Source organism: Xiphophorus maculatus, chromosome 5, assembly GCF_002775205.1.
Source record: "Xiphophorus maculatus strain JP 163 A chromosome 5, X_maculatus-5.0-male, whole genome shotgun sequence".
Taxonomy (NCBI): domain Eukaryota; kingdom Metazoa; phylum Chordata; class Actinopteri; order Cyprinodontiformes; family Poeciliidae; genus Xiphophorus; species Xiphophorus maculatus.
Genome location: NC_036447.1, coordinates 19,122,140 through 19,248,073, shown reverse-complemented (window position 1 = coordinate 19,248,073; position 125,934 = coordinate 19,122,140). Strand labels below are relative to the sequence as shown.

Below are 125,934 nucleotides of genomic sequence, written 5' to 3'. Positions count from 1 at the left end.
TTGAGCTTCTGAATCAAAATGGGAAACCTAATACTTCTCCCTTTCTTTTCCTGTCGGTCCATTCCCTCTCTCTCTCTCGTTTTCTCTTTCTCTCTCTCTCTGTATGTCACATTCTCAAACACACACAAGCACACCGGCTGTGTAATGACTCACACATACACAAACCACACACAAAGGCTGCACTTCTCCTCAATGACGTCACAAAAAGAGGGTGAGGCACGGAGAGGCCGGGTTGGTTGCAGGGACAGATGGGGGCGGACGGGGGCGGCGGTTATCCCCCTCGAGACAGGTGATGGAGGCAGACCTGGAGAGGGAGGGTGAGGTAACAGTAGTCAGAAACAGCTCAGCTGGGAGAGAACTGTCATGAACTTCTGAAAAAAAAAACAAAAAAAAAAAAACAGAGTGGAACAGGATCGGGGAAGTCAGTGAGGAAGACTGGTAAATATGCTTCTGGCTGGTTGCATGAAAACATAGACAATACCATGGAGGAAGAGACATTCAGGTGCTTTACTTTAGTGAAAGTGACATCACTTTCACTAAAGTAATCACCCCCCAAAAATCAGCTGCCAAGCAGGGCCAGCCCAAGGGTGAATGAGGCTCTAAGCAGGAATCTATTTGGGGTCCATCTCCAGTTAAACCCACCAGCAGCTACAACAGCGCTGACTTGACTTCCCTTTTAAAGTGTCTATGATTTATCATTATAGAATTCTGCATGAACATATCTTTTTTTAAAGTGCAAATCCATAGATGTGGAAACGGTATTGTGAACGAATGGCCTGAAAAATAAAGATAAAACATGACTGGCTGCATTACACACGTTTGGCATCTCAAGACAGTAGACAAGAAACAAGAGTCTTGTTATTAAAAATGTGCGATGTAAGGTTAATGTTTCAATTTTACTTGCAAGCTTCTACTGGCTGGAAGTTATATTAACTGACTTGAATCAAATTGGAGGAAGAAAAACCCTGAAAGGTAGCTAAAGATTAGAATGATGACAAGAAGGGCTTCCAACTCATCGACTAGGAGCTGGTCTCCGAAGGTGAAGGTCTGAAATATCTGTAAGTTTGCCAGCAATAAGTTTAAAACTTGAATAGCTTGATGTACATTTGAACAATTTTTATTTCTTCAAATGGTGTATAAACTATGTACCAGGAAGATGACGCGCGGAAAATTTTCTGAAGTTTTGTCATTTCAGTGGTGCTGGGGTGCTGTGGTTTGGAATTTTGCAGAATTTGGCATGCTGTATTTTACAGTCATTAAAGTTTTTCTTAAAGTAATCTTAGCCTTTATGTGGGCTATTTCTGTGGGCAATGTTCACATCAAATGATAACACTCTAAACTCTCTAAAGAGTATTAAAATGTGCATTTTCTAACCTTGTATTTTTCTTTAAACCTTCCATTTATTTTGTGACATCCTATACTGAATACATATCATTTCTGGTCTAACCATGAATTTCAGCTGATAGCCCTAACAATTACAGAGCAGAACAGAGGCCAAAAGTGGAATCTCAAATTAGAGATCTTCTGGTTGCAACTCTTTAGATAGGAATGTTGACACGCAGCATGACAGCTATAAACTGTGCAACAGGGAAGAAAATGAGGACGCAAACCATAATCAAATAACAACAATAATAATAATAATAATAATAATAATAACATAAACAATAGTGTTTGGTTGTTGTCATTTACAGGTTTCTAGTGTTGATATTGTGAAAATGTTTGAACATGACGATCACCCCAAATAAATCAGTAACATCTCAGTTCCAGGCCAACAAGAATTGTGTTATCCACCAGGTGGCCTAATCTCCAGCCCTTTATTCTACAGAAAACATTCAGAATGACATTAACCATTATGTTTCAGAGATAAATGTAATAAATGTAGCGATACTGTGGAAAATATAGTCCAGTCGCTCTGAGCTACACTGCACACAATTTAAAGTGATTCCCCAGTTATCAGACATGCAAATAACCCTTAGAAAACTCATTTGGGGTACAAGCAAAGAACTTACCTTTTCTTTTTTTCTCCAGTGCTTTTAGTGCCTCAAGGCCTTGCCGCTCTGGGGAGTCAGTCATTTCACTTAAATGGAAAGCTGAGTCAGGGTTACACAATAATTAATAGTACAGCGATTCGCAGGAAAGCTAAATTTTCAAGTATGTTCAGCTTTTACTAAGTTTGTAAAAGAAAACACAGACATCCTACTTCTCTGAACAGTCAAATATTTTATCCGCTCGCTCTCCGTAGCTTGAGAACAAACCAGCATTTTTTTTCCCATGATTTATATGATTTCAAATATAACTTTCAGTTTTTCCAGAAATAAAACCTGCAATAAGATTTTTTTTGTACTTTATCCACCTTTTAAAATACATTGCTATTATTTTGTACTCATTAAAAACACATGTCCTAGATTTTGTGCCCCCCAGGTTTTCTTCCAAAAATTCATGTGGCTCTCACTGAACTTTATAGGGCCATTTGATATATACAGGATGTCTTCATTTGCATATTTGCCAACATCCTTCTCTTGTGTGCCATGCTTTGCAGAGGAATAGAATACCAAGCAGTTATTTCATCTGACCAGGCTTCCCTAAAGGATAACCTATCATGTCTCTCCATCAGCATTCATTGTGTGTGGACAGGCAGCACTTGGAGAGCTACATCCTGAATTGCAGGCGGCTGATATGCATGCACAACTCACAATGATTTTTGATGCAAATTATGATGTTGGGATTTAAATAAAGAGCAGCCACTGAATATGCACACAAAATAATATGCGACTGGTCCCGTTTGAGAGAGAAGGTTTCCACTGGTTGCTTTCAAATAAAATTGAAACACAATTAAGGGAATAATGAGAAAATCAAGAATAAAAAAACAAAAGAGGGAGCAAAGCACTGAAAAGGGGACTCATGCAATTGTGAAAAAAAGAGAGTGAGAGAGAGAGAGAGGGTACGGAAACAGGAGGAGAGAAGAGAGGGGGCGTTAAAACCACATTTCCCAGTGGATCTTTAGCTGAGGCCGTGTTGAGAAAACTGCCAAAACTCTTAACAGACACTCCCGCACTGGCGCTCACTTACACGCATGGTTCACTTCTGCCAAGTCATACGAGAAACACCAACACCAACTGGATGGAGAGACATGGGAAAAAGGTGTCGGCAGGAACTGGAGGGATTTACAGGCGACTGGTGGAAAGGAGGAGGACAGACAGAGAGAGAGAGACGGAGAAACTGAAGCCGCTCTCTCTCCTCTGTGTCCTCTGGTGTGGCTCTGAGAACTGCATGTGGGCTGGGAGGAGTTGAGGGGTTGGAACACAGGAAGAGGTTCAAGAAAGAAAACGGCTGGAAGGATTCCTTCTTCCCACACACACTTTGAATGTATCACATGTGCATGCACATGAATGTTCACCAGCCACACACACACACACACACACACACACACACAGCAGAAAAAAGGCCTCGAAAGGTGTCTTTTTTCCACCTTGCACTCACACAGTCACGAGTCATCCTGTTTCAACTCTTGGCATCCTCCTTACACCTCCGAGCCCAGAATATGACACTGCTTTAGGGTTTCGTCTCAGCAACACGCTCGCTGTTGCGCTCACAGTACGAGACATGTGGTGGAGAAAATCAAGCTGATGAAGATGTTATCTTCATCAGTGACGACCACGTGAAGATTTACTTTTCAAAACTTTTATATCATGTTCATTTTTTTTTTCCAAGTTAAACTTTTTCTATGTTGCATTTACTGCCCTCTTCGATATGGGAAATTTTTTAAAAAAGAGAAATTTTATTACCGTACTACATTATATTGCCTCCTTACCACAGGGCATAGCTCTTCTCAGTTTGCCTTTTTGATGATAGCTTGCCACAGTCAAATGAATCTTTCTTGAATTCTGTATGTTATGATGTGGTGACCCATATTTGGGATGTTTTTTTCATGTTTTCCCCCCACAAATCTACCCCTGCTGTGCTAGTCTTTCTGCAGTCAGATGGTCCAAAGGCCATAATCCTCTACTGAAGGTATCCATGAATAAAAGTCAGGGAAATAATTCCTTGTTTTTCCTGTATTAATCTGGGAAAGCCCCTAAGTCCTCTCATGCTTCTGTGGAGTGATATGATTACAGCATGGCAGCCATTATTAGACGATTAGCAGTCATGAGTGGCTGAGTCAGTCTGATTGCGTTATGGGATGTTATGTTGTTTTGGAAGGTCTGGACAAAAGCCTTTGGATGAATGTTTTTGTTTGTTGGTGTGTGACAATATGCCTCTGTTTTTCACTTTTTGTGTCCTGATTTGGTCAGATGTAAAGTTTAAGTGAAGGATTAGGGATGAGGTCATATTTAAGTTGGTTTTGAATAAAATCTATAAAGTGTTTAATCTCAGTTCAGTCTGTTTTTAGGGGTGGAAGGCCCTTTGTGCAAATATGACTGAGTCTATGTAATATAGAAAGGACATTTTCTATCACAATTGTTACAAACAAAACTATTAAAGTTATAATGCAAACAGCACCACAGGTCAAATTTGGAAGATGAATCAATAGAATTACATCTTCTGTTTTTCAGGCTTTCTCTATTATAAACTCAGAAATGCCACTGTTGTCACAAAACAATATCTTAATCAATTGCTCCAATTGTTTTTATTTTTACAAGAATAGAAACAACTCCTGCATAGTATGTTCATCACTATAAATCACCTCAATCTGTCATGTGGACGCACAAGCGGCAACGTTACTGGTAGTTCTGCATGGACTCTGTTGACCCAAATGTTCTTTAGAAACTGCACCTCCTTCTGTATTGTGAAAGTCTGATGTTTTGTTTGATCTTAAACCTAAAATATTTTGCATGTATTTATACACGTAACTTTGCAAATTAGAAGTTGTACTTCTTCGACTCGTCATTTTGGTTGCAGCCACATAAGACGTGGTTTTAGGTACCCCAGCATATGAGGCAAGATAAGAACCAGCGTGACCACAGCTTAAGCAGAGAAGATGACAAACTGAGAATTTTTCTACATTTTTGTCATGCCAGCAACAACAAGTTGGTTTGGTTCAGGATGAAAAATCTCGGAAATGTTCCATCATCTGCCTTCTTGTATTTTACGGACATTTGAAGCTTTCGTGAGGCACTGTTAATAACAATACGCAGTTCACCAAATGACAGGGTTCTAAACCTATAAGTATTAAGACATGCAATGTCTAAACATTTATATTTCTCTTCTTGCATCGATATCAAATAATCTTAATACATATATAATATCAATTATGCCCTCTTTATGAATTTAGCTCCTAACTCTTGACAATAATTCAAAAAGAGTCAGTAGGTGAAAATGTTTACTATATGCTGAATGCAGCAAGTCTTACAACTCCACATCTAATTGTTGTTATTTGGAGAATATGGAAGCAACCCAAATTATTATTATTATTATTATTATTATTATAGATTATTATTGTTATTAATTATTATAGATTATTATTATTAATTATTATTATATATAATTATTATTAAATTATTATTATTATTATTATTATTATTAATAATAATAATAATAATATTTTGTAAGTATTGCCAAGACATAAGTGTGCCTGAAATTATGCTTGAATGTGTCATATTTCATTTCAGATGAAAAAAAGCCTTTTATCTACTTTCAAGCTTCTAATGAGATAGAACAAAGGAGCCTTATATCATTTATTAGGGGATGTTATGCTCATTATACAAGATTCAACCCGACTCACTCAGCGGGGTTCTGACTTTATAATGCTTGGTTCTCAAGGTTGCTCCCACCTATTGTTTAGATCTGCTTGGGGAAACAGAAAGGCAGGCAGAAGGAAAAAACCCAATGTGTTACTTTTTGCTTGTGCATTCTTGGCATAGCTTGTTGCCCTTTTCATTTTTTAACTGTGATTTTCTCCCCCCACCCCCAACCCCACTCCCTCCTTTCCTTGCTTTAATACAGAAGCCAAGGGTCCACAAGCAGCCAAGTCCCACCGCTCCAGTCTGGCTAAGCCACAGAAACCTTGGCCTCCTCCTCTCTTTGCTCTCTCTCTGTTTTATTCCTCATGTTTATGCACTCTCCTCACTATCAAACCTGTGATTCTTCCCTTCACAGACTTTTGCATGTGTCTTTTTTTGTCTCAAGTGTAATTGTGTTTCCTTGGATTGGTCAGCCTGACTCTATGGCTGATTTTCTCATGCTTTTTTTTGTTATTTAAACACACACACACACCCACACACACACCCTCTGTATTCCCCTGCCTGACAGTCTGTCACAGCCAGCGACTGGTTTAGCAGGCGGAGTTCAGCTGGGCTCCACAAACACATGGCACTCAGTCTGCCTTCCTCTGTGTGCTGGAATTATATTTCAGTTTACATTTTGTAAAAGCTTTTCTCTCGATTTTGTGTTCAAATGTCAATTGTGTGAAGGCTTAAAGACAAAAATTGATCTAGTTCTCCCTACAAATAGATCAATTGGGTGGCTCGAGATTTTTGAGGTGAGGTTCTTTTAAAAAGTAGGTAAGACGTTAATATCTTACCCTCACGAGGCAACTCTTTAGCTGTCTTTATTTTGCATGATTCCTTATTAGCTGGACCCAGAGGCTGAAGCTAATGTCTAGTCAGACAGAGGACAAGACCAAAGTGGACTTGTATAATCTTAAAAACAACTGTAATCTCAAATATATCATGGTTTATATGCTAATGCTATTTTCCGAACTTTTAACCGTCGTGAGGTTTGCAGTAGGTGGTTATTGACTCATCGTTGCTGCATTCTCTTTGTATTTAAATATTGGATTTCCTGAGTTTTTGGTGGGAAGGTCAACGGGAACTCCACGCGCTGGCAGAATCCTAACTAGGAAAGTCTGACTTTGCTCAGCAGCATTTCAGTGTCCTACATGACAAGAAATATTTTAAGGTTGTAGGTACAAACAATTAATTTGCACTTTGACAATTTGCATGGTCTCTACAATTTCTGTTTCCCTGATGTTCATTTAGTGTTTAAACACATAGAAAGGAAAGAAATGCATTATTATTATAGGCTTATACTGCTGCTCCAAGTTAGTGGCACCAATAGATAAGAAAAATCACAACTTTGATCAAACACTCTTTACTATTGTGTGACAATATTCTTAGATTTGGGTTCTGAATTCTGAGGTAAAGTAAATGCAACATATTTACATGGACACATAGGGGGAACAAAAAATGTGACGTGTTTCTGTTCAAAGTAGCCTAACTAGAATAAAATAAGGCAGTTTAAAGATCAGAAATAATATTCATTCAAACTGCTACAGCATTTATTTTACACTGCTTTACTTGTATGTAATTCAGTTTCTCTGCCTGGGAATGCTTTACATGCTTTATTTTCAATGTGTTTCCCACAGCGAGATCACTACCGCTACCTCCCACCTTAAATTCATGAAATGGCATTCACAGAAACTGCTTAAAATTTTTGGAAGTTGGAGATGTTTCAACATGGCAAAAATTCTCTTCGATAACGGTCCCTCTCAGATTGGTAATGCTTCGGCCAATTCTTCATACCTTGGTAGTGCTGGTCGTTTCATACCCAACATTGTTTGTTTTTTGTCTAAAAAAAACCCCGTACATTTTGTACTGATGATGCATCTAGTGGCACCTGCCAGGGGAAAATTTGAATCAATTTAATTTTCTGCTCTGTGTTGCAATGAATTTGCTGCCGGATGCTCAGAATTAATCTAGTTTTATCAGGAGTCATGTTTCTAAAGTGGCAGACAGTTAATGGAAATAGTGGGGGAAAAAAGTTTACAGAAGATAGTATCCAATTATTTCAAATAATACATGAAGTTTGAGGATTTATTTTACTATAATCCAGGGAATTCAGTGTAACTTAACTTGCAATGGGTACGAATGGGAGAAGGAAAAGCCCAGATGGGGTACACACTGACCTGCAGCCTCCTCAAACTAGTCCAGACAATTTCGAGGAAGTTGAGGGAGTCAGCTGCTGCAGGTAAGATATTACGTTAAGGTAACACGTTTTTAACAAAGCCTCTCCACAATCCTCTGACATGGATCATTTTAAAAATATTGCTATTGTCACCTTTGATAACCTCTTACATTACATTAAAGCAACATTGAATTTAAAGTGTGGCTTTCTGAACTTCTACGAGAACTTTTAACTGGAGGAAGAATCTGTTTTGAAAGAAATGTACGTCTAGGCATGTGTTGATACAAGACATGCTGCTAAACAAATAATCCCAATTAAGGATCAATTACTTCTCGCAAACAAAACGCAAACTTGTGCGACTGTAATAAAGCCTACCTCCTATTGTAATGTATCTTTTTTTCCCCAGTAAGATCCCTGCCATTCATTCCGCCACTCAGACAGAAATCTAATTAGAGCAGAATATCAACATTGAAGCACATAACCCGTCACCCCTCCTTCCTCTCTCCCTCTCTTTGTTTCCCTGCTCTTCCCTACAGCTGGTGAGAGTATGGTTTGTGGCTGCCCCTCCCCCAGCATTTGAACAGGCCAATAAGAGAGCATGTCAGCTAAATAACCCCCACCCTCCTCTCTTCCACACCATCCCTCGTTTTCCCTTACCATCTTTTCCATTCCCAATACCATCCCCCAGAGCCCTCAATACACCCATCCCCCTTCCAACTAACCCCTAACCCACTTACTCATCCTGCCTCCACCCTCCCACACACCCACGAGATATCCCCACCCTCGCTACTTTCTCACCCGTGGCTCACCCTCCCTAGTAACTACTCCCCCTGCTCTTCTTCTCTTCTCTTCTTCCTCTTCATCCCACTCACCCTTCTTCTTGGACACACTTGCTTCTCTCCTCCTCGGGCCCTGTCCTTCATTTCACTCACTTATTAATATTTTTCTCATCCCCCTTCTGTGCTGTTCCATTCTTTTCTCCCTCCATCTTTCTATCCCGTCTCCCCCTCTATATCTTCTGTCGCCTTATCTTATAAATATCGGTAGCACACTGGGTGAAAAATTGATCCTCCCCGCCTGTCTGTGGACGCTGCCACAGCGCATTAGCCTGCATGTGAAATGTGTATATGCAAGTGTGTGTGTGTGTGTAGAGGCTTGTGAGAGAGAGGAAGGGTGGGGTGGTAGGAAGGAAGGTAGGAGGGATATTTGCATATCATCAAAGTAGAGAAAGGGAGTGTAATGAGGAGAGAGAAAGTGTGTGTGTGTCTGTTGGCTGAACGTGAGTGTTATGAGTGGTGTTGATAGGTTCAGGGTTGAGTGTGTATGAAAACAAGAACACTCTTCACATGCAATCAGTTCTATAGATACACAAACATGCAAAGAGCACCAGCACTACAGGTGTATTTTAGAAAAAATAAATAAATAAATAAATAAATCTTTGAAAATGTGATTCATTTCAGTAAATTGAAAAAAAAAGAAATTAAACATGCTGTTATGTAGATTATGCATTACACTCTGAGTAGTTCTGATTATTATAGTTTACAGTTAATGAAAACACTGACATTATGAATGAATTATGAAAGTAGAGAAATGTTAGTGGTATTGAGCTGACATTTTACAGAGTAAATATTAATGTAAAGTTGGGTGGAAGGAAAAAGTTTGGTGGAAATATGGATATCCAAAAAGAGAAAACTATACAACTCTTAGGAAATTGGGAAGCAAAATCCATTCAAGAGTTTGGGGCAGATTTACAAGGTTTGGACTGCAGCTGGAGTAAGTTCTTCAAGAGTCACACAAACTTATCCAAGAGATAGGCTCCAAATGTTGCATTCCTCATGCTAAGACACAGAATCCTCTCACCTGAGCTGAGGAGAAAAGCAACTGACAGTGGTTCAGTGGCCTAACATCTTTTTAGACAAAAAAATACATTTTGCATTTAATTTGGAAGTCAAGATCTGAGAGTCTGGAGGAAAAGTGAGGGGACACAGAGGCCAATTTGTTTGGGGTCCAGTGTTGATAATGTCTAAGATCCACACAGCTATCAGCTGAGAACCTGAAGGACACTTCATGCTTTCCTTTGCCATCAATCTTTATGGATTTGTTAATTTCATTTTCCAGCAAGCTTTGGCACCTCTCCATACTGACAAAAGTACTTGGTTTAAAGAATAACTATTTTTGAAATGACCAGCAACTCGTCTGACCTAAACCCTTTAGGAAACCAATAAGGCATTGACAAGTGGAAGATGAAACACCAGACCCAGCAGTGAAGATAACCCACAGCAAAATGGGCTTCCTTAGCTCATCAACAAAGCCACAGACTGATCACCTTCATGTCCCGCTGCGCTGATGCAGTACTTCATGCAAAAGGAGCAGCAAGTATTGAGTGTGTATACCATAAAAGTACATCATTATAATTTTCAGTGGGCTGACATTTCTGTATTTAAAAATGTTTTTACTGCTGTTTTTTAATATTCCTGAATGAAAATTAATTGAAGTAAACATATTTAATATATTCCTGTGTAATAATTCCTCATAAACATTAGTTATATTTTCTAAATTTAACCACTGAAATAAATGAACTTCTCAATTATATTCAATGTTTCTAATTTGTGCAATTTGGCTTTCACCTTAGGGCAACAAAGACACGGCACCGGCAGGTAAAACGCATAAAAACAAATGCATAAAAACAACAACAACAACAACAAAAGTCTGAGCACATCGTTCGAGTGAAGAACATTTAGATAAGTCTATAATATCTAGACAGGCGACTTCTGTAGGCGAGAAGAAGATTAAATTTAGTGAATGAGCAGTTCGTTATTGTAATTTAGTTTACAGTTTAAATTCTAATTTAGCAGCTCATAAAGATTTGCACAATTACAAATTACTTTATCATCAGTCCCAAAACTAAGTGTAAAAGGATTACACTTGCGAATGTACAAACCCACTCGAGGCAGATAAATGGTGCACATTGTTCACTGGAGTTAAATAAAACAAAACGTACATATACTGCACACTCTGGTGGACACGACCCTCTTATTTTATGTCTACCGAGAAGTGGTTCACATGTAACATGAATTTTTGCATGCACAGCAAAAATTCTTATTTTGAGGCGAACTTTCGGCTCCCGAGGAAACAGCTGCAATGGGTAGGCTGAGCAATTGTAAATAAATAATTTAAAGCCCCTTTTAGCCAGCCTCTCTGCTATCCATAGCTTCTGATTTAACAGGGGAGATTAATCAATTACCGAACTCAGATTCGGCAGTTTAAAAATAAATGTGCAGCATAAACGTCAGAACAATGAAAGCAGAAGTGAGCGAGATAAATTTGTTGTGCACTGGTTTTCTTTAAGCATAGCAATTGTAGTGGATATGGGACGGGGGGGGGAGAGAGAGAGAGACTTCAAACACGATCGTTTTCTCTGGCATCGATTGGTCGAGCGTCGTGAAATCCGACTTGAGCGTTGACGGTCTGTCACATTTCACACTGGGCTCATACGCTCACAATAATATCGACAGATAGGAGCGCGTTGAAGGTATGACTTTTCTGGTAAAGTACGTACTCCAGGACGGTGGAAATTGACCTGGTTTCAGCGGCGTTCTCTGAGGCGGGGTCTTATCTCTTGACCGTGTTAATTTTAGCCCCGGTTCTTTCTTTCCAATTCTAGATTCACCACTTTTTTCCTGTCCAATCTTCCTCTCAGCGCTTCGCTGTTCGCGTCTTCACAGCTGGGGGACTCACCACCACCCGGCGACTCCGCGTAACGCCAAGAGCCAAACTTAAACCGTTTTTGGTTCATTTTTATTTGTATTTTTAAAAACGTTTTGTTACCAGTTACCCGGCGTTTTAAGGGGATTTGTGGCGTTGCTCGTTAGCTCCGGGATTTTTTTTTTCCTCTTGTGTCGGTCGCTGCTGGAGGAGGGGTTGGCTGGTTGGCGAGGCTTGCCAAGCTAACGAGCGACATTACGCAGACTGGCTAAACAAGTTTAAATAAAGGGTAAAGTTAATGTAAACTTAATTCAGGAGAAAACACAGTGGTGACTGGGTGAAATGGTATAGAAACGCGGTTGTTTAACTGGCTAGAAAATTGTAATATCGCGTTTATCTCTGCGCACTAACCCTAGCGTCTCCCCCAGCGTTAGCCTCCCCCGAAGTTAAACTCCGATTAAGTAAACGACGTTGTCAATGAGCGATTGAATAAATGTTGATTCAAAGCGGGTTTTTTTTTAACTTTTAAACCTTACATTTACGCTTATTTGTATTAAATACGAAATTGAGGATCGTCTCTGTGTCAAGAGTTTGTGTGAAGGGGTTTTATCGCTAGTTGTTGAACCAGTTTTGTTGTGTGTAGTGGACAAAGTGCTACTCAGCATTAACTTTTCTTAACATACATTTTTAACTTGTTTCATTCTCAAACTTTTTATTTTTTCTCTCCCAACAGCCCCTTAAAACTGCTACTGTGGGAGGAAACGAGAGAAAAAGCTCAGAAAAAAAGAAGTAGAGGAAATCCCCCGAAAGGAAATGCCAATCGCAACCGCTGGACAGCCAGCGACTCAGGAGCCCAGAGTTTGCCCCCGGCTGCCCTCCACCCCGGAGCCTGTCCCTAAAGGGGCTGATTTATTCGAAGAGGCGGGGGCCGCGGAGTCGGCGGAGCGTACAGAGTACGGGGCCGCCGAGGGGGGCAGAGCGGGGTTCGGGGGCTTCAGTTTCAGCCACAGCGGCGCTCGGAGCTTTGTACAGCCCGGTTCGACCAGCGGCTCTCCGCCGCAGTCCCCGACCGCCGCCTCCTCCTCGTTCCTCCTCCACCTCTCTCACTCCCACCAAATGACTATGGAACCCCCTCGGACTCGATCGCGTTCTCGGTCTGGATACTACCAGCAGTACGGGGTTGGGAGTAACAACACCGGAGTTGCGGTGTCCAGCCACCACCAACACCTCCTCCACCAGCAGCAGCAGCAGCAGCAGCAGCAGCAGCAGCACGGAGCCGGCTGCGCACCGCTCGGAGCTCACAGCAATCACTCGGAGAACCAGCAGCGAGCACCGGGAAGCAACGCCCCTCCCGGCATTCACCGGCTCCCCTCAGTGCCCGGGGCGCACCACATCCCGATGACAGGTACATGTCCCCACTCGACTTTTGTCAGTGATGGAGAAGTCTCACGTTTATTGGACTTTTGTTTTCACACAACCTCTGCCTTGAAGGGATGGATGACAGTCTGGGGCGGGGCGGAGGTGGGGGTGTTTTTAGAGCCAAATTGAAACAGTGAGGGGGTGACTGCCCTGTAGGGCTGGCATGACAGTACTGTTTGTGTATGTGCAGAGACGTTTGATGTGCTCTAATTAGATGGGGTGTTACATGGGCTTGTCTGGGCGGTGCAGAGTTAACACTTATCCAGTAGTTTAATGAACAGCAGCGGTATTTTTGTTGGTGTGTGTGTAGACTGGGGCAGCCTCAAGCCAACAGACCAGCTGAGAACAGGATGTAAACCTCACTTTGTTAAAGCGGTGCAGCACCTCCACATTTACTAGTCAATTCTGCAAACACTTCTGTAGCCAGGTAACAAGACTTGTTGTTCACAGGCTAAAGTTTGACCGAAGTAGGCATGGGGTTGTTCCTTTCTATGTGGAGTAATACTAGGCTATTTGGTGATGCGGTTTCTAACAACAAATTGCACGATTAGACACTGTACAAACTCTATTAACTTTATTGAAAGTATGTAATTGAAGATGTAGCTCTGGCTATGATGCATTCGGTTTTGTTTATGTCCAGGTCTACAAAAAAAGTCCTGTCCACTTGCAGTTTGTGTTGGCTCTAAAGACGCTTGGAGTTATGTTTTTACCAGCAGCTGCCTTGGTAACTTATGTTTTGACGTTTTCCTTAACAAAGATGAACTTTGAGTGTGGGGTGGTTGCTGGGTGTACATGCAGGGTCACTCTCAGACAGCAATTCAAGTGCAGTGAACCATGTAACATAGAAACACCTCAGCTAGAGTTTCACCTTCTCCCTAGCGTGGTTAACGATTCGTTTTTTTTTTGTCTAACGCAGACACAAAACACTCCAAAAAGTTATGAGGGAACATATTTCATCAACCTAAATCTTGATGCTATGGCTGTTAGCTAACTTGTTATAAAGGTAAAGCTGGAAACTATGTATTTGGTATTTTTGTGTTGTCACATTGAACTCTATTCTTTTATTTTTTAATTCTGCTTCCTCAGTCATATTATCCAGTAAAACAGCACTCGGCTTACCAAAACTTCCTATTAAAAATGATATAAAATGAGTCTTTGAAGGTTCATTAGAATAAAAACAAAGGCGCCTTTAAACAGAAAGTGCTTGTTGGTGTGTTCAAAGAACCCTGCAGCATTTATTTGAGACTGGAATTACCTGTCCTGCAGAGCCAGACTAAAACAGCTGAACCTGTCTAAGCAAACAGGCCCCCAAACCGTGCACATTTTCTCAGCAGTGTCATGCTTACTGATTGGCTAGGAATTGTCTGTATTTCTTTAGAGTGACATGGGAGAGAGATTGAAAGACGATTAAGAAATTGCCATACTAGCCCACATCATTCAAGTTCTTGTCGTCATCAGAGTTAGCAGCCTGTAATTTTCACTGTCAAAATAGCTTATTTATGACATGTGGGATTGCTTGAATCCATGGATGGAATGAATAAACTGTACTTGGATCCAAGCTGAATTCAGTTGAAGGCAGGAGGCATTGCTAGGCTATTTAGTGAGAGTGTCTGAGCTGGGAACCAGAACCTGCACACAGGGCTGCACTTCAGTCTTACCATAGCTGTGACTCAAATAACACAAATGTCTGCAGCATTTAAACCTGATTACCTGTGTCATTTCCTCCCCTGGTCTCTGTTACAATCTCTTTACGATCAGCAGGGGAGACGATCACTCATTACTTTCTATTGTAGATGTCTTATAAAAATGGTAGCAGGGCTGTTCTGGTCAAGGCTTTTTGTCTGAAATTAGGATTATTTAAGTTTGACTGTATGTTAAAAAGAGCGATTATTTATTTATTTATTTTGAGTACCAACAGTAGAAAATACATTGTTTTTTTTGTCAGGTCTTTGCAGTGCTATAGATAAGGACACAGACATGGAGCTTTTCCATTCCCCCGTGTGTCCGGCTTGCTTGTCTAGTTCATACAGCGTCATGCAGCATTATATGTTTAAAAAAAACAAAAAACCATCAGGTTAACATAAAAACTATCTTTAGTAAATGAAATCTTTTTCTCAGTGATGTTTTTTTTTCTTTTTTTATCTTGTCACTTTTCTGTAGAAACATATTTCTTCTTTTTGATGTATACTTGGGTGAGTGCAGAGGTTTGTCAGAGGAAGTTCATGCAGTTAAGGTCTCCCGTATCATTAATCAGAAACTTGCCTGCAGGCAATTTTCATACAAAGCTTTACCTCTAGTTAGCCGAGTAAACCTGTTTTGAAATTTTTTTTCTCTGCAGCACAGATGTTAGCATGGTGTATGAGCAGCCAATGGTAAGAAGGGTCAGTTCACTCTACATGGTGATCCCTGCCAATGAAAACAGGCCTGAGTTCATATCCCAATTTTGTATTTAAGATCCAAAGGGAAGAGCCATTTAGGGAATCTGACAATATTAACTTATATTTGCTGTCTTGTGGGAAAAACTTTGACCTCCTAATATAAAGTTTGTCCAACTCAGACTTTTCTGTAGGCAGCATATGATAAAAAGCCCTGAAACAAAACAGTATTAAAATATCAGTTAAAGAGAACTAACTGTGAAACAAGGTTTCAGATATAGACCAAAGGCAAAATGATTCCTATTTACAGTTTAAGCTATCTTTAGGATAACAAAAGGTGGTTTGTATGTACATATTTTTTTAGGAGAATGTAGAACTCTGGGGTTTCTAAAAGATTGCCAATCTGTGACATGTCACAGATTGGGGGAAAAAAAAATCAGTAGAATAGAGCAAAGTCGCTTTACAACCTTCCTGTTATCTCCTAAAGGTGTGGCTCTCTCTTGCTGCCCGAATGAACCGTTCATGTAGTAGAAAATATTTTCTTTTAAAATAGCTACTTACATTTCTGTTTTTTTCCTTTAATTTGAATACCTCCCATATTGACAGTATCTAGCCCTTAGTCCCCTTCCCTCAGTAGCAACTTCCACAGCGAGCAGTGTTGTTGTCAGAATGACCTATTAACTCTTGGTGCTAAATAGCATTTGTCTGTTGAGCTTCTGACATCCATTCATCCTGTCTATCCTGTTGATTGGATAGACAAGACTGACCAGCCTCAAAATGGTCCTATTAAGGTAAAACAATTTTTTTGTTGGTGTGTTTCTAGTATATTGTAATAAAAACAGGGGTATTCCCAAAGTCCAGTTTCCCCATCATGTTCTGGCTCCCTGACAGAGTTCCCCTCCATCCTGTTTCTCACATTACTAACAGGCAATATGCTAAACATCAGTTACAAACTTGTCAACACGTTTTAATAACGTTATTTTTTTTTTCACGTAGCATTAGAAACTTCTCAAATTTATTGCACAGGGAGGGCATTATTGCTGAGTAATATTTTAATCACTCATTTGACGATAGAAACGTTTCAGGATAATTAGGAGTTGAATATTCTTTTAGCAGAGTAAAGCAGCTGGTTATCTGGACTCTTCCCAGCACAACACCCCTTATTAGACCCTCGCTTCATTCCCAGAATCAGCCTTCCTTGTTGGCTGAGCGTGAAAGAAAAGGAGAGATACTTAATCCATCCTTCCCATGCTAGTCACCTGCATTGGACATGAAGGATAAAGCTGTCCTGTAACTCTTCAGTCCCCGCCCCGCTCCCTCTCTCCTCTCTTCCCTTTGTAGTCTGCTGTAATTCTTTTGGTCCCCTTTTTTTTGTCCTCTCTACCTCATTTGTTCATTCTTGTTTATTGTCTTGAGTGCTCCCTTTTTTCTTTGACAGACCGTCGTGTTTGCTGCGCACATGACTGTGCCCACCTGGTTTTCGAATTGTAACGTCCACTGAGATGAGTGTTCCCAAAGTGTGCAAAAAGCGCTGCCAGATTGATCTGAGTAAAAAAAAAAAAAGGGGGGTTGCAGGGAGGGGGGGGGACATTGTCTGTAGCATTTGATATCCTGTCCTGATTCTGTCCCACCTCTGTCACAGCCTGTCCTCTTTTAGCCACATTCCCTTCTCCCTCCCCTCCGGATCGTCCAACCCTTTCTGTACCCCTCCGATCCATTTTCTTTGGCCTCCTCCCTCACATTTGTCTAATGGAGGGATCGTTTTAATGGATTGCCCAAAGCAGCAGAGAGGAAGACACTACAGCCACTCTACATCTACCTCTCATCCCTCTGTCGCTGACAGAACTAGAAACATTCACATTGTTTAAGTTCTTTTTTTTCTTCTTCTTTTTTTACTTTCCTTTGTCTTGGCACCCAGGCAACCCCCTGCAGTGCGAAGAGAAACCCTTTCACTCTGATTTACCAACTAGTAGGGGTTTCGTGATGCTCTTTCACTTCAAATAAACAACAAAGAAGTCACTTTGGTCAGGAGGAGAGGATTCCTGGAAGAGTGGACGGGTGACCTTAAATGTGGCCTAAAATCTAAGAGATGGGCTTTGTTGTGGTTTGGAAAAAGTACTTCTAAGAGGGAAAGAATGCCAAAGGTCAGTTGAAGCCTTAAGAAATGTCAATATAAAAAGAAGAGAAAGGCCAGTAAGAGTGCAAAAAATGTTCCAGAAAAAAAGTAGGGTTAGTTTAAAAAGACGTCATGTGTGGGATTTGGCAGGTTTACTGGAGTTGCGAGGAAGCGCAGCGCGCATTTTCTGTTATAAAGGAAGGGTCAGGTGCAGAAAGAGGTTGAGGAGAGAAAAGGGAGAGCTAATTAGATGGAGGTCTGGGAGTATTAAGAAAGTGAGCATGTGAGCAAACCTCACGAACCGGAGCTGGCAGGAGGAGGAGGATATCATGGGCAACACTGTAAGCAAAGCACAGAGAGGAAACCCGACTTGCAAACAGCCTCTGAGCTTACAACCTGTAGAGCAGCCCCTGACTGAGCGCCGAGAGGAGGAAGCAGGATGGGCAGGAGGTGCTGTTTGCCCCGACTGTTTGCATGTTGACCGGCTGTCTCTGTTGATTTAAGCAAGCCAGTTGTTCAGGAGATGAGGCCTGGTTCTGTCATGGCAGCAAATCTGTTGGCTGGAGTTCAGAAGGACAATGACTGCAACGTCGTCTGAGACGTGGTCTTTAAAAATTTCACTTGGTTTTATAACCCTATTCTGGGAAATTTATCTCACAATTTCCCAATGTTGTCTAAATAAATTATGAAATGGGAGTGACATTGAAACTTTTTCAAAGATTATTTAGCAAGTCTAATATCCAAGTTGATCTTCAGGTTGTAGAAAACCAAATCACTTCTTGTAGTGCTGGCAACTAGACTCATCATGACAACAAATTGTCCCAGAAGTCATTGTGATAAACAATAATATTGTTGTTTTGAGACCATTTTCAAGTAATATATATTGATAATGGCATAGTAATGCAATTTTGCTCTCTCAAAGAGCCATAAACTTTAATTTTGTAAAGAACATATGACGCAGGAACTGGAAGATATTTTAGATATTCCCACCACACCCCCAAAAAACAACTAAAAACTATGAAAAGCGGGGGAAAGCACAACGAAGATAAAAAGAAGGCATCATTTTCCTTAGTCTTCAAAATTCTTCAATTCTTTATTTGAAGAATTGAAACAAAGTATAATATACCGGATTTTTGTCTGTGATAAACTGTAAGAAGGTTCAAGAGGGGTGAATACTTTAGAAAGGACTCTACTACTCAAACAAGTTCAGTAGAGTACTTTAAAATGTTAGAGTTAAGTGTAACATACTCTTCCCTCTCCAACCCCTTCAGGTATTATGATCCATGGCCATGATACAAGATAAATATGGTTATTTCAGTCATCATCTTGAAAATATGGCAAATATCATCCAGTTTAGAAAGTTTTAGAAATTTGTGTTTGTATTGTGTAAAAAAAAAAGACAGCTGAACATACTGTTTATGTGGCACAACATGCTGCAGGAATGGTAGAGAACTGTTAATCACAAGTTTCCGATGTATAACCTTTAAAACCAGACGAAGAGAAGTTTATTTTTTTTTCTTTTACTATTTACTTTATCATTTCATACACTTACCCCACTTTAACAAATATCCATTCATTTTTAGAGAAATTCAATCTGCAGTGAGGTCTCGTGTACTCAATTTTAAAGCACATAAATTACGCTGTGGTACAAAAATACAAACTGAGACTTCGACACAAGTTCAAATTATGTTTTAACAATACAGTTGAAGTTAGTTGGGAGCATTTTTTTTTTGTTTCAGTGATATCTCCACCCCACCACGGCCATCTATGTAGAAACACAGCTCATCAGCTGTTTTATATTTGTGTCTATGGGGTAGGGAAGGAAGATTTTGGCTGTGAATGCAGAATATAGAGTGAGTAATATCATATGGTCTGAAGGAGCGGTTAGCCTCATGCGTTTCATGCGTCACAAACTTCCTCAGTGACTTGCGCTGTTGGGGACTGTCAGAAACTTGTGCTTGCAGGTTGTAAGGCTTTACTTCTAAAACGATCATAATGGCAGATCTCTAAAAAGATGTCAGGAAAAGCAGGAGCATGTTGCACTTAAATTCATGAGTTCAAATGAGGGGAAAAGAATCACAAATGACAGGTGGAAATACCGTCATAGATTTTCTTCTGAAGCTGGATGGGCCTCGTCATGCACTCTGGCAGGGCTAGGCTTTGAGTTACTGTTAAGGGTGCTTTCTAAATTAAATCTGTCATCTTTGGACAGGGATTATTTTTTGATTTGTCAAGAGTAGTCGTCACAAAATTACGCTTGTTCATGCTCAAATACATCGTTTCTGTTTGAATACACAGCGTTTCCAAGTAAATTTGAGCGTAAAAGTTGGCTCCAACTTTAAAAGTGGTATGGTATTGATGCATATTTAAAGAAAAAAACTTAATGATGAAGTTAAATTGGCTATTAACTAGAATTGCTCAGAGAAATGAGCCAGTCGCAAATTCAAAAATCAAATCTTTCTCCTATCATTGAAGGCACAATGTCTGTTTGAGCTTACACCTGCTGTTCTGTGTAGATGCTGTTGCTGAGAGAGGAAGACTCAAAGTTGGCTGTTCTCAGCATCAGTCAGGAGTTCAAAATGAAGTTGGTTGACGCACAGAAATGTAAGAGGCTATTCTCTGAAATGCTGAGACCTGACTGTGGTTCTTTTGGGCTGCACAAAAGTGAGTCTTAAAGCAGATAATAGGAAGGCTAAATGAAGCTGCTCTGTTTTATCCTTTTGAGCTCGAAACTTTTCAGTCATGCTGGATTTGGAAGTGTTCGTAGCCTTTTGGAAATCTCAGAGATGAGATGAATATCTGTGTTCTCTAGAAAGCGCACACAAATATCAAAGTTTTAGTATTGGTAGCTGTGCTAATTATCAGGATAAGATGCTAAAAATGGTTTAAAATGCCAATTTTGTGATAATTGTCTTTGCTTAGAGTAGTAGTGGACTCACACAACTGATTAGTGCTTCCCTTTTAACTTTTTTCTAAATTGGAGAGTCATCTATTTTTTTTAATCTTCCCTATAAATGGGTTTGTGCGCTAGCTTAAAGTTGCTACCTCTACACTCATTCTTCTCAATATGAAGTGTACAAACTTCTGCTCACAAGCAGTTTGTTTAATGTTTAATTTTACTCCAGAGAGCCAAAGATGGATAAGGACCTTTAATGTGGCAGCATTAAAGAGAGGAAATGAAAGGAACATAGTGACGGTAGAGAAGTTACTCGACAGGAAAATATACAAAAGACAGAATGTGAACACACATTTGTACCATCAAATATTCAAAACAAGCAATATCTGGGCAATCTTTACCCGACATGTTCTGTGACAGCTTTCCGCTTCAGTGTGAAATGTGCAGTGACATGTGTTCAGGAGGCGGGGTGATGTGAGAAGTGCACGCATATATGTGTGGGTTTGTGTTTCACATATGTTCAATTTTCTTTAACAAGTGCTGCATCAGTCGGTGTTCTGTCCATCGGGCTGTTTTGTTCTTACAGTACAGCCTGCTTCTTATCTCGGCTCTTATCCGTCAAACCAGCTGCTCTCTCCAGTGGTTTTGTCGCCCGGAACGGGAAGAGGTAGTTTACCTTGGAGCGCAAAAGGGGGGTGATGGGGATCACGGACAGAGATGGCGCGATAGGGCAAGGACAGGAAATGTGGATGCTGTGTGATAAAGCGGCTGGAATATATGGGAGACAGACAGGTTGGCTGATAGGGAAATGGATCGCTGGCAGGGAGGGATGTAATGAAGGGATGGAAAGTGTGAGGAGGAGGAGGAGGAGGAGGAGGAGGAGAAGGAGGAGGCATACGAAGAAGGAGGGTACCTTAGCCGGTGCAAGGGGGAAGGATGAGAAAGGGAGGGGAGAAGTGGAGGAAATGGATAGAAATAGCTGATGCACTCCGAGTCGTACAGAAAATCAATAGCAGTCAAGAGCAGAAGCCACAACCCCCACTCTGCTCCGTCTGGCTGTTCCCTCACCCTCCACTGCCGCTTTTCCTCCAGTCGTTTTCCTCATGTTTGTTCCTCCACTCCGCGTCCTTTCCTGTCAAACTTTCCTCCTCGATGCTCTCACACTTTTTTAATGTTCTCTTGCATCCATTTCCTCCTCTTCTTCACCTCCGCTTTGCCCTCTTCCTGTCACCGGCGTTTTCCTTCCTCCACAGCTGCTCTTCATCTTCTGCTGCAGAATGAAGTCGGTGGTAGTTTAACGTGTAGTTAGAAAATAAAATCTCCTGTCTGCAAACTCAAACATATTTTTAAATTGACTTTCAAAATTGAGAGAGAAGGTGGAGTTCTTGACATATAATAAATAGTAGGCTTCCTTAAGTATGTCCATGTTGATTTCACTTGTCCATGTCACTCTGTGATAACACAAACTGGTTAGAAACTTTTTAAACCACTTTGAATAATTAACTGAGCTTACTGTATTGGTTGATCACTAGAATCAATTGGGATTTATGTATGATTGAACTGAAATGTTTTTTTTTTTTTTGTGAAGAGCCTGAAGACGACATTTGTTGTGAATAGGTGCAATATTAATAAAACTGAATTAAATGTAACCTTTATTTCTGGCTGGAATTTGTACCAAGCTTAAACTACTCATTCACTAAAATACAACATAATTGTTTTAGTTCACTGTACAATCATCAAAGTATTGATTAATGTTTAATGACTTTGGACTAGATACACTTTACCTGTCTGCCAAACTGAGTTATTTAGTGATTGGTGGGATAAAAGCTGGCAATAAAAGTTCAAGCAGGTCATTTTTTGTGCTCATAATGTCATACTAAGTGAAGGAAAAAATAGAAAACTGAGACTGAAAATAGAAATGCTGCATTTCCATTTTGAAGTGGAAAGTTTGTGATCCACATATTGAAGCATAAGCGGACACATCTGCTGCTATTATGTCTTATGTTTGAGGTTATCCATACAGACCATGTTGTTCCTCCTTCGTGTTTTCTTCATGGACCAGCTCTTACTTTTTCTGATGTTCACCTGTGAATTACACCCCAGACTAGACAAACATGACTATTTTGTTGTTGTTGCTCTTGACATCTATCTACTTTCACCAAAGTACAGGCAATTCAGTTTTGTGCTGACTGTTTTCTGCTTCTTTTGTTCCAAGTTCAGTGTATTGATTAAACTTTCTTAGATATAGGGTCAGAACTGACTGTCTCCCCATATATTATAATTGATACTGCAGTCTTATTATTCAGCCGTCCTCGAGGCCCAGATTGCAAAGCTGAATAGTGTGTCGTCTGTTACCCCAACAGCGGGTATGATGTCATTCAAACATGTTCTGTTGCCTCAGTGTTGCTCTCTATAGAGTGAGTCTAACTGAATGACTCGCCTCTGACTCAATTTACAGGATTCTGACAATGTGTGAGTGAGACTATATTCAGGGAGGAAGCTGGATTTTGGCGCATTGTGATCAGTGAATGAGTCCTGCATAGAGGGGAGCTATGCAGCCAGCGAGTCCCATGAATGCTTCGTCAGTTCTCCAGCCCTAAATTGTCTCACTGGATTTGTGGTGTTAGCTATTTATTTATTTATTTATTTTTTATATTCTTACCTCACTAATAAAAGCTTTACGTTATTTATGTTGCTTCCCATCCAGATAAAAGAACGAGAAGAATTTTTTTTTTGGTGATTGAGGGCTTCTGAAAACCTTAACTCTGTCTGCCTCGTCTTTCATTTCCTCTACATGCACTACTTTGTTGTCAGTCAGAGCTTTTCTTCAAAGACGGAGACTAGAATCAGAAAAAAAAATCCTCACAAACAACCGATAGGTGTAAAGCTCTTTTATAAAGGACTCTTCTCGCATGCCTTCTAGGTTACCTCTCTTCATTTCTATTGTAGAGGTTGCTTCGCTTGGCGTGCCCTTGGGAGCGTTTACCCTTGGAGCGCGTACCGGTGCCACCATCTGTGATCAGGACGTACCCGACCAAAGATTTGGCCACTGCAAAAGGGGGAAAAAAACAAATAAAAAACGAAAAGTCAAAGCAAATAGACAAAGATAATAAAAAAGATGAAAGGATTGTGGTAAAACAAAAGAGTAAACGTCTTAGCGGTGATGCAAGCAGCAGTATCATCTGAAAGCTCCTCTAATCCTGGATTACTGTGTTTGTTCTGTTTGTGTATGTATACGTACTGAGCCAAGAGAACACCATATGTGTTTCAGTGACTTTTATGCTGCATATGTGGTCAGTGGCCTTTCTCGCAAACATGTTGTCTTTGTTGTTTTCCGGTTCCAGGTGGCTTTAGGAAAATGACAACAAAAGGATTAAGTAAACTGCACATAAACAGATTTTACTGCACAATAACTGGGTACCCTGATCTATCAGGTCCAGCAATATACAAAGATTTACATTATTTCTATAGTGCCCCCTACAGTAATAACTCATTTTATGGCTCATTTTTAAGTTTACAGTCCTGCATAGATGGAGAAAATAAGGGCATTCAGTTATCATGATTCTCAAAATAAAACTCCAAGATTTGTATGTAATCTTTGTAAGGAATCTGTGAACTATATTTTATCATGTTTGAATCGTTATTTCCCACAGCTCATGACCTGCTTTGCTTTCGTTATATGCAGGGGCTTCTGGTGGAGCATATCACTGCCACCCTGACCATGCATATGGAGAGGAGAGGGATAAGGTAAGCCAACATTCACTCATTATTAAGGCCAAAATTATTCAACAAAGAGGTTGTCATTAGGACTTATTTGGATAATAAACTATAATATGGATAATAAATCATATTATGGTTGTTGAGTGAAGAATATTTTCAGGAGAATGCTGGAATGCTGGCATTTGAGTAAAGAATTAATCCAGAGATTTTACCTTTTTTATTCCAAGAGACTGGTCAGTGTGCTTCACAACACCCCAACTTAAGCAAGTCTACTCCTGGCTGACCTGATCAAACCGCTAATTATAATGTTTTAACCAATCTGTTGTGAATGGAAAAGTGGGCCACTGAAGATTTGGCTTAAGAGTTTGATTCTGAATTAGTTGATCAAAGGAAAAAGTAAAACAATTCTCTGATAATGTTTTACTGAAGCGTGTGCAATTTATATGGTAATGTGAAAGAATCAGACTGAGGTTCACAGGTGTGCAGTCTGTGACATGCTAAAAACATGATTGTGCTGAAAACAAAAAGTGTTCGCAAAGAAAGCCATAAATGATAGATTAGCGAGTAGTCCTAAATATATTGACAGACTGTTTACAAACATAATAGTTTGCTAACACCCTATTACCTGTGATGATCTCACAAGAGCAAAGTAGTAAATTATGGTAAACGACAAATTTAATATTAACAAAAAAAAACATCGACACGCTATCGTAACTGCTTGAGCTGGAACGTCATTCTTTTGAAAACAACAATGCCGTCATGAGAGGATCGGGTTTGACGTTGCCAATAGCTGTTTGTGAATTTTCTCTTACAATTTCCACTAATAAAATCACAGCACTGTGGTTTAGTTACTCTATATCAGTGAAGGAGTTTTTTTAGATACTTGTAAGTTTTTTTTGGAAAAAAAAAAAGAAACATTGCTTCAAAGCATGTTTGACCTAAATGTCTTGAAAAAAGCCTGCAATGCATGTTTGAGGGAGTTCAAGTAGAAGTCAGTAAATGATTTTAATAACCACAAGTGAACACCTTTTAAAAGCATGCATATATTAAGAAGAAAGTAGAGAAAGTGGAGAGGCTGGACACTGAAGTGTTGCGGAAAGCTTGAAGGGAAGAAAGGGGAGGGGTGTTGCTAATGATTTCAGTCTCCAGCTGTGGAACTTGGTTGGAGTGAGAGAAGCAAAAGCAGGATGAGGAAGGGAGGGACAGTGGTGGAAGAGCCAAAGACGAGCTTTGAAATTGTCTTGATTAGCGTTACTGGAAGCATGTCTGTAAATATTAATGAATCTCAAACAGAAAACGGCCATATTTGCTCAGTATGCGCTTTCATAATAGAAAATCGACTGCCTTGAAGAGACAAAAAACATGGACTCGGTTGTTGTTTTGTGCTGCATGATCTCGGCAGGCCCGGCTTTATTTTGGTTCCAAGCAATGATGGCGAAGCCACAACAGCTGGAGGCCGGAGTCGCTGACTGAGAGAGTCGATGCAAGCATGTACGCAGAGTGGGGATGTTGTTAAAAAGAATGTGGAAGGGTGTGTCAGGATATCTGACCCGCCTGGTTTCTACATGCACTGAATACAGTGACGGTGAAGAGAAGTGGATGGATGGGTGCATAGTTTCAAAGACTTGCTTTAATATCAGTCAGAGAGCACTTTACTTTGCTTCTTCTGGCTTAGCTTTTCATCTTGTGTCCTTTTTTTTTAGCCTTGTGAAAATATGTTCAAACACAGCAAACAAACCCGCAGTTTGGAACATGAGGCCAAATTATAGCATATTGCTTGAGGACACATACACTCCTTTGTCTGATGATGTTCCCCTCCCTCTAACGGAGGGAGACAGGCCCATCAAACTTTCATACTAATGGGAAATAGTCTGCATGTCTGTGGAGTGTACGTATGCATTTGTCCCTTCTTCTCAACCTCTCTTGTCCCCTCAGATTTCAAGTCCGAGTGTGGGACAGGTCAGATAGACACAAGGGGAAAAAAATAAACAAGAAGATGGAGCCAAAGAATAAGGGAGGTGGGGGGGGTAAAGATGGGTTTAGTTTATCTGATACAAGGGAAAGGGGGTGGGGTGGGTGGAGGTTGTTGAGCAGGGTAGGGAGAGTGCGCTGGTGAGAGTCTGACTCAGATATGAAAATGGGCACAGTACATGTCCCAAGGGTTTTGGGGTTGGGGCCGAGTCTGGTAAAGAGGTTGTGGGGTGATGGGGTGGATAAGAGGAGCCAATAAGGAAGAAGAACAGATAGGGGATGCTGTTTCATTCTGTAATGGAGAGGAGTAGATGTTGTTTTCTGGACTGACTGTAATGAAATCACCCTAAACAGGTGTTATCTGTCCTTTTACATAGCGCTAGTTTGTTTCCGATACAGTTACTTTCTTCAGTATGTTTGTCAAATCAAAAATAGGTAATTTAACGCAAGTTGAAGGCGTCACTAAAGTTACAAGAAGGGAAACGCTTTGCAGTTTTGGAGACTAGTGTCTTGACTCTTGAAGAGAAATGTTTTTAAGGAGCAATTTTATGTAAAATGGACTTTTTGAGTTTTGTATAATCTTTTAATATCATTCCCTCATTGAAAACATACCTGGAGTGTTGCTTTGATTCTTTCAATCATGTTTGAGGAATCCTTGATTTTCCTGCTCTTAGAAAGTGCCACCTATTTCCACATAGCTCCTCTTTGGAGCTGCTCCTCCAAACTAGTGGCATTAGCAATTAGGAAGCAACTGGTGGAACTGCATACCTGCAAGTGAGCTTATCATACAAACTACTTCTCAGTCCAGCGTTTCTAAGAACTGTTGTAAATGGCGTAATGAGAAGAATTGTTGTAATGATGTGCTGAAGGGGGGGTCTTGGGAAGAGCTTTTTAAAGAGACAGAGGCCAATTACAAGGTGTCAAATTTATTTTAAGTCATGTTTGATATATACAACTGTTCATAACAAATGAAGGTAACATAGCTGCTTGATGTGCCTGGAAAGTACATACCACACCTTTAAGAAAGAAATAATAATAAAAAAAGCTGAACTGCTCTGTTCTTTCATGCATCATCTTTAACTTCACCCATCCTGACAGGTGAGCAGCAGGTCTGAAATTTCAAAAATCCAGGGCTGGTCAGTAAACTCACCATACCTTAGCAGTACTCGTTTGCACTAAACACAACACTCTTTAGTGTGGAAGTGGTTGCTTTAGGAATAATACTCCGTTGACTGTTTTCAGTGGGTTATATATTTTAAAGAGGGGAAAAATTGTGTATCTTAAAAGCTGTTGGAAGCTATTTAAGAGGAAGTTTTCTACAGAGGGATGCCAGCTGTTAATTTAGGGTGGCAAAACAGAGGCACTACTGATGTTGCTCATTTTACCCACGCCACTTTGTGTTTTTGGAGGGGGTTTTTTTGTGGCCAGCTTTTTTTAGATGCTAAAAGTAGCCACATACCCTGAAATGTAATTTTACAAAGTGTTTCTTAAATTAGAAATGGGTAAATTGTCCTGAAGCTTACTTCAGAGTAATCATTTTGTCTTGTTTAAAAACAGTAAAACCGTCTTTTACAGCCACTAGTAACACACAGTGTGGCAACTGCTCTCAACCAGAAAGGCTTGAAAAGGTCTCTCAAATGTGATCATTACATCTCCGACCGCTACCTCATGTTTTTTTTTTTTTTTCTGTAACTCAATCCATCTCTAAATCTTTATATTTCAATACTTTCCCAGTTCTTGCTTTCTGACCACCAACTGAAGGAAATTGCTCTAGTACATCCAGCGAAGTCTTCAGGCTCTCATCAAACCACAGCACTATGACTAAACTATTAGTGTAAACTCTTCATGGCCCCACAGTTCAAACACATTACTTTTTTTTTTTGCCTCTGCAGATCTTCAGAAGGTCGTGTTTATGGGCTGCAGAAACAGTGGCAATTGCTCATGTGTGAATTTGCGCATGTCTGCAGGCGTTTCCATAACTGCGCGTGTTTCTGCAGTCTGCTCTCCAGCTGTTTCCTGTTAGCTATCGTACTGCCGCTCTCAGGGCTGCTGAGCTGTACATGTGTTTGATCTGGTGCAAGAAAATGTTGCTCGCTGAGTCATTAAAAAAAAAATACAAACAAACAAAAAATAAAACTCCATAGTATGACTTTCCTACTTTAGAGTGAAGGTTTGTTGAAATGGGTGTCGTTTGGGGAACATGAGGGAAAGGTAGATGTAGAAATCATGTGTGTGTAAGAACCTGGCTGTCCTGCTGAGTACCGCAAGACTCATCATAAGGGAGAATGAGTAACTGAAACATGGGCAGGTCTGTGTGTGTTCTTGCCTCACCATGTGCCAAGTGTGAGAGTCATTGGCTGACTGTAAGTGACATGACTCACAGATGAGTCGAAGGGATGGAAACACTATATGATAACTCTTGAGTCAGTGATAACTGAATGACTACACGCGCAGCTATTTTGCCATGTTTGCGTACATTGCTGCCTTTTTTTTTTTTATTCTGACTATACAAGAAAATACATGTCCAGCTGAGGGCGTGTTCCTGCGATTGGCACATGGGCTTGTATGCGCTTGTCTCCTGTTTGCATTTCCTCACTCTGAGAGGAAGTAACTTTGAACCGTCTGGGCCGCTGTGTGCTCGCGGTGTAAAAAGCTCCCCTTCGTAGATGCAGTAAACCTGGGGAAAGAGGCATGCTTTGTACCACAAAGAATTTTAGGGTCTAGCAATATGGACTGTACCCCAGAGGGACAAAGAGTGGTGAACTAGATGTATTTGATATGAGTGCTCTGGGTCACTAAACACAATACTCGTCTGTTTCCCCCCCTCCTTTGTGCAGAGTGAGGAAAGCCCCAGTCCGAAGCGCCAGAGGCTGTCCAGTCAGTCCGTTTTAGAGCAGCTGACCTCATCTGCACCCCTGCCATCTACGCCGTCGCCCCCCATCCGCCCATGGGAGTCAGGACCTCCGAGTCGGCGGCAACCTCACCCTCACACACACTACCACCAGGAGAGGTGCCTCACTCCTCCACGACTCAGACGGAGGTAGAATCTTTTGTTTGTTTTTTTTGTACCACAGTCTCCTAAGTATTGTGTTTTTCCAAAAGTATTTTCAGCCCTTAAGCTTTTTCCCCCATTTTGTAACATTGACGTTTGTGGTTTATCAAGTATTTCATTGGGCTTTTATTTGATACATCAACGCAAAGCAGAAAATACTTTTGAAATAGAAGGCAAGTGACTCATGGTTTTTAGATTGTACTGCAAATGTAAATCTCTGAGGTTGGTTTTCACCCCTTATTTTCACTATTATCCCTAAAAATAAACCCAATTGGCCTTAGTAGGCTTCTAATTAGTAAATCCACCTGTGTGAACTTCAGTTTTGTTACAAATCCAGCTTTTCTGTGAAGGAAACAAATATTTGTTAAATGAACACAGTAGAAGTAAAAGTTTGAAGCAGAGTGAGCTATAATATCAAGCTCTGAACATCATGGGTTGTTCAGTTTATCATTCAAAACTAGAATATGGTACAATTGTGAAGACATGGCTGACAAGCTGACAACCACACTTTTTGGATTTAAAACAAGTTTGAAAACTCTGTTTTTCCTCCTACACATGTATTCCTTTCTGTGGATGTAGCGTCACAAAATGTGCAAAATCTCCAGCTGTGTAAATATCTTTGCAAGACTCTGAATGAAACGAACGGTCTGCTGTCCCCTCTTGCAGTCCGCCCGCGAGGCGCCAACGCGGCCGTCTCTCCAGGCCATCCCGCCACCCGCCTCTTCATCACCATCCCTCCGCTCAAGGACCTACACCTCGCCCGTCACCATCTGAGCGTCAGGACGAAAACTACCGCCACAACCCCCTTCCCTCGGCACATCAGACGTACCCAGCACACACTCCAAGCACTTATCCTCAGCCCCCCACAGCCGGCGGAGGAGGCCGAGGTTCTGAGGAGCCCCGAGCCTTCCACCCCCCCACGTTATCGTCGCAACTGTTACACCCGGCTGCCCATCATCACCCCCATCATCACCATCCTCACCACCAGCAACAACATCATGCAACACAACAGCAGCAAGGAGCCATGGTGTTGGACTTGCACGATCGGGTTAGTTTGCATCTGTCGAACTGTTGGAGACATTTACCTGTGTTGGTTAGTGTGTGTGTTTTTATGTGAGCTGCTTGTATTTTCTTCAGCTGCAGCAGGGCAACATACCCGTCTCCTACACAGTGACCCCTGTCCCTCCACATGGCCTGGCAGCGCCTCTGTGTAGCGGTCAGCACATTCCCCCCTCCTGCTCCTCTCAGCAGCAGGTTCCCACCTGTAGTGTGGTCTTCAGCGCTGGACAACACTACCATCCGGTGAGAGAAACTCCTCAGTGTACAACATGTGGCATTGTTTGTACAGTTTGCAGTTTCCATGGTCTGTGCTTTAAAGGAAGTGGTTTATCGTGTGTTAATATTTCCCAGTTTGGAGGAGGAAGTTGGTTTCTAAGTCACAGCTGCCACCTTGTGGCAAAAATGGCACATTACAGTTGATATTTTAAAAAGTAGTGTCTTTTTATTTTGACTGACTTCCTTTTTCTCTTTCTCGCCCCTTTTTTCCAGATGTTACAGGCATGTTCAATGCATCATTTGCCGGTTTCCTATGCGTTTCCCTCACTACTGTCTAGTGACCCTCAGTTCCTGATTTCTCCTCCACCTCATCTCTCCCACCATCCGCCCCACCTGCCCACACAGTTCCTGCCTTTTCAGACTCAACAGCCAAGATCGGTATGCGAACAATCTGCTACTAATGCTTACCCTTTTCATCTGCTTAGTTTGTATAGTTTGAAAATTGCAATAAAAGCCATGCAAGAAGTATAACGTACACCGGGGCAATATGAGATAGCCATCAAATAAATTTCACTGCAGTACTTCCTTTTGCTCAGATTTACCACAAAATAAAGCAGTTTGTTCCATATTAATGCGTATTTTTGGTTTTGTGGATATTTATCTCAGCCCTTACAGAGGATTGAAAACGAGGTTGATATAGTGGGAGAGCAGCTCCCTGTTGGAGGAAGCTTCAGCTACGCCCACCATCACCACCACCACCACCAGCCTCCCTCCGCCCTGCCGCCTTCCACTCCGCTCCAGTTCCTTACACACCATGACCCCCTGTCGCAAGATCTTTTCACACTGGTAGGGGGATAGGTTTTTGCTTTTGTTTTTAAATCCCTCATCGATTCAACGATTAAATTGTTGCTTTGCTTTTTCTCTTTTTGCAGCCATATCCCCACTTTATGCCTCGGCGATTCACCAGTCGCCGTTACCGCTCGCAGCAGGCCGTGCCCCCATCTCCGTACCACCCCAGCTTCCTGCCTTACTTCTTGTAAGTATTCTTGCCCCTCTTCCTCGTGTTAAGCCATGTATGGGGTGAGCACTTCATTATGACGATGCCAGCAGCATATTTTGATCACTGTTTATAACTCGCAGGTCAATGCTTCCTGTTCCCCCGAATGTGGCTCCTGCCATCAGCCTAGAGCTGGATGTGGATGATGGAGAGGTGGAAAACTATGAGGTACGACAAACTGAGTTCTGCAACTTAATGTATTTGTGAACTAGAAGATGAATATTTTCTATCTATATGAAATCTTCAGGCCCTGTTGAACCTTGCCGAGCGTCTGGGGGAAGCCAAACCCAGGGGTCTAACCAAGGCAGATATAGAACAGCTTCCATCATATAGGTTTAACCCCAACAACCATCAGTCGGAGCAAACACTGTGAGTAGCTTCATCTTTTTATTTGGAGTGCTTTTCCCCTTGTCCCATCAGGCAGCAGTTTTAACAGCTTTTTTATTTTTTTTACTGCAGATGTGTCGTTTGTATGTGTGACTTCGAGTCCCGCCAGCTTCTCAGAGTTCTCCCCTGTAATCACGAGTTCCACGCCAAATGTGTTGACAAATGGCTTAAGGTGAGTTGTGTTTTCGCTCTCAAAAAATTGGAAAATCAGTTTTGAATGCAACTGTCTTTAACGTCTTTTCTTTCTACATGAAGTCATAAGTTTCATTTCTCACTGTTGGAACGTCCTGGTTTTATTCCAGGCTAACCGCACCTGCCCCATCTGTCGAGCCGATGCCTCTGAGGTCCAGCGGGACTCTGAGTGACCTCAGACAACCACAATCCCCAAACCCTCTTTTGGATGCGTAAACCATAAAAAGTGAACCGACTCATTCTGTCAAACGACTGGGACCACTGCACATGAAACAGCATTTAGGTGTGAAAACCTGCTGCTTCATCTTGCTTACTTTATACTTGGACTTCTGAAGCCTTCTGTTTTGTTTAACTCATCTTCTAGTCTGCCATCTTCTGACGGTTGCTGCGAATTACCTTCTTAACACACCCAGCTGCAAATCCATTTTTAATGTCATCATGAATACTTTCCCATTTCTCAACACAGGACCTACGTGTAATTGTTTTCAAGGATGTCTTTGTTAAAAGTTGGTTTTCTAAGGATTATGACAAACATTTCTGCTATTTTAATCCAGCCTTTGTATTTTGTTGTGAAAAAAACTCTGCTCTTTGTAAGGGAGTTGAATTGAACGCAAGAGATTTATTTCTTACTATCCTTGTTTTCCTGACGGTTAAAGCAGCCTGTTTGGAGGGAAACAAAGATTTATTTCACTGTGTGGAATGACAATAAAATACTTTGCACAGACACTATGTTCTTTCTGTGCAAGTCATTGTGGTTTTGTTGACGAAAAGTTCCTTATTGGAACAATTCATCATTCAAATTCAATAATACTTTATTGATCCCAAAGGGAAACTAAATAAACCACACTTGCAGAATTTGTTTTCCCCTCTCAGATTGATTTGAACTTAAAGGAAGTCGAGAATACTTTGAAGAATTTTAGGGAATTTCTAAAGTGAGGTTTATATCCTCTGGGAAGTAGACTTTTCTTGTTTTGTAAAATCATAAACTTTAACCACACATTGACGTTGCATCTGATAGTAAAATATGGATTCAGTCTTGCGTGTGAACAAATCTTCAGAAATATTTAAATGCAGTTGAATTTTAAATCAAGCTTTCTTTTCTGCAAAAATTTTAATTTATTCGTACGGTTGGAACGAGTCATTTAAGTACATTATTGCGTCTGCTGGTTACCTTCTGTGCAGGCAGCGATCCAGTTCATTTTTTCATCGTCTACCAGGAACAACGTTGACACTCTTTTCAGGTTTTAAGTGGCTCCACTTTGTTTCACTGGCAGATCTAAGGCTTCAGCACTTTACAGCGATTGAATTCCTGCGTTGCTTTCTTTGCGTTCTGAACAAACCAGTTTTGAGTTCAATCAAAACTGGTTTTCACTTTCTCTTGAGACACCTGCTTATTTCTGAGTCTTTTTGGTTTATTTAGTGACATGTTCTGCTTGAGGTGCAGGCAAATGGGGTTTTAAATCTGAATCTGTCTGAAAGAGAGGAAGTAAAAGATCACGCTGCGTCCTTTTGTTGGTATTGGTAACAATTCAGATTAACTCTCAGCAGCAAAAGGAAAAAAGTATTTAACTACAAAGCAGTAGATTGTTCAGATAATTGCTTTCTATGCACATCATCTCACCTGTTGAAGTTAGATTTAGGAGCAAAAACTGCAGATTTTTTTCATCCCACCCTTCATTGGAACATTTTGGGGATAATCTACTTGTTTGCTCTTGGCCTTATGTTGGTTCATCATAATAATATAAAAAGATGTTCCATTCAAACTACTACTGTTAGGTTGTATTCGCTGCCTTTTTCATCTTAATGCACAATATTTTCCAGAGACACCGCATGAAGTGCTCTGAAAAGTTCATTGCGCCATCTTTAGAGGCTTGCATCCGAAATGCCTTTTCTACCAATGCGTCTTCTCCAGGTCCAACTCGCATCATAGGACAACCAACGCATTCGAACCAGATGTTTTTTTTTTTTTTTTTTCTTTCCATCATGTGCAAACTACAGGAATGTCGAAATCTGTTATTTATGTACGCTCTTCCTCTGCATCGTCCATTTAGAAAAATCATTGGAATCAGTATGGACTGCATCGTTTCTAGATGTCGTATGTGTGATTTTATGCATCCTTTTTATTTTTGTCGTACGATTGCATTGTTTTGTTTTCTGGTACACTAGCAATTACCTCAGTTCCTCTGTTTTTATCTACTAGAAAATGGCGCAAACGGTATGATTCGTTCTTTCATTCTGATCCCTGGGTTGTTTGAGAAGTTTTCCTTCAAACTCTGAAACTGTATTATTCAAATGGTGTTATATTAGTTTTGTTATGTATTATATCTGTAACCAAAACCATTTGAAGGCTTATGATGATGATGATGATGATGATGAAATTTTTAACAAACATTTGTACATTTTGTATGAGAGTTACTTATGGTAATACTTTATTAAGTAGTGCAATGATTTTTTTTAAACCCTTACTCCACCAACCCCCATCTTTTGGATTTCAAAAGCTGGCCCAATAATAAATGTATAACATCCTCTTCTAACTTTGTGCTTGTTGAGAATTTTGTCTTGAGCTCTTGTTTTGCATTTCATCATCAGTAAAGGTTTACAAAGATGTTAGTAATTTCACGATGAGAGCTCTTGGTGGCAGTGTAGTTCTGTCATCCTGGAAGGCTCCCTATAGATGCCTCTCAAAAAGTTAAAACATCACAGAAAACTTCATTTGTTCGAAATGCGAAACTCATGAATTGCTTTGATACACAAAACTACTGTAAGTGTTTGTTGTTTTTTTTAAATGAAAGCTCTGAGGAGACGACGAACACTGCAGTAATTTTTTCTGCTCAAGAAACTGTAAAGTTAATGGCAGCAGTAGCTCCTTATGTGGCTTAAGGATCGCAGTTTAACCCTGTCTGTTTGACGGATGTCCAGCAGGAGGCAAAGAGCTTTTACAAGGAGGTTAAGCCACAAAAGTGCACCGCTAAAGCAAATACCTGTTCATAGTGTTGTGTTTAAAAACAATAATGGAAAGCTGTGTGAGAGGAGAAAGGTGCTCAAATAACCCGGACAAGCACAGCCTTGAGACGATTATAGAGCAAAAATCCATGTAAGGGTTTTGAGGAGACTCATAAGTCAAAAGATTAAATTAAAAAGCCCCAGAGTGTGGAAAGAGTGGAGCAGCACACAATCCAAGGTACTTGAGGTCAAGTCCAAATTCAGAACTTCGTGTTTCCCTATCCAAGCTTTATGGAGATGCTCATCTTATTTTCCAGCAGGACTGGATTTGCCTCGAGGGCCAGTTTCCTTTAACTTTTAGACGTCCAACACGCCTGAATCAAATGGCTGACTCGCCTCCTCAATGTACAGTTCAGTTCCTGCTAATGACCTCATTATTTGACTCGGGTTTGCTGAAGCAGAGGCAAATATAGAAGTTGCAGGGCACCAGACTTAGAGGCCTGGAGTTGAATACCACTGATTTAAGGAGTAGTATCAGTAGATTTATCAGAGAGACACCGGACCAATACACCCAACTTTAGAGATTTGTTTCATCTGAATCTGTTTAATAAATGAGTTTCAGTTTCTGAAATGAGTGATGACACAATATTGGGATGTGCCTCTGTGCGTGCAGTTTTACTAAAAATAAAACGTCATTCATTTAATTATGATACAGGCTCTTGTCTGGGCGGCAAGTCATATTTATCTTAGATCAGGTCAACCAGAATTATAAAACCAGGAGGCTTGTACTCGAATCTAGCTAAACAGCGCCATCTAGGAAACCGTTTTTTGTTTCTATTCTCTTATTAACACAAATTTAAAATCATCTTGTGTTATTTCTTTTGAAAACAGTTTTATACTTTAAATTAAAATTCTTCACTAATTAGTGAAGAATGTTTTAGGGTATTTAAGAAGTCCTCAAACCTCTAACAAGTGCTGTACAGCTTTTGTAGCTTTTTAAAATTCTTACTTCGCTGAATGAGCAAAGATGTTTAGACGATAGTCAGAAATTTGTATTTAAGGTTTTTATATGTTATTTCCATGTCAACTTGATCTATGAGTCACGTTTTCTGCTTTTATGTCTTATTTAACTTTGTAATGACTTAAAACTGAAGCCTGTGAACGTCAGATAATGCTCCTAACTCTGTTGTCCTGTGACGGATCTTGAGCAAGTAGAGATAAAAGATGGATGTCAACGTTTGGGCAAGTTTATTTAAAGATAAACATGAGCAGCTTTCATTATGTTTTGATAATATTTTGACATAACTGCAATGTTGTCTGTGCTCAATCCACTGTTCTTTTTATAGATATATGTTTTCATTCATGACATCTAAAGAAGTGTCATCTCATCCTATTTGATTGTTTTTTTTTACAGTACAGATTTATTGTCATAAAACACCCATGAAAGGTTCTGATTTGTGGAATCTGAAACCAGACAAATATAGTTTTCACTTTTGGCCTCAGACTGAACCCAAGCGAAGCGCACAGTCACGCTGAAAGTATTGGAAATATAGGCCAACAGATTAGAGGGGAGGGAAAATGAGATTGTGGTGAAAAGTGTGATGTTTCTTTGCAGCATCTGCTCCACAATAACTAAACGGGGTTCGAAGAAGCATGTCTTCTGATGTTGGACATAAACATATTAGCTATGATGGCACACCTAGACTCAGGTGGCGCACCTGAGTCTAGGTGCTATGTTAAAGTCTATATTGACTTTAACACAATATAGACTTGTGTTAAAGTCTATATTGTTGCAAAAATATTCAATAAAATCAAACTATTTCCAATTAGGCAACTTGCAGATTCTAGAAACGATTGATGTATGTATTTTTGTGTGTTTATTTTTAAAATGAAGAGTACTTAACCTTGCTCTAATTCAGTTTTATAAAAAATGTCATGTAGGATTAACTGAGTTAATCATCAGTGCTTTAGTTCTGCCCTCTGGTTTGACCTTTTCAAAACCATAATTTTCCTCAAATAAAGTCATTTTTATATGGGTTTGGACGAATGCTTGGACTCACCCTGATCTGAAAAAAATCCATCTTCAGCTTTTGAGCAGACACCTAAAAGTTTTGGGTCAAAACTGACCGGCATTTAGAACAGTGAACTTTAAGTTTAGTTTTATCAGACCACATGGGTCCCAAAACCATTTTTCCTTTCATGGAAGAAAAAGATTACAGACCCATTTGATGACTTAGAATATTATTGAAACGTTAGTTCATTCCATTAACGCTGTTCACAAAGTGAAACCCTAACTACTATGTAATAACTTCATTGAGAAGCTTCTAGTAGCCATCTAATAGAAAGAAAGGCATTCTGGGAATCTGAGATAATTGTTTTTATTTATAATAAAAAGACACAAAAGTCTGCTTTCTGGACAAAGTACAAAAGCATCTCTCATGTTTTTGTCACTTGTCACATATTGGAGAGTCTAAGCCTTTTGTAATGAAAAATGCCAATCACACTAGTAAGCTTGATTGGATGAATGCCCAGCCAGTGTATGTAAAGTCTCTGGAGATGGTTAAGTGGGTGTCATCTGCTAGGCCTTTCAGAATTAGAGGGATAACCAAAGCATGCTCTGTTTAAATTTGACAAGAGTTAGCCTGGTCAAATGGGATCAAATTCAGAAACTGATCTAAAACTCCTGGATATCAATTTCTTGTTTACTAGTGGACAATGTTACATGGAGTTACTGAGTAAATTAAAAGATTAAGCTAATGATAATTTTTTTAAACGTTGGAAGTGCTTTCTTGTGTAGGTAAATGTATTGCTTATAGCCTTGAATTTCATTTGTTGTGGGTGTTTGTCCCTAGTTTTTTGCAAATATGTGGTGAGTGAGTTCACCACTCTGGTGTTAATCTTTTAAATAAATCCTATCTCCCTAATATCTGCTTATTGGTGCTTGGTACCACTCCAGTATAATCGGCTTTCCTTCTCAATTTGTATCCGGTCCAAGTATTTAGTTTTCAAAGTTTATATATATATATATATATAATCTGTAGAAATGTAGAATATTGAAAATGTAAACTTGAAGCAGAGGTTTGGCAGCTCTGCCTCAAATTCAGAAATTAGCCAAACTGGAGCCCCCCACACAAATGAGATACATGTTGACAAACAACATAAAAGCTGGAATCTAATTCACTGATGATGGATGGCAGATCTGTATTGGTGCACTTATCATGTAGGTGGGGAGGAAATGCTTAATTCCTCTCCATAATGAAATCCATCTGCATCTTCAGTTTGTCACAACATCCCACTCCTGTCAGCGTGTCTGTGAAACTCAAATCCACATTTCCATATTGCAATCTCCAACCCTCAAACTGAGGCTTTCGTCAGCAAGCTAACCTGAGATTATTTCTAAACCATTAGCAGGTTGACCCGCAACCGACCTTTGCATTACTGCTTTTTAAACTCGGAGTGACTACCTGCTGTGACCAACGGTTGATTAGAAAAAAGAAAGGAATGACAGAGGAAGGAAAATACTTGTGTTATCGCTGAATTGTTAAGGCTTTCCAAGTTGCTTTAGCTGCAGCCTCAGTGAATCAACAACAGTTTACACAGGTTTTGCTTTGCATTGTTTTTCGCAGTTGCTGTTAGGCTTACTACTTGTCCACATTTTTTCAACCGCACCTTTTTCTTCCACTGAAGTTTTTCATTGCGTCTTTTATGGATAACCCTCCTCATATAAAATGTAAGTGACCGAAATCTGGAAAGCTGCAAGGTCACCGATTTACTGCACACTTCTGTTTACCATGTAAAAAGTCATCAGTCTTATGTAATATTTCGATTTTTATTGAAACTAAATTTAGTTTTTATAAGCTGTAAGCCAAGATAATCAAAATTAAATAAGTATCTTAATTGTGAGAAATGAATCTAGAAAATATAAGTGTTACTTTTTAAAGTGAAGGACAAAAATGCATGTTTTCTATGCAATTCTAAACTACTGAGATGCACATATATTCATATGTATGTCAATATAAAACTATTATTATATTTAGAACATAAAACAGAACAGACCAACTGAACAAAAAAAAAGAGAGTAACAAACATAAATCGTTACTGTTGTAGCTACTCACCTGTTTTATGTATTGATTGGTAGCAAATGCATTGTGTCCTGAGTGTAAGGCGACAGAAATGGCTCGTATTATCTCTGCTCTTATTTCTCACCCCGAAATCTGCACGGATGAGTGGAAAGTGATGATGGAGAAGGAGACTTAGTGAGGGAGTGTGCTGTGAAATGTGGCAACCTTGTGCCAGTTAACTTGACTGAAGCAGACACGGATTTCCATTAAAGCAGATTGAAATCTCCACTGGGCCGTGTAAAGGCTGGTTATGTGGTCTCATCCGTGATGGATATATGAACATGCAAACTACGTCAATAAAGTCACCCAAGTAAATCTTCCGTTTCCTGTTCTGAAGGTGCGAATCCTGTGTTTCCATTAGCATTAGAAAAAGAAAGAAAATTTGGAAAAAGCAGCATGAAAACACACCTTATAATCAAGACAAGCCTGTACTTTTGAATCCAAGATGTTTTCTCCAGGAGTCACATATGCAGAAAAGGTCTAAAGGAGGTCCAGAACTTTCTGCTCTAGTCTGCTTTGTGCCTCTGAGCATGCTTAAATGGTGAATGCGAATCTCCTCATTGGCTCCAACAAAGAGTTTAAGTTATGAAGAACTGACCCAGGCATGATCCATTCCTACTGGCTCAAAAGTAAACCAACTTCTGAAGAAAGAATGGGACTCACCTTTACTGACTGACCGAGTTCTGAACAGTCCTGATAATGAAAAACCCCCAAAAGGGAACCAACCCATCCAACTATTGGCAAATGAACCCAAATGTCTCTCAAGCTCCTGTCAGGTATAATGGTGAGTAAGATAAGCCGGCACACAGATCAATTAGTCTCACATGCTATTTTCATACCAGGACTTCAGAACTTGGACTGTCTGGTGGTCTAATGGTAACACTGTTGCCTTGTAGCAAAACGGTCCTGAGTTCAAATTCCAACCCGGGGTTTTTCTGCATGGAGTTTGCTTGCGTGGGTTTTTCCTGTGTGAGTTTTTCCGGATACTCTGGCTTCCTTTCACTGTGAATACACACGACTGATTTAGTCAGTGTAATTTGTCCCTAGACGTGTGTGGGCGTGTGTGTGTGTGTGTGTGTGCGGGGGGTGAATTGGTTTCATCTTGTGTGTGCCTGTGGAGGACTGGTCGCCTGTCCAGAGTCTACCCCACCTAGACATAGGCACCTGCCCCCATTCATTCATGCATGGATGAATGGATTAAGAGAGAGAGGAAAACTAACTGCTCCAGAAACAACTTGCTGGGCTAAACATCCTCTGAACTGGGTTGTTGAACCTTTATCAAACAGAAAAGAGACTGATGTGAGAAAATATTAACCTATGTTACCATAAGGCTAGTGACTCATCCTCCTTTTTAGATTTGATATTAATAAATCTAAAAATTTGTTTTTACAAAAAAGCTCTGTAGAAGATAATCTAAATTGCTAGATTCCTTGCAAATGTCAAAGTTGTAAATACACACACATGCACAAAAAAACCCCTAAAAGTCTAATCGGGACTCTGCTCATTCTGAGTGAGCTCAGACCCCTCAGTGAGTCTCAGTGAGTTTGACTCCAAGCGGTAACAGACAGACCGCCAGCGATAGCTGAAGCGCGCTCCCGGTGCGCGCCGCGGTTCCAGCGGGCGCGCACCAGAGGCTTCATTAGAGATATGCAAACTTCCGCCGGTTGAAGGTGGGTCAAGTCACAGAGATAGAAGTTTGCTTTTGAAATTTCTGGAGACAACAGCGATGCCAAAGTGGATCTCGTCTATGACTCTTTGATCTGGATCGACGTTGTGACAGTGGCTGCTTGCGGCGGAAAAAAAAAATAAAATAAAATAAAAATACAGCGTGGCTTTTGACGCTCTGAGATAAAACGACCACAATGTGTTTTTTGACAATCAATTTTTAGGCTGTGAACCTTTTTGTCTCCATGTTCCCGTGTTTTCCTTTATCCTTTCTAATCTTCTGAAAAATTCAAGAATCTAAAACCGGACTAGTTGCTCTGAAACTGTAGGAAAGAAAATCCTTTTTCATCGCGATGGACTACACAGATTGAATTTTGTCATTAAATGGACTTAAATTTCCTCTTTGAAGAGCAACGTCGGAAAGTAACAAGTTTGTGCAAGGAAGCGGGAAGGAGATGACACCCAGCCCTTTATTCCTGGTCCTCCTTCTGTCGCTTACAAGTAAGTTATGTTCGATTCCTTGCATTTAAGCGTGAAACTTTACGATGAAAAACATGCATTTAGATTCCAGTGCGTTCAGACTAGCAGCGTTTTAGTGGAGAATTCATTCAGCGCTGTGATCCGAGGGAGGAAATAGACGCTGTCCATGGTGCTGATGTCAATGTAAGCACACAGATCTCTGGACTATTTCAGATATGACCGACGTGCGTTCCCCCTGCACACACACACACACACACACACACACACACACACACACACACACACACACACACACACACACACACACACACACACACACGCACGCACGCACGCACCCACACACACACACACACACACACACACACACACACACACACACACACACACACACACGCACGTTTGTACATGAACGATGTTCGGATTCTGCTTCTTTAAAATTGTACCGTAGCCTTGATTTGCACAAAAATCCCTGACTTTGAGTTTTTGTCAGTTTTTAATAATAATAATAATAAAAAAAACATAGACACTGAGGCAAGCATTGTGGGACATACTGTTCAGTTTTGAATTTCTTTCTCTTTCTTCATCATTCATTTAATAACTTTTTTGCACTTTCTCATCCTTTTGGCTAAAGAAATGCTTTCAGCCACCAACTTCAAGTGCACGGTTTTAAAACTGAGACACTATTCGGCCATTTAAACAAAAACAAACACATATTTTAAAAACCTACATTCCAATTAATCGATTATTGCTGCGGCATCATTTCCCAGTAAAAAAAAAAAAATCTACATGGTTTGTTTTGTGTTTATTTATTCTCACATTGACAAACTATCCTTTAAGCAAAATCATCCTGGCTTGAAAGAATATATGTAAGCCAATCCATTATTTGATTGAATAATTTAATCTTAAAGTTGATCTCTGTGGATAGAAATGTTTCATTAATAACCAACGACTGTCTTGGTCTGTGTGGTATAAATAGAAAATGATGCAGAGGTCAGTTTCTTTTAGCCTCTGGGTTGGAGAAGTAGCCATAACACACCATGCCACCATGCACTGGACGAGGTAAAATAAATATTCAGAGCTCATTGTAAGACAGCATCTACAGGCCCATTGGTTGGATAAGAGTAATATCATTAAAAAAATGCTTTTTTCCTTTTACACTGGATCATTGTGTTTAATCAGACGAGACGAAGATTAAGTTTTTCAGCAAGACACACTTCAGGTGAGTCTGGTATAAAACAAGGGCTGAAAATGTGTAAACACCTCATGTCCACCATTAAGCCGGTGAAGATGCTGCAATGGCATTCTGGCCTCTTTTAGGGCATTATGAGAAAATATTTTCATACAAACAGGAAAAACTTGACCATAAGCTAAAGATGAGTTGCCGTTAGGTCTTTCAACAGGATTGTTATCCCAAACAAAAACTTTTTCATTTTCATTTAGACCTCCTCAAAAAGACATTAGAAGAAATAGACTGAGAGATTAAAGATCCATCTTGCTAAGTGTTGTCCTTGGCAAAAAGGGATTTGCACAAAGTATTAGCGGCAGAATTTCCAACAATTCTTAATGCAATGACATTACTAAAAACAATTATTTCCTAACTTAATTTTTAATTGAAACTCACAGTTGGGTAACATCTGTCTTACTCTCGCTTAGAGATATTTTCTTCCGTCTACCTGGAAGATTGGGCAGTTGTTGTGTGCAGACTCTAAAAATATTCAAAAGTAAAAGCAGATGGGCTGTTTGAATAATTCACTGAAGGCTACTTTTGTTCATGTATCCAAGAAAGCCCCGTGTTGTTTCTCTCAGAGAACACACTTGAGTGGCTCTCGGCTTCAAAAGAATCTCTTTGTTAATAATCTGCCCTGGATTCTTGTTTTGTGGAGTGTTGTGATTTTGGCTTCTTTTATCACTAAACTGTCACATTTAGCATTTTGCATTTCACCAGCGAGGACATTTTACCAGCATAAATGAATAAAACAGACAACTCACTACAGTTGATGTAAATATAACAGAAAAAACCGTGGTTAAGCATCATTCAATTGGATCCATCAGGATACATATTCTCTGTAAACAAGGTTTTACATATTTTATATGATGCAATACTGTACAACTCAGAGAGACTGAGCAGCCTTCTATGTCCTTTACAGTGTTGCGCCCTGTGTTTGCATTTCCTTAAAGGCCAAAAGATTTGTGCTGGATTAGTGTTGCGTGATTGTATTTGGCACCGGTGCTCATTCAAAGTGGCAGTGTTTAATAGCAGCTGTGGTGAAATGCACAGATTAAGAACAGTAGCACTATAACTTCACTGATTCTGTCTTTCTGTGCTGCTTTAAGGCTTTTGAAGCCACATGCGGCAGAGTAATAAGTACTGAATAATATTTATATTTTAATCTGCCTTTTGATACAAAATTCACAGCGGATTTCTCTAACAGCCGAGGGAACCAACAAATACAATCAAATCAAAACAAGTAAGTCCACAAATCATGTGTTTAAGAAAGTGAAATGGAACAGGAAATGCGTGTTGAACACTTATTTATTTAAATGTCTCAGTATTGTGTAATTCAAAATCATTTTTCTGATAATGACGACTTCAAAAAATCTAGCATGAAGATCAATGCATCGCTCAGGTGGGATTTTGACCCAATCTCTATAAAAAAATGCTTTAATCCGGGATGTTCTTGGTGTGTCTTCCTTGTACTCCCGTTTCAGTTCTTTTCATATATTTTAAATGGGATTCAAGACAGATAACCAGCTGGGCCGTTCACTTTACATCAGGCTCTTATCATTCAACACAGAAAGTCTGAGAGAACTTCATCCAACCTGATGGCCATTTTTTCAGTAAAAACCTCTCTGGGAATCACACTGTTGTTGCAAAAGTTAAAGAAATGGGGACAATAAAAGTTGTGCAAAAAAAAAAAGGTAAAGATTGCAAGGGCATCTCTTTTCATGCAAACAAAATATAAAGAAATGGGAGATAACTCAGCTTTTGCTCAGTATTCTAGTCATGTTAGGATAGAGTCTAACTTATGTCATCCTTAAGTTTAGCCCGACTTTCCCTCTGCAAGCGGTACAGCAAACTATTTGTCCTTTTGAGTTGAAATAAGCTGAAAACTGGTTGTTTCATTTAGCTTTAATGCATTTATTCGCCCCATTTGAACTGAAACAAATAACACCCAGTCTGACATAAAAGTCGAAACGGCATGGTGCATCTGTAACAAGAACATCTGCGCTCGCTGCACGCAATCTACTGAATAAAAAGGGAGACCGTTCATGTGGCACAATGAAGCAAGCCATCTAGATATTTAATGCCCGCTTTGCTATTGTAAGTTTGCTTGACAATGGAGGCACGTTGACAGCAAATGTCATGAGACGAAAAAAAAAAAAATGCCTCCAAGTTATTCTGGGCTCTATTTTTACATAACCAATCATTTAAAGTTGTGCAAACACAAAGCTTCGAGAGGTTGTCTCATAGGATACATGACTGGATTTCTGTTTGCTGTTTTTTTTTTTTTTGAGAGTCTGCAAAATGCTCAGCCAATCACATTGACAAAGCAAACGAGAACATGGTGTAATAGTGATAAGGTTAGGCATTAATAGCTTTATTGTTCACATCCAACTGGCATCTAAACACATGAGAGAAGCAAATTCAGTTGTTTCTTTTGTTAAAAGGAAACTTCCTGACGTTGTGGTTCAAGCAAATGGCATTTATTCATCACATTAATTATTGATTGACTGATGTAATGTTTTCACATGAGCTTGTGTCTGCTTTTCTAATGGCTGATTTAGCCTGCAGCCACGTGAAATTAAACACACTCGGAGTGCATTTGCTGCTTGTGCTTTTCTGCCTGCAGACAGCAGAGCAGAGAATGCTGAGGAGCGGCTGGTGAACCACCTGCTGGGACCGGAGCGCTACAACAAGCTGATCAGACCTGCGGTGAATAAGAGCCAACAGGTCACCATCTCCATACAGGTTTCTCTGTCGCAGCTCATCAGTGTTGTGAGTATAGTTTATGATCCGCGATAATCGTCAAAATTGGGTTTTGGGGCCAGTTTTATTGGTACATTGAAGACCGACTATAATATTTCAGCTACAGTATGAAGTTTTCATACAGTGCTTTTGCAAACGTTTTTATACCCCTTCAACTTTTCTCTAATTTTTCACTTAAACATTTCATGTCTATAATGTGAGATTTAAGTAAGACAAATTTTTTTAGACATGAAAATTTATGCTGGCTCTTATTTAGCTCCCTTTTTTTATCATGATACCCCTAAACAAAATCTGGTGCAACTTAACAAAGAAAACTGCCTCATGAGGAGCAAAGGAACCTCAGACAGGTTAGAAACACGGCGGTGGAGAAGTTTAAAACATGCAGTGAAAAAAAAAAAGATTCTGTGGTGAAGTAAATTTAACAAAACTGAATCTGTGAATAAAAATTCAAGTTAGTGTCTTTACACAAATATATCTAGTATTAAGGTCCAAAATATTTATTCAAGATACATGACATTGTAATATTTTTCAGAAAATGCACTAAGAGCATCTTTTTAAGTTTATCCGCAGTACAAAAAACAATCTTGCTATGTTTATGGTGTTTAATTTGGTATTTCAAAACACCAAATATCCATAAGAGTGTTTCAATCAAGCATTTTCTTGTTAAGGGTTGTTAAGGAATTACAACATACTCACATTTATTAAGTTAATTTAAAATTTTACACTGTACTTGCAACATTTACTACATTAAAAAAGTTTCGTAATTTATACAAAGTTCAGCTTTGTTTAATCTTCCTGACAAAATTAAGTTCACTTTATTTGGATTTTCTTTTTCATGTCACAACATAAGTAAGTACTTTGAACAAAGAACAGTCTTGCTTGATAAACATGAATAAATTATACAAACAGTTGCCTTTTATAAGACTAGAGGAGAATATTTTATCATAGTGTTTTGGTTATAAAACAACATCTCAAACTGTGGACAGTTCTCAGAGAGCTGTACAATCCTTGTTCTGAAAAACCTCCAAGACATCGCCGTCATGACAGACTCAGCGCTCCAATGAGACCAGAAGCCAAGAGGCGATGGTAATGCTGCAATGTAAACCAGTATTTTAATATGTAAATTGGATTTTTAATTTTACTACTCCTTGCGTCATCTGTAAAATTTTCCAGATTTCCACAGAATGGGTCACCCTTTGTGAAGGAGAGTTAAACTTTACTTCAGTGGATCCAGATTTTTCAACTAGAGGCGATGCTGGGTCAAAAACCCATAAATTGGGCTTTAATTTGGTGACATGACAGCCGATCCTTTTATATCATCCAACATAAGGCAGCATTGTGAGAAAACTGTAGCAGAAAGGGCTCTGCTGTTTTTATTTTTTAAAACCCTTTGGGCTCTGAGCAGACAACTTCCCAATGTCTCTGATGCCATGCATCTTTAATCAGCTGCTCTCTCTGAGCCCATCTTACACCGAGTCACTTGGACCCAGAGAGGCTGCTGAGCGTCTAATTTCCAGACGAGAACTGACTGCAACATTGTTTTTGCTACTAAAAATGTGAGCTTATCATTGTTAACACAAGTAAAGAGAAGAGGAGTGGAAACCAATTTTAATTGGCTCTTTTACACTCTTGACTTTGGTGGAATCCATTTGGTTTTTTGTGAAACAAAACATCAAACTGAAGAAGTATAATTTGATATTAAGATAATTCATCCTCCCACTACATCATTACACCATGTCTGATAGATTTTTGTTTAATATATTGGAAATGCACCTTACCAGACAGCTAGAGTTTCTGTTGTTTCTCAGGAGGCTCCACTGCACTATGAAGAAAAAAAGTGAAAAATATAAATTATGGTGTGAGATGAGTGATTATGCAAAACTGACCTAGGCTATATCTTCAGTATGAAATAAAGCTTAATTAACAGACTCTGTGCTGCTTTACTAGTTGTAGTTGATGAGATCTCTGTAACAAACCTGCACTGTTTCTGTATCTGTCTGCTTAGATATTTATCTAATATTTAGTAAAATCCCTTTTCTCTCTATAATAAACTCATTTGATTTAAATAGCTACATAGATTTCATGGCATAAAATCTAACCACTGCTCCACCACGTGAACCCGTGTTGCGTCAGTGAGGGTCATTTACATGTTTAGAAAATATGGTTACATTGCATTAACTGGATTTTTCTTAAAAAGAAAATCACACACACACACACCATCATTTCATAACAAAAAAACTCAGTAAAATAATGATGGAGATGTGATGTGATCATACAAACATTCAAACTCTGCATCATAGGGTCTCAGTAAAAAGGCTCGCGGGTTAGATGAAGTGACAGCTTGAAGTTGCCGCTGGCTGGGAACAAGTGTGAGTCTTCTTGCCCGTCTCTTTGAGTCTTCCCAGTGACACGTGACTGACACGTCGAGGTCGAACAGCTACAGCCCATTTGATTTTTGGATGGGCTGCAAACGCGATGCAGAACAAGAACTTGCAAGAATGCAAGGCAGAATTTGTAGACACATTCTTTTATTTGGATGTCTGGGATTTTGTAAAACTGAATGAATTGTTGATGGTCCATCTGGGCTGTGAGGTGGTTATTTTATTTTGAAATGGTTTTTTTGTTTGTTTTTTTACCAACCTTGCTCATCCTGAGACTACATTTTCTGCGTGTTCCTTTTTTGCAAAGAGATGAGGTTGGATGGAGAACATCTGCTAACAGTGATCTTCGAGTGGAAAGTGAGGCCCTCTAAATCATTAATATGTTTAGAGGGCCCAAAGAATATAATCCAGACTACCTGATGCTGCCTCTGTGTTCCTTGTTGGGATGATGTGCTTAGCCCAGTGTGCGGAATAGGATTCCTTTATCCAATATGCTTTGTATGCAGATCAAATAGTTCAGTTTTTCTGTCATCTGTTTGATTGTCTGATTACCTGTGGTTGTAATGTACGAAACATTAATTGAAAACCAACTGAACAAGATCATAGAGTTAACACAAAGTGTCCGCAAATATACTGTTATCTTACTTTTTATTTATTTGAATAATTAAGGAAATAATTTATTTTAAGTTTGAGAGATCATTGCCAGACCCCCCTACTTTATGTTTCATGATTCTGACCTAAACTTAGAAAACAGTTGCTATGAAACACAGTGAATAAGCTTATAGTGATGTTATGAAAAACTCTAAATTACTCTGTGTTTGAACTATTAAAAAAAATATGGTATTTCGACATCATACTGTTTGTGACTTAGTGCTACGGTGAGTTGGACTTTCACATATTTTGCTAAAAGGTGCTTAAAGTCGACCAGATAAACTAAAAAATGGCAGAAATCCAATCAATGTTTAAAATAAATGATTTTTTTTGTTTCTGCAGAATGAAAGGGAGCAGATAATGACCACCAATGTGTGGCTGTTTCAGGTACTGTGCAGTCTTTCTCTAATTCCCTGTCTGCATCACAATTCATACATTTTTGGTTTGCTGATAAGAGTGCTTGCTCTTTCCATAGGAATGGAATGACTACAGATTGAGGTGGGACCCGGAAAAATATGAAGGCATCAAAAAACTGCGAATACCTTCCAAACTAATCTGGCTTCCTGACATAGTACTTTACAACAAGTGAGTAGGTGGAAAACGTAAACTGATAAAATGAGCTGAAGGTGCAGAGAAAATGTGAAAATGCATTTAACCGTGGCTGTATTGTTGAATGGACAGATTGTTCACTGTTGAATATTTGTGGCCAATCTCTAAACATATCACAGTGCCGACGGAGTGTATGAAGTTTCCTTCTACTGCAACGCTGTGGTCTCCAACACGGGCGACATCTTCTGGCTCCCCCCAGCCATCTACAAGTCCGCCTGCTCCATCGAGGTGCAGAACTTTCCCTTCGATCAACAGAACTGCACGCTCAAGTTTCGCTCCTGGACGTACGACCACACAGAGGTGGACCTCATCCTCACCAGCGATTTCGCCAGCCGGGACGACTTCACGCCGAGCGGGGAGTGGGACATCGTCTCGCTCCCGGCACGCAAAAATGAGGACCCCAGTGACATCACGTACCTTGACATCACTTACGATTTCGTCATCAAGAGGAAGCCCCTGTTTTACACCATCAATCTGATCATCCCGTGCGTGCTGATCACGTCGTTGGCCATCCTGGTGTTCTATTTGCCTTCGGACTGCAGGGAGAAGATGACGCTGTGCATCTCGGTGCTGCTGGCCCTCACCGTGTTCCTGCTCCTGATATCAAAGATAGTGCCACCCACCTCTCTGGCAGTGCCACTCATAGGTCTGTGAAGTTTGTGTTTGTTTGCTGCTCATGGGATGGATTCAAGGCCAGATGAAACATGGTTTTTAGAGTTCTGATAACTGTAAAAACCAAATTATCATCTGGTGTTTTATAAAATGTTTTTGTTAAAATTGATGTGTTAAAAAGAGTAATCTGAATACTTTACATCCTTAGAGATTTTTAGAAGCACTGACTTCAGCAAAGAGAAACCTTATCTATGTTCAGGGGCTTTTTACACCTGACTAAACCAACATCACAATCTTAAAACTCTTCCAGAATATGGATGGCCTTTGCAGAGTGTTACAGTGGTGGTTTCATGTATTTTTGAGGCACATATTCCTTTTTTTATAGCACAGTCAAGTAACTATGTTACCTTCAGTTGTTATAGAAATGCTGTATATAACAACCATGACTTAGAAGAAATTTGACTTTGTAATTTGACACCTTGAAATTGGGCCTCTGTCTCTTTAAGAAGCTCCTGCCTTTCTTAAAGAGGGGAGAACAAGAAAGAGAAAGAAAAAGCACACTAATGTTGGAAGTGGAGGCATAACTAATTCTTAAAGAGAAATTTAAAACACCCTGTTCCAGATGTTATACCCATAGGGGGGTTTTTTCTGGAAAGCATCAGTCAGCGTTATTTTCTGCAGTAATTAGAGAAAATTTAACATAGTCACTTCCTAAATACTGAAAAGAGGTTCTCTAGATTTCACAGAATCAATAAACTTTTACAAAACAATGGAGGTTCTGAAACTGTGGAGTGAACCGAAAAGCTGCTTCATGGGGGTTGTGAGAACGGACACTGCCCTCATTTAGTTTGCAATAACATAAAATCAGCAAATTCTTAATCTTGTTGCATTTAATGAAAAAGGAATGTAACAGTATCCAACATAAAATACATGTAAATGAAACATGGACCGACACTTTTTCTGAAATAGGTTCTGTATTGAGTGTTTGTTGTCAGGAAGCTGCAGCTGGCTTGTAGACTTAGCTCATATTTCCAAGATCGAGATCGGAAAGTGTCATTTAAAATGATTTGTTCATGAGCTAATTCCTTGTAGCTTAACACACATAGGATTTATGTTCTTAGATATAATTACTTTTCAATTATGTATGTATAATTCATGTTTTAAAGTCTTTGAATCCTGTCAGTCAGGAAATACGCAGTGTGGGTTGAGAAGCTTAGCCCTCGACCTACACATTAGTATACAGTAGATGTACTAATATGTCTTTGTTTTACCCCTTTTTTCTGAACATTTTCCAGGTAAATACTTGATGTTCACCATGGTGCTGGTCACATTCTCCACTGTCAGTACAGCCTGTGTCCTCAATGTGCATCATCGCTCCCCGTCTACCCACTACATGCCAGACTGGGTCAAGCACCTCTTCTTGGTTCGCCTTGCAACCCTCCTGCTCATGAGACGCCCGGGTTCCTCCAACGTCCACAATAAACTATGCAAAAGGCTCACCGGCAGGAACCCCGTCAGTAAAAGCAGCTTCCACAGCGCCGCAGGCAGGAGGCAACACTCCGACGCCAGACTGGGAGGAATCCCCACAGACTGCAACTCTTTCTACGTTAACGAGGATTCGGCGTACAACTGCTGTTGGAAGATGGGCGACGCCCGGGACTCCCCCGACTTTGTGAGGCCGACAGCGGCGCAGTTGGATGCAGAGCTGGAAGAAGCAGTGGATGGAGTGAAATATATCTCTGAACACATGAAGATGGAGGATGGCAATGAAGGGGTGAGGAGCTGAAGTACAGAGAAATAAGGAGAGATAGAATGAAAATCATCATTAGATCATCTGCCCCTCTCTTGAAGCATGACAGCTGTCAGGATCTGTGTTTTCTGTGTTCATTTAGAGTTTTTTGTGTCCTTGCGTCTCTTCGTTGTCCTGTCCTCCCCTTGATTGTTCCCAGGTGTGTCTCGTCTCTGTGATTACCCTCCCGTGTATTTAACTCCACCTGTGTTCTTTGTTCCTGGTCGGGTCCTCGTCGAATGTGTGTTCTCTCTTCCGAGTTTCTGTTTTGTTTAGCGGTTGCTACCGGCGTCGAGCCCTGGCTTCAGCTCGGCCGTGCGGCCCGTTCCTAGAGTGTGTTTACCCTTCATTAAAAACATCATATTCATCTTACCTGGGTCTACAGCGTCTGCCTCACCACCTCTACACACCGCGGCATGACAGAAGGACCCGACCAGACCGAACGGTGAGGCACGCTATTTTTTACTTTTCACCATGGACCCGGAGGAGTTAAAGGAGCTGACGGACACGATCGGGGAATATAAGGAGGCGATGGCCAAACCGTACGCTGCCTGCAGACGGCTCGGTTTCGCCATCCGCTTGGGGCTCCTACTGGACTACTGGGTTCCTCGTTTTCCGCACCCGGGGTTGGTGGAGTTGCAGAGGGAGGCAGAGTGGGAGCGTATGGCGGCTCTAGCCGTCATGGCTGGCGAACCTCTGCCTCCCAAGCCGCACAGTTTCTCCGCCAGCCCGGATCCAGCTCCAGCTCCGGGACCAGCACCCCCAACCGGTGCGGCCGGCGCACCCGGGGCCGTTTCAGCCGGCGTTACAGCCGGCGCACCGCAGGCCGAATCAGCCGGCGTTCCAGCCGGCGCACCCCAGGCCGCCCGGAGACAGCGACGTGAGCCGCCGGTGGACCCGGCCCCTCGTCGCCTTCCGGAGCTGTCACCTCCGCAGCCGGTTCCAAGGCTTCGCTGCGGCTCGCCTCCGCGGCCGGTTCCAAGGCTTCGCTGCGGCTCGCCTCCGCGGCCGGTTCCAAGGCTTCGCTGCGGCTCGCCTCCGCGGCCGGTTCCAAGGCTTCGCTCCGGCGCACCCGAGGCCGAGTCAGCCGGCGTTCCAGCCGGCGCACCCGAGGCCGAGTCAGCCGGCGTTCCAGCCGGCGCACCCGAGGCCGAATCAGCCGGCGTTCCAGCCGGCGCACCCGAGACCGAGACTCCCTGTGTTCCTACCGAGACTCCCTGCGTTCCTCCAGAGACCCTGACCTCCAGCGTTCCTCCAGAGACCCTGACCCCCAGCGTTCCTCCAGAGACCCTGACCCCCAGCGTTCCTCCCGAGACCGAGACCCCCAGCGTTCCTCCCGAGACCGAGACCCCCAGCGTTCCTCCCGAGACCGAGACCCCCAGCGTTCCTCCCGAGACCGAGACCCCCAGCGTTCCACCCGAGACCGAGACCCCCAGCGTTCCACCCGAGACCGAGACCCCCAGCGTTCCACCCGAGACCGAGACCCCCAGCGTTCCACCCGAGACCGAGACCCCCAGCGTTCCACCCGAGACCCCCAGCGTTCCACCCGAGACCCCCAGCGTTCCACCCGAGACCCCCAGCGTTCCGACCGAGACCGAGACCCCCAGCGTTCCACCCGAGACCGAGACCCCCAGCGTTCCACCCGAGACCGAGACCCCCTGCGCTCCGACCGAGACCCCCTGCGCTCCGACCGAGACCCCCTGCGCTCCGACCGAGACCCCTTGCGCTCCGACCGAGACCCCCTGTGCTCCACCAGAGACCCTGCCTCGGGGGGCTCGTCGTCGCCGTCTGTGGGCGGCCCCCGGGACTCATCGCCACCTCCAGCGCCGCGGACGGCCGCCGGACCGCCTCCGTGGTTCCCGCCTCCAGCGCCGCGGACGGCCGCCGGACCGCCTCCGTGGTTCCCGCCTCCAGCGCCGCGGACGGCCGCCGGACCGCCTCCATGGTTCCCGCCTCCAGCGCCGCGGACGGCCGCCGGACCGCCTCCGTGGTTCCCGCCTCCGGGGTTCCCGTCTCCGTGGTTCCCGCCTCCAGCGCCGCGGACGGCCGCCGGACCGCCTCCATGGTTCCCGCCTCCAGCGCCGCGGACGGCCGCCGGACCGCCTCCGTGGTTCCCGCCTCCAGCGCCGCGGACGGCCGCCGGACCGCCTCCGTGGTTCCCGCCTCCAGCGCCGCGGACGGCCGCCGGACCGCCTCCGTGGTTCCCGCCTCCGTGATTCCCGCCTCCAGCGCCGCGGACGCCGGACTGCCTCCGTGGTTCCCGCCTCCGTGATTCCCGCCTCCAGCGCCGCGGACGGCCGCCGGACCGCCTCTGTGGTTCCCGCCTCCAGCGCCGCGGACGACCACCGGGCCACCTCCGTGGTTCCCGCCGCCGCGGACGACCACCGGACCACCTCCGTGGTTCCCGCCTCCTTTGCCTCCGCCCACCCTGTGGGTAGTTTTTTTGTTTGTTTATGGACTCTTGGCCCTTCTTGTGTTTCCGCCCACGATGGTGGGTAGTTTTTTGTTTTTCTGGACTCTGGCCCCCCGTCCAGCGCCCCTCCGCCCACCCTTGTTGTGTTTTTGTTTTTTCTGGACTCTGGCCCCCCATCCGGCGCCCCTCCGCCCACCCTTGTTGTGGTTTTTTTTTGGGCGTCTGGTAGCCGCCCTTGAGGGGGGGGTACTGTCAGGATCTGTGTTTTCTGTGTTCATTTAGAGTTTTTTGTGTCCTTGCGTCTCTTCGTTGTCCTGTCCTCCCCTTGATTGTTCCCAGGTGTGTCTCGTCTCTGTGATTACCCTCCCGTGTATTTAACTCCACCTGTGTTCTTTGTTCCTGGTCGGGTCCTCGTCGAATGTGTGTTCTCTCTTCCGAGTTTCTGTTTTGTTTAGCGGTTGCTACCGGCGTCGAGCCCTGGCTTCAGCTCGGCCGTGCGGCCCGTTCCTAGAGTGTGTTTACCCTTCATTAAAAACATCATATTCATCTTACCTGGGTCTACAGCGTCTGCCTCACCACCTCTACACACCGCGGCATGACAACAGCAGCTGAATAAGAAAAGAAAAAACAGATTTTGATATATTAGATCTATAAAGACTGACTCTCTAAACATACGGTGTTTAAAGTGCCTTGAAATAATATTCCTACTTCCTGAACTAATTTTTTTTTACAACACAACGTCAATGTATTTATATGGGCTATCCCACAAAAAGTAGTATTAAGCAAAGTTGGGGTACATCTGGCATTTTTTGGGGGGTGAGGGAGATTTTTAAATATAAATTTGAAAAAAAAAATTATAGGAAAGTTTAAAGTATGGTTGCATTATAACGTTAGAGGCAAAATCATAAAACTTTGCTGTAACTTTAGTAAAAAGTAATGAAATCCAAAAGCATGCCACACATTTCAGGTTTTCACTTCTAAACATTTTGTAACTCATGTGTAATTTTCTTTTCACTTCACAAAGGCACTATGTTGTTTCAATCTATCACATACATTTCTAATAAAATATATCTTTATGCATACTGGTATAAAGTTCAAAAAGCAACAGTTCCTTTCCATGATGCTGTAATTTTGTTCATTTCAAAGTTTCAGGCTCTCTGCGAACCTTTGAGCAGTCAAAATGATTAAAGTGATGAATAAAAATAGAAATCGGGTCTTTATCACATCTAAGCTGATTTACCAAGGAGCGACTCCTTTACCACCGACCCCTTTTTTGTGGCCTTGGGTTTTTGAACTTTCCTTTCAACCAGCATCTTATCCAGCCACAGTTGATCATGACAGATTTTTTTTAGCCAGCCTCTTAATATCAGTCATATGTTTTATAGCTAAAAATATTTTTGGCAACAGACCTGAAAGCCTTCATAACATCAGATGTTCAAACTCCTGTTAGTCTGTTTTTCCTATCTTATAAACCTCTCCAAAGAGAGTTAAATGTTTAGAGCAAGTATTTTAAAGTAATGTTAAAAACAGACAAATTGTTGGTGCAAAAATATTTTAAAAAAGTGACTTCAGGGTGATTGGTCTAAAACATATGGCTTGTGTTACAATGAACCTGTCACGACTTTTGACTTTCTGATATGACTTCCAGATCATCGAGGACTGGAAGTACGTTGCCATGGTGATAGATCGCCTCTTTCTCTGGATCTTCATCCTGGTGTGTGTGGTGGGAACTCTGGGACTCTTCATGCAGCCTCTCTTCCAGAGCTACAACACGCCCACAGCTGATGACACAGAGTAAGTCAGGCAGACGGTGAGACACTCATTCAAATGAACTCTGACATAAATTATAACTAGTAAAAACTTCAGTTAAGGTGACTTAAAATTAAATTAAATGACAATGGGGCGTGCTGTGGTGGCGCAGGGGGTTAGCACGCCCCACGTTTAGAGGCCTTTGTCCTCGACGCGGACCTCGCGGGTTCGACTCCCAGTCACGACGACCTTTACCGCATGTCTTCCCCCCTCTCCTCACCCTCCTTCCTGTCTGCCTACTATACAAAAAATACGAGCCACTAGCGCCGCAAAAACTCTTCGGAGAAAAAAAACAAAAGAATGACAAAGTGCTTTGAGTCTTCAAAGTGAGTAACAGTTCATCATTAGATTTAATTTCCCCACTGATTCCTAAATATTTATTTCTTCAGATAATCCATTTTATGACTGATGTGGGTAGTGGTATGAAGGAGTAAAAATGACTTATAATAGTTGTAAAGTTGCATATCAATGGACTATGAATGCATAATGATTAATTTAACACATGGTTTCCAATTTTGTTAAACATTTCTTGTCAGTCATCTTCAGTGTCTTAAAGAATTCAACCTGTCGCTTTTTTCACATTTTGTCATGTTCCATACACAACATTCAATGTGTTTTTATTAAAATGTTATGTGATGAATCGACAGTAAGTATTACACAGTTGTGAACTAGGATCAAGTTTTTACATAAAACAACAAAAAACATTGATATATTTATTTGTCTTTCATGCAACAGAAGCAAGAGGAAAGCCGTTGACGGAGAAAAAAACCAGATCCAATCTAATATTTGCGATAAGTTATGGACTGTGTGCAATAAAACAGAAAAACGGGATGTTTTCAAATTAGACAAATTGAACTTTTCAGCCCACATGCCAAACAATGCAGATGGAGGAAGGCTAACATTGAACTACAGAACTACAATAGAAACATTTTAGATAAAATATATAATCATGTCATTCAAGGTCCAGACCTAAAGCCAATACAAAATCTTTGACTAGACTTGACAATTGATGTTGACAAAATATCAAAGCAGTTGAAGAAGCAAAGAAGAATGGCCTAAAACAAAACTGTTTTTATGTTTTGGTAAAATCAAAAGTCTCGCAGGTGTAATTGTCACATTTGATATTTCATTCGCAACTCAGTAGAAAACATTCAAACAGTACCATTCAAGGCATTCTTTATTTCAAATACTCCCAGGAATATCTTACTCGAAGTGTTTTTTTACATAAAATGTTATATATAGAGACATGAATGCATTTATCATGCTGTGTTTTTCTCCCTGCAGATATGGAGATTTCTAGGATTTCTGTGGCACAGAAGAGAAAACTGTCAAATCAGCATCAAAAGAAGAAAAGAAGCTGAACACTTGTCAAACATAATTCAGCTGCTGCTGGTCAGATCAGATGTGCATTCAGCCTGATCTGGGCAGCCTGCTGCACTTGTTGAATTTGCAACGTTGGACTTTAAATGTGAACCAGTGTTTGTGCGAGGACACAACTGGAACATTGTGTCTTTTTCACCTTTCTTTCTTTATTATAAAACTATTGTTCCACTGTCCCCTTAGTGAGTGCTTCATTTCCATCGTCTGTCCTACTTTGGATGTTACTTGTTCTGCTGTTGGTCTCCGTCTCTGCGTTTTTCTTCTATGCTTAGTTTTTTTTTTTTTGTCTGTCTTTCTGTTATTTTTTGTGACATGATATGTCAAAAAGCCTGTCAGACAAACTCGGAGACGACTCAAGAAAACTTCCCCGAAAGACTACATGACAAAAAGTGATGTAAAAGCAGTGAAAGAGTGATTGGTTGCAGCCACCATACCCACAGAGATGGTGGCTGATTTGTGATTTGGGGTTACTTTCTTCAGATTGAACTGGGTTTTTCCTCAAGGTGGATGAAACCCAATCAAGTTGTTTTTTTCCCCCCAACATTACAGATTTCAGCCAGCGAGCTTAGGAATGAGGGATTTTAGCTATCAGACTCACAAAGACTGAAAGGATACATCCAAACAAAAGTGATGTGTCTGTCATTTGACAGAGATAGAAAACCTGAAGGATGGAGTGAGGGACTGCTGCCAAATCAAGATGTTTTAAATCTACAAAAAGAAAGAATGAATGCTGAAGCTGAAACTACAGAAATTATTATTTGATGTGCGGCACATTTTTGTAACAAGTTGTGCAGGATGTAGGTCAAATTAAAGACAGAAGAAGTTTTGAAAGGGTCTTGTCTATTCCTTTTGTTTTTTACTTGTTGGATTTAAACAGAGGGTAGATACACTTTTTGGAACGATGCAAATGTACACCCAGGAACAATGTGATGTTACACGTGTAAAATAAGATGATTGAATTTTAAAAGAATTTCCGCACTAACTGTGTACTAATACAATATGTTGAATAAAAAAAAATCTGTGTTGAAACTCTACAATAATGTGCTGACAAAATGTTTTTACTTTGTTTCATTTGTTCAAAGTGTCCCATGTATAAAACACAAACATGACAGATTTTCATTTGACAAGATTTATGATTAAATCACAATCCCTCTTTGTGCACAACACTCCATCCTAACATGCTATGACACATGCAGAGTTTTTTAATCTTAACGTCACAGAGCAGGTTTCATATCTGCCGACACTTCTTTGGTGTTAAATATTGACAGCAGAGTAAATGTAGAAGAGCTGCTGTCACATTAAGAGCCTGGGGGTGAGAAATAAGGGCACATTATGTCATAATGTAATTTTGACAGACTCTGGAAGTATGAGTTGAGACAAGGTGACATTAAACAATGTGTTCAGTGCTCAGGTGGGCAGACAAGGTTGGCAAAAAGTGGCTAAAGTATATTCCTACATTAGAAAATTGAACATAGCGACAAAAAGTAAGGCATATGGTGTGTTGCCTTTAACATTCCTGCAGTTGTTTTGTGCAGGTTTTGATTGAAAACGTCAGCGTCAGTCGGCGTGTGTGTGAAGGTTTATGAATGTGTGTATACAGTAGCTGTTTTCTTCCTGTAGATGTTAAAATGCTTGACGGGTTTGTCCTGCTCGGTTTTTAGGTTCAAAAAGTGTGTTAATGGTTGAGGTGGTGAGTTGGAATCGACAAAAACAATAAATGCTCTTTGCTCCATTGAAGCCGAGTGCTTTTGTGAGTCTTCGAGCGTCCATTTTCCAATTCATGAACCCAACCAGCTAACCAGGAGGCACTCTATGGTGAAAATAATGACACTCTCTATCTCAGAGCACCCCCTGAAGACAGACAGTTACTTTTAATGCACTATTGCATGGATGAACACACACTCACACACACACAATGGTCCATGGTATGATTTAAAGGGCCCAAATTCTTTATCTCAGCAAAAGTGGAGCACTGATGTCTGACCTGAAGTCAGCACATCAGCAAAAAACTACGAGTCTCTGCTCTGGTGGACAGTTATCGACCAACCGCATATTTATTGTGGCCCCTCTAGGTTTGTGTGTTCGTATATATATTGTGTGTAAGTGTGTTTGATATCAGCATAAGATTGGCAGGGGAAGGACACTGACGGATCTTTGTTGCTGTGTGTCAGTGAAAGACGGATTCAGACTTGCTGGGAAAGCCGCATGCTAGATTGTTGCTTTTACTACATTATGATTCTGTTTGAGTTGGCAAATTGTTGCCTGTGTCATTTATCCACGAAAGCCAGGAGTGTTTTCCACACTTGTCTTCTTTACAGTAAAAATGCTTGAGTAACTGGATGTAATAGTTGTTTGTCTGTGATAAGTCAGTTTTGACCTGTAACCACAGAGTAAGCCACAGTTGATCCAATAAGATTTAAATCATACCTCTGGCATTTCTCCTTTAAATCATTTTGTGGCAGGGATTTTGAATAAAATAGTTTATGTTTTGTCTTATTGGAATCTCGGAAAAGCAAGGAAAAACTAACAATGTATTTATTTTATTTTTTTTAAGATGACTTCAGCCATAAAAACCTTAAACATTGTCACTCTTCTTCTGGGCCTCCGTAGCACACACAAAAAATGTAATGTGAGGTCGACAGATATGGGTTTTAAATAATTTGTTTCTTGAAGTGGAAGTTAACAAAATTCAAAAAGATAGAAAAAATAATCTCCAAGTTTTCAATAATATAAGAAAATCACTGATCCATTTTGAAACAAAGGAATTAGACTTTTAACTCCACATGAAAACTACATAAAAGTGCATTTATAGCGCTTAAAGCTTACAGCATAAAAGCCTAATTTGTCTTCCTTCACAGGGCTGCATGGGAAACCCATGGCAGGAGCTGCAGAACGGAGGTGGATCTGATGCTTACCTCCCTTCAGATATCTGGGAGGAGACACTGGGTCAGACACACTACATATCCCTTCCAGCATGGGCTCATCTTGCAATCTCCAAAATAAAACGAGAAAATCACTGAGTCTGAGGTTTCATTCTGGACCTTTTACCTCTGAGAAACAGAAGGAAGGGACGAACTGACGGACACTCCTAAAACAATGTCCAAACTGGAGTACAAATAGAAAGCAAAACTCTTTTTGCTTCAGATACTTTTTTGCTCTTTTTCTGCCCTGTAATCGATGTTGATGCTTGATGCCACACAGCGACCAGGAGATTTAGATTTCCATGTCTTCCACTATGTGTCAGTGTGAGCTGACATCTGAATCACGCTGGGTAATTTAGATCCCTGTGCTACTTACGTTGACTAAGGTTGCTCTCCTTAATAAGCATGGTTTTGGACCCTTGCACATACCCCCCTCTTCACCCCACAGCCCCTCACACACACACCCACACATCCTGCGGTAAACCAGAGGGCGCGTCAGATCTGTCAACCTGCACACTGCCTGAGGGTGGGAACAGCATTTCCTTCATACACTCCACCAATCTTGAACACGTGCCAGATTCCATCTTTGTGATCCATTTTCCTTCCTATCTCTTTCTACCCTGTTTAACATCTTTCATTTTCCCCTCTTCTCCTTTTCCCTCTTCTTTTTCTTTCTCCCTGCAGTTTCCTTCTGCTCTTTTGCGTTCTTCTGTAAATTGTGTGTGGAGAAACGGGGACTAAAAATATGCCTGTGATAAACCCAATTATCTGTCCTTTTTCACGCTGCACACCCCAACAGCTGAAAACGTGGGACAAGCTGCGTGCAAAATCCAAACTTTTGCTCATTTGTGTGCATGCAGATGTGTACGGTGGCGTTCAGTACACGGACTGCAAAGTTTTCAGCTCCAAACTGATAAAAGCAAGAAAAGGGAAATTGAAAAATGATGCGGCACTAGACATGTGCAGCATGTACACTCCAGTTTCAGACGACAGAACCCCCTCTTTCTTTCCCTCTCTCCCTCTCTCTGTCTCTCTGTCTCTCTCTCTCTTCCTGATGAGCTTTTGTGTGTCTTTGTGGCCCCTGCATATATCGCCAGGTTAGCATGATGACTTATGTCAGTATTTCTCTGGATAATCCCCTTCCAGCTCTACTTGGCATTTGATCTTTCTGCATGTCAGCTCGGGTGTGTGTGTGTGCAGGGTGGTGGGCGTGGGTGTGTGTGTGTGCGTGGGCATGGGGGGGTGCGTGTGTGTGTGTGTCAGGGGCAGAATGATGTATTCTTGGATGACCAGAAAGGACAAAACACCGCTCTGAGACGGAAGTTCACAAAGAAAAACAAACATCTCATTTTCTTTCCACTCTGCTCAAATCCCAGTATGTAAAATTCTTCTCTCTCCAAGCATCTGAAAAGTCTTACAGGATGTATTTGTTATATTTGTCAAGAAAGTTTACAGTTGGACTTTAGATGTAATTTTACTTCAATATAGACAAGCTAAGTTTATTTGAGTGCTTTGGTTATGCTTCAGCAGCATCTCTTTCACAAAAATGCAGCCATCAAACAATTTCCAAACTAATGAGCTTTATTTTAGTCCCAATGCAAAGCTCGGCAATTTCTTTGCATGTTCATGTAAAGATGATTGTGGTAAAAAAATAAAAAATAAAGAAACTTGGTGTCGCCAGTTTGATTCATTACCGTTAAAGTGAGAGTGAGCAAACCTACATTTGGACAACATATTACAGACGTCCTGACATTTTACTGTCCTGAGGGAAATTCAAAACAAATACAAAAAAAGGAGCGGAAGAAGAAGCACTGAATCACAGAAGTATGAACGTCCATGGCTGTTCAGTTTTGCGTTCGTGTTGGAAATACGAACGCATCCTGCTGGGATGTAAATCATTCTTATGTACGTCTTTACTTGGGTCTGCACAAAGCGTCGTAAGAGGCAATAAACTCTGTATAGGCCTGCGTGGGCAGAGACAAACAAATTATTGCTTTACTTAGTCAAACAAATGAACATATGCATGGGTGTGTAGGTGTGTACATCAGGCTGTTAATCCTCTTTTCAGGAGCGAGATTGCTACAAGTGTTTCCATAAAAACACGAAAAGTTTTGATCGAGTTTAGGTAAAAAGAAAATAAAAAATCTTACACTAAATTAATCACAGGGGTTGTAAAACACAGGAAAGGGAAAAAGTCGGCCTTTAGTGATTAATTTATACCAAGCAGCAACAACTAAGACATTTATAAAACCAATTTCATTTGGCTTAGAATGACTAATTCTTTTACTTTTTTTTTTTTTGCACCATCAATATAACAGGTTCCAAATAAGAACAGACTGTGGATGCTATGGACTACAGATGATTGTTTAGATATTGATGACATTGTCTTGGCTGTTTGTTGCAGTGCTTTCTTTCACTCTGGTTTGATTTCACTAGTCGTGTTTTCCGCCTCCTTTTCACATCTGATCCTCATTTATTAACCATCAACACTGGCACTGTGTTCATGATTTAAACCCTGACTGCGTACAGTGTCTCACTTTGTTCTTTGTTCCAGTTTTGCTATTTTAATTTACCAGGTTTTCTTGCATGTTTTTCTTATCTCTTCATCATTTTCTTGGATACAGAAATTTCTTGTGCATTTTGAAAGCTTTTGCCACTTTCTTCACTTTCCTTCTTGGCTTGTCTTGAAGTGTTTGGAAACTCATCATCTGCCAATCTAAGGGCTCTCGAACATCACCAGCATATTGCTGAAATCTAGCCCCTCTTGTGTTCCTCCTGGTTACACTTAATATTCATGTTGAGTGTCCAGTTGAAGTATTTTCAGATCTTTGAGCCACTTCTAGCTTTAAAAAAATAGATCCACAAATCTAACCAACAAGTCTTGAATAAGGTTGAGGAAATGGAAAGACATTGTATTTTAAGGAGCCAAAAACTAGTGGGGAGTGTGTATACATGTGAGCCAATTTAGTTATTTAGATAAAAAACTTTTACACCCAAAATGTGTTTTTTCGAAATGTATTTAAGTTGCTTATTTACTCGCGTTAGTTAAGTGAACTGAACAAATTGACTCTGTATTTCAAAATGTGCTCTAAAACCTTTCAGTCGCCTGTTGTATTTCGTTTAGTTGTGACTGTTGGTAGAATTTCTTCATCCTCCTCTTGTGTTTAAGAAATCAGGCTGTTTTCTTCCTGCAAACTGAATATCTGTCATTTATTGCATCAGATTGCAGCAGTTTGCAGGAGAAGACAGCTGTTTGGGTTACCTGATATGATGTGTCAAATGGAGCACTTTTGATTTCTTTTGAGAATCACACTTCCTGCTCTCCCTGTGGCAGACCTAACCTTAGTTCTTCACCACTCCAATGCTGGTATTTCCCTCCTCACCTTCATAATAAAGTCTAGCTATTTACATTCCTGCCTCCGAGAAGCTCTTAGAAACCCCTCAGCCTTTTACTCCATTAAATTCTCCTCAGTGACACAATCATACCAGGGGGGGAAAAAAACCACCCCATCTGGATTTTGTTGCTTAGGGTTCAAAATAAAAGCTCTTCTCTGGGTCATGGGGATGCGGTGCAGATATGTGGGTGTGAATAATTCAGCATGGGCTAAAAGTTCCAGCGAGGCAGATGGATATTTTTATGTGTTGTGTTCAACTAGAGGAAGAAAGATGGCACACATTTGAGCTGAACGAACGAGAGCGGGTCCAGAAGTGTGCCGCAGGTATGCAAAGTGAAAGGAGATGGAAGCGCGAACTGTAAGAAAATCCAGCGAAAAACAGGGGATATGAGGATTTGGGACTTAGCTTTCACAACAGATGTGAATTAAACATTTCATGGCAGGACAGGCACTGAGGCATCGTGTTAAAGAGTCCTGGCAGAAACATTGATTTTGAGCCCAGTTCCCCCCTCTTATACTGCTTCTGTAATGTGGCTGGCAAAGATGAGTGTGTCACGACGCCACACTGCGAACACAGCATTTGTTGGGTGGCGACGCAGGAGACATCAAAAGCACATTATCCATGTTGCGCTTGTCCTGTTTTTTTCTTCATCCGTCCTTTTTGTACAGCTACCGTCTCACTGGATCAGACTGCGTATACTGATTCCTGCTGAACAAAGAGAAAGAAAAGACATTGTTTTGATAGTTTTGTCTGTTGAAATGAAAAGAAACGGGCAGCTAACTAAGTCCTCAAACAGGGTGATAGATGTGCAATACTAACATTTGGGAATCAGAAATGTTTCTAAGTTACAACCTTAAAGGAAGTAAAAGTTAAAGTCAGAGTCTTTTCTGCAGTTATGGATTTATTTGTGTAGATCTTTAGCCTTTCTGCCTCCAGCGGTCTTAAGACTCTGTAAAATATATTGCTGCCCATCAAGCAAGATGGGCAGCAAGCTTTCCATCTTTACCAAACTGCATGTGGAAGAGTTTTGCTTGTTATATAAATAATTTTTTTTTAAAATAAGCGAAGTTTGTTTCAGGAAATCTCTTTTTATATTACAGGGTTGTTTTTTTCTACTATGTCCATCTTGGTAGTTAAAGCCTCAAGGTGAAGGAGTGACACTATAATACCTCTAGTGAACGTTCACCCAGGATTTCTGGGCTGAGTTATTATTCATGTCGCTTGCGCCTCGAGAGAGTCAACTTTTACTGGAGGAAGATGACCACAGGCTAAATTATTCATTTGGAAAAAGACAACATAGCTACCCTGCTGTTAGCACAGGGTTTGTGCATTTTTAACATGCCGTTATTGAATCAAAGTGTGTGTATTTATTGGTTACATTTTGTCAGAATTACCTGTAACTCACTAAAGTTCAAATGTTGTTTACAATGCCTTGCAAAAGTGTACATGTATTTTAAAGTTTCTCTCCTTTTATCTCATTACAAACATAATTTTTTCCCATAGGTTTTTAGATGAAACCATTACAAATGTATTTGTATTCAGCTCCTGAGTAAATACTTTTTTAAAATTTTCCTCACATCACAGCTAGGAATTGTTTTGGGGTGCATCTCTATCAACTTTTCACATCTAGAGAAGAATATTGCCCTGCCCATGGCACTTACAGATCAGATTTATTCTCACTCAGGTAGTTTGATCTAAATTGTAGTTCTGGTTCTATGTTTAGGGTAGGCGAACCTCGGTACCAGTCTCAAGTTGTTGGAGCCTCTAACAGGTTTTCTTCAGGATCATTCAGCTGCATCCATCATCCTATCAACTCTGACCTGCTGCCTTGTCACTGCTCAAGAAAAGTATCCAGGTCTCACAGTGAGGATGGTGCAGTTTCTTTTTTCCCAGCAATACTCCGTTTTTCTTAAAAAATGACAGAGGACATAAAAATAGTGGCGATGTCACTTGATTGTGCCACTTGAGCTGTGCTCTGTGTGCTTTTTTAAGGTGTCAGATAAAATGGGGGTGAATTCAAATGATTTTAATGTTTGATTTTGTTTGAAACAAGCAGTGGAAGGCATGCAACCTTTTCCTTGCAATTATGTATTACTTTGATTTTGTCTATCCTATTAAAGTATACTAAAGTTTGCGGAAACTTCACAAAATGTAAAAAAAAATATATATAATAATAACAATAAAGAAGAGGGGATTTTTTCCCAAGGTACTTTGTTAATGTTCAGGGATAATATTTGCAATACTTCTGCTAAAAGTATTGTCTAAACGTGGTTTTAACAGCAGCGCAGCCATTCTGACATTTTCTTTTCTCTCTCAAAACGCCCATTAGTTTTTCTTTCCCCTCATTTTCTCAGCTCGGCTTGGGGTCTCATCTTGACTCAATTTGTTAGGTGACGTTAAACCGAGCGTGAAAAGTCAGGGATTAAAATTAACCCAATCAGCCTAATCTAGGAGCTTGTAAACAGGGGAGCGATGAGACACGCAGCCTCCTCTGCGCAGCGCGGCGCAGTGCTGCTGTTTAGTGGCTGGGAACAGACACGGCACTCTTCATTGACCCTCAGCTTGTGACAGTTGTGACGTGCGGTGATTGTGATATTATTAATAATTACCCATGGCAGATGTGAAGTGAAAAGACCTCTAAAAGTCCGTCCACAAACCACAAACAGCGGTCGTTCAAACTTATTTGCGTGTCCACGGTACTAAAAAGAGCTTTTTATTTGTATTTTTCTCTGCTTTAACAAGTCATCAATTTTAACTTCTGTCATCACTTTTCGGAGAGACTTTCAAGAACTCGATAGCATCAGAAAGGCTACACTTTAGAAATTAATAATATTAACAACAACAAAACGATAAGAGAAGTAGTTAGATTTTTTTACGAAGTTTTAAAGAAACTAACCAATCCTTTTTGTTGTTGTTTTGTGACACTCCTAAATATAACCTAGAAGATCTGTCCGCTCTCGGATCTAATTTCCTCCCTGTGCTTAAAGTCGGAGTGGATCCGCCAGAGGGGAGATGAGCGCTCATAAGGGAGGGACGAACCAAGTCAAGTTTGGAGGAGCGCACGGCCACAGTGAGAGCGACGGCACCAGGGGAGACACGGAGCATCTTCTCATTCTGTTCCATCTTATTTCCCCCATTGACTGCACTGACTGCTGTCCTGGTCTTTTTATTTTTTTGTAAATAAAGGGGGATCCTTGATTGGGCACACAGGAGGAAAGGATGACGCCTACACTGGGGTTGACTTTGATGTTTCTTCTGATAGATTTGCAGACTCAAGGTAAGTGGTCTTTGCCTAAAGCAGGACTGCAGATCGGCTAGATTTTACGCTTTCAAAGAGCGATCACGAGTTCAGATTAAATTGATCGGGTTAATAAGCAATGTGTTACGCGCTCTGTGCGCTTGAGTCTGTTTAGCATGCATCCTCTCTTCATGACCACGAAGAATCCCTCCTCTTAAGTTTTGTTTGAATCTTTTAGTTGCTGGAAGTTTTAGCCTCTTGCTTCGCGTTTCTTCTCAAATCTCTTTTAAATGTAATTTCCATCACCAAACAGCCCCATTTAGATCCTAATTATTAACATTAGAACTGCTCCCCATTGACACAAACTGGGTCACTGAAATGGAATACAGAATGGCAGTGAAGGCAAATGAATTTTGATGAATGCAAATTTTGCTCCGAGGCAAGATTTTATGAAGCCATGCAGATTAATAATCTCTTTAGAGGACGTGTTCTCCATGTCCCCCCTCACACCGCCCCCGTGAGGTGCTGATTTATACAGGGCACATTGTTTACTCTGGCAGAGGGTAGATGGGATGTCTTCCGTCAGGAGACTGAGTCAGCTGAAGGCATATGATATAAAACCTTCTCACTGCGCTGAATGTCACCGCATAAATATGATGACCTTAGTTGCGCACAGTAATAACTAAAATATAAGAATAGCTTTTGGAAAAGATGAGAGTGTTTGCACATAGATTTTTAAGTCACTTGGATTTTTACACAGAGTTTTTCTTGAATTTTTTGTGAAATTATTCGACATAAGAAGAAACGAGCTGGTTTGTTTTCAAGAAAATAGAGACTTGTTGGGGAGAAAAGGGGGTCAGCAACAGGGTTTTGACTGAAGGAAGACTAAAGAGTCAATTTTGAAAAAAAAAGAATATCTGGAAAAAGGAGCAAATGTAAGGAGTCATTACATTTGCTCCTTTGTAATGACGAGCAAAAATAGACTGATCATGCCGGGTAGAGGTGAAGAGAAAGAAGGGATCAATGGGAAGAGTAGGAAAGAAATTGGATCATCAGGTCAAAAATGAAAGGAAATGAATACGATTCGGGTCTGGAGAAGAATTTTAGTGAAAAGGTGGGATAAATGGAAAATGATCTGAGGATCCTGGAAATCACCCAGAATCCTAATCGCTGACCACTGCTGGAGAAAACTTGTTTCTGAACTGCAGGAATGTTTGCAATGTGGAAGCATGGCGTATCAACGTCTCATGGTAAACATTTGCTCCTGGGGCAAAAACAGCAGATAACTGATTCATCACGGTATTTCTTCTGGATTATCATCTTTCACATAAACCCTAAAAAGAATATTCACTCTTTCTTTCTCTGTCTCCAATGGTTTGGTTCACTCTTTTCTCTAGAGAAGAAAAGAATGAAAAGAATGATTCATTCATCACCGTGGTAACTGAAATGTTGTCCCTCTGATTTCAGACACAAGTCCTCTTGGAGTAATTCAAACCACAAATTATTTTATTTGTCGGTTGTACTCTATTGTAGTTGATTATATAATGAATTAACTACACTGATGGAAATCAGTTGCCTTCCCTTGTATTAACAGTACCAAAAAAAGAGACTCCAGAAATCATTTTTCATGCAACTGTGTGTGTTTTGTCACACTTTTTTCACATTACAAGTAAAATCTTTGTTATATAATATTTGTTGTCTTTTGATATTGTTAAGCTCCAGTTTCAGGCAGTAATTCTGCATTTTCTTGCCTCTCATTGTTCAGTTTTATGTCAAACTTAGTGATAGTGTTCATGTTTTTGGTGCATGTTTTTTTTTTTTCTCCAAGGGATGTTATCTTGGCGTCTATTGATGGGTTCTCTTTCATTGCATACGTCTTAAGTGGGCTCACTTCACAGCCATATGTTTTGTTTTTCATGAATTTAGTTATATTTAAAAAGTGTTGTATTTTTTTGACTCTGCTTCCTTTAGTATCAAATTATATACACTAGTACGGAGGTTTAAATGTATCTGAATGAACAAATGAATGAATTACTGAATAAATAAAGGAGCAGACCGACCCAGAAGAAAACATGATAACACCATTACAGAGTCCCAAAGAGAGAGAAACAAAAGCATGTGAATAATTTCTTCTGACAAAAGCAATTGAGGTCTCAGTAATGATCCGGTCATTTAATTAACGGTAATGACCACAAATGAATGATTAACACTCAGAATGCAGGAGCTGCTCTTCAGAGTTAGTGGTGTTACAGATAGATTTGGAGTAACATAGAGATATTTTCTTTTAGTGTAATCTTTATCTTCCAGCTATAGAAAACAGACAGTCCCTCGTTCTCGTCAAGCAGAACTTGTGCACTCAACAAACTTTTTCACTGCAGGAAAATGTTTGTGTACGTCCATGGAAGAGTATGCCACGCTCATGTATTATGCAACATCAGACCACAGACCGATGCACTGCGATTGAGCGATCAATGTGAGGGTTGTTCCTTACATGAAAATAGACATCACATCCTGTTCTTCACAGCCCGATGTAGGCATGGAGGATGTTTCACTGCGTCTTTTATGCACATTTAATTAAAAAACAAACAAACAAAAAGACCAGAAACAGAATATCCACAGATGGCGCACCGCAACGACGCCTGAGGTGATTTTAAAGTTAAGCAATGTGGGTATGTTTATCTAACTGCTCATTGTGTTGAAACAGAGGCATTCAGATTTAAATGCATGACTGATGATCCGGTGAGCTGTGTTTGTGTATGTGTGTGTATTTGTGCAGTTGTGTGGTAACAAGGTTAAAGTCACAGTATTTATAAAGCAGCAACACAGAACAAAAGGGTGTGTGGTATTTTTATTTTTTTTTTTACAAACTGAGTCACAAAGGTATATCCTGCTGCAGCCCTCACAGTTTCACTGCCACTCAACTTGCTGGTTACATCAGTTTACATTTTAACACAACTTCTCTAGAGGCCACATTTGAGACTGGTTTGACTTTGCAGATAATTCTGGAACCACAGTAAAGACTCTGACTCATTTAAGGTTTGATTTAGATGTAATTATGATCTTCCAATGGGAAAAGCAAAACAGCAATATAACAAAAGCAATGCAAAACTTTCATGAAACCTTTTTAAATTCAAGTGACCTACTATTCAGATAAGCTAGCTTATGGGAAATTTCAATTTGTCATTAATAATTTGACATTTAGCAAATAGGTAATTCTGACTGATCTGAAACAAAATAAGTTTAGTGCGATTTCTCTTCACACAGTCATTTATTCACTGCATATAAACATTTGGTTTCAACTTTAAGCTTCTGAATTTGAAGAAAGTAAAACACAAATTTAAAAAATCCTAAAGATCTCTCTTATTTTTTTGCATTTAACCAAAAATAAATCTATCGATTTCCATATCAGTTTCATCCTGATAAAAGAAGGAGTATATATCTTTAATGATCAAAAGGGAAAAGCTATTACGGACAGCTTTTCTTGGAAGGATATAAAGAGACTAACCTGCTGAGTTTGTGTGCTGCATTTATTTAACTGCTCTGTTTCTTTATACTCTTCTTTTACAATCTTAAGATCCCAGCACAACACTTCACTCACAAGTCTCCAAGGTTCAGAAGATGTCGTCTTTTTGTTCTTCAGCTTTGTTCTCTTTTCTTCAGGTTTTCCTGCTCAGCTGAATTCCTTGCGTTTGCTACCGGCGTGTTTTTATCATAAATATGCATTGTTTTGTGAGAGATGAAGACCTCCTCATTTATGCCCATCTGTGCTTACCTCCCTCTGTGTGTCTCTCTTACTCACTCTGCTTTAAAAGCATTTGCACGCTCAGGGGAGAATGGAGGCCAAATGGCTCCCTAACGCAACCCTTCAACACGACCCATAAAATGTTCTCTTGTTTTCCGTCACTTGCTGCAACTCATCCTCCACTTCCAAATGTCAGCAAGACTGTAAACCTCGTTTTCCTCCCAGTAAAAGCTCCAAAGATGCGGGAGGATCTCCACACATCCTGTGATTTAATCTCTTCGGGTCAAGTTCAGGTCAAATTGGCTCTGAAAACATTTATTTTCCCTTTAAATATTGGAATGTTAACATCTATTCAAGGACGCAGCACTTAAATTATATGCTTCTTATAATTGCTGCCTAAACTCTAGCATAACATTTTCTTCTCTGAATCAGTTTTCACATATACAGTAGATCCAGAACTAAGCTGCTCATGAAGCCTCCATAACTTAGATTGGCTTTCTACCCTGGTTTTGACATTGCCTGCATGTTGAGTTGAATAATTGAAAATATACAGTGGAGTGCATTAATTGTAGATGCTCTGGATTCTAATTTGCCACAGCTACAGTTTTCTCATATCTCCTGTTTCATTCCTCTGCATCTCCACTCATTTTTTGCAAGCTTTACTTCATCTATCTCAGCTAATCCCAACAACGAAGCTGCAGCACTATAAAAAAAAGTCTGGACACTGATTGGTTGCACATATCTACTGTACACTATATCAAACCTACCATTTGATATAGTGGACTTGGTGGAAAACACAGCAAAAACAAACAAAAAAGTTGAAGTTATAACAAATGTTGTAGCTTATATCAGGGATCTGTTGTTGATCAGACAAAATGTGTGCCACAATGCAAGTTGATCATCAAGACTCAGGACTTTTGGTAAATATCAATGTATGCCCCATCAGATTAACACAGGTGACACAAAAAAGATAGCTGCAATACTCACAACTACATGAAGAAACTGGATTGCAATGGAGGAACTAAATAACTGAAAACAGAAGCTGATTTGTCTTGTTTGTTGAAGAAGAGTGGAAATTACAATTAGACTTCCTTTCAGACAAAGATGCGTGTATCTCCATGTTTCTGTTCCAGCACAAATGATTCAAATGACTGCGTGCCATCATGTGCTGCAGAAGCCTGTTAATCGCCCAGTCATGTAAGTCTGGTGTATATACAATGTGAAATAGTTCAAGTGATACAGGTTTTTATTTTCTGTAAAACACTGCATGTATAGAAATTGATAATTAAAGTTTAAAGGCTCACACATGGTTAATGTAACATGCTAATTTACTAAAAATAAAGGTCATAAGAAGAACCTCCACTGTGGCAAGAAACCAGAGTATCATTAGAAACCTACACATTTATGTAGAAATGCATGAACTCAACGCAAAAGGTCCAGCAGTAATTCAATCAAAGAGTCTTAGCAGTGGTTCATTAGCTCCTAGCTCAAGGTTGGTAGATACATAATGTTTGTCTGGAAACATTTACAGTTAGAAACTCATGAAATCAAATGGAAATGCATTTCCTTGACTTACTAATTACTCCTCCACATATCTTTTCCACAAAACATTTCCATCCTATTCTGAGCTCCTCATGGCCATTGAAAAAAATCACAAAGACAGCAGTGACCTGCACAGTTTTCAAAATGGCGAAAACATCAACATTTTCCATATATTTTCATTGAAAGCAGTAAAACTTAGTGTAGCGATCTTATTTTCGAATTATGTTTCTCAGACGGGCTGACTGCTGTCTTTTCACAAAACCCTCTATCTCTCTATCTGTGGAGAAACTGTCGATTACGTAAAATAAAACACAGATCAAGTCAAAATGTCAAATCACTGAAACTGTGTTTATGTTACTAGACCAACTAAATAACATTCCTTGGATGGTTACTATTTTTTGGTTTTGAGGTGGATTTTAGTCTTTCAAAGTGTATTAAGAAATTTATTGTCATTTTGTGACAATAAATTTCACAAAATTTATTTTGAATAATTTCTGTAATATTTCAGTCTAGTGTAAAGCAAAGTTTTTTTTTAAAGCAAAAACCTTTTAAGGTATCATAAATGTGTTCATAACTCTCCGCAGTTTTAAAGACACACTGCAATGATCCTGTATGGAAAACTGTCACAAATATAAAACAAGGCAGACATAAAAACTGAATTTTACCTCAAGTTTTGTGAGGCATTTCTTTGTCAAAAGCCATTTCCAGACAAACACAGTAGAAGAAGAATCTAATGAAAATTGTGGCAAAAATTATGAATTGAGAAAAGAACAAACATACATTGTTCATTTTCATCTTACCTGTTGACCAAGCTGTTGAATTGTTACAGATCCATATTTATATATCATTACCTGCTTTTGTTTTTATTCCCCTTCAATTTTTAAAGTAACATTTTTATGTGGAAATGCCAGAGATTGGCTGCTTATGCAGTGTGAACCATTCATTCTTCCTTTGCTCTGCTCCCTTGATCACCTCTTCGGTAGAGGAAAACAAAGCCTGATGAAATTGATTTGTTCAGCAGCTCAACCATGACTGGTTGTAAAGGAGGGTTAGTGGGCTGTCAGCTGCTAACTTCTTCAATATAGAAGATATATTCACGGGCATGAATATATTAAAAGCAGTATTCCTATTTTTAATGTTTGCTTACTGGCAAATAATTTCACATTTCAAGTGCTTTTGTGGATAAAATTAGTTTCTTGATAAAATATATATACTCTTTATCACGACATGTGCATTTATCCAGGTGTAATAATAGATACTTCAACATATGAATTATTGATGGTAAGAAGTAATTCACCTGTGGCTGTTCTTCATATGGTCTTTTTTGATTCTCCACTTGATAGATCCTGCTGTGTTAAATATTACACGTCCATATGATGTGTGTGGATTTAGTCAGTGGGTGTTCAGTAGAAAGTAGCTCTCCTGTATATGTGAAAGTAAAGATTAGACATCATGGCAGCATTTTGTTGTTTTTTTTATTTAAAAATACAGAATATCCTTCCCTCTATTTTGTGTCATCTTGTAGATTCTTTTCCATAACTTTACATGACAATTTAATGTTTTTCCCTGATTAGCTGGAATCACCTCTGAAGTTTTCCTGCTTTTTAAAACTCCATTTAAAGCAGCGCTGCCACATACTAAGCATCTATCAGACAGCAGGCTCAGAACTCTGGATTCAAATAATCTCCTGAGTGACATCTTAAGAAGGCTTTGCTTTCAGCTTCTCTCCTCTCCTTTTTCACTTCTTCTTCTTTTCATCTAGGTGTGTTTTTTTTTCTGTTTTCATTTTTATTTTTGGGTAGCTCTTGTGTTGTCTCTGGAGGCCTGCCATCGAGAGTTTATCAGCAGCAGGGTTCATGGTGTCATTGTTGTGTGCAGTGCTGAGAGGTTATCTTTTGTGTTTGAAGGCGGGAACTTGATGAAAAAAGGCTCGGCAGGATTTCATCAGCAGTCCATTCCAATTAACTCTATTCTTTTTGCTTTTATCTTCCCCGGCTTAATTTCGTCAAATGATGATAATATTTTAAACAGTTTTGGAGACAAACACTGAAAGCGACTCAAGATTTTTTTCCATATCATGGTTTCTATTCATATTTTCTTTTAGTTTTCTCTGCTCTTTGCTGCCCATCGTCAAAGGAACAAGCCTTTCAAATCCTTCCACCAGAATAGTTTTTTGTTATCAATCCAGAAATAATGGGGACACCAATGCATAATTTTTTACACAGTAAAAAATTACTTACAATATGGATCATTTGTATAGAAACCTCTAAAAATATTTGTGCATGTGCAGAAACAAGAAACTGAATAGAAATAGGGTAAAACTGAAGTGACAATGTTCCTTCAGTCACTCAAAACAACCAATTACCAGGAGCATTATCAATGTAGATGGGTAAAAACAAAAACTGACAGATGATTTCTTAAAAACAAGTGACAGTAACACTTGTTTACTTGTCCCACAACTTTATAAACACAAAATAGGAATAAATCTGGCCTATGCAATATTTTGGCCTCAGCAGGTTTAATTAGAGGACATCAGGGCATTAAACAGATGCTAAAACTAAACACCCGCAGATACCTTCACTGAAGATGAGTCACTGTTTGTACATTGAATATCACTTAGAGAAAATCACAGCAGAGTTTTAATTTCAGTGTGGCTTTGTTAACTTTGTGATGTAAACTAGTAAAAACTCACCTATTGGAAGAAATAAAACAGTTTTTATTGGTAGCCAATAATCTTTAACCCTTCACAGTAACGTTACTTAAGACTATAATTATAATATTTTCTTGTGTAGATCTGCGTTACTGATTTTTACTAAAAAAATGTCCAGCATTAAGATAAGACCTTAACACCACCTTGAGTCAATTCTGGCAGCTACTGAATAGTTTAATAATTCACAATCCAAGAGATTACCACATTCACAGAGCGGTGTTGAGTTTGAACAGCTGACAGCGATCAATGCCTTTAACAGAACAACCGAGCCAATGAAAGCCTTTTCACCAAACCCGAGGCCTTGCAGAAGGAGGAATGCAGCACTTGTCAGTTGCTTTAATAGTCAGCAATGTCCAGCAAAGACTGAATCAGCTGGCTCTAACATGGTTTTTGTCGCGACTGCTCCTTAGTACCACCACTAAAGGGTTTTATCCTTTTCAAGGTGGAAAAGTTCTTCTTTCCCTCTTTGTCAAAATGCATGAATACTCTTGGATAAAAGGAGGCAGAGAGGAGGGTCTTACATAAAATCAATCTTTTTTGCTTTCACCAAGTGCCTCCTCACAGAGTCCCCATCCCTGTGCCTCCTCCACTCAACTCCTCCAGACTAGCGGCAGCAGCAACTAGCAAACACCTGGTGGAGCTGCATGTCTGCTGGGCTTGTCATAGAAACAGTGAAAAGCTCCTGAGGATGGTTGTTAACTGCATAATGGAGGAGCATTGTTGTGATGAAGTGCTGAAGGCAGAGTGTCACCTCCTTTAAGAGCAGGAGCTTTTTAAAGAGACAGCGGCCAAATTTAAGGCATTTAAGTTGATTTACATAGAATATATATAAGATCTGAATGTAACACGGTTACTTGATTGTGCTATGAAATGGCACTATGCGCCTGGAAAAAATAGGTACATAGGGCCTTTGTACTGTACACCCCATACATATTTCAGATTCTCAAGTTTCGTTTTCTTTTCAATATTTCAGATGTGCTCAACAACAAAATGTGTGGAAAAGCAGGTTTTCCTTGAATATCAGGGGTCCTCAGATCCAGTCCTCGAGGGCCGGTGTCCTGTAACATTTAGATGTGTCCCATGTTCAACACACTGCAGTCAAATGGCTGAATCACCTCCTCAGTATGCAGTCATGTTGCTGCTAATGACCTCATTATTTGTCTCAGACGTTGAGCCACAGACGCATCTGAAGCCTGCAGGACACCGGCCCTCGAGGCCCGGTTTTGAGGTTCCCTGGTTTAAAGTCACGTCCCACAGAAAAATCAGCCAATAGGTGAATCAGCAAATGTTGTACAGCACATAGGTAGGTACAGTATATAGAGCATTGTGAAACAAATAGCTGCACCTAGCATTAAATCCACAATCACTGACATGCAATCATTGCATGGGTTTAATCATCAAAACACACAAAAAATGAACGTGAAAAGGATGTATGTTATATTGTTTGTGTTTTACACAACCAATATATAGGTTATACATTCTGATATACTAATATATATTTATTGATGTCATCACTAAATTACTTGTTTGCATCTGACTTGGCCAAATACCCCTAATGACCAGTCACCTCTGATCCCCGACAGACATTGTTATATTAATGCAGATACTTAGAAAGATATTAACAAGCTATCGTGTTTAAAAAGAGCAGGAGTGATCCCTAATGTAATTCAGCTGCATTCAGTTTTTTTTTTTTGGAGTCAATTGTAACATTCACGTCTTTCTCAGCATTTTAGATTTCTATTACTAAGCTTTTCTTTGAGCATTCGTTTCATTTTTACACACATAAAAGTTTTAAGCTTTGCTCAAAGAAAAGCTAGTAACAGAAATCTAAAACACTGTGGAAAAACTTGAGAACGTAATTGGTCCTCCCACCTTCCATGCTTGCACCAAAATAAAAAATATTTCATATCTTATCCACAGACTATAGGCAACTTCTCTTCACCGGGCCAAAATAGCTTCTTCCCCTTGGTTGACATCCTCACATTGTCCCTGAGGCAACCTATGTCAGGACAATTTGTAAATACAACTGCAAGTATTTTTTGCTAAATGTAGTCATGAAATGAGCCATCCAGACAGATACACACCTATATTAGGTTAATCGTGAAATATTGTGACTGAACTCACCGTACAGGATTAATCAGGAGGAGAGAGCGCATATGCTTGTCAGAGCTTATTTCACTGTTATTTACTTCTTTTGTAAATACTAATCCCAGACATACTGGGTATTTTAATACCTGCTCAAATAAATATATCCAAGAGTTGATGTGTGCCTACGCAAGGCAGAGTCTCCTGGTTTGACAGAGTTTGTTTTGGAGCTGTTATGAAGGAAAGCGTGCAGAAAGTAAATGTTGGAAATAAGAGGAAAAACTAAACAAATTTTAGGATACAGATAAAGGTACTCTGTTAAATCTATGCTGGTATTTATAGGCCATGTAAAAAAAAAAAAAAAAATCTAAATTTACATAAAATATAATGAGGCACCAATAGAGATGGTCGGGGTAAGAATTGAGTAAGGCGATAATTTCCCTAAGATAGTTTAACAAAACTAAAACAAAGAAAGAAAATATATCTTTATTTGTTTTGCTCTTCAACACTAAAAGTTATCCCTCATCTCAGACTTGCTCAAAGAAAACTTTTTACTCTGATCTCAGCAGTGAAGAGTTACTCTAAAGAGAACATTTTGCAGACGGTTCATCAAATAACATAAAACATTAATGGCACAAATTCAAACAACTCATTAATGAGAAGCTGCATCAAAATTAGAAGACGAAGCCTGGCTTCAATCAAAGTCATCCCCAACGTGACTGAATCTGATTAGATGGGCTATAGAGGGCTGTGGAGGATAGCTGCAAATGATCAGGTTCTCATTGAACTCTTTTCTTTATTTTTATTTTTTTACATTTTTGGTCGCAATTTGCTCTCTCTACTCTCTCTTTCTTTCTTTCTTTCTTTAACTTCAGACTGTGTCGCATCCAAAGCGGAGGACCGGCTCTTCAGGAAGCTTTTTAGACGGTACAACCAGTTCATCAGACCAGTGGAGAATGTTTCTGATCCTGTTACCGTGGAGTTTGAGGTCTCCATCTCGCAGCTTGTTAAAGTCGTAAGTTTTTCTCTTTTGGAGACACACATATCAGAGAATTCAGTACATCCATGTGTCATGTTTTAACTTATTCTTTGTGTGATGATCAGTCTTTGTGAAAAGGAATGTGTTTTTGGTGATCTTCACATTGCCCAGCTTTTGATAAAAAAAAACTAAATAAATAAAAAATAGAAGCATTGATAAAAAACCCTCAATGTTATTCTAGTCTTTCTATAGCTTGTCCAATTTCAGAGACTTATGTGGATCTGGAGTTTGCTATGGCGATTTGTGACTTGGTGGCTGTAAGTTTGTATCTGAAAGCACTTTTTTGTTCAAATCCCTCAAAAGACAATCTTCAGAATAGGAGAAAAAAATACCTGGAAGAAACTTTTCAGATTGGACTCAAATGTAGTTAGATCTGCATGCTCAGCAAGGTGAGATTAAACTGAAGGCGAGTGAACTGACCTGTGTGTGCGCGCTGATGAATGTGTCACACCTTTTCAGCTGAACAACCTCTGCACCAGAAAACACAAATTGAAAGAAGGGATTGTTTTTTTTTTGTTGTTTTTTTTTTTCATTTTTGTTCACTGTAAATCCCTAATAATTCCCAATGTTGTTGTTGGTTTTTCACAACAACAACAACAACAACAACATCTAACTTTCTTACTTGCCTCTGTTGTTTCTGTGCAGGATGAGGTGAATCAGATCATGGAAACAAATTTATGGCTCCGACATGTGAGTTCACAATATACAAGGATTATAAAAACTTTTGTCACACACTGTAAGTCAGATGCTTATATTGTATTACAAAAATAGAAATAAATAATAATACTATTTAAATATGCATATCCTTTGAAAAAGTACCACAGCTCACCATTAAACAGGGAAAAAGGAACTTTATGATTAATTGAAATTTACATCATTACATTTTAATGTCATTTATTTAGATTTCTCAGATCTATACAATAAATTTTGTTGATACTTTTGATACACATGCTAATCAGAAACCAGTTTCTTCAACTTGTTCCAAATAACAATTTAGCTAATCAAGCTCAGCATTTTGTTTTAATCTCAAGTAAAACACCAGCTGGTTTCTGTGACAGTAAATTAGCCTTTTGATTGAATCTCAAGGCCACAATAATCTACAATACCGGAGCCCATCGAGAATTATCCTGGCAATCATAATGCAAACTCGGTGGATGGATAAATGGAAAAACCAGTGTAGCATGAACTGGTTAATTAAAAATCTTCCAGGTCATGACTGAGCATTAATCTGTCTCGCTAATGAAAGAAAAGAAAATTCATCTAGAGCGACATCCAAATAGCCAAGACTAATGGATCCACAGCTCATAAAACGTTACCTGCAGGTATTTTGGCAGAATAAGTGAACGCATCGATCTGTTATTTGCCAGTGAAGAATTTATTCACACTGTCTGAGCTATTCGCTGTACAGGCATGTCTACTGTTGGTAGCTTCATTCTTTTAAAAAAATTGGAACCAAGAAAATAATTTTTTCACAAGTATTGCAGGGGCAAAAGAAAGAATGATGATCAGTGAGATCTTATTGCATGGTGTTGGACTTATATGGCTGTCCACACCGGAGAAAAAGTTCTGATTGCAAGTATTTTTTTCTCATTTACAAAGAGATGCAACGTCTTCAATAAACAATAAAAAAATTTATAATGTTTATGGTATCAATATTATCATTTGGTTTTATGAGAATGTGGTTTGGGACTTCCTGAATATGTTCCTTTTGTGTAAACAAAAAGTCTCTCACACAGATTAAAACCTTGTTGGAATGTCAACTTTTAGGCTTTACACTGGTTATATAATCATCATTGGATCTTCGTCTTTCAGACATTAATTATATTTCATATCCTAGCAGGTTTAGCTGCTTTGTCAACTACCCTGCTTCATATGAAGACCAGCAGTAAAAATATAATTCACAAATTCTCAAAGAATCCTAACACCTAAGCAGATCCTTGTAACATCATTTTAGGAAAATTCTTAGAATTTCTGGAATTATACAGCCAGATAAATTCCCAAAGCGAACTGTTGTACTACAGATGTCGAACCAGAAGTTGCCAACACAATCTTAGAGCCACACATTGTCAAGAGAAAGATATATTAAAAAAAACAAGAAGCAGCAGTGTTTGATTTTTCTCTTCCAGATTTGGAACGATTACAAATTAAGATGGACGCCAGCAGAGTTTGATGGGATTGAATTCATCCGAGTTCCCTCAAATAAGATTTGGAGACCTGATATTGTTCTCTACAACAAGTGAGGCTTTCATCATCATCAGAGTCAGAATTCATCTGTCTGTACTGACATCATGTTGAAGTGACAAAGAGCTATGTGTGCATGATTATTTATTGATTACTATTAGGAGCAAAAGCTAAAACAGTTGTTCAGTGTTTTGAATAATTTCAAAACAGCTTGATTCTAATTTATAAAGTACAAAAAAGTAACTACAAGTGCAATACTCTGATTCCAATAAATGAGACCTGAAGTACTTCAAAAGTTGGTCACAGCTTAAAATTTGTTTTATGTCTAAAATATTTCATACCAAGTATAAACAGAGCAGAACACACTCAAAAGAAACTCAAATAAAAGAATAAAAATAAAACAGATAAAAAGACAAATTCACTGGAGTATGTTGATGTCAGTTTAATAGTTTAAATTAGTAATATTCTGCTCAATTGTTCAGTTACTTTTGCTATGTTTTCTGCAGCCTCATTTGGTCTTTATTGCTGCTTGCAATAAAGAAGCTCATTCCACACATGAACTTTTTCTAGCCTAACATTTCTTCTTCTGTGCCTCCATTTCCTAGTTTTCCTCTTATTGTTTGAAACAATTCTCTTTCTATCCATCTTTGTGTCCTATTTTAATCACGCTTGTGTCGTGTCCTTTGATGCCCTGGCTGTCTTGGAAACGTGTTGATACTGCTACCTTGCAGTGCCGTGGGTGACTTCCTGGTAGAGGATAAGACCAAAGCGTTGCTGAAGTATGACGGTACGATCACCTGGGTTCCTCCTGCCATTTTTAAATCCTCATGCCCAATGGATATCACCTACTTCCCTTTTGACTATCAAAACTGCTCCATGAAGTTTGGCTCCTGGACTTATGACAAAGCCAAGATTGACCTTGTACTCATTGGATCCAAGGTCAGTACGTGTGTCAATTTCCAATGTTATGTCATAAAACTCTTTAATGATTCACCATTTTCTTCTTTTTTAAAGTGACTCTTAAAACAGACATTTTTGCTCCAACCATAAAATCCATCAGTTTTCTTTTCTAAATGTTGCCAGGACTCTGCTGCTCTATTTCCATTTAGTTTTTCCATTAGTCTTCAATCAGCTGTTGACAAAACCTCCTTGTTAAAGGTTCATAAAATTATAAAAACTTATTCCTGCAATTTTAATCTGAGTCCAGCTTCAGTGTAGTTAGTGAATTAGAAAAAGAAGTTGATCTGTTTAATTTAAATGCCAGCTTCTGACTGCAGACCAACCACTTACAGACTCAAAAGACAATTTATTTTGCAACTCCTTACATGACTACATGTATACCTTACGCAGCAGAAGACCAAGGAAGCCTATCAGAATCATTAGTCAGTCGGTTCACACTCGACTGCATTGCTTCCATACTTTTCACGAGACTTGTGGGTTATTCAGTGGCTACACTTTGATCTTACTTTCTTTTAAACATCCAACAACGTCAAACCTTTCTGTGATTTACGCCATTTTAAAAATTAATATCTGTTGTTCTTGTAGTAGATCATTCAGCTTGGAAATCCTGCTCATCTCCTAGGTAAATCTCAAAGACTTCTGGGAAAGCGGGGAATGGGAAATCATTGACGCTCCGGGCTACAAACATGACATCAAGTACAACTGCTGTGAGGAGATCTACCCGGACATCACTTACTCCTTCTACATCCGTCGCCTGCCGCTGTTCTACACCATCAACCTCATCATCCCCTGCCTCCTCATCTCTTTCCTGACAGTGCTGGTTTTCTACCTCCCATCTGACTGTGGAGAGAAGGTCACGCTCTGTATCTCCGTCCTGCTCTCCCTCACTGTGTTCCTGCTCGTGATCACAGAGACCATCCCCTCAACATCACTGGTCATCCCACTCATCGGAGAGTACCTGCTCTTCACGATGATCTTCGTCACACTCAGCATTGTCATAACCGTGTTCGTGCTGAACGTGCACTACCGCACGCCCATGACACACACCATGCCGTGCTGGGTGCGGTCCGTGTTCCTCAAAGTGCTGCCCAGGATTATGCTGATGCGTAGGCCGATAGATGAGGAGGGTAAGGCCGGGTGGTTGGACGGCAGTGGGGAAGCAGGAGGAGCTGGAGGGGGAGGAGGAGGCGGAGGAGGGAAAGGACGGAGGAAGAGGAAGAACAGCTTGATTCAGGTACGAAAATCTTACCCCACTGCATAGAAATTAGTTTTCTTGAAGTTTCTCGTGCATCATTTTGGGACACGTCAGATTGTGGACCACAGTACCACCTTCTGTTAAAAATAATAACATTTTCCTAAGCTAATTTTTTGTTGAATCTAAGGTAATGTCAGAAAAAACCAACAACAAAAAACAGATTTGCTGACCTGTTCAGAAATATTCACATTTCAATGTATTTGAAAAAGAAAGTGACGTAAATGGATTAAACACAAAATATACTTATTTTAAAAATAAAGGAATAAATAAATTAAATTGCTAAAAAAAAAAAGAAACTAATTTTTGGTGACAAATGTACAAACTAACCGTAATAAATAATTACTACGTCTTGATGAAATATATCCAGGAGGCTCCTTGTATCCAACTACTACTCTTTGACATGACTCGGCCCAAGACTTTACATTTCTTATTTCTCAGCCAGTCCTTGGTGCACTTCCTGGTTTATTTAGGCTAACTGGATCAACATACATGTTTTGCAGATGGTCTGTTATTGTTCTTGAGCTGCCTGTGATGATAAGCTGCCCAGGTTGGTTGGCTTCAGTTTAAAAAGCAAAACCCAAAAAATAACTGTTAATGAGAAACTAAAAAATAATGTTTTGCTCAAGTTTGAACTCATCAGAAAGGCAGGAAAACTTCATGAAGTGTAGCAGGAATCTCCCCTCCTGGAGTTTTACCAGGAAGTACCTACAGATGAAGTTTGGACAAACAATCTTTAAAGACCCACAGCCAGTTAGCAAAAAACTGTCACAAAACAGGGAATTAATGTTTAAAGACAGACTTTTGAATCTTATTGTTTTCCAGTCGCAGCTGACTCTCCCTATCATCCGCTTGTACACCAGATGCCCTTGTGTCAGGTGTAATCTAATCAATGAGAATGTAAACAGTTTGTCAGCATATAATGAATCAAGCTAAAGCCCTTACTTTCCAAGACTCTTTGGTGTTTCTGTGAAACTGAATCAGCAGGTCGATTTTTCTTGTGCAGTAGTTCAGCCAAAAGGTGTGCACACATTTTCATGTCATTAGATATTCGGTCTGTTGTTGAATAAAAAGTGTGTCCTGCATTTCATTTAATTAAATTAGCAAGAGGGATAATCATAACATGCAAATGAAGGATTTCTGATAATGTGTTATTATTCGCTGTTTAAGCAGAAGACATTGGCGGGAATAGTTTTCTGGGGGAATAATCAATAAGCTCGTTGAGAAGGTTCTGCTTATCAATCTTTTAGAAAAATCTGTTCTTAAGATTCCCTTGTTGATGTTGTACAGCTAAGGTGATAATGTTAAGCCATCATTTGGTTTTACCAAATCTGAAATGAGTGATGTGTTGTCATCCAAGATCTTTCCCAGAGTCTAGTTTCTAGTTGTGCTTGTTCCCTCCAGCAGGTTGGAGAAGGTTCCCTCAACTGTCTGGAGGTTGGTGGGGACAGTAAGCTCACGGCCATGGAGGGCTGCACTGGCAAGAAATGTCCCTGCCCCTGCCAGCATGTGAGGGAAACCCCAGAGACACCAGAGTCTGGAAAGGTGCCTTGTCAGCTGAGTCCACAGAACATAAACACGGTGATGGCCTTCTCCGTGGTGTCGCCCGAGATCAGACAGGCCATCGAGAGCGTCAAGTACATAGCTGAGAACATGAGGAGCAGGAACAAGGCCAAAGAGGTGCCGTGTTTTTCCAGCTTATCTGAATTTTTGGTGACGTAGAATTTACTCTTTACTGCCTTTATGGTTTAAGTGGTCTATTATTATGGTACAGTAAATTACAGAAGAGACCGTTGGTACTATGTGGGTTTATAAACTGGAGAAGGAGTATGGCAATGGACTGATGGAAGGTTTTATGAATTTGTAAACTTTGGACATTCAATTTTTAAAGATAGACAGGAGATAGTGCTTTGCTATTGGACTGGTCTATCACAATGCAGAAAAACAACTTGCGTAGGGTGACATAGTGCTACAAAAACTATTGAACAAACCCACAGATTTGTGTCAAAATAGTGTTTCTATCTAAGATTTATTAAATAAAATAATTCATATATGTTTTACCATCTCGTACTAAGTACTACAAGATGTTAATTAATAGGCTACAAACCAATTCAACCTAGAGATGCTGATGAGGAAAACAAGAAAACTGCGTGTATAGCACAGTTTTCTTGCATCATTTTAAATGTATTTCTGACATATTGCCATCTTGCCATCTTACTATTTTCACCATTCTCTATTCTCTCTACAGGTGAGTTCATTTCACTTTCTTTCTCACCTTACATTGTAACATCAACTCAATGAGGTTACAATGAACAGCATATGCTGTACATATGCCAGTTTCCTGCTGCAAAACTGTACTGTGTAGATTTTCTGAATAAATCTTAAAAATGATGCAGTGTAGAAGAGATACAGCTCTTTCTATTGTTTAAATATACTGTTTGTGTGTACAAGGCAGTAGAAAATAAACACTCTGCCTGGGTTCTTTTGCATAACGTATTTATGCAAAAACACAACATACGCACTGAAGGCCTATGGGAGAGCAGCATTCAAAAACTTTCCTAAATTGATGCAGAACCTAAACTGCTCTGAGAGTTAACAATGGTTCAGGCTAGAGCAGAGTGTGCGCTTAAGGCTTTACTCCCCTGTCTGTCGGCTATAAATAAAGAGGATGGAGTTTCCCATTGGGGAGCAGAAGTGCTCGATACGAAAAACTCAGGACTCAGACGGATTTCTCAAAATGCCTGTAGCTGTGGATTGAAATGAATTATCATATTTATTAATTCATGTGTAAATAATGTGTCAAATTTATGTTGACTCATGAGATTTTTAGCAACTTTCTCCTCTTTTTCTTGATTTAAACATTTTCCGTCCTGCTATAAAGTTGATATTTCAATCTTGAGTCACCTGGTTCCTGCTTACTGTGCACAACATATTGTCAACAAAAGAAATATATACATATTATTTCATGCATAATACCACAAGTGTTTGTTTTGTGTTTTTGTCTTTTTCTACTTATAGGTAGAAGACGACTGGAAGTATGTTGCTATGGTCATTGACAGAATCTTCCTCTGGGTCTTTGTGACGGTGTGCGTCCTGGGAACCATGGGCCTCTTCATCCAGCCCCTTTTTGGTTTCGTCTCGTAACCGTTGTAAAACTCAGGGTTCTCAGCCACATTGTGACAACCAACACTAAGAGAACTCTCTTTTCTCAGTCAACTTATTACTGGATGCAGTCCTGAGCCTTAAAGCATCACTGGATGTGCTGGCTTTCCTCAATAAAAGTATTGCAAAGTTAAAAGAAAATTTTAATTTCATTTGTTGGTGTACTGCAATATGGTAGCGAAGATTGTAATGTAGTTATTGTATGTATCTGATGACTGCTTATTTTTACCAAAGTGATTATCTTAATTCTCCCCTTGTTAGGATCATGTAAAATTTAGGGTGTGGTGGTTCTTTCAATGATGTGGTAAATTTAGATTTTTGGATAGTAGATTAATTGCCATACCTGCTTAAGTTCTTAAAAAAAAACACAGCCAGAAATAACACAGCTGGGCTGATATTTAATCTAGGTTGTTGTGTTTTAGTTCTAATTTATATGTGATGGACATGCAGGTAAATTGATTACCAGCGTAAAATGTGAAAAAAACTGCTGCAGAAAAACCACAGCCATTGAATCAGGGAAATAATTTGTGGATTGTAGAATACATACACAGAAAAGAAGGCTGTAATGTTTTAATGACTTGGTCAAACAAAACAGAGCCATGTTGCTCTCCAGTAGAGTTACATAAAATAACAAGGTAGTGCACCAGCAACACCACTTAGAAGTTGGGTTTTAATGCAGGCCTCTGACACCAATCGTGCAAAATTGCAATGATTAGGCTTTCATCTTATATTTTAAATGAGATCGGAACATATACCTTTAAACAAAATGAGTGATTTTGATAGATGATTATTCTGGTTTGGGTTCAAATCAGCAGCACATTCAGTGATACTTAGGAGATGAACATCAACCAATATTTGCCAGTGAACTGGAAACTTTCAAAACAAGCACATGACACAAACTCTCTGTGTCATGCGCTCTCTAACCTGTCAAACTCAGCCATGCATCCACCATCCAATGAGGTACTCAACTGGATAACTGTAACACAAGCTGCTCAAGTCTTATTGTGAAAGGCAATTCTAATTTTGCAAAATTTATGTTCTACTTTTAAATTTTGGGCATTACCTGCAGGACTTTTTTTTTGTTTCTGGCTATTTAGTTATTTAATTATTTATTTATTTATTTATAGTAATTACAAAATATGTCATTACTGACGCCATGTCTGGTTATTGTTTTATAAGCTAATTGAATGGCCTTGTAAATGCTCAGTGAAATTATGCTTGATTAGTTTCTCTTAAAATAGCAGCCCATTTATGATTCCATCAGAGGGCTCTTAATGCCCAATTCCATGGCTAATAATTAAACCCCTTTTTTATGTCGCTCAGGATTAGTCTTATTACTGAACTCAAAAGTGTATAAGATGCATGCATGAGAAAAATGACGAATGCTTTCACCCCAGAGCTCGGTGATACAGTGAGTTAATGATTACTGTAACTAATAATAACCCATGATTATCTTTTCTCTATGTGTGAATATGCTTGGATTTGTACAACAGGATGTGTGTTTCCAGTCAACTCTGCAAAAAGCACCAAAAGAGAAAAGAAATTAAAAAGGCAAAAAGCAATACAATCATTTGCCTTCGATAAGGTATACTGTACTCACAGGCCATTTTAGTAGGTCCACCTTTTCATTTGATTACTAGAATTAGCACAAATAATGCATCAGCCAGTTACAGAGACTCAATGTGTTTGGGGTTCTAGATGTGGTAAATTTGACTTGCTAAAAGGTCAGCACCCAAATGGCGATTAAAGGGGATTTTAATTACTTTGAGGGTGACAGGTCATAAACAACTATCTCCCAAGTTTACAGAGAATAGTCTGGGAAAGAGAAAATATCAAGTAGGCGCCATTAATGTAGTAGATGAACATGAGAAACTCAGAAAAGAAAGGTCAGACTGGTTCGCAACGACAGAAAGGTAGAGGTAGCTCTGATAACCCCTTGTAGCTACTAACGAATGAAAACTACAGTTTCTGAAATCACAACTCATTGACCCTTGAGGCAGATGGGCGCCAGCTAAGAAAAAGAAAAATTCACACAGGCTTACTGGAATTGGACACAATCGATTGGAAAAGTGTTGGCTGGTCCACTGAGTCTTACTTTCTGTTTTCAAAAGGGGGTCCAACTTGGTCCTGGCAAGGTGTACCTAATAAATAGGCCAGTGAGTGTGTAGAATTACCTGTAAGTACAAAAGTTTGTCAAACCAAGTTTTGAGGAAAAAGAAGAAACGTTTTATGTAAAAAAAAAAATAAATAAAGGTTATTTTTGTAGAAATGAATGAAATCTGAAAACAGTTTCTACTAAATAAAACATAATGTAATATGAACACAGACATGTTGACATCTTTGTTTTGTTTTATGACATGATGGACTTTTGACATTACTGCCATCTGGGTTTTCTTTAACTTTTCTGGAAAAGTTCAATGTTTTATTGTCATCTTTCAATAATGCTGATCATGTATTAAAGATTTGCCGTTCTTTTTTTTTTTTTTTGCTTTTTACATTTTTTAACAAGGATGCATTACTGCCAATTTCAACATCCATAATAAATATGGCATTTTTCTCCTTTTTTTCCTCTTATTGCAGTACATTTTCAGAAATATTCTGTTGATAAATACATTTTCTGTACATAAACATGTAGACACACTTAATAACTATAATCAGAAGGAGTACATTGACAGCTTTAAGCCATTTCAGAGCCACCTGAGCTATAATTAAGCCTCCATGCAAAAGTTCTAATAAAACCCTGGACATTTTAGAGCTATTCAGCCATAACATCTGTGTTAAAATAAAATCCATCATTAAATTTGACATTGTCACATCATCATATTTGTCAGTCAAATGGGTCAATTGCTCAGCTGCTGTTGTAGTCAACTATCACTGTCTGAAACATAGGAGACAAATTCATTTGCAATTGCCAACATATAGTTTTATGATGATTTTTTTTCTGCCTACATCTCTTTTTTTCAGTGAAATTACATAGTTGTAACAGCCGACGTATTCACATCGCTCATTTGTTTTTACACACATTTTCAAACATTTGTTGCTGTTGTTTGACCTTTTAAGACGCTATCACATTGTTTTCCTACATTTCCGGGTATGCAGCTGTATTAGAAAATGAGTACTACATGGCTCTAACCATAAGGAAGTGCAAGCCGTTATGTAGAACATCAAATCCTATCACGTCTTTGGAGCGTGTGGGTTGTACTTGCTAAGCCTCCATTTTGAATAATGCATGTGTACTGGAATTACGGGAGAGTAATTCAGCATGTTCTGCTGCGTCAGGATGGATTACGTTACTATTGTCACGATGTTACATTCTTGCTTTAATTATTTATTTGTTTGTTTTTCATATTTAAGAATGAAAGGAACACCTAGAAAGGTTCAGTTTGGGGTTATGCAAGTCAGGTAATTATTGTCCCAATGATCATATATTAGGCCAACATCTTTCATTTTCAGCTTCAGGCATCTGAATATCCAAGGTGAGTGAAAATTGAACCTTGCCGAGTCCAGCTCCTTCAGTTTTCCCTCCTCTCAAGTGTCTGACTGACGTCTTAGTTAGCCTTGTGATTGATGGCAAGCTCGTAGCTCGTTCAGGTTTGTTTCTCCAAAAAATACTGTAAGCTTTTCAGCCCCTGAAATCTTCACTCTCCGCTGGTCTGATAAATGACAACTTTACCACCCTTTTCAGTGAGCTACTTCTTTCTGCCTGAGTTTATTTGTGATGCTTTCTATCAATTTCAGCTGTTTGCTCACCTCCTGTCAGCAGGCTGGATGTTTGAGCAAACCCACCAGGCAGACACTCCACCTTACTAAGCAGAAACTGGCTTTTTTTTGTTTCTGGCTTTCTGAGGTAGGCTGAAGGGCAAAGGACCATGAAGCAGGAAGATAGGGTCAGAAAAATGTCTCACATCTTTAGCAGGGAGTGGTACAGTTAAGATTAAATGATCAAAATTACAAATAAAGTTGAAATTTTTAAAGATTTTTGAAATAGATGTGGAAAATCACATTTTTGAACCACGGCGAGTGAGGGTCTGGAATCAAGTCAGACGTCAGACTTCATGTGGGGATTTTTTGCTTGCTAAGCAGATTTTAAGCAGGTGTTGCAGTAAAAGGCTGCATTTACCAAAAAGGAAGCTAAAAATATTAACCCCTCACACATTTTATATTTGTTGGAGATGCCATTTGCTCTTAACATTTGTTTTTAACACTGAAGCATAAATCTGAAATGCAGAAAAACTGCAAATTGTTCTGTTATTCATGGGACAACTTGCTGCATGCAAAGTCTCGGGACAAATCAGAAAGCAGCTTGCCTCACTGCGCAATCTTCTCCACGCTAGGTTATGGTGCCATCGGAGCATGAAACAAGTGACAGCTGCCCAGAGGCTGCCGAGGCTTCAGCGAGCCGCAGAACAGGGACAGCAGAGCTCAAGGCCACATGACCGCAGATCTTAAAAAGAACATGTGGTACTGTACATGGTGACATCGATAAATAACTACATCTTACAACACATACTCGCATTGTGACTTTAGAGGAAGGAAGTTTTTTTACTCTGAAAATTAAAAGAAACAATGTCAGTAGACTCACGTATCAACTCCACGGTTGTTTTGATTCAATTGGAAAGTTCAGTAGGAAGCTATTAATACGGGTTCACTTGTGTAAAAATATGTATAAGATTAATGAGATGTGGTGATAAAGCTCCACAGGAACGTCATCATGTGCTCAATGACTCCTCTGGCTAAGCTGCAGACTAAAACATTGTGTTGCATAAAGAAGGACTAACTCAATCTTATTTCAACAAGAACAATAAACAAATACCTCCAAGCAAATTGTGTGTGATGACCCAAAAACACATAACAGATGAATAATTTTATTGAAGTCGACAAGACCAAAGTTTATTGACCTTAACTGGCCTGTAGTGAACACTCAGGAATTTTTAATCAAGGTTCACGTTAACAAACCTCGAACAAAAGCTGAGTTTAATCAGAGGATTGGATTTGAGCTGTGCGACTTAGCGTCCATTCATATTCTTCTTGAGTCATAAATTTGACGGCTTTAGACTCGACTTATTCAAATTATGAAAGACTTTGGATTTTCACAATCCAAAGTGAAAATCCAAAGTTTTGGATTTTAGGATGTGAAGTTGATGACTTCACATCGACTTGACCCCCTGGACATATAGTAAATAACCTGTGTATGTTTAGAGCACCCCAAAGTGCTTCACCCTACATTCAGTCATTCATCATTCACTTAATTAGTGGTTCCCAAAGATTTTCTGGGGCCCCCCTATGGATTACAATAAAACCCAAAAAAAAAAAAAAAAAAAACTGGGCACACACATTGTCCAACCAGACATAAACCTATACACATATTTTGTTTTCAAACTCCACTGAAGTTTATTCCACACTTCAAGTTGCAACAGAACACACTACAAACCATCTTTACAGTGAAACACTTTTGTGTAACTATTTTTTTTTCATTCATCCATACCGGTTCCCACGTCCTTCCTGCAATGACACTGCGCCCCACACTTTGGGAACCACTGCACTTACACACACTCATGCACCGGACTCAGAAAGACTTGATCTTACACACCAAAGAGAACATGTGTTACAAAGAAGAAATCTTGTAATAATGGAATCCTGTGCCCACCCAATATTTGCCAGTATTCCCTCTTGTTTTTACAGAGAGTATCCAGCACCTGTCATACTTTTTACTTACTTGCTTTTCTTTTCCATTCAACAATGATAGCAATGACTCTGACAGTGATAGAGGTCTTTCATGCAGCACTATAAGGGAGGTCAGTGGAACGTTGGAAAGTGGGGGGGAAAGAAGTTGCATGCACCATCACTTGAACAATGGTTAAACTTCTATGTAGCATCATCTGTATCATAATGTAGAGGTACTTTTAGTCAGACAGCAGACATTTCGCATCAACTCTTATTTGCAATACAGGAGACAATGATGCTGCCACTATTGTATCAACAGATGTAATGGGTTGTCCAAAAGCAGCGGCTCTAAGAGGTGATGCTTCATCCTGAATCAAAAGGCTGATTCCCATCGAGGAAGAGCCAGCTCCCTTATTTTTTCTTTTACTGCTCAGCTCTCACTCACAGTAGCTCTGCCTTGTTCACAGCAGCACTTTGTTTTGATTGGCAGTATTGTGGCTTGTCTCCTTTTGGAGAGAGTCTCTTATGAAACAGACCAAATTCTAACTAAAAGGAGAAACCGCACCAGCACATCCGATCTGAGGCGTTTCATTTTATGGAATGCCAACCTGCACTGAGGACAAAGTTTGTTCCCGAGTTTCATTCTGTGTCTATCTGGGTTCTGTTTGGTAGATTTCTCATCAGTGTTTTGTTCATTTGTTTTTGAGTTAAATAAAAAATTAAAGTTTGCTTAAACTATTACTCAAAAGAACAAATACCTGCTTAAGAAACATACCAAACACATGAAATTAGGAAAACATAAGGCTTCTCAAAAGGACACTAAAGGCCAAAAAATGTATCATAAAAAAGTTAAAATTTGCCAAAGTACAAATGATGATAGTTTAAGAACCTTCAGTGCACTGCATTTTTCAGTTTTTTATTTGTAAAACAATTTTTAAATCATGGATGATTTTCTTTGTTCTTAAATTCCAATGAAATTTATGTTTGTGGTTGTAATGTGACAAAATATGTAAAATCTCAAGGGTCATAAACACTTTTGCAAGACACTGATTAAAATTTACAGGCGCATCACTGCTTGTTTGTTTGCTGTAGACAGACTGAAAATCAAGTAGTCTTGTGCTTGGTGACTTTTGGTTTGGAGATTCTCTCTTGACAAAGTCCCAATAATCCAGGCCTGCAGCTGGGATGCGTTTTATGTTCAGTGATACTTAGTTTGAATTCAAGAGTACCATCCTCCAGCAGCGGAGGCGAGCTTATAACATTGGCAGCATTATAATGAAAAGGCAACTCAAAAAGGAAACATTAATCAAGCTAAATGACATGGTTCTAGAAAAGTCACTTCGTTTAAAAACCTCTCAGCACCTAAGGTCAAACAAATCTGGTTTGTCATGTGAAATTAGAATTGCATTTTATGTGGCAAGTCGTTTTTTTCTGTAGGATTTGTACAAATGGAAGGAGCTCAACAGGGAAACATTAGCATATTTACGGATGTACACATTTATATCTGAGCCTTCTGAGAAGATTGCCTTCCATGCTGGAATGCCATAATAAATAATGTAGCAGGCCTTTACTGAAAGCCAAGTTATAAGAACAGATGAAGCAAGCAACCCTGCGCTTGGTTTAGTGTGGCTAGTGTAATATTTATGCTCATAATTACTTTCTTTAGGCTGACGGGGATTTATAATTTATCCACAGAACTTTATTTGAGGAATTGGTTTGTAGAGTAAAGAAAGAAATATATTTGATCATTTAAGCGAGAAGAACATAGGCAATGTGAAAAATAATGCTTGCTTTCCCCTTTAACCTCACAATACAGTACATAATCGAAAGGTTTTGCCTGAGTAGTCTTACGGTTTTGTTCCTGTAAGATATATTACTCATACTGAGACACTGATAAATGCAGTGAAAGAGTATAAACCGATGAGCGTCAATTCCAAGACATTTTTTGTGGTTCTCATACTTTTAGAAACACAGAATGCCATGAGCTGTTGCCTGAAAAAAAAACAACAACTATATTTAACCATTTCTGCTGAGTCATTTCAGCAGTCACTCTAAATCTGACTTCATTTTATTGAACTTTAACTTCCTACAGGGCTTGTGAAAAACACTTCATAAGGTGTTAAAGGCTGTCCTCCAGACGAGTCCTCTTCTAGTTCTCAATTCTTCCTCAGCATTTAGTTGATATTAACCAGGTGTGTCTAATGGTCTTCATCGCTACCAGATTCAACTTGCCACGAATTGGTGATCAGCCGTCAGCTTTTCCCCTCTGTTCACACAGTGAGCTGCAGGCTTGAGGATGTGTTTACAGAATCAATCATAGCCCTCCGGGGTGAATGACTGAATCCCCTGGATCGCACTTCTTCCTTCTAGTCACAATCTCCTAGAAGGACTTGTAATTCAAGCTGATGCTCATTGCAGAAACGTATAAACAGTCAGAGCCTGCTCTCTTAACAGCTTGAAGCTGTAAAGAGGAAGTCATCCCACTCCTCAGGGAGAACTGCAGGCACTCAGCTCAGGGCTTGTGAATATCCCCCAAAAATAGTCTCACCTGGTTATGCCAAGGTAGGAGAAAATCAAGGCCTTCTCAGGGTATTGGTTGAAAAAAGCCCAGTATGTGGAGGTGAGCCCAACAATTCTCTGCAAGTGAAGCAACTGTCTGCATCCCTACAACCAATTCACAATGCCAGGACATGACAGGTTCAAGCCTCTTTTTTGCCTGTTAACCAGCTTACACCACACCCCATCTTGGCATCCCCCCTAAGAAGAAGGGGGCTTTCTGTGAGCTTTGCCCTGCCAAGGATCCATGAGCCAACACACAATCAGACACTCGCTAGTAAGCTTCCCCAGTCCTGAGAGGGTTATGTTTTTTTTGTTTTGTTTTTTTTTGTTTTTTTTATCCCAAATTGTCTTTAGTTTTAAAGCATGTTTGCCCTTTTGTTCACTTTAGACACAATTGCACATTTGATTAAAGAAATATTTTAACATATAACTAACTAATATAACGGTACATTTGCAAATTGTATCTTCCCATTTGCAAACCAACATATCACAGAGTCCAAACTGTTGTTATCAAACAAACAAAAATGAAGCCCAAATGGAAAAAGTTTGTGAAAAACTAAGCAGACTCAAACTTTGAATTCAAAAGGTGTGTGCTTTCATTTTACCAAGGCCTCCTTATCTAACTCCCTTTCATCTCTCCCTATAAATGCATTGCTGACTTTCCATTTTTGTAAAATCCACTAACTTGTGGGATGTCTGAGGAGGAAGATGGAAAGAAGAAACAAAGATTGTGCCGTGGTCCACACAGCAGCTGAGAGGTGTTCCTCTGAAGCCTCGGTGGAGGCAGGAAATCACAAGATTTAATGTTCGATGTTAAACTGAGAAACACTTCAGACGGAGCAGTAGGAGGGAGCTGTGCAGCAACGCTGCACGCGTGGTGTAGCTGTTTTTATTAGTATTTTACATGGAAAATATATTATTCTCAGAGATTTTCTGGGAACAATATTGCAAGGTATTGCATCAAGTGCAATCATAAAAATCACAAGTGTTTATGTTTGAGTGTGTGATAATGAATAACAACCAAGTGCCATTTATCAAACAAAGCCTTTTTGGTTCTCGAAATTCTGATCATGTTATCACTATTTATTTTTTTTTTAAATCATTGCCCGTTTTTATTTTTTTTATACTTCAGTATGATGATTCCTCTTCTTTAAAAAAAAGTATTAAAAAAGATCAACATTCACATTCACAGTTTATTCCAATTAGAAATAAATGTTTAGCTATTTGGTTTTTACTTTCCTGGATGTTTGTAATTTGCGCTAAATTCTCGATGCGCAGCACTGCTGACAGATTCTTCCTTTCACCTTCAATCAGACAGTCTAGAAATTAAAATAATATACTAGAAAGTCTTCCAAGAATCCACAGAAATCAGAACAATACTTTCAGTTTCCAGCATGCATATACTCCATAATATTAGATCATTATTTTGTGAAAGCTGCCACTGCCAGGTACTGCAGAGGCTTCAGACAACTCAGTTCCAGGATAATATTAGAACAGATTTTAACTGCATGTGTGTGTGTGTGTGTGTGTGTGTGTGAGTGTGTGACAGACACGCAGGGAGAGAAATTTATTGTAAGAGGTCATACAGTATGGCACCTGAGTTGCTGCAGTCTGAGTCAGATGCAAAAGACTGAATCCTTGTGACAGTCTAATGTGTGTGTGCGTGCATGGGCGTGTGTGTGTGTCTTGCATGTAGCAGAGATGGGTAAAATAAAGCAGAGTGAAGAGTCTGATTGTGTCTTACTCTGACTACCCAACCAGAACATTTTTGTGACAACTTCAAAGGTGCAGGATCACTGGAACTGTGTAGGTCCATGTGAATAAGCATGTGTGCAGGAGACGCATGTGTTCGCATGTGTCAAGGTACACGGTGTGCACAAATACAGACAGTTAGTCGCAATGAGTCAGATCCCTACTGCTCTCTGAGAATATTTTTTGTGACAGCTTCACTAAAACAGACAGGCAAGTGGAAATAAAATGACAGAATTGGTCTTACTTAGCGCCAGCTCCTGTCCCTCAGCGTTGAGTATTTGCATAGGTGGAGGTATTGTGTGGATTTTGTGTTTTCCTGTCGCGCCATTGCGTAAAACTGAAAAGTTCTCGGTTTGACAATAAGTTGGTCATTTTAACTTTGGAATGCAGAGGAAGAAGCATTTAGTTTATCTATTGAAGCTCCTCTTCAATGTTGCTACATTATAGTTGTTTCAGAGCTCACATACATTTGTATCACTGTGAGAGCCTTTGTAGCTTTATTACAGCCCAAACATACGTTCAATAACTATTTTTAAAAAAAGACTATACATTATAGAGTTAAGTAATGATTGAACAATAAGAATAAGCTTTTTTAGTGAAATAAATTACAATAAAAACAATAAATGAATGTATTGTTATCTGTGAGTTTTACTGTTTGTGTTTTTTTCCCTATTTGAATTATAATTAGTAATTTTCAGGGATGACTTAGGTTTTCATACTTTAATACTCTTCATATGAAATGCTTTTCCCACCTCCCATCTTTTGTTGAAAAAACGCACTATTTCCATCCATCATTGTTTAAGATCTGCACCTGGGTTTTGCTCCTGAATGCACCACACCTGTTTTTCATTAATCACCAAATACATATTTTACCTGTAATGTTTTTTTTTCTTTCTCTGCTGGATCCTATTTTTATTTCTCTCACCTATTTGTGCAGTGGAGGGTTTATTACTCTGGGAACCTGAGTCAAGATTTAATGAACTTCCAACTGTAGTATCACTAGGCAAGTGCCGGCATGAGATGCTTATATTTTAATAACTTTGAATGTAGCAGCCACTGTATGAGTGTATCCTATTTTCTGAAAAACTTCATCAAGAATTTAATACAGATGAATGCCCCACAATCTACCTGCTTTTGATTAGAGAAAAATGCTCCTAAAATAATATAGCAAAAGTTTATTTTAAAGTTTATTTTTTATGTTGATTTTGATGCATTATTTATATAAAAAATGTATATATAATGTAGAATTAATAGTGGCTGTTGCACAGATGTAGTTCTTTCAGCCAGTTAACAGGCAGTACACAGAAACAGATGGGGGAGGGGCAGTGTCATGTTCCATATAATCAAGGAAAACTGATCATTTGAACCCTGTTTGTGGCATTTTTTAAAACTAACTTTAGGAATGGTGGAATGAAAATTTGTAATATTTTTTTAAACTGCTTAAGATCTGAGTATACTTGTGTTTAGTTTTAACAGATATTTGTATAATGCTCGATAGTTCATTTTTATCTTAGTTTTTGAACAAAAGAAGTTCAAGTGATTGAACCTATCACAAAATGACAAACATATTTTTACCTGCATACTTTAGAACATATAAGGTAATATCTGATTTCTCTTCTGTATAGTTTTATACAGTGACATGTCTGTAGTTTGATGTCTTTTGAAAATGAATCATTCCTTCACATCCCCGCTATGTCCAGTATGCTGGGATAACGTTATTATATAAAACACATTGCATCATCCTCTTTACAAAGTTTCTCTTCTGTTAGTGATTATTGATAAAGCACCCACAGGTTTTTTTTTAATCTATTCAGACGAGTGAATTATGAACCTTGATTTTTGCACTTTTGGGTTTTTTATATATATATATATATATATATATATATATATATATATATATATATATATATATATATATATATATATCTTTAAGGAATAGCTGCAATATTACCGACATAATAATGTTGCCTTGGAAGAAACATTATCTTGGAGGCCAATGTCAGGGAACTAACATTTATGTGCACAGACTGTAATCAGGTGAAGTGCTGTTGCAAAACATAAAGTTCAAAGTTTTAGATGGTTTACAGAAGATTATTAGAGTACAAGATGGTACAGTTACCTCTGTAAATAAGTATAAGACTAATTTATATGCAAATTCTGAATGAATATTGATGGAAGGATGGCTCTGTAATAAATTGCAGAAAGAAACTTTATATTTTGGTGTCCTGTTTTAGAAATATACAATCCTTTCTTATAAAGCAGGCAATTATTGAAAATGATATTATTTCTGCCTTATAACTGTAGTTTTTACATAAGCAGCTTTATAAATACATCTAAGCTATCCAATCATGTGAACACTTCCTCCTAAGTGAAAAAAGATAATGTTTATCTGAATTTCTGTCCCTTTTTTATCTTTCATTTTAGCTTTTAGTACCTTTAAGCATCAACTGATGAACAAAATCAAAGCCAACATATATTTTCTCTCAATCTGTGTGTGTTGTCATAACCCCCCTCAGTCAGCACCCTCCTCTGTGGCCCTGCAATGTGCCGGGCAGCGGGCCCAGCAGGATCTTCCTCGCTTTTCCGAATCATTGATAATCGACCGGCTCAGGGAACGGAGGAGCGCAACAGCAGAGCGAGTACTATCCTGCCGCTGCAGCTGCTCCTGGCTGCCACGGCAACTGGGGCAGAAAATCCGACTTATCGCTTTGTCATAATCAGCATTGTGGTTTCCGATCTCCGTGAACCTTTGTCTCCATGTTTTTGTCTGCCTGTTTCTCTGTATTCGTGGAGTTTTCTTCTTTCTTTTCCTAATCTGGCTGACTCACACAGCCACATTAAAGAACTACTTACCCTTCACCTTAGCGCCTCTTCAATGTTTCTACATAGAAATTTATATATATAGACTGGATGCATCACCTTGTAGAGAGAAATGAACTTTTTCGTTTCTGAGGTAGATTTGGAGGAGAAACTAAATACTTTGGTCTGTTCAAAGAAATAACAATGTTCTCAATCCTGCATCTTCAAAACAACAAGAGAAAAGTGACATTTGCTCAGCCATCTAAGCCTTTATTTGAGTGCAATAAATTTCATATTTAAGGTTCAAGACCTGGAGGCTGGTTTGTAATTTGCATTCAAATGTGTAACCTGTTCTCAGATATAAAAAGAAATATTTTTCTAATAGCTATAAGTATTCTCAATAAGTCATTTTCAATGACTGTATGACTTATTCCAGTATGACCTAGATTGCCCATTTTCCTCCCTTCCTGTCTTCTGTGTGTCTCTTCTTTTGTCCCTGTTGCCAGTTGGATCACTCTGATATGGATTCCGGTTCAATTAGTGGTTTTTTCTTTTCTTTTTTCTTTTACCAAGGAGTTGTTCCTTTCCACTGTAGTCACAGTGGAAAGTGGCCACAGGTGGAGGCCACTTTACCAGGTGGAGGGATTGTTGCACATTAGCTGCCCATGTTTCCATTGACCTTTTTTTGATGGGTATTTTGAAGTATTGCATTAGAAAAGGTTATTGGAAAAGGCAAAATTCAATATAACTTCCTCAATTTTGAAAATAAATTTCCACGCTTCCTTGAGACGGGTTTTAGGCTTCTGAAAAAGGTAATGCGCCAAAGGGGAGATGGAAGCACATTTACTAAATAAGTTCTAATGTAGCAAACATGCACCTGACTAATCAGCTGTTTCCAATGTTGGAATCATTAAAACTGCATTTCTATCTCTGCATCTTCAGGACCAATCTTAGTTGACACGACAGAACAATGGCAACTTGTCTGACAGCAACACATTTCTAAAAAAGTGTTGCTATCAGTTCAGTTTCCTGAGTCATATTGTCCATGCTAGTTTGCAATCTCTTGAAGCCCTGCGTGAAGTCAACACCTGTCAAAATTACACTTTGCATTGCCTGGTTAATTTGTTCCAAACCAGTAGGTGGAAACACACCTAATTCACATTTTCTTTTCCTTTTTTGTGACATTTTAAAAGTTTGCTCAAAATTTGCATGAAAGTTGGGTGGAAATTGATGATCTTTTAGCAAATGCCTTGATTGAACAAAAAGAAATGTAAACCTAAAACTGCCATGGAACAAATAAATATGGGCTTAACTGTGGATTTAATCAAACATTGCCCAATGAGGAAGAAATAAAAAAATAAAGACAAAATAAATACTTGAAAATCAAACAAATAAAAAAACCATGAAGCCCAGAAAGCCACATAGAGGCTGGAATAAGCTCCACACTGATCATTGTTTATGTTTTCCTAACTGTTCTGAATCCAAAGGTCAGTGAATACATGGCCACACTGCGAAACAGATGTGGAACTGACTACAATTTAATTGAGTGCATAAAGATTGCCCTCTGTGGGGTGAAGGCAAGATGTATGTGCGCCACATTAGGTCTTTATGGTCACAGCAGCAGGGAGAGCACAGTGACTGAGGTGACAATCAACATGAATTATCACCTCTTCCTCAGGTTTGTGGTCAATTGGAGAGTCAGGGACAAAGAGATTTACTTTTAAATTTCACCATGCACAGCTATTTTTGTTTAACCACTAAAGAAGAGAAAATAGGTGAATCAAAAAACAGGTGAAAATGCATGAGAACATACAGAAAAATGAAGTGAACTAATTAATCTGTCTGAATCAATGGTAATTTCACGTTGCATGTAATTAAGTCAGAAATCACTCTCCCTGCATCCCTTCAGCTGTGATGACCCTAATGTGAACTCATTTTCTTGATTAAATTGGACTTTAAGTAGAGTGAGTCCAAGTGCAGAATCGCTCTGCAGCTTAACGCCCATTTAAAAAAAAAAATCCTCATTTTACCTTCTGCATCAGGAAATTATTGTCTTGACTCAATCATGTCCAGTTTGTTTGTACTGTTGCAGATATGGTACAGCCTCTCTGAGCTTCAAGTAAGTAGGAAGGTGGTGTTTACTTGATATGCATGTGACAGATTCCTCCCTGAACTCAAGTCTTGGCAATAGACAAGCAACAATCAGGTGCTGGTGTAAAAGAGCATTAAATCAAATGTACGAATCCCACCCATAACAGCCAAGTGGCAGATTGTCAGCCGTGCCTGCCTGCCTGCTACAAACACATGTGTGTGTGTGTGTGTGTGTGTGTGTGTGTGTGTGTGTGTGTGTGTGTGTGTGTGTGTGTGTGTGCGTGTGTGTGTGTGTGTGTGTGCGTGTGTGTGTGTGTGTGTGTGTGTGTGTTCTGGGTGATTGTGAATGATCCATCTAATCCCAAGCTGCTCCGTGTTTGTGAGTGGGTGAGGAATGATTCACCTTTCAGCTCCTTCTACGACTGATGTTTGCTCTAACTTAATTAGGAGAGAGAGTAATAAGCTCACTACTGCACCAGTCGGTCTGACTTGTGTGCAAATCCACCAATTGCTAATTTGATTGCCTGAATAAATGACACACAGAAGATGAATCAGAGTGCTCTGCTCTCTAAGATGATCTTTGCTCTTCAATAAATCAACCTTCGTCACACTGTTGTATCCTCATCTTACATGACATAATACATCATATATCACCTGTACTAAAGCTCACTTGATCATGTAGGTCCAATTTTATTTTTGTTACTCCCTAATCACCCGGTAATAGGAGGAAACCCCTCCAAAGGAGGTGGACATATCTCTGTAAAAAACTGTGTGGGATTGACACCCAGATTAGCTCACCTCCTCAGTGGTATTAGTGATTCAAACTTATAGCAATGTACTTCTCAGCATTTTATGTATTAAAACACCATAGCAAAACTCTGAGCTGATTAACTAAAAGTTAAACATTTTATAAGTATATTTTGAGTGTATGGCTATTTTGGATTTTCAGGTCAGGATTGGTGAGAACCTGGAAAGTTGGTGGTTTGGAGGCTGTTGAAATTAATCTTTACAGCTTCAAAATTAGAAATTTTAAATTTCATTTTCATCATCAAATTGAATTGATCTGAAATTCATATGGCCCCAAAATCTGCTCAGCAGTGACAGAAACAATTATCTGCATGCGAGAATTGTCATTTAACTGCTTTATTTTGGGCATTTTAATTTAAACCTCGCTCCCGTTGTGGCACAAAACCCAACCAGTATAAAAGAAAAAACTATTTTTGTCGGGTCTCAGTGCTTTAATGGAAAATCTCAAAGAAAATAACGACTAGAGAACCAGTCCCACACGGCTGCAGCTTTGACAGACTCAGACATGACCCAAGGGTCAGATGTCAGAAACAACAGTTCTCTCATCAGATGCTCTGATGTATCCAGGCATCTTTTGGGGTATTTTCACAGAATATTTCTAAAAAATAAAACCATATCTCCATCATGGACACACAAATCTTTTTATACAGCCATGCATCATGTCAATCACATCTTCTATCTGTCAATGTTTAGGGTCAGGTATTCTTAGGGCTAGGTATTTAAGATGTATGCATGAAGTCTCACACATCTTTTGAGACAACAGTTTGCCACAGAGGATATTTTAGGTGAACAAAATTGAAGAGACAGAAAATTGAGTTTTCTTCATTGCTATACAAATGATACTGAAAGGAGAGCAAAGTGAGTTTGATTTCTAATAGAGGGGACAGGAGGGTGTGCCACTGTCTCAAGTTCTTGCTTCTGAGATTTCCAAGGTGGTCAAAGATTGCTCACCTCTGTGTCAAGCTCAGATGAGGGAGTCTAGAAGGGTCCACCTTAACGAGATCTCTTAGGGGTTGAATGGCAGCCTGGAGATGAAGCTGGGGACTGTGGTGCATGTGAACCTGCCTGGCCCTGCTGAACTCTTGATCAGTTTTTAGTTTTCTACTGAAACAAAAGCAAACAGGCAAAGAAACAATATTTGACTTAATTGCTAAAAATGTTTTTGGAATCTATAGTTAAAAATAGGTTTTGGTCTTTTAGCTGTATTTCCTAATTCTCTTGACTTATATGTGAATGCCTTCATATTAAAGTAAACAACATGGAACAAATGAAGAAAATCATGTCAGTACTTGGATCTTTCAATTTTGTTTTTATGTCATTGCTCTTCCTTGCCAATAGTTCTGGTTTGTTGAGATGTTTTTTACTACTTTTATTCTGTATTTATCTCATTAGAAAGAAAGAAGTCAAACATTAAATGCTCATGCTACTTATAGCATCACACAAAGTACCACGTAAGAACAAAGAAATAAGAGAACAGCATGTGGGGCATTGAAAGACATGGCATGGCGTTGGGATGAAGTGCATGCATGTTACATTACCGGTACTCTCAACCTCTTTATGGTGATGCATGCCTACAAAGTTGTGTGATGGACTTCATTAAGGAAACCTACAGATCACTTCTTCCTGAACGATAATGTGAGCCATTTATTTTAATGCTTCACAGTACCTGGAAACATTGTATATCTTGTAATCCAAGTCTAATAGATTAGTGGAGTCATTCATTTACTCAAAGGGTCTGAGGCTCAGCAAAACCTATGCAGAATGTTGCTTATACAAAGTCATTCAAGAAATGTATTTTCTCAGCAACGTTGAAGAAACTGGAGGATCTGAAGCCAATAGCAGTCAACAAATCTGGCCTTTATAGAAGAGCGCCATGATGGAAGCGGTTGTGGAAGGAAAGCCATTTGTAGTTTTCTCAAAGATAGAAAAGGGGCACAGCAAACGTGTGGAAGGAAGTGCTTATGTCCCATAAGGTCAACATTTAATTTCTTGGCCTACAAATGAAATGCAACATGTGGCAGAAAACTAACATGCAGAGCACCCTGAACACCTCGTTTCCACCGGGGTTGGAGCATAAGGGATCTAAAACTGGTCAGAAGTGATGAGAAAATAAAGGGAGCTAAATGCATGGCAATCATGAAAAACTGGTAAGACTGCACAGGATGAAATACAAAGGAATGGTTTAGATCCAACTGTAGAATGACTGAGTTAGGAGATCGGCAATTGGCCAATAATTACATGTGAAGCCGATCTTTTTTCCTAATATGTATCTCAGCAAAGGTCTAACAATCAACAACTGTCCTCTTCTGCTCACCTGTGGGAGACATTTAAATGATTGACTGCCCCACCAGATCATGTTTGCACATTTGCGGTCACCAACCACTGTCACCAACTCTGTGACTTTCTTGCTTATTTTGTCGACAAAAATGGTATCAAACAAAAAATTGGAATTGGCAGGTCAAGCTTTTTAAAGATCGGGAATCGGCCAGAAAACTACAATTGGTGCACCCCTATAATTTTGCATGATGTTCCCACAATGGGTCCAACACAATTTATCAAAGGAAACCAGGCAAAATAAAATAAAACGAAAGCTCACTGCGTAATAACTAATAAATCAGTTACTCAAAACTTTACTTTCAAAAAATAATAGCATTAAATTTGGCTCCAACTTGTTTCATTTCTTTACATGTTGACGAAAGCAATCCCCCTTGGATGTGGGGCAGATCAGATGTGTCCTCCCTCCACACCCTGTGACTGGTCTGTCCCGCCTCCAGCCCGTCTGCTCGATCGGCTCCGGAGCTCCAAGCTGCCTGGACTCACGCAGAAGAAGCTGCAGAGAAGCACAGCGGCCAACGCAGAACGGAAGGGACGGACCAACACCAGCCGCGCTGCTCTGCACGGCAGGAAGGTGGGGCGCGCTGTGCAGAAGCCACCAACAAGCTGCCGTCCTTCATCATTTATCATTTAAAGCGGGATTCACCTGGGGGACCCACATGGCTACTGAGGAGACGCGGAACGGCAGAACATTCTGATCCTTTGTTGAAGACGGGACAAAGCATGAAGTTTGCGACTGCGGTGCTGTGGTTCTCTTTGGCTCTTGGAGAGGCGGCTGCGCAAGGTGAGGAATCTGGGGAGCGCGTCTCGATGTAAACTGGAGATGGTGCGATATGACATTACAGCAGGCACGGTGCCGAAAAGGACTTGGAGTCGTTTTGTGCGACAACGAGCGCAAAACGTCACGTCAGTCTCATTATTAAGTCTAATTGGAGAGTCTTTAGCACGTCCACTGCGCACTATGTAAGAACACGGTTTACTACTTGGCGGTCGTTTGATAATTTCCAGAGGAAATTATACTTTATAATCGAGCGGGACAAACTGCTGGGGTCAGTGAACAGGAGCGCATTCATCATTTATTAAAGAGTGAGTGCGCAGCGCCCCCCTTGGGACGCGTGACACATGATGAGCTGTGAGGAGAACAGTATGGAAACAATAAAGTAATAAACGCAGGAACTACGGAGGGAAATGAAATCCCTCATACAATAAAGAGATTCATCTCTCAAAAGCTTCGTTATGGAAAGTAAAGAGAGGCGGTTTTCTCTGCTTTAGGAAGGTGTGTGATAAACTAAACTGAGATAGATTTTATATATTTTTTAAAATGTCATATAGAAAACTGCAAACAGGGATATGTCTTTGAGAAGATATTAATGTCCCTTTTCTTTTATTTCCAGATATAAACTTTCTTAATAATTTAGTTTTAGTCTTGTTTTAGTCACCGTGCCTTGCTGTATTGAATTTACAGTCAATTTTATAATCAAATATAATATGTTGCTGCTCGTCTTTTCTGTTTGCCCTGGTGTTGACATTTTTTGCATTAGTCTAAGAGCGTCTAGCTACAGACTCTGTGGAGAATCTCGATTAGATGTGACCTCTATCTGTATTCAAGATGATCAAATCTCATCGGCTAATTTAGATTTGACTGAAATTCACCTGCCTTTAGTACATGTCACCTCTTGTCATCGTTTTCTTCTGTCATTCCCAAAAACTATTCCTGTCATGAAAAATGTTCAGCTGCACTAAGCCTGGCTGGACAGCGGATGTGTAGTCATAGAGTCATGGTAAAAAGTTTGGACACATCATAAATATTCGGTTCTTATTGCAAAAAGATGTTTACTGTTTTATTTATATCTGGGGAAAAAACATGATCGAATGGAACCACCTTGTTTAAGTGTACTGAAGATAACAACAAAGATCTTTATTTTAACTTAGAAAAAAATAGTACACCCTACCCATGGCCTAAATAACTTCAGTGAGATTTTTCCTATTGCTAGTTTCCAGCCTCTCACATCAGTCAGATAAAAATTAGTCTTAGCCCATAATGTAAAGACTTTTGATTCTCAACAGGTTCAGTCCTGCTTTCAGGAAGAATTTACTTAGATTGTCCAGCCTGGGCATATTGGCTGTTGAAAGTTGAAAAGTTCTGAACCTTAAGGCTGTTTTCTACAACATGGAATGATGAATTTTAAAATCCTCATTAAATCCCTAGCAAACTCATTTGTTCTGCAGTCATCTTTCTAAAGACACCAGAAAGCTCTTTCAATCTTACCACAGTGTCTACTCTGATTTAAGCTGTCAGCAAGTTAAATGGGATTTAAACAGGGTCATCGTCAAAATCCTTAATTTTGGTATAATCAATTGCGTCTTATACCAGGGTTTGATTTAGCCATGCTGGGCTACATTCAGGTGTTTCTTCAGCTTTAATGGTCTATTTATTTTAGGTTTTTTTTAACAGTGTTATTTAAAACTGATATAAAATATCCATATGTCTGTGCTATAAAACAGGCTTTCACAGATGTCATAATTTCTCCTGTATTGTTTTATATTCACAATTTTAGATTTAAGAAAATTTACTCCATTTGAAATATATATTTAAAATACAACATATCTTCATACTTAATTTGGGGATTTTCTGTATTTTGGGAAAAAAACTATCTTGAAATATAATTAAGAGTTTCAGCATGTAAACTGGGTACTGTTGAAACAGCGGTAAAGTCAAGTTCCAGTGGCAGCAAGCCTGATCAATTATTTTTATTTTTATTTTTTTATTTTTGACTGTTTGACTGTTTACAGATCTATGAATAAAACCATAAAGATTCAAAAGCAAAAGATTTCTTGATTTTAAGCAAAGTCATTGCAAAATGGAGGCTCATTTATTAGGGTATTTATTGCTTTTTTAAGCCACTTAATTGTGACAAATAAACTGTGTAGACATACAAAGAAGCCTAAAATGTACGCATGTATTTTTGTTTTAAATCTTTGTGCAAATCCAGTAATAGTGTATCATGCAGTTGTCTCACACTGATCCAAGCCTGGTGGTCAGTCACTCTGTGTGCAGTCATATTCAAAAAGGATTAAAACACAAACTGAACTATTTTTATATCTCCTGATGTATAAAATGAAAGCTGTTCTCTCTTACCCCTCTTGGAGGCACTTCCCGTTGTGTTTCCACTTGTAACAGATGTGGCAGTGTCAAGGTGATCATGGTACTGTGTCCCCACATGGGGTGTTTCAGATTGAGAAGCAGGCAGGGTGCACTTGTGCATGCTGGGCCTCTCCTGCATCTGTCGTTCAGCAACGAAGCCTCGTCCCTCACAGACACTCCCAAATCTCTGTTATACTCCTGCTGAGGGCTTTCATGCAGGAAGTGGATACAGACAGTCACGCTTTAATGCATCATAATTTTCCAACAGAGATTCAGCTTCCATCCCCCCAACCATCACAGTGCGCATTGTAATCAATACCCTCCTTTATATCTCAGCCGTGCACACGCACACATTCCCTGCTATCTGCCTCGATCTAATGGAAAGAGCTGGCTCTTATAGAGGAATGCAGACCTGGGACTAATGGGACTACCTTGTTTTTGTTTACGAGGATCCTGAAACAAAGCTGCTTCCTATATTGCCGTATAGAAAGAAAAGTGTGTGAAAACCCAATTTTGGCTCTTTGCAAACTCTGTGTGAATCTGATGCAACTGGAAGAAACGCAGCCTGTATTTTTACTTTTCATGCTCCACACTGAACAGGAAGCAATATGATCTTGAAAACGGACGATAAAGGGTCCATGAATGTTTTACTTTTTCTTGAGGATTATTTTGTTTTGTTCACATAAAGAATAACTGGCAGAGATCCAGTTGTGGCTGTTAAAACAATGGAGTGTACTTAGACTTTTGAGCACAGATGTTTCATTTATATTTCTCTGTCACCTAATAGGTAATTACATTCATCTGAATAATTTTTGAACTTGGCAAACATTAGATTGTTTACTTCTGATATCAAAACTAAAATTTGTAATTTAAATTATCTTCATTGAGACACTTCCTGATTTTAATGTCTTGCTAAATCTGTGGGGAAATGTACAGGAACACACATAAGGATCTCTGGGACTTACTGTATGATATGCATAAGTTCAATGCTGATGAAAAGTTTGCATACACTCATCACTGGCATAAATTTACCTTTTGTGTTTAGTGACTTTACATCATAGTATTACAAATAAAAAATTGACCAAGTTTCAGTCGCCACTCCTATAGTGTCACCATCAGATGAGGGGAAATTGGATAAAATTACTGATGAGATATGGAGTAAAAAGTCATTTAGTTATTCAGCGTTTTTTAAATTAGTTAATTAATTATTCACACCTATATGACATTTTTGTCAAATAAAAATATTTGATACATTAATATAATTTTACATACAATCACAGTTTGTTCAAGGGTAAGCTATTTTTTTAATGACCATACTTGGGATTTTGTTTCATTTTTATGCTGTCAGGATCTCAGAAATTCCACAATAAATTCTCAGTCATTCATTTAAATCTACTTTTTAATGTATGGATGTATGTAAACCTCTGACTGGAACTATTTGCACATTTTTCATTCTCTTTGTTATAAAGTCCTTAAAGCCAAAGTTTGCTCCCATGTATGTATTCACAGTTCATATTACGTCCATATGTTGTTGTGGACAATATAGATTGAACCCACCAACAAATCTACCCATTCGTGCCTTATTCAACAACAGGTGTATTAAAAAAAAAGCCCCATTTGGAGAATTCATTTATTCCACTTTAAAATAATTGTAATAATTTTTTCAAGATAACTTCTGAGCAGCTGTTGAAAAGCTTCCTTTTCTTTAGAACAGATTTCTCTCATTCACTTTGCATAATGTTCAGAACAACAGACATCTGCATGCAGCTGGTTGTCTTAGGTAAAAGCTTGAAAGTCTGGTAATCATGTTAATGAGTTTAATGATCTGATATGTTGCTGATTATATTTCTAATTAACCTACCGCTGCTTTGAGTGCCGTTTGTCTGTTCGTTTGTCTGCAGCACTTCACATTCCGCTTTGTCAAAAGAGGTCTTTAAAATTTGTCAAGTTTGATATTGTCAGAATTTTAGTCTGAATATATGACAGACTGTGTCGTAAAGAAACCTGGGGGAGGGGATTCCATATGTCATTGACACCTTTATCCGCTATAAGATATATGGAAAGCAGACCTAAATCACTGAATCCCTCTGCTCGACAGATTAATGGAGCCATTCAGGTTTTATACCTCCTGTCTGAGATTAGGCTTCAGAGCTCAGTGGTTTGCCCAAAGACACCTTGGTCCCAGCACCTGAGCCCCTAATGCTTTTTTTTTTCTGCTGAAGGATTTGGCTCATAAAGTGAAAAAAAAAAGTGTGTTGTGTTCAAATGCAATGATAGAGGAATTACTATCAGTTTTGCTGTCTCTTCTCCTTCCTCTTGCCCCAGTTAATGTTTCTTTCAGCTTCTTTCCTTCCCCGTCTTCCTGTTTCTCTCCGATGCTGGGGGGACTTGCTCTAGGTCAGTCTGTCTCACCCTCCCCCTCCCTTATCAGCTCTCACCACTCCTCTGATGCATTGCCCTTATTTGAAAGGCTGTTGAATTAAAGTTCCCCTCGTCTCTGTTGCAGCGCTGCACCACAGGCTGTGCCAAACATCACTTTCTTATGTGGACAAATGCCCCAAGCTTCCAGCTCATAAAGCCGCTGCGTTAGCATTGAAGGCTCTTGTGTGTGGCTCATGGTCAAATGCCAGATACTGCTCCGAGCGACCAGCGAACGGCACTGCCATTTTCATCTGAATTCTGCGTAATGAGATTTTTTTTTTGTTGTTTCACTATTAAACTATCTGCCAGGTCTCTGTAAGTAAAAACATAAAACACTTTATGAATTATTCATTAAAAAAAAAACATTAAGTGAAAAATTGCAGATAAATGGTGTCCTCAGTTTCCATTTCATACCTACATATTTTACCTATTTTCAGCTGATCAGTGAAGTTGCCCTAGGCAGGATTACAGAATGCTTCATTATATTTATGCATGATGCTCTCTGTTAGTGCCCACCTCTGGGATCTGAACTCTCGCAGCTGTTTGCAAATGAATGGTGGCCAGTGAAGCGAGAGCTCTGCGGCTTCCGTGCTCGTCTTCCCAACAGTGCGCGGGTGTCACTTTTTACTCTGACAGTCATGTCTTGTGGCTGACTGCACCGAATGCTCTGAGCTCTTTTTATCTCCCCTGGCGACGGATCTGTCTGAGGTGATTGTGTCAGCGTGATCATTTTGCCGCTCTCGGGAACTTGGACATGAACAGCCATGAGTCTGATGTTGATTGTTGATGTGTGTGCGGGTGCATGGGGGCGTGTGTGTGTGTCTATGTGTTGCCAGGCTCATTCTAAGGACATGACCTCATATCCTCCCACTTACTTGTGAAGGCAAATAAAGAGTTTGGTTATGTTAATTTAATGTTTGCTGCGCTTCCATCACTCATGTTGTTTTGCAAAAGTTCAGTTTGGCCTTTTCCTGGCAATGGGGATCTTCTGCTACATGTTTTGCTGTGTCTCCTTCATGGCTTGTGGCAAAATGCACACAAGCCTTCTTTCAGCTGCGGCCTGATGTCAAGCACTATTCTATGAAGGCCAAATTTGTGGAGTGAACGACTTGTAGTTTTGCTGTCAACAGGTTGGAGCTCCTCCTTTTTAATGCCAAGCCTCTTGGCTGCTTCCCCAGAAACTTCTGTTTCACTTTCTCCCAAACTTGTCAGGTGTATTCATTGGTCTTCATGATGCTGTTTGTTTTTAAATCTTCTGTAACAAACCTTAAAGATCTTCAGTCACTAGAGGTCAGGTGAGGAAATGAAGCCATGTCATTATCGTTATTACCTAATGGAGAATTGTCCTGCTTAAAAAAACATGGAAGATGCAGACTGTTTTCTTTACCACTTTTTAAAGGAAGTGTCTTCTAAAATCCAGCAGTACATTTGAGAGTTGACTTTGAGCCTATCTTCTACCTGAGAAGTCCCTTCTCGCTCATTGTTGATAATGCCATCACATACCAAACCTGGCATCTCAGTTAAACTGCAGCTTTGAGCCCATTACTGATCCGGCTATCCATGTGGTCTGTCAAGACGGGCCATAAGACCTTTAAAAGATCTGACTTCAGATACTTCTCGAGCTTGTCTTGAAGTTACAACTGATTTGTTCAGTGGTGATTGGGTTTCAGCCAACCTTACTTTGTCAATGACTCTGAGCACTAAACACTTTGTTTCTTCTGGGCATTCCTGTTCTGAATACAACAACGCTGGAGAAGAAGAGGTTTCTGGTTGCATCGTGTTAGGGCTAGGGTTAGGGTTATGTTGAAATACATAACTGGAGATTAATTGCGAAAAATGGAAGAAGAATCAATCTCCAGTTATGTTGTTCAATACATTTCTATTAAATGCGTTGAAAGTTTAGACAAAACTTTTGACAATTCAGTGTTCATATTTACACCTCTAGTTTTAAGGCGCACTCTATTTTTAGCAGTCAATACCAAAATTGTTTTGAAATGCAAAAACCCAGCTGATTCTGACACAGCTGAAAGATCATTTAAATCAAGAAATATGTAATAAGTTAAGCATAATCACATTTCTTGTTTTCCTCTGTTCATCTTTCTCGTCTTTTACAGTCCAGGAGGACTTTGTGTCTCTGGCTGAGATGGAAGATTCCCTGCTAAGAAATCTCTTCAAAGGTTATCAGAAGTGGGTGCGGCCCGTCGGTCATGCCAATGACACCATCACTGTACGCTTTGGACTGAAGATCTCGCAGCTGGTTGATGTGGTGAGGACTTGGCATTTAAAATCAATTCCAGGTTTTATTCACATCGGACAGTACGAGGCATTTAACTTTTATGAAGATATATTGCCCTGTCCAAGCAATATAAATTGTATTACTCTATGGAGAGCCTTTGGTCCAACAATCAGTATTTCTAGGCTACTTTGAACAGACTTGAAAAAAAAAATACAGACCACTAATGATGGCTGTGATCTCAGTTTGCGATCAGCTGCTGGGTGACACTAGAAGACCCTCAGGAAGATTAATTGAACTCTGGAGACATTCTGTTCTTACGTGACGCTGCAGCAACATTAACTTACTGGTAGATTCAGCAGATGAAAATATTTCTGACACTTCTACCATAATAAAAAAAATACCAAAATTCAATGAGCATCCGGACAAGTCAGGTCCAACTTGAAAACAGGACTTAAGAGCTTCTGAAGTTAAATGTTAAAGCATCCAGGATCTTCTTAAGCAGTCCGTAGACATTCTGAAGTCAAATCATTATTTCAGAGCAACTGGTAGCAAAAGAAAACATCGCCATGGGTATCCTAAATTTTTAATATCACACTGTTAATATTTTCTTTGTTAAATTTATCAGTGTCAGTGTTGTATTTAACTCTAAATCTGCAGTTGGTTCATGTCTTTCTTTTATCTTTGAACCAATGAAACAACTTACTGACGAAGATAAATGGAAGAACAACTGGACCAAGTACTGAACATTTTCAAGTTTCTTTTATGCCATGATCCTTTATCACATCCAGATTTGAACTCCTTTCTCATTTATTTTGTCAAAACATAGTTACATTATAGTTTTGGTAGATGGCAGAGGAGGAACACAATGTTTACACTTGCTGTGTAAAGTCACTCACGCTGTGGATAAAATTAGAAAATACGCAAACCACATCCTAAAATGTTGTATTCCCACTAAAAACTGTTTTTGTCAGTGCAATTTAGGCAAATTAAATTTATTCAGACAACTTTATTTCACTACAATAATAAAGTTGCAGTGAAATAACTGCAACTTTATTTCACTGCAACTGCAACTGAGTGAAATAAAGTTCACTCAGTTGCAGATTGGAGAACAAAAATGTAAACAGACCACAATCAAATCCAAGTTCAATTTAATTTGTTTTTCATCTTGATTTATTGCCACTTCAATTCAAGTTTAATCAAATTCAAAGGCAACCTCAAATGGAAAAAGCCTCGGGAATGCCAAGCCTGTCTTAACAAGCTGCAGGATGGGAGACTAACAAAGAGAGACAAACAGAATCTAAAGCACAGAGCCAGACATACTGGCTTTCAGAAATGTAATTGAAAAAAGAAAAACACAAATTTAATCTGTAATTGCATTGATATTTGTCAGGTCTAAATACCTATTAAACAAAACACAGGAAAGACAAGAGAGTTAGATTCTTTGTTTCTCGCGAGGAGAGCAGACAGAGATGTGCTTTCAGTTACAAATCTCCAACCGCTCTGAAAAACACATCTCCCGCTCCTCTATTTTATTGATTTTAGGAATCCCTGCCACACGGGGCGCTGCAACTCTATGGGGTGGGGTCAAAGCATTCATCATATGGTTGCAGCGCTAAATAACATTCACTAGTCTAGACACATGTTATCTATACTCTAAATCTTTCTTGCTCCAGGCACGGTGTGGAATAAGACACGTTGCATAGCTTCAAAGCAACGGCTTTGTATCACAAAGAAGCACAGAGCAGAGTTTATTGTCAGGCATGTAAAACTCTGCTGGGAGCAATTAACACTTCCGTCTCTCATAGGAAGTCCTGCAGGGCAACAGCTGCTGTGAGTAGCTGTCACCTCTCTCTTCCAAGGAAGGATTTAAGAAGGAATCAGAATTAAATCAACATACAGAAACATTATCTAAATGTAACTACAAAAGCTACATGATACAACAAATATTTGATAATTACTAATAATACAATTTACCTAACAATATTAAAAGAAAGTAAGAGTACATTTAAGACAGCAGGGTAACTGGGTTAAGACAAGTCAGCAGCCCAATGCTAAGGTTGCATCACTAAAGAGACAGCCAATGACCTTCTCAGACTGAGAGTTTCAGTTGTTTCTTAAGATTATGAAAATGTTTGTCTGAAGGCATGTCAAGTGCATTGTGATCTTCATGTCACACGTAAATAGATAGATTGGTAGATATTTACTGTACTTTCTGAGGTTAAAGCAAAACAAGAACATAAATTAGTCACTTCTAGGCTTATTAGCGCCTTCAATAGACTTCACTTTATTCCATTTTATTGCTCCTCATTAGCCTCTCTTATCGTCTTCAGTAAGCAGCTTTATTAATCTCTAACTGGGCTCTTTTTTTCTTTTCTTTTTTTTCTTGCAGGACGAAAAGAACCAGCTGATGACTACAAATGTGTGGCTCTGGCAGGTGATGATGAGAACTTGATTTACTTTTTTCAGTAATATGATTGAAATCGATAAGCTCGGTCTTTAATTCCATCTATTTGTTTTTTTTAGCTGAACTGAATATGGTGATTATGATAGTACAACAAGTTACTGACCCTACAGTGAATTATAAGCATGGGGATTCACCTGTACAATGCCTGCTGGAATTTTTAGTTCACATTGCCAGGATGTAAATTATGCCATGACAGAAATGACCAATCATCATAGAGGAAGGTGTTACTTGCTAAGCAACATTTCACAGCGGATCTGTAGCTTATTATCAAGCACTGATTCAGTGAGTTTGATTATTGCTAGAACTCCTCACACATAGAGCCAAAGTCATGTTTACCACATGGGCTAATCTGGAGCACCTTCTGTATTATGATGCCCAAACTCTATTTCTCTATTAAGACTGTGTATGCTTTCTATTCTTTACGACTGCTTTTAGAAAGAGTCCAAATTTGGTTTGGTGAAACTAAAGGTAGCCTCCAGCTAAAGGAATAGAGAATATCAAAGGAAATTTTGGGCTTCACCCAATGTGAGATTGACAGCAAACACACCTTGATCTTCCTAATCTCAACACAAGCAGTGAGCACCAACTCCCCACTGACTGTCTTTGCCACTAAGAAAATAATATTCAACAATTCTCCTTTTAAACTCAAGAAAAAAGGGGTCACAACTATTTGTGGTGTAAACACAACTCTTAATTTAGTTTCTGATTTGAAGCAGTCAAATCAAAAGGCATGTTGCTTACTTCTGCTTGAAAGGAAACAACAAAACTGTATTGCTAACATTATTTAGATGACCTCAGACACATGCATGCTAATTTGATTGACTGTGGTGGAAGGTCTAAGTAGTAAGCTCAAGAGTGGTGCATGTAGCATTTTAAGGGTACATCAAGGGTAAATCTTAACAAAAAAAATCTTCAGTCTTCATTTACAATTAATGTAATGTATGACCACAAGTACGGTAAACAGTCTACTCTTTTTTTATTCTCCAGCCTGTTATTTTTCCCCCTTTATATAGAAAATGTCACATAACGTAAACACATGTATCTTCAGTCATTTGTGAATATTTATATATTCTCACTTAGAGGTCAAAAAATACATACAGTGTACTGGTATATTACAGCTGAGTTTCACATGCATATAATTGCTAATCCAACTCAGCTTTTGCGTTCCCTAACACTTTAATTAAAATCATGCTCTCCTTGTAAACATAATTTGTATTTATTGCTTCATATTTCAACAGAAATCAAATGCCCAATTTGGGAGGGTCTATAAATGATGGGTGTGCTGTCACCTGAATGACAGTTTTCATCCACATAATGGAGAATTTATGACAATTTGACAAGTAATTATTTTTAACCACAGACAACAAATGAACTTGAGCATTTGCCAGTTTTATGTTTTTGCCCCAAGCTAAGACAGTAAATTTGATTCTTTTTTTTTTTTCTTTTTTTGCAATTACTCTTGCCAGTGAAAATATAATTAGATTTTTATTGGGGTTTTTTCAATTGCTGGAATGAAAATCCAAATACTCAATTTAAATTTGTCCTCCATCGACTCCTTTCACTGAAGTAGTCTGAATGTGACATATTGATCATTGCATTGTGTATTTCAATAGGAGTGGACTGATGTGAAGCTGAGGTGGAACCCGGAGGACTATGGGGGCATTACGTCGATCAGAGTCCCTTCAGAGACTATATGGCTACCTGACATTGTTCTCTATGAAAAGTAAGTTCTACTGGATTCTGCACAATTGCAAGATTAAAGCGTTAGAGCATTAGAGTTTGATTTGATCCTCCTGAGCATGGGTTCATGTGAAGGTATATCCAGATTTTTAAAGTCTTATTTATTCAGTTGTGCTTTTTATACGGCTTTCGGTCTTTTTAATGGGATGCCAGAAGAATTGACTTAAGTTTACGTTGGCTGTGTGGAGCAGAGAGGGATAGAGTGAGATGAATAATGTTGCCCCCTACTTTCCTTCCTCTCCCTCATTGCTGCACACTGCCTGCCAGCTTGCTGACCAAAGGCCACTACGCCTTTTGCTTACTTTAAAAAAGAAAAGTTTGACTGTTTAGAAAAATTTCTGGAAATGAAAACTAAGGATATTCAGTGTTTGGAACATAAAAGGGCATCAGCAATCACTTTTATTAAAGAAACTCTGTTTTGAAAGCATGAGTAGGCCAACTAAGAGCATCATGTTTGCAGACCCCATTCACATAAGTAAATAGCATGTCTAATTAAACAACTTCATGGATGTTTTTTCCCAATTCTCAATAGCTTGGGTCTAGCTTTCAGAATAAATATATACATATATATATATATATATATATATATATATATATATATATATATATATATATATATATATATATACAGTATATATATATATATATATACTGTATATATATATATATCATGCTTGCAATATGCGTGATATGTATGAATATTTTTAAATTTGAAGCAAAGTGCTGAGGTCTTATTGCATATGTTTGTTTTACATTTTTGTCTCAGCGCAATTATATCGTGAGTCCACAGGATTTTATCTTTCGGTTAGCAGACAAAAGCTCATTCAGACCTATGCATAATCAATGCAGTTGAAACAATTATGTCTATTTTTCATATTCTCCAAGTGCTGACGGTCGTTTTGAAGGTTCCTTGATGACTAAAGCCATCGTGCGCTGGGATGGCACTATAACATGGACTCCCCCTGCCAGTTATAAATCGTCCTGCACCATGGATGTCACCTTCTTCCCCTTTGACCGGCAGAACTGCTCCATGAAATTCGGCTCATGGACCTACGATGGGCACATGGTGGACCTGGTCCTGGTGGACCACCATGTCGACCGCAAAGACTTCTTTGACAATGGCGAATGGGAGATCCTCAATGCCACAGGAATGAAAGGAAGCAGGAGGGATGGGGTGTACTGGTACCCATTCATCACCTACTCCTTCATCCTCAAGAGGCTGCCCCTGTTCTACACTCTCTTCCTCATCATCCCGTGCCTCGGCCTGTCCTTTCTAACTGTGCTGGTCTTCTATTTGCCATCAGACGAGGGAGAAAAGCTGTCCCTTTCCACATCAGTGCTGGTGTCACTCACTGTATTCCTTTTGGTCATAGAAGAAATCATCCCTTCATCTTCAAAGGTTTGTACAGGAAACTATTCTCTCATTTTCTACAGTTTGAAATTTAGCATGCCTTTTTGGTTGCTCAGTACTGCTGCTTGTCTAAAAATGCTGAACTCCCTTATTAAGTAAACAGATCATAGCAAAAGACAACTTCTCTCCTCTCTTCCAACAATCCAAATAAGGGGAAACACAACAATTGGCATTATTGTGTTTTTAAAGCTGCAGTATTTTTTCCTTAATGCTTGAAAGGGAGAGATGAGATAGAAATGTTAAGTTGGTATGTTTTCAATAAATAAAACTTTTGTCATTTCCTTTGAAAGCTGCTATTTAAATGGGATAATTAGTTGGTTTTTTTACATTTTAAATGATAAAACAGTGTGATCATACATTCAGTTAACAAAACCAAATAATGTTTCAAACTTCCTAATGAAAACAAGATTTTTTTTAATTGTGTTTTTTTTTCACAGATAGAGTTAAGATCACAAACTGCACATTTTGTTTTACAATTTTTAAATCTAAATCAAGAAAACACTGAATGAGCTCTGAAAACTATTTTTTCTGTGTACATGTTTCCAAAATAGAATGAGTTTCAGCAGTCTTTGCATTTGGAGGTAGAAATGATCAAACTGAGTAAAATAAATATGTGTGAACTCCACAATCTGAAAAGGAGATATGTTCACCTTTTAAAAAAAAATTGATAGATGTTCAAAAGACGTGAGAAATAAACAAAACTTGCTCTAATACAAAGCTCGCTCCACAACATTGTTCTGACTGCAGATTTAGGCGAGTAAAGGATCTTTTTTTAGTCTTGTTTGCAAATTCTTGCTAAACAGAACATCTTAGATGAAAACCATTTTCTTTTGACTTTCTAATTTTAAGGAATGACTGAAGGAAACAGGCCTCTATGTCACACCTCACTTAAAACCCGGGGAAACACAAAGTCATGAATTATAATTAGAAGTTCCTAGATGATCTTTTAAAGCGTAAAGCATAAACTATAAATTGAATAACAAATAATAGTAATAGTAAATAATAATTTACTGCTCCTAATTCTCTGGACTGTTTGGCATGTGTAAACATAGTTATTTATTTATGTTTGAACCAATTTTACATTTTGTGCTTTAACAGGTGATCCCTCTTATTGGAGAGTACCTCCTCTTCATCATGATCTTCGTCACCTTTTCAATCATTGTTACAGTTTTTGTGATTAATGTTCACCATCGCTCCTCTGCCACCTACCACCCTATGGCCCCCTGGGTAAAGAGCCTGTTTCTTCAGAGACTGCCCAAGCTGCTCTGTATGAGGGGCCACACTGATAGGTAAACTTAAATAAACTGCACTTCTTTTCTCTTTTTGTCTTGGCATTTTCACTAAATAGTAAAATAACTCTCTGAACATGGCATTGTAGTCCAGAAATGTCAATGGCAGACTTTTTGTTACTACATAAATCAAGAGAAATTCTTACAGTTGATGTAAATTATAAAAAATTTAAAAAACTGGATTGGGTAAAGGTAGTTCTCCCAGACAAGAGTTATTTTTTCTATTAGCGGGATTCCTACACAGTGTGAAAAAAATGTAGGAAAATATGGAATTAATTTATCATTTTTCAGGTACAGTTAAGTATGGAAAAAAAATAAAATGGTTCAGGCTATTGGAAAATATTTGCATTTCCTCTCTATGTTCCCTAATTTCATTATTAAAAAATGTCTGAACAATAAAATACTTTAATATAATCGACATGTTAAAGTATTTGAAAAAGTGATTTATGAATTACAATAATCATCTTTCAATTACAACTTCTCAACTTGATTTTTTTTTTGTTAAAACAATTGATCAAATGGTTTTTGCAGAACATCAACCTAGTAATGTGTGTGTGTTTTTTTTTAAGTATGTTTAGTTTTTCTTTTATTCTGTGATAATAATTTTGGTAGAATAAAACAAACTGAAATCGTAGATGTATTTTAGACTTAGTACAAGAGAGAACCTTAACACTCCTTTAAAAATAAAAAGGACAATTTCCCTGCCTTTCTGGCATCTTCAATGTCTTACATCTAATTTTTAGACTAAACTTATGAGTGGTTTTACAACAGGTTCTGGTTAAACATTAAACAAAGTGCAAAAACAAAATAAAGTTATCATATATGAAAATCCAAAGAAACGTAGAACATAGGGAAAATAAAATTGAAATACTTAACTTTTTATCTATAAATGTGCTTGAAAAGTCACAGCTTTTGAAATAAAAACAAAATAAAAATCCTGCGTTAGTCTCGTTTTGCAGCAATAGCGTAGGTTCTCTAAACCCACTAAATTAATGCCTATAGTTGTTGCCATTCCCCCTCAGATATCACTTCCCAGACATCGAGATGCGAAGCCCGGATCTGAAGTCCCGCAGAGGCGCAGGGAGGAGGGCTGTTCCCGGTGGCAACCAGCAGAGAGGAGCCTTCGGAGGGAAGGAGGATGAGAACCAAGCGTGGTTGGCAATGCTGGAGAAAGCTACAAGCTCTGTTCGCTACATCAGCCGTCACATCAGGAAGGAGCACTTCATACGAGAGGTGCGGAGGCAGGCAGACAGCAGGGAATGTGGCTCCACGCATTAAAAAGAAGCTACATTTGAGCTTCAACCTCCTGTCTAAATAGTTGCAAAGTCCAGACTGAGTGTTGTTTATCTAAGGAAATATGATACTTGGGAACTAAATGATATGTCTCTATTTCTTCGTGTGTGTTTGTGTCTGCAGGTTGTTCAGGACTGGAAATTCGTGGCTCAGGTGTTGGACAGGATTTTCCTGTGGGCCTTCCTCACAGTGTCAATCCTGGGAACTATTTTAATCTTTACTCCTGCTCTGCAGATGTACCTCAGCACACCTTCGTAAACTCAACCTCATAAAAAAAAACCTTCTCTTGTCAGGTTCTATGATTTATTCAAAAACTTATTACGGTGTATTCCTATTGTATATATATAAAAAAAAAAAAACAACAACCTCAGGCTCCAAGCTTCCCATTCTTAACAGTACGGTTTGCAGCCTCAAATTACACCTGGAGACCGTAATGTCAGTCAACCTGCCCTTTATTCCAAGCTGCATGTTCAGGGGTGTAAAGAAGTAAGAGCAATAAACAGGTCAAATTAGTGTGAATGAGTTAAGCATCTGTATTTATATGACTGTAATGTTGCCATTGTAAATGCAATAAAATGCACAAATATCACTTCATTTTATTTCTTACATTCACTTTGTTGACAACCCATTTGTATCTGTCTGTATGTTCTGCACAATGATCTGATTAAAATAAAGCTGGAATCTGTTTTACTTCTCTGCTGAGACCCATTTGATTACAACAGCAAAAGTTCTTAGAGATACTGACCGAATCATATGAACGTATACAGTCAGACTGAAACAGCAGAGATCTTAGACTGGAATACTACTTCTCTGTTTTGCTGTCTTTTGTTAAAAGAATACTGACATCCTTCATTTGCTTTTTTGTTTTTTTTGATGAGTACTGAAAAGGAGAAGAAGGACAGATTTGGACACGTAAACGTTGCAATAAAAGCTGGTTCATTTCATCTCCTACAATTCACAAAGTGAAGTCATTCCTCCGTTTCAGAGATTGTGAAAGAGCAATTCCTGCCTTCATTATATGAACCTGACTATTATGATAGTCTATATTGAGGTGTCATGTTTTCTTTTTTTTTTTTGGTAAACTGATTGTAGTTTATTCAAAACTGCAGAACGGCTACTAACTGATACGCACAGCTCAGTCTTAAAAATGATTTTAGGATTTTATCCCTGATTAAGGCTTCAGATCAGCTATCACCCTGGGTCATCTTTGATCTTCTTTGTGTTCACACTTTCAAGATCACAGTTCAGTGAAGAGAGGCTGTCTGTTCTGAAGTTAAGGTTAAAACCCAGGGGAGACTGGTCCTTTGCTGCCGCTGCAAAACTATGGAACAAATTACCCTTTCACATCAAGACCTCTCCAACATCAGACACTTTCAAAGTCCCTAAAAATCAAATATTTGCCTTTTGTGCCTTTTAAATCAGAATAAATTCCACCACATTTTAATGGTGCTAATTTTAATTTAGATTATTGTATTGTATTAATACATCCACTTCCAGTAGTACTCTCTTCCATATGGCAAGCGACTGTGACTTGAGTGTTGCAAAAACTGGTCTCAAAAACTGACTGGATATCCTTTTCAATTTTTCACCCTAGATCACAGCTGGGCAACTACCTTTAACAAAAACCATCATAGGAAACCAGTGAGCTGCTGGTAATTCTTGGGTTTTCGTACTTGGTATTCTTTGTTTATTTGTATTCCTTCTTCCTCAGTTGAGTAGCATGCAGGTTGAAATTATTTGTGTTTTTATTTAAGTCTGTTAGTTGTTTGCCTTTATTTTAAACTTTTTTTCTGGTAATCTATAGTAAGTAATCATGTTTTTTCAAAAATAAATTTGATTATTTCTTCATTATCAATTTCATTTTTGTTTCATCATCATGTCAATTTATGTTTTTAAATTAATTTTAAATACAGAGTACACAGAACTCTCCACATTTTGTTAGTTTAATGTACGCAGAAAATTGTTAACTTTTCAGATTGAGAATTTGTGACAATGGTTAATTTTTGAGTGATAATATATCGTCATGTAGTTTTAAGTTCATTGTAGTTCACAAGGTTCATCACAGTTTATGGGCGAGGGGCTGAAGTGCACCAGTCACCTGCAATGACACATCATAACCGCTAGATGGGAGCAAAGATTTGTCATTTTATTTCAAGTGACAGCGCTTGTGGTTAAAAACTGCCTTCCATGAAGATGGAGGGAAAATCCAATATTGGTTAAAAAATATATATTACCCAGTGACTTAAATGCCAGATTTTTTGGATATAAGTATTTTCTTTTATGCAGCCCATCGTCACCCTCTCAATATTGTTACAGATGGTCGCCCCCCACACCCCCTTCATGATGTCAGTGTCTTGACCCAGTTCTTATGGCTGATAGTTTTTTTCTCTCTCTCTCTTATGATAAGACAAAGACTTCCTCATACACTCACACCCACATTTGAACAGTCTGACCTCAGTCTGCTCTTCTATAATTCACAGCTCCAGATCTGAGTCATGCAGACAGGTGTGGGTCTGCGAGTTCACACTTATGCCTGTTTGCTCCTATGACGTGACAGAAACACTTTGGGACAGAAGATCTGATAAACATGAACAAGATGTCTTTGAAATGTGGGAGATATTTTAGTGTAACTGAGACTGTCCTCAAAAATTTCTGGTTGTTTAAGTGTTTTTTTTGTTTCTTTCCCCCTCAGGCCAAGAGAAAATCAATTATTTAAACGTTTTAAACCGGATGACAAGAAGCATCAGTTAAATGCATTTGAAATGCAAAATGCTGTGAATTGTGGTGTCGAAACCAAAATCTCTTGTGTAAACCAAAAATCTTAAGCTTAATGAAATATAAAAGAGCTGACGCACAATTGAATCCCTAATTCTACAGCCGAAGTGAAACGGATGGAGTTAATTATAAAATCCAGACCTGATGACTAGAATTTCCCTATAAAAGAAAAATTTATTTGTTATCCACTGAAGAAAAATTTAAGTAAGATATGTTATAATGCTTTAGCTGCACAACAAAAAAGAAGATTTTCCAGAGATATGAAACGCAACAAGAAACTTAGCCTCTCATTGTTTCGCTTGGTTGAACACAGAGTTGGAAATCAGATACCAGAGCTCAAACTGAGCTGTTTTTATTCCTCAAACAATGTCCTAGGCCTGCTCTGAAAAAAGACTGATTTAAACTACTAAATTAGACTCCTGCAGGTCCTCATTCACCAAGAGTAAGGATTCATCTCTGCGTGTGTGAGCTGGAACTGTGCAGAGAGTCTTCTCTGATGCTGCTGTACAATCGCAGCAGCGGCAACTAAGAATAGATTGAAGGAGAATCACAGAGATTTCTTGGGGAAATTTCTGGACATACAGAAACACAAAGTTTTCACTCCTTTTGATGTGAAATGGCTCTGCATGTTTAATCTGAAGTGTGATTATGATAACACTAATGTGGTTGTTTCAAGTTTCTTATGCTGAGGACAGCAAATATTTTGTCTTGACTTTTCTTTCACACCAACTTAAGGCACATTTTACTTAACTTGACAATCATATCATTCACTGCAGATTCTGGAACAAATTCTAAAATATTTCTTGGCACAAATTTTTAGAGCAGTCTAACACTTGTTGCCAAGAAAATAATAAGATTGCTGTCTCTGCTTTGCAGCTGTAAATCATCGTTCATCTTTTTATTGATTTAAAATAGATCTTTTTTTCTTCAGATTTCTCACTTGCATAGACCTACAACCTGAACAGAGCTACTGTTATTAGTAAAGTGTACCACAGCAGCAGATTCACCCCAACAGTAAGGACATAGAGCTATGATATAAACATGATAGGTGAGACACAATAATAATAATAATAATAATAATAATAATAATAATAATAATAATAATAATAATAAACATGATTAGTAGTAACAATCCGGTTTTATATTTCTATGAACTGAACAGTTCTGTTGTAGTTGTTGCTGCCCCTTGGCCAGGACTCCCTTGAAAAGAGAGATTTTTAATTTCAAGGGGTTTTTATCTTGTAAAATAAAGGTTAAATAAATAAAAAATAATACCTTATTTTACCCAATAAGTTCATAAAATTCTCTTTTATAGAATAAGAACTTGAACGAGGGATTGGCAGTCTTTACTACATGCAAGCAACTGTTTGTCAATCATGCCAGGAAAAAAGTTTGTTCTGTCCTACCAGCTCAAACATAAATAGTTTGATAAGCTTTCCTGGAGCTTTAACTGAAACTGTGTGCTGTGAAACTAAGTTTTAACGTTTTACACTAAAGTTGTATTAGACATCAACAAAGGTTAGGTATCTCTATTATGAAGTATGGTGAAGGACTTGTCATAATATAGAAATGCTAATGTTCTAAAGGCCTTGAATAAGGGATTAGCAGTCTTAAACTCTTTGAAATAGCAGAATGAGTTAAATTGAATTCTAGAGGCCTCATCAGTACAACTTAAAAAAAATTGTCATTGAGTTTTCTTTAACAAGATGTGACCAAGTTAAGACAGAAATGCAGAAAAAAGATAAATGTTGTTGAATGATCATCTCAGACTCAAATTCTAAAACTTGTAGGATTCACTGACGTGAAGAGAAAGAGACAACGCTGATCAAAGATGTGTTTGTCTTGTGAAATGTTAAAGACTAAGCTGTACAAAGTATTGACAGCAGGATAGCAAATTTTATTCAATTTGATCACTTTTACAATAAAAGTAATTGAAAAGCTGGTATTTGTTTTTTTAAGAGGTAAAAATTTATGTTAGTTTGATTTTTAATCCTTCTCTGGTCTGTTTGTTTGAGGTCTTATACTCATCTTTACCAGGGATGCCAACACAGCTGAATCATGACGGTGCTCCAGAGGGCTAGATTTATAACGTGAGCTCAAGGCCAGCATGCTACTTGATTACAGGTGTGATAAAGCAGGACAGGGGTCTCTTAAATCACAGAAGACAGCAGACATACAAGTCAACAAAGTAAATAAATAAATGGTGACAAAAGAAAAAGTCGAAGAAAAAACTGGGCCCCCCTCAGGCTCAGCTTAAAGCATCTTAAAGGACTACGGTGACAGAGCTACACACATCCAACGCGACTCTCAGACAGCAACAGAAAAAAAATACAGAAGATGGGGAATATGGAGATAGAGGATTTGTAAAGTGAGGGAAAAAAGCAAGCAGGAGATGGCGAGAGCTTCAAAAATGCTGCAGGTGTTCCTATATTCATCCAAGGTCATCACCAATGCTTCCAGGCAGAGCTGCATTAATACAGAACATAAATGAAAAGGAAACAGAGAGATGCAAAGCTGTGAAGGAGGAAAAGAGAAAACAAAAGTAACAGGTATAAAGCAAGTATGCGTAGATAAAGTATGTGAGAAAGCATGAGAAAATGAGGGCAAACAAACAGGGAAAAGAGGCAAAGGGAATGAAAGGTCGACATGATGCACAGGAGGACAGAAGATCAAGTAAGAATGCTAAGGGCACATAGCATGATATCATATTATATATATATATACTGAAATACTGAATATTCTGGAACAAAATCCACAGCAGAAACATGTGTTTGTCTTTTGACCCGTCTGTGCTGACACATCGCATCACAGCTACCTGTAGGCATTTATTAAAAATTGATGTCAAAATGGAACCTGACCACAGCCTCCAAGCCTGTCCTCTTGATTTGGATCACTCTACGACTACTGAAACGTCCAATTCTAGCTGACCAGAGACTACGTATAGTCAGTTGATGTCTTCACACAGGTGTCCTTTTATATCACAAAAATTACGTGACAATTGGTGTAGGAACGTAACATCAGCTACAGTTTTTGCTTTCAGTGTTACTGTCCATTATTTGCTGTCACCAGGAAAGGAAGAGATTGAACAGTGTAGCAAACTGAGTTTCATTTACAGCTCTGTGACAGATTGGTGACCTGGACAGAAAGCATCCTGCCTCTCGCCCAAAGACTATTAACAGAGGCTCCTGGTGACCCTGGATTAAATGGGTATGAGAAATGGATGGATGGATAGTTTGATTTGCCATAAAAATTTCAAATCAATCTTCATCAAAACTACTACAACACCTAGAGGTACACTCCCAACAGAATCTGCATCCTTCCAGACCTTACCTTTATGTCATTTAAAACTTAATCATTACTTTTCCTTTAGTTACTTTTGAAAATCCTGGCCAAACAGGCTAGGAAGGATTTTGCAGGTGTCAAATATTTTCTAGTTTGTATAAATTGGGAAACAATCTGCAAGTAAGAATCAAATGTGAAACCTGATGTATGAAATATGATCAATGATTTTTCCAACATTGTCCACACAACAAAAGCATTACAGGAGCAACCAAATAATCATTGCTCATAGATTTGTGATCTGTCACAATGATAGACCAAAAAAGGGAAAGCATATGGTATGCCTTAGACAATTATATTTTCTAACATTATATTGTATTTATTGGCTAAAACATCATCCAAGTGAGATTCAGTAAAACAAATTGCGTTAATGTTTAGCCTCAAACTGTAGTGTGTATGTTTTCTCACTCTGCATCACACACAAAAAACTGTCTGGAAAAAAAACATGATCCTTTATCTAAAAATACAAATGACATGTAAAAGCATTTGGCATAAAGTTAACAACTGGCATTGAAATATGTATATGAAAAGATGTAAAAGTTGCTCACATAAGCTAAACAAGCCAGACTTTCAATGTTTAAGCTACATTTGGACAGGAAACATTGACTACAACAGGCCAGTTTATATTTAGTTTTTTTTTTTTTTGACTGAACCACAAATGAATTGCACAAGTGAAGTG

The 125,934-nt window shown here is 39.2% G+C and overlaps 4 protein-coding genes across 7 annotated transcripts; all 4 read left to right on the top strand.

The window, feature by feature from the left end:
* Positions 1 to 11,356: 11,356 nt before the first annotated feature.
* Positions 11,357 to 34,601, top strand: LOC102232430 (E3 ubiquitin-protein ligase RNF38-like). 3 transcript variants are annotated; one of them, XM_005797298.2, is made up of 13 exons: positions 11,357 to 11,434; positions 12,341 to 13,012; positions 24,099 to 24,160; positions 28,942 to 29,144; positions 29,823 to 30,204; positions 30,294 to 30,458; positions 30,705 to 30,869; positions 31,098 to 31,277; positions 31,364 to 31,467; positions 31,572 to 31,656; positions 31,736 to 31,857; positions 31,948 to 32,047; positions 32,178 to 34,601. In XM_005797298.2, exons 2-13 carry the CDS (start codon positions 12,421 to 12,423, stop codon positions 32,238 to 32,240), a joined length of 2,223 nt encoding a protein of 740 aa, XP_005797355.1. In that variant the 5' UTR covers positions 11,357 to 11,434; positions 12,341 to 12,420; the 3' UTR covers positions 32,241 to 34,601. The 3 variants fall into 3 exon arrangements, with proteins under 3 accessions (XP_005797355.1, XP_023190363.1, XP_023190362.1); XM_023334595.1 differs by having other exon boundaries at positions 11,433 to 11,453; XM_023334594.1 differs by lacking the exon at positions 11,357 to 11,434 and adding an exon at positions 11,584 to 11,896.
* Positions 34,602 to 38,673: 4,072 nt separating this feature from the next.
* Positions 38,674 to 57,934, top strand: LOC102232696 (neuronal acetylcholine receptor subunit beta-2-like). Its single transcript, XM_005797299.2, has 9 exons — positions 38,674 to 38,740; positions 41,206 to 41,297; positions 45,128 to 45,273; positions 48,639 to 48,683; positions 48,772 to 48,881; positions 49,025 to 49,551; positions 50,813 to 51,291; positions 55,368 to 55,513; positions 56,813 to 57,934. Exons 2-9 carry the CDS (start codon positions 41,252 to 41,254, stop codon positions 56,826 to 56,828), a joined length of 1,515 nt encoding a protein of 504 aa, XP_005797356.1. The 5' UTR covers positions 38,674 to 38,740; positions 41,206 to 41,251; the 3' UTR covers positions 56,829 to 57,934.
* An 8,323-nt stretch (positions 57,935 to 66,257) lies between these two features.
* LOC102232956 (neuronal acetylcholine receptor subunit alpha-3-like) lies at positions 66,258 to 87,617 on the top strand. 2 transcript variants are annotated; one of them, XM_023333246.1, is made up of 8 exons: positions 66,258 to 66,502; positions 77,418 to 77,557; positions 78,227 to 78,271; positions 79,708 to 79,817; positions 80,494 to 80,701; positions 81,345 to 81,956; positions 83,382 to 83,654; positions 84,993 to 87,617. In XM_023333246.1, the coding sequence occupies exons 1-8, from the start codon at positions 66,445 to 66,447 to the stop codon at positions 85,116 to 85,118; spliced, it is 1,572 nt and encodes a 523-aa protein (XP_023189014.1). In that variant the 5' UTR covers positions 66,258 to 66,444; the 3' UTR covers positions 85,119 to 87,617. The 2 variants fall into 2 exon arrangements, with proteins under 2 accessions (XP_023189014.1, XP_023189013.1); XM_023333245.1 differs by having other exon boundaries at positions 83,379 to 83,654.
* A 15,968-nt stretch (positions 87,618 to 103,585) lies between these two features.
* Positions 103,586 to 119,831, top strand: LOC102233220 (neuronal acetylcholine receptor subunit non-alpha-3-like). Its single transcript, XM_005797301.2, has 8 exons — positions 103,586 to 103,926; positions 110,823 to 110,974; positions 113,334 to 113,378; positions 115,022 to 115,131; positions 116,034 to 116,547; positions 117,658 to 117,848; positions 118,871 to 119,081; positions 119,265 to 119,831. Exons 1-8 carry the CDS (start codon positions 103,866 to 103,868, stop codon positions 119,397 to 119,399), a joined length of 1,419 nt encoding a protein of 472 aa, XP_005797358.1. The 5' UTR covers positions 103,586 to 103,865; the 3' UTR covers positions 119,400 to 119,831.
* Positions 119,832 to 125,934: the final 6,103 nt, after the last annotated feature.

Excerpts from the sequence above, each read along its gene's own strand:
- LOC102232956 (XM_023333245.1), top strand. The coding sequence starts at position 66,445 with ATGACGCCTACACTGGGGTTGACTTTGATGTTTCTTCTGATAGATTTG. Across the intron at positions 77,558-78,226 it reads TCTCGCAGCTTGTTAAAGTC|GATGAGGTGAATCAGATCAT; the intron begins GTAAGTTTTTCT and ends GTTTCTGTGCAG. Across the intron at positions 79,818-80,493 it reads GATATTGTTCTCTACAACAA|TGCCGTGGGTGACTTCCTGG; the intron begins GTGAGGCTTTCA and ends GCTACCTTGCAG.
- LOC102232696 (XM_005797299.2), top strand. The coding sequence starts at position 41,252 with ATGACACCCAGCCCTTTATTCCTGGTCCTCCTTCTGTCGCTTACAA. Across the intron at positions 45,274-48,638 it reads TGTCGCAGCTCATCAGTGTT|AATGAAAGGGAGCAGATAAT; the intron begins GTGAGTATAGTT and ends TTGTTTCTGCAG. Across the intron at positions 48,882-49,024 it reads GACATAGTACTTTACAACAA|TGCCGACGGAGTGTATGAAG; the intron begins GTGAGTAGGTGG and ends AACATATCACAG.
- LOC102233220 (XM_005797301.2), top strand. The coding sequence starts at position 103,866 with ATGAAGTTTGCGACTGCGGTGCTGTGGTTCTCTTTGGCTCTTGGAGAG. Across the intron at positions 113,379-115,021 it reads CAAATGTGTGGCTCTGGCAG|GAGTGGACTGATGTGAAGCT; the intron begins GTGATGATGAGA and ends GTATTTCAATAG. Across the intron at positions 115,132-116,033 it reads GACATTGTTCTCTATGAAAA|TGCTGACGGTCGTTTTGAAG; the intron begins GTAAGTTCTACT and ends ATATTCTCCAAG.
- LOC102232430 (XM_005797298.2), top strand. The coding sequence starts at position 12,421 with ATGCCAATCGCAACCGCTGGACAGCCAGCGACTCAGGAGCCCAGAGTT. Across the intron at positions 13,013-24,098 it reads GCACCACATCCCGATGACAG|GGGCTTCTGGTGGAGCATAT; the intron begins GTACATGTCCCC and ends CGTTATATGCAG. Across the intron at positions 30,870-31,097 it reads AGACTCAACAGCCAAGATCG|CCCTTACAGAGGATTGAAAA; the intron begins GTATGCGAACAA and ends TATTTATCTCAG.